Genomic DNA, 143975 nt, shown 5'->3' with positions numbered 1-143975 from the left:
GGTGGTAGATGCCTTTCTGCTTTATCCTCCATCGATGCTTTGAGGCACGATGCCTTCTTCTTGACACTTTCTTGGCTAAGACGGGGCACGCTGTTTTGCTCGAACCGGAGTGCCTAACGAACATGCATAAATCGTATTCTGGATGCAGCCTCAATCTTCTGGTCAGCGGTCCCTTTTCCCTTTTCTGTTCGCTTTCGATGTTCCTTTTGCGCACTGTCTGAGTATTTCCCACTTTCGTCTGCGTCATTGCCATTAACCTGTTTTCCTTTCTTCTAGTGGTAGAACGGAGGCTTCAATTTCACGTGCTTGAATTCGCTTGTTCCGGGGTCTGCTAGTAAGCCACTCGTTCCGTGACGGCAGTGCACGAGTGAATCTCTTCTGTCGTGACACGAAGAACCACTTCCATCCGTTGACTTAATCTTCCTGTTGTCTATGTGCGATGGCTTCCTGTGCTTGGCCACGGGCGCATCCGAGTCCGAGATGGTATTTTCATCGCTTCGGTGGAATGTCACGGCGCCAGCTGCTTCTTCTGCGTCCCGCGGCCTGGTTCACCGACGACGTTGCAAATGTAGGGGCGCTGTGCTGCTCCGTCCTCTCTTCCACTAAAAACGACGAACTCGCGGTTTCGAAAGCAGCCCTTGTTGCGAAGGGGAGGGCTGCGCTGGCCGCGTCCTTTTTCTGGGAGGTGCCACCTCTGAGAGGCCCCTGCTTCTTTTGAGGTGGCGACAAAGTCTTCGTCACGGTTCCCGCCTTCCTCAAAGTTTCCTCAGAGATTCGCTCCTTTAGCGAAACCTTAGCGCGACTGACCGTGTATGAAAACTCTTCGCCTTCTTCTAAGTCTGCCACAAAACTGTCAAAGTCGAGAAGGCTCTGGATATGACCGTCCAGCTTTCGAAGTTCGTCTTGTTTTTGTTCTGCCATACGGTGCAAATCGTTGAGCATACTTATATTCAATGGTGACGATTCCAAGACCCGAATACTGGTGTTGGCTAGTTCCGTTATGTCCGCCCGGAGGATGACCCGCGAACTGATAAGTTGGTCCACGACCTGCCTGTCATCTAAACCAGAGAGCGCAGCGAAGCAAGGGTCGGGACTGTCCGATGGGTGGGGTTCATCTCCGGGTTCTAGGTGGGGGGTCTGTGTCCAGCACGCAGCCATGGCAGGCATCGTTCAAGGGTGAGGCCTCCGAAATGAGACGATCTGACGTACCTGAGGCCACGCACTACCTTGAAGGCGCTGCGCCGTGAAGTCCGCTGGTCCGTCGTTCCCGGGTTTCACGGCACCAGAAATGTTATGGAACGGGACGCAGACGCGAGGCCATGGCTGAGCCGGACCGAGTTTATTAGCTTCTTTCTCTTCCAGCCCCTGATCCCGATGATAGTACGCGGTCGTCTTCCTCTTCTTCCATAATTCCGTAACAGCGTCCACGGAAGTACGGCATAGGTGCAAACAGGACACTACAACTGATGCAGCCATATACGAGGGCTCGCCGGAATTGGGAGTACAGAGCAGCGGCTATTCGAAGGTGGAAAGGAGGACAATAATACTAAGGTGGAAACCACAAAAAAAAAATTCCCGCGCCTTCCCGCGAGGGGAACACGAGTAAATGCAGAGCATTGGGGGTCGTTAACGCCGCGTAAAGTCGCGTTAGGGTGGGTAGTTGGGTCGTAGTTGCGTTGGTGTTGGTTTGGGGTAGAGAGAGGAGAGTAAAGTCGCGTTAGGGTGGAGCGAGCGTCAACCAAGGAAGGAAGGAGCAACGCAGTGACTGAAGCACGAGCGACCGCTAGCCGCTTTATATTTGCAGCGCGCGCAGTAGAGGGAGAGCAGTACGGGCGGGAGAGCGCGTATGCGCAAGCCGCGCGCGCCCTTCCACGCCCCACCGCGCTGCTATCACGCACCTGTTACGCCGAGACCGCGACGGAGCGAACGGGCTGACTACGACGCATGCGCGCGCCAGCTGCTGTTGAGAGAGAGGAGGGAAGGAAGAGAGGCGCACCTGCTGCGGACGCGGAGCTGTGGACGCCGTCCGACGCAGGAAGAAGCGAGACTAAGAAATGCTCTGCATTTAAAACATACGCGATTTGAGCTGGCACCGCGCTTGCGCAGTGACGTTCGTTCTACGTCCCTGAATAGTCGCATGCTGGGCAGACAAGGTCCCCAGCCGTGCCGCAACTTACGCTCCCCTCTTCCGAAGCGCCTCCCCGACGACCAAAAAGGATACCGGCACCAACACTGGATCATCTCGTGGAAAACGGGCAAAAGATTAACGCCAAGCTCTGAAAAAACACGGAAAGCCTAGGTAATAACCAGAAATAAACTAAAATGCGTCCCAATAAGAAATAAAAAGAGTGTATGACGTCTCATTCCACAAATTTTAAAATGACTTTTCGAATTTCTCGCGGCTCTGTCACCGCTGCAAGCTCGGTTCGGCAAACGATGAATGGCGCCACGCGGTCAATTAAACAAAGCGCCTAAAAATAGGTCAGCATGCATGTCATCCCGGAGAACAGTCATGTAAGAATCCTTGGCATGGCCCTACGAGAACAGGCAAAGTCAATCTCACTATCGCGACAATACAGAAAATCTTTGACCATTTGGCCCCCATTGTAATACTTCTTTACAGGGAAGAGCGGAAATGGAAGGAATGATAAAACCTACAAATGCACTGTTCATGAGCCCGATATCGTATAGCCTGCCGTACAAGAAACCTTCTCGCACTTAAGAAGCCCCCCCCCCCCCCAAAAAAAAACACAATCATCAGGGCAGTATACAGGTAAAGGCCTCACCCTCTCAACATTTCCGATCACTGCAAGGGTCTTTAAATTGTGTGTTACAATACCTTAGAAGAAACCAGAGAGACCACTCCCCTAGCGCAAAACGAGCATCTGGAAAAAGCGAAACTGGGACAGGTCACCCCATCAAATATAAGCACACCTTGGATGCCATGACGCATATGTTCCAATCCGGCGACTTTACATAAAAGCAACCCCTACTGAAACACATACATCCAAATCTAACCAAGCAGAAGTTGACGTCCAGGGATCACATTCGTCCAAGGAAAGTTCAAAAATCATAAAAACACAGTATACGCGGATGCCGGGACGTGCGAAAGTACGAAAGCAACAACTGTCGCAGTGGACTACCGTTGCAATCGCTGTGACTTCATTACCCTCCCACACACAAGAACGGAAATAGCGGAAATCGGAGCCACCCTCCTGGCGATCCACCTAGCGGAACTACCGAATGGATGCTTAAGCATCGTTGTTGAATAAAGAGAAAGAAGCGCTCAGAAGTCCATTGGTCTCTTCGCTGCAGGCACTGTACTTATAAGCACTTCAGAAAGATTCTCCAATGCACAATGACGAAAGTTTACGTCGCATTAACACCCCGACACAAGGGTCTGGAAGGAGAGAAAGCAGCCGACCAAGATCCATGCGAACTCACATAGCATGCTTCTTGTTGACCACGACTACCACGCTCCCTTCCCGAAGAAATATGGAGAACGCCTCCTCATCCTACACCTAGGAACGCCATCCCTCCCCGTGCCACACGGTGATTGTTAACACCGAGAAATCGCAAATTCTGCGCTGGATACGCTTCTTGGGGAGAAAATAATTTTGGTAGAAAACGTTCGACATTAACTTAAAGCTGTGCTAAATACTGGGAAACACCCACTCTCTTCTGCGAGATCTTGTCATATCTAAGGATATGCTCGGGGATGAACGACTCAAACATTCGATACTCCTCTTATATCGACACATTGCAGGATGCCCCGCTCAGCTTGTAACCTCAATATTAGCGTGAACTTACTCTGGGGCCGTGGACTTCGGCCTCAACCCTTGGGGTCTACCATCTCTTTACCCCATTTTCCCAAACTTCAACTAATTCTTACTCAACATAGGTCTATCTCTCTCTCTCTCTCTCTCTCTCTTGCTCTTTGTGTGTGTTGTGTGCGTGTGCGTGTGTGCGTGCGTGTGTGTGTGTGTGTGTGTGCGGGTGTGGGTGTGTGTGTGTGTGTGTGTGTGTGTGTGTGTGTGTGTGTGTGTGTGTGTGTGTGTGTGTGTGTGTGTGTGTGTGTGTGCGTGTGTGTGTAAAAAACGAAACGTTCAGTCAGGCGATGACGCTAGAGCGCAAATATTTTGAAACACTGACAGTAAAGTTTGGTTCGTTGGTGAAGGTGGTTGGTGTCGTCGTGGAGGGTGGTGAAGGATCCGATGACGAGACGAGGCCAGTAGGTGATGAAGAAGAAGAAGTCTATTTACACTTATTTACAGAGCAGACGATGAAGCATAACACAAGACAAGGAAAACTGGATTAAAATTAAAAGGCGCCGCAGCGCGCAAGGGGGTATCGCGGCACGATCCCTCGTGGGGGCCCGGAGGCCAAAAAGGTGCCAAACCGCCGCGCGGTTGGCTGGAAAGATGCGTGGGGTTCTGACGCCCAGAAACCGCCACGGGAGCGAGTCTTCGTGCGACCGCTTGCAGTCGCAGCTCTCGACAAACTCGTCGAAGCGTGTGCGCGCAGGGCGCGAGCAATGCCGCCTCCCCCACAGCAGCGCACATGCCCAAAAGGGTTTTGACCTCCGCTCCCCCCCCGGCCGTCCCCGAAGGTCAAGATGAAAGGAAAGCCTCCCCCGACGCCGCACAAAAGCCGCCGGCGAGGCCCAACAAAGGGTGCGACTCGCTGGCGTCGGCGGAGGCCGCCCAACATTCCGACACCGGATGGGGAGACCCAGCAAGGCCACGAGAAGGGAGGGGGGTCATCGTCAAGACGGGGGTCCATCGGCGCTGCAATCATTACACTGACACTGTCGTCTTCTGCTTAAACTGCCCAACACCCGCAAACGCAACTTTTCTCGCCCACATGCTACTGAGTTTCTCGTGGCCGCGCTGATTAAAAACCTTTGCGGTTAGTCTAGTTCTCGTCACTGAAATTCAGTGCCTGGAACGCATTAATGGTAAATGTTCCAATTCGGTTCCAAAACAGTCCCTAGATGCCGAAGTAAGGCTATCACGTCATACTGAATCATAAGACCTAAACGTAGATGTCACCTGCAACTTTTTATATATATTTAAGTTCATGTGGTTGGCACAACGATTTAAAAGAATTTCTTGCCGGGTGTGCTTTTGCAAGGGCGGATTATAGATTGGCAATTGGTGAACTCGCTGAGCGGTCGACCGGGATTCTTTCTGCAGGCTTTGATTGAGTCTATACGCCAAAGAAATGATATTTCCAAAATTAAAAAAATAATTAGTTTCACGATGGCAGGATAGGATTCAAGAAGTCAATTTTCGAGAAAATGATACCCATGGGTGCTTTAGAAGCTTTCAGGAAATCTTAAGAACCCATTGAAAACCCTTGCAGTCTGGTTCAAACGAATGCTAAGCGCAAGGCGGTGTGCCTCCAAATGTTTTCTATACAGTCTAATTTTCTTAGGTTCCTGCTCACCGCTCTTGCTGCGCGCAGCAGTTCTCGGACGCACGGCAGTCATTTAAAAAAAAACAACGAAAGCGCTCAACAAAACAACGCCGACCAGCAGTTCAGAACGGGCGAAAGTGGATAACCTCCGAAATCCCATCCAGTGGCCATCATGCTGGTCAGAGGCACCATTAAAGTTTGTTCAGTGCACTCAAATAACTATGGATTGCAAGAATGTCCCATATATTTACTTCTCCGCAAGCCAGAACCATAGTGTACAAACAAGTAATGGATTAACCAGCCTCTCGTTCAATAATTAAGGGCAAAAATTGTCGTCTTTTTTTATTTTTCCGTTTTTAAAAGTCAAGATAATAATTTTGCCAAACGCCTTCATGAAAAGTGATCAATTTAGTGACCTTCGTGATGCCTAAATCTCCGCAAAAGAATGCATTTTGAATCGAAGTTACCACATAAAGATACACGTAATAACGCACCCTGTACCACAGATATTTAGCACTGCTTCACAAAGAATATACTGCCTGATACCGTTGCGACCACCTACTGAAGTGCGTACATTCCACAAACTTCTGTGCTGAGAGTTATCAGTACACCTTACACAGTATCCTTCCTCCATTCTCTATACTGTTTATATTACGTCGTCTCAGTAAGACCTTTCATCACCTGCTGCTTTTTATTTGGGGTTATAGCTGGTGTAGAGGCCAATAAAGTTTTTGCTAGCCTAATTTACTCAAGACCAAGAACCAATAACCTTTTCTTGCCTTGAGCCTGAGTGCGTGCACCCGTGTTTGCCGGAATTCTATTCGAATGAGTTCGGCTGAACAGTTTTGTGTCCCTGTTTATAACATCAATTTAGGTTGTGACCAAGACCCACAACACGGACATCCGAGTCGGAATAAGAACAAAAAAAAAACTGTGGTTGATTCCTCTGTCATAGGAATCAGTAAGACACGAAAGTGAAATGTGCAACGAAATCAGCAGCTGAGCATGATTTGCGGGTCGGCGGCTGCCCTGTGGGTGTGCTTGGCGAGCGACGTCCTGCTGGCGGGTCGCATCGGCAAAGGTGTACTGGCGCCCTTTCCGTGACGGATATGACGTCAGTGAAATCTTGGTGTATCGCGGCATAAAACACTTTCGTGTTAAAATATAAAACCCGAAAACGAACAACCCAAAGTATAACGTACTCTTTAGTACTAAAGGTTGCTTCCCCGCAAGAAGGCCCTGAGTGAAGGGGTGCACCCTTTACAGGCCGCTTGCTTCGTTGTACTGGCGTCACTTCCCTGACGGATATGACGTACGTGAAATCTTCGTGTATCCGGGAATAAAACACTTTCGTGTTAAAAAGCTCACATCATCTTAGGCCTGGCCCGTGGCGGGCAAATAAAGTTTTCTCCTTCTCCCCTCCGGCCCCTGTATGTACCTATCTCTGAGGCTTGTCCTGAAACTTCCCTAAATTGCTACCGCGCAAAAGTGAACATCGATTGGGTGTTTTCTATTTATGTTTCTGTGAAACCCCCATAGCGATTGCGCTGCACTACTGGGCACAATATCACGGGTAGGAGTGCCTGCCGCCGTAGTTTCTGCAACGGTACCAGCACCCGAAGAACCTCAGGTGGTTTGTATACACACGTTTCTCTTCGCTACAGGAAACGGCTCGCCTCGTAGCGCCGCTATTGCTTCGGCTGACAAGACCTTAAAATGACCTTCAGTTGCATTTCCGCTATCTCTATCTAGCTCGATCGCATAGCAGTCGTGCAAAGAGATTAAGAAAAATCCAGCGGCTTACGTGGAACGCTACTTAACCTTTCTGCATGAAACTTACTTGCATAAAAGCGACGAGTGCAGTTTTCCCGTCTGTTTTCGTTTTTGACGAGATACAGCGCAAGAAATACAACTACATTCAGATTAGCGGTGGATGTTGAATTGCAGTTTTTTTTTATTATTTTAACTGCTGATACTTCATCACAGGGAGCGTAGTCAGCAGCAAAAAAAAGTAAGAAATGACACCGCGCGGGCGCAGAGTCGGGCTGAATGCAGTGGCCCCTCCATACCACGGACAGCCTATTACAGAGCGGCACGCTCCACGGCCTTTGATCGACGCGCAAGCAGCACGAACAAATCGCGAGACAAGAATGTCGACTCATTTGCGGCCTATCTGATAAAAGCATGGACGAGCGATAGCAGAATTCGATTTAAATATCGAATAGACTAGCTGCAGCAAGTGTAAGCTGCAGACTGGAGGGATATTAGAAGGAAAAAGAGTAAGGGTGGACGGAGTCGTTGCTTTGATCAATGTCCCATTAACATCCGAATGTGCACCAGCCACAAGAAAGGAGAAAGTCGAATAAAGGAAACAATTAGTAAAGGCAGCGAAACAAGGAAGAGAGTTGCAGGCGAGCAGGGAGATTTACCCTTGCAATGCAAGCCAGTAATGGCTGCACCCCAGCGACACCTCTTGTAAACTATACCGCGACACATCTACATGGTCACGAACATAGATGCCAAAATTACTTCTAAAAAGTAATTAAACTACATTACTCATTACTTGCCTAGAATTTTCCAAGATGTAATTAAATTACATTAGAAATTGCAGGTGGCTGGAAGTAATGACATTACAGTACTATTACTTTTCAAAAGTAGTGAACGAAATTACAATAATAAAGTTACTTTGACAAAAATTCATCACTCTATTTACACTCATGTGCATACACACTGCAATCTAAAAAATATTTGCTTATACACCAACTGATGTACAGCTTATTTACAGTGCTATACATTGGTATGTAAGATATCTTTATTAGCCTCAGAAGGAGCTGCGATTCAAAGTGGGCATCGCAAAGGCGTCCCCATTTGTACGGCAGAGTGTCTTTTAGCATAGCAAAAGACTCTGTCGTACAAACGGGGACACCTTTCCGATGCCCACTTTGAATCGCAGCTCCTTCTGAGGCTAATAAAGATATCTTACATACCAATATATAGAGCTGTAAATAAACAGTGCATAAGTACGCTACGCTGGTGCGGATAAGGGCAGGGTTGTGTTGATAAAGAACTTTTTCATCCAATGGCGAGAGGCACTCTGGGCATTGGAACTTTGCTTGGTCAACTTTTTATGCCGTAAGACAAGCGGTCAGGCTAGATCGTAGCCGAAAGTAATTGGGGAAGTAATGAGTAATTCTCGTGAACTTACTGGCCTGAAGTAAATTATTACATTACTAAATTACCAATACGTAAAAGTAATTCATTACATTACTCATTACAACAAAAATTAATTAAATTCCTGTATTCTTCAGAATACAGAACTTGTGTTCTTCAGAAAGTGGGGGACTATAGGGCAAGATATCTCGCCCAGCAAACACGGTTCGTTCAGACGTTCCTCACAGAGCTGTGGCTCTCCTTCGCAGGTCTCAACACGAAGCTGACCGCTCCATCGCTTGATTGCAGGCCATTCCGTGATGAAATGTCGGACGTCAGCTGCAATATCACACGGTGAGCACAGCGGCTACCGTAGGCAAGGTTCGTCTTACAAAGCGACGCCCGTGTTCTCGCTCCACTCGTCCGGACGCAGAACCGCAATGAGGACAGCCGCTCTCAATGATTTGGTCACACGTGTTTGACAACTTTGGATGCCCCACGGACCTAAAATGAGCGCTAATGGTCTCCTTTAAAATGTACCATACACTTGGCGTCGCTTTCAACGAGCAACAGTTAAAAAGCAGGTAAAAGCAGCAGAGAAGACGAATTGGGTGCAGATAATGGAAGGGAAAAAAAACCCTGGAGACTTATAGAACAGAGAAACTGGAAATCAGGAAGGAAGGTTCCTATGGTAATACGCGAGTCAGTGCATTGCTATTTGAAGCCCGCGCGGGGTGTCTGAGAACACGGGCATTCACGGCTAACTACAGGCAACAGGACGAAACTTGTGCATGCTGCTAGAGGGACCGGGAAACCGTGGGGCATATTGTCGTAGACTGCACATAGATACGACCGCGACGGGGCGATGGGGAAGCGACGTTGACGTAGGCTTTGGTATTTGGTGTGAGAGGCAGCCTGAACTTCAGGGCCATATAGGTGACGAAGAGGCGGCTGGAGTGGTGGTGGAAAAAAAGTAGGGAAGGGAGTGTGACGTAGAAAGAGTAATTAATCGAAGTAGAATTTAGAACAGAAAAGGGGTGGGGGGGGGGAGGTAAACAAGTGTGCAAGGGCAGGAAGGGAGGGGAAGCGATGGGAGTGTAAAACCGAAAGAGGGGGGCAACCCTTTAGGTTAGTTAAGGGTAGGGCAAATAAGTAGAATGACACAGGCAGGTCGGTTGGTGACAACTGACGTCCCGATACAAATGGAGGGACTCTAATCACCATCATCATCATGGATGAAAGTGCTTCTTAAAAGAAAAAAAATTTCCCCGCATTTCCCCGAGGGGAAGAATGTGAAAGTGCGAATGCAGGAGTTGAATTTGCGTGGTTCGGTAATGTGTCAGTACTCCTTTAAGCGGGTGCATTAGCCCTTCTCACGCCCGATTCCTGGCCAATCCCCCACGTGGGTATGTGCCATGCACAGATACCTATTTGTGTTGTCGTTGTACTTGATTGCTAGAGCGGATCTCAGCTTTGAAATTTCGTGTCAGTACTCCTTTAAGCGGGTGCATTAGCCAATCCTGGCCAATCCCCCACGTGGGTATGTGCCAAGTCAGCGGCCAGGCAGCGCGCGCCCATCTCCCCCCGTTGCTAAGGAAGACGAGGAGATTCCTGGCCAATCCCCCACGTCAGTATGTGCCATGTCAGCGGCCAGACAGCGCGCGCCCATCTCCCCCCGTTGCCAAGGAAGACGAGGAGCGCGCGCACCCGCAGCTGTTGCTGTGTGGACGGACGGCGGTCAACGGAATTCAGGGTCGCTTATAAAGTGAAAAAACTTGTCAGCCGCTTTGTTTCTTCACACTTGTGTGTGGGAAGGGAGCCACTGGAAGCGACTGCCTTCTTTGTGCTGCTGGACGAGACGTAAAAAGCGTTGACGTTCCCATGAACACAACACTGAGAAAGTTGTATATAGGGCTAGCTTAGAGTTTGTGAAAATGACAGTTCGTATAGCGCTCGCAGGAATTTAGAATTCTTTAAAGCCGCCCCTGTGGCAACACACTCCGCCGTTGAGGTTGACGTGATGTGGTCGAGACGAGCAGTCCAGGAAACGTTCATGGCGTGGATCACAAAGTCCGCTGCACTAGTACTCAGTCTGCAGAGCCGCCCGTGAATACGGGAATGAGGTCTAAACACGGCCCGGGAGTCCAACCGTTTAGAGCGAATCAGAGGAGCGCACTCCAAACTCTCGAAGGACCAAGGCTGTTCCGAATGCTGGCACGTCTTCCGCTGAGTGTTGAGTAGCACGTGTATGCGCCGCTCACCCGAATTAGAATCTACGTACCATACCGACGAGTTACAAGAGCAGTCTCTGTGACGCCATCAAGCGATAAGTGAATGCTGAGGCTTCCAACAGACCACGTTTTTAACAGCGAAGCTGTCGTTGATGGCCGTAATGTGTGGCGTCATCAAAAAACGTGGACATGGTTACTCTCGTCGTTTACCGCGCACGTGAGCGTGCGTTTTACGAAGAGCGCCCGGCGTCATCCAGGTGTCACGTGAACTGATGGTGGGGTGGTCTTTACCAGCTCGGAGCAATGGACACAGGGAAGCCGTTGACGGGTTTAACAACATACATTTAATGCACACACAAAAAAAACCCTCGGGCAAAGCACCCAATATTTAAACTACACACAAACGATAAACGCTCACACCTCTAACAATCCCAACCAACAATTCACCTCTCAAACCAAAAGGCTCTACAATAAAATTCTACCCTCTGGGTGATCTCACTAAACGACAACGTCCTAGTTGTGTCCTATGCTTGCGTCCCTATTGGACTGGCCTACCCCGGTCGTCGGCGCTGACCTGTCGCACCCTTGCGTGGCCGCGACTCGGTGGTAGCCATCGTCGTCTCGCTTCGGTGCCGGCGTTCGATGCGCGCGGTCACTCGTTGGACGGCGTGGGCTCCGCGCGTCCTGACTTCTTTCCTCTGCGGCTACCCCCTGGTGACCGCCCTCGCTGGAGGTCCTTGATGCCGGCGTTCGACGCGCGCGGTCATCCCTTCGGCGGCGTGCTTCCTCGGTGGCTATACCCCCTGGTAGCCGCTGCCGCTGGACGTTCCAGGTAGGCTCGGCCCGAACGTAGCCTTTCAGGGCCGTCGAGACGAACGTCGACGGAGCGTGGACGCTGGCCGCCGATGCCGCTGGGGCCACGAAGACACAGGTTCGTGGTGCACCTAGGATGACGGTGCCGATGCGAAGTCGGCCCGCTCCCGCCCAGGCTCGGATGGCGTGGTCGATGGCTTGGCCGCGTCCCCCTGGCTCGTTCGTTGAAGCGCACGTGCTCCGGCCGCCTCCTGGTTTCTTCGGTTTCTTGCCTCCCCGTGTCTTGCCTCCCCCTTTTCTTTGTGCGCCCCGCTTTTATACCCTCTGGGCTCTCCCGTGGCGCACTCCCATTGGCTTCTTGCTTCCTCCCTGTCCTTATATGGTAATCTCGCCACTTGTCCCATGCGTGGCCTTCCCTGATTGGCCGACCAGTGTGCTGCCACCTTCGCCCATGATTCCTCGGTGCGTCGGCGCGCTCTTGGCGCCCACTTCAAATGGCCGTTCTTTTGTTCTTTTTCCTCGTTTTTTCGGGGGTTTTGATGCGTCCCCCTCTCAGGGGGTGCCCTGACACATGACACCAGGCTTGCGCGTGGCGGTCGCAAAAAAAAAAAAGGACAGCAATCAAACAGTCCACGTGCGTCCGCGCCTCAAGGGGGAAGCACAAGGCAGCTGGCGCTACAGACTCCCAGTTCGAGAAGCCGGCTGCTGCCGGTTCTAGCGCGGGCTGACGAGTTCCACTTCAGGAGAATTGTGAAAGGCCGCGAACAAAACGATCTGGCCCCGCCAGTCATGCATGAGGAAGACGACGATATAGATGGGTATGACGATGACTGCTGCTACCTCGGTAAAAAGCGACGACCGAACATATAAATAAACAATTTCATACCTAATGTGTGTGTGTCCTTCAGCACTTACATAGAAGGATATCCTCCAGCTCCGCCATGGTTCAAGTATTGCGAAACTTAGTGCAAGCTTCGCCAATTTTGTTTTTCTTGCTTACGAACTCCGATGGGTACATTAAGCCTGCAGTGCTTCCAGACGATTGTACTGAGGCTCTGAAGGAGAAAGTAATACCCCTGTCACACGGCAGATCTAATGACATTTACAGCAAATGTCATTCGCTGTTAATGGCATTCGGTTCGGCGGCGCCGGTCTACACGGCGAAACAAATGTCATTCGGTAGTGATAGCGGTGACGATTACAGAGTTCGCAAAAGCACAAAATTATATTTCAGATGCATCTAGAATGTTTGTATACGTAATATTTTTTTTTCAAACATAACAAAAGACTATTATTCTATTTAAAAAGAAGAAAATATATGACATTGGTAGACATCACAAGCCGAGACAAGTCCACAAGAAATCCGTATGAGGGTAGCAGGGAAAATGGCGGAGCTTCACTGCGGCCCCGTTGTTCAGGTGCGCAATGAAGAAGAATTTAATCGTGATTTAGCAGCGCTGATGTGCTTGCGAGCAAAGCGACAAATCAGTCACGGCGATTTAAAGCTTTAATCCGAGAAAGAGTAAGACAGGCGAGGGGCGTCGAACTGCGCCTCCAAACAAACGCGGTTGCAGTGTCAGCTGTTTTGGTGGGGCTCTCGGCAATTCAGCGAGAGCGATGGGCTTACGAGCGCAACGAGCGCTGGTTTGAAGATACCCTGCCTCACCTCGGGGAAGCGCACTTCAAGCAAGCCTTTCGAGTGTGTCCGGCGACGTTTCGGTACCTCGTGGAGTCGTGTCGGTCCGAACTCCAGCGGCAGGACACGAACATGAGGAATGCAATCACAGTGGAGAAGCGAGTCGCTGTTGGCTTGTATCGCCTGTGTTCTAGCGCCGAAGACCGCACCATCGCGCATCTCTTCGGAATCGGGCGGTCCACTGTCAACGTCGCCTTCAGGGACTTTTGCAAGGCCGTACTCGCGCAGCTGGAAGGCGAGTGGCTGCGCATGATAAGTCCGGACGACATGGCCGCACATATGCGGGAATTTTATGCCATGACCGGCTTTCCTCAAGGTGTACGTCAGTGCGCTGGACGGCTGCCACTTTGCCATCTCACCCCCGAAGGAAAACGCAGTGGACTACTACAACTACAAAGGGTGGTAAGTTTTTTCGAGTGTTCTCCAAGTGGTGTGGCTATGACCGATGTCAATGCTGAAAACGCCTATCTGCCACCTAATATTAACAAAAAGTCAGCATAGTTCATTTCACGAACTGCGAGCAAAATAGTATTTCAGAAGGTGTGTGCCCTGCTGCACTTAGATTGTTAAATGAACTGCAGTTGGTAACGCGTGAAGACTGCAGGAGCTGACAAAAAGGTTTTGCGTGAGCCTTTCTCACGTATATTGGGGCAGTTTTTTATCATATGACCAATCAGTTGATACCGCTCCTCCTGTTGCCCGCCTTGTACGCTTGTACTTGTCAAAGACAATATACAGTGGCAACATGACACCGCAAGGTCTGTGCACTCATGGGCATTTATTACCTTTTCTTTTCTTTTTCTATACAGGTATAGTATGATACTGCTTGCTCTCGTCGACCACCGGTACCGGTTCCTCTACATAAACATTGGCAGCCCTGGGAGGTGCCACGACGCCCATGTCTACGGACGTTCCAAGCTTTGCAAAGTGGTGCAAAGTGCACACTTCAAGTCGCCCACAGCTACTATTGAGGGTGCAGTTGTGGGCCCACTGATTCTGTGTGACCAGGCGTTCCCGCTGACCGAAAACCTGGTGAAGCCTTATCCAAATGCACGAAGCGGAACAAGTGAGGCAGCGTTCAACTCCAACCTGTCCAAGACACGGCGGGTAGTAGAGAATGCTTTTGGCCGATTGAAAGCCCGCTTCCGATACGTAATGAAGCGGATGGAGTGTAAGCTGCCCAACGCGAGACGTGCCATCAGGGCATCATGTACACTTCACAACATCTGTGAAACTTTAAGGGACACTGTGGACACCCAGTGGGAGCAAGACCGCAGGGCATTCGACGCTCTGTATGAGCAGCCGGTGCGTACAACCCGTGCGTCTACTGCAGGAGGCCAAGAAGTCAGAGCGGCACTGGGACAGTACTTTCTTAAGCTGGCAGCGTAAACATGACCGTAGCTCCCTCAAGTGTGTGCCTGACGAACATAAAGATGGGTGCACACTCGTGCCGTGGAACACTTGTCTGTAAGGATGTGCTTCTCCGTCACAGGCAGTGTGCTTGCACTGATGTAGAATTTCTGCACTGCTGAACTTCTTTTGCATCTAGTTTCCTCTAATGACAGAATAAAAATGTGAAAAAGCACGTGTTGTGACTGTAGTGTAAAATATGCACACTGTTCACTTTATGCAAGAAAAGTTTTGCTGCATATGTGCGGGGGGTGTTAGTGGAAGAATGTGACAAGATGATCTTTTGATAAGTGCCACCGGGCATGTTTGGCAAGCTTTGCATTCTTTATTTGTTCAGATATTGCACAAGTGCGGCTGTCGATGCCTTTTCCGACTCTATGGATTTATTGAGCATTTGATGTTCAGCCTTTCGGAAGTCAATCTTCTGCCGTCTGTGATCACGGAGTTCAAAGCGCAGTTGTCGCTGCTCATCTACGAGCTGGGACAGCAGCGTCCGCTGAGTCGCTTCCTTTCTTCTTGGCGGCTGCCTTGCTTCACTGGCATCTGGTACAGTCTGGAGAAGCTGTGGGGCTGCAGGTGCTGAGCCTTCTGGGCAGGCAGCTGGAGAACCATGAGCTGGCAACAGGACATGTGGTCCGTCATCTACTGCACCGGCATCCTCGGCAAGATCCTCGTCCTCATCTGCCGATGCATAGCTGCACTGCATTCTGTCTATGATCAGAAGAAGCAAATCCGACAGGGAAAAAAAACACATGAAACTTCAGTTTGTAAACACAAAGTGAAGTATTTTGTGCATCTAAATGTTCAGGCAGGTCAGTAATGTGTGACATTTGAAATTGCTGCCCAGAAATGTAAAAACTTATATATATTTTAATTAAGCTACTGCTAAATTTTTAGTTGTGCATTGAACTGCGTTGTTGCTAGGTTGTGTTTCTAGCAATAAATAGGAACAAATTTCGTGACCCATTCTGGTGACTGGAACAATTTTCTCCTTGTCGCAGCCGTTATGTAAATTTTGCATGGAAATAAACTGCCACGTTGCACACAGAAATACAGGGACGATATATGAAAGCAAAATTGGAAGCTCGAAACGTACTCACCTCCTCTACGGTCTCGTTGCCGCACTCGCTTTCTGCTGTGAGGCTTGTGTCGTTCGTCGCTTGCGGATGCAGGAACTTGTGAATGGGCTTGTAGAATATCCATTTTATCTGGGGAGAGCCGGCGCCTAATGTGCGGTTAAGGCGCCTGAAAAAAAAAAAAAAAAAGAAAACGCGGAGATAAAAACCTTTGTTTTAGGGAAAAATGGTGTCACGCTGGTAATCAGTAAAATTTTGCTTCGACGTATTTGGGGAAAACTGCAATTACTATCAGCATGCATAAGCGCGTTCACATAAAATTTCACAGAGGGTGCCACACTTTCAAGCAAAAATCACCGCCACCCTTAGCTATCTGCATTTTGAAATATTGTATTCTTAGTCACAACGCATGGCATGCGTCTGAAACGACTATTTGAGTGCTAATAGTTCGGTATTAAGACCACGCGGTTGCACATGTTTAGATTCCTGCTGATGATACGTGGCACAAAAGGGAAAGCTGCAAAACAGCTATTACTGGCACCGGCGTGCACAACGGCAAAAGAATAGAAACATCACTCTTGTTTACCAAATAAAAACAGCCCTAAAGAGGAAAAATTCTGCTTACCTGTAAGTGTTTCCAAGATTTTTCCTTTTACAGCTTTCACTGGCTTTGTGATGCCGTAGAATTCCAACTTTGCGGTTATGGCAATATACACTTTGCGATTATGTGTCGTACGCCGCAAATCACCCAGGTGGTCTTCCCACACACGAATGAGAGTGTGGACCTCGTCCTCGGTCCACGAAGTCCGCTGGCTTCCGCCCGTAGCCGAACCGCAGGACGAACTCGCCGCCACGGTCGCAGCAATAACACAAACGCGTGTTGGCGACCACGCTTTGAAAAGCGCGCCCTTTGGGAAGGAGATTTTCTTTTTATGTAAATATTTGAGTGTATTTATTTATTTTAAAAACAATATAAGCAAGAAATAATAAGAAAACTGAGTTTTTACAAAGACTACTCCTTGATTTATTACTGAATTCTCTTGTCTAGCGACGCGCCACTGCTGTCGAGGCTACTCATTCGGTCGCCAACTGAGATGTAACTGAGGTCCGGGACCTCAGTTAGCCGGTAAATGTCATTCGCCTTGAATGTCATTCGGTATTCTCGTGTAGCGCCGAATTAATGACATTTAGAGCGAATGACATTTGCTGTAAATGTCATTAGGTCTGCCGTGTGACAGGGGTAGAGTGGCTGACAGTACGCGATTGAGAATGAGCGTCAAGTGGTGGCGAAGCGTATGCGGATGGCGGGTGGCTCGCACGTTGCATTCCAGCAAAGATTGGCAGTAAAAGTTGGTGTTCGAACATCTTCAAATGTAGAAGTACGCTGTGTTAGACGAAGACGTACGACGCACGGGAACTTAGGAGAACAGACGAGGTAAAACGCAAACTAACAACTGCTTGCTATTATGGAATGGGGGAGGGGTTACAGATGACGTGAAAGTAAAACACAAAATAAAGACTCAACGATAACCACTAGACGTGACATTTGGCGTCCTATAACAATACCAAGCGAATGTAACAATACCGATCAAATGATCATGATTCTTTGTCGAAGAATTTTCATAGTGCAAAAGAGATGTGACACAAAGCAGTGAACGCTGTCCACGTCTCAGCAGCGAAGTTCTGTGAGGAGGTGGGACTGGGGCATTGGCCAACTAAATTAATGCCGCTAAGAAACTGCGCCCGCGTCCTCCGCAAGGGTCATCACCGAAGACCAGAGAGCGTGGCAGCAGGCCACAGTTCGCTACCTGCAGTTCCACCTGAACAAGTGAACGACTCATTCCTCATCCGCGGCTCTGATGACAACTAAAGTTTTATGGACTATCCTTCCCGATTTTCTTTACCCCAGTGTGTTGCTTTTCTGTACACAGGCAAGACCTGTTTTTCACTGTGCTGCAAAAATTTGTTTATTTATTCGATTTCCTACAGGCCCATGGTGGCGAACAGAGTAAATGGCGGCACATAATAGAAACAAAGGCAACACAAAATATAAACACCACAAGGCAAAAACTAACAACAGATCATCAACAGATGATTAGCGAAACCAGCGGCAACCGGCTTCATGAACTCGGCGTCTGCAGCGCGGACTCGGTGTCTGTGCTCCGCACGAACGCACGTGAACTGGCGAGTAGTTCCCGCCATGAACGCTGGTCAGAGTATTCTCGACGGTCTAGCTGGCCAACGCCGGGCGCTCCTCACGAGGCACGCGCTCACGTGTGCTCGGTATTTTAACACGAAAGGGTTTTATTCCCGGATACACAAACATTTGAGTGACATCATATCCGTCATGAAAGTGACGCCATGACAACTAAGCAAGCAGCCTGTAAAGGGTGCACCCCTGAAAACACGCGCTTCTTGCGGGGAAGCAACCTTTAGTACTAAAGAGTACGTTATACTTAGGGATGATCGTTTTCTGGTTTTATATTTTAACGCGAAAGTGTTTTATGCCGCGATGCACCCAGATTTCACTGACGTCATATCCGTCACGGAAATGACGCCTGTACACCTTTGCCGAAACGACCCGCCAGCAGGACGTCGCTCGCCAAGCACACCCACAAGACATCCGCCGACTCGCAAATCATGCTCAGCTGCAGATTTCGCTGCACATTTCACTTTCGTATTTTACCGATTCCTATGACAGAGGAATCAACCACAATTTTTCTTTGTATTTTCTGCGACCTCCTCACGTGGCGCGAGCCCACGCGCAAGCCTGGCCGACGCCAGGCGCTCCTCACGGGGCGCACGCTCACGTGCGCTCGGCATGATCTGAGATTTCTGGTAACGCTCCACGGCGGAACTAAAGGCTTACACAGCTCTGCTGTTAAAATGTTTTCTTTGTTAGCAATCAAACGAGGTTTCTTTGCGCAGCGTTCTTGGCCTGCAAAAAAGCCAACAAAAAGGCAGATGTCGGGCGGTGAAGCAAACGAGACGTGCATGTATAGCAGCAAGCTTGTTAGTTCGAATTTCTCACAATCGTTCATATCAGAACACTTTAAAAAGTTAAACACATAGAACACTAAATGCTTGCGGCAAATTGAATCGAATAGAGCAGCAAACGCTCAGTTGCGAAGTATCTTCAAATTCTGCGTTTCGCACACGCAGTAATTGTCCACTGTATAACTGTCCGTTTTTTTCTCTACGCTTTCGCTCTGCTAATATTTGCCTTTTATCCAGATTGCTAATTTTCCCGCACCAACGCGTAGCGACTTGTGTGCCGCCTTTTCTTCGAGTACTGTTATGATGTACATTCTTTGTCAAAATTTTGTGGGCCACGGCAACCGTGGCTGGAGCAGGCGCGCGGCCGAGCAGGGGCGCTGCTCTTGCCGCTGTCGGCTGGTTACGCGGCTAAAGAGAGGGAGGGGAAATTTCGCGCTTCCTTTCGTAGTATGGCTGGCGCGATAAGTGCAGCGGGGCCGCTTTCTCAGAGAAGGCGCACTTCGCTTCAGCGCAGGCACTTTGCGCAGCACTTGTGGCGCCGGACACACTACAAAAGCAAGAACCAAAGTTCCCCTCGCTCTCTTTAGCCGCGCAACCAGCCGACAGCGGCAAGCGCAGCGCCCCTGTCTGGCCGCGCGCCTGCTCCGGCCACGGTCGCCGTGGCCCACAAAATTTTGACAAAGACTGTACATACACCAATATGACGTAACACGCGCCCAGCCACTCGAGTGCAGAATTATCCTGCTCCTGTACGCGACGTATATTTCGTGTTTTATTGGACCACTTTTTTCCCTGCCGTTTCGTCTTCGTCATGTAGGCCATGCGAGCTGGAAAAGACATCCCCAAAGTCAGAAGCTTGAGTGGGAGCGCACGTAGCCCCACCAACTACGTTCGCTGTCGTCATTCAGTTGGTGCAGGTATTTGAACTGCATTTGCTCCACATTACGATCACGCAGGCCCAACTTGGCGCCTCCAAGTGGCGTCCCCAGGAGCTGACATGTGGCATTATGACGTCAGACCTCCAATAGGTACCGAAAATGCTATCCCGTATATTTTTATTTATTTATTTATTTATTTATTTATTTATTTATTTATTTATTTATTTATTTATTTATTTATTTATTTATACTGCAATCCCTACTAGGGATTTTCGCAGAGGGATTGCCGATCAATGTATTCGAAGGGACAGTCTGTTCCCAACAAGACGGTATCACGATTGTTTCCTGTTAGTGTAAATGTTAGCTGATGGAGCGAGTATTGTGAGCATTTATGGGGTTCATGTAATACCCCTGTCACACGGGCACTTTCAATCGCGATTGAGTCGATCCGGATCGAGCTCAATCCGGATCGGGCACCTGCTACACGGCAGTTTCAATCGCGATCGAGCTCGATCCCGCTCGAACTCAATCCTGGTTTCTCAAGCGCGATCGAGGCTTCCAAGCGCGATCGAACGAAAGCGGCGATACTCTCGTCCCCGCTCAGTAATGGCACAGAATGTGACAACTTCAACTAACGCCACGAATTGTGTCAAATAACTTGACCCAAATAAGCGTGAGGTAATATACCGCGCGAAGTTACCAGACGCCGGCCGCAAGTACATGGTTAGCGCCATCTGGCGAACACGAGCGCAACCCGTGCAACTTCTCAATCGCGATTGAAACGTGCCGTGTAGCAGCGGCAGTACGTCGAGCGCGCTCTAAAACTCGATCGCGATTCACTTCAATCGCGATTGAAAGTGCCCGTGTGACAGGGGTATAACAGTGGTTCCTTCTTCACAAAAGTCCATGAGCCAGCATCGACCGCTCCGCGGTGAGCAGGAGCTGGTCCGAAAAGCAGCTGACATTTACATAGCAAAAGGGGACGGTCATAAGGTCCACGTGGACCCGGCACCGCTTGGCGTAATAAGTGGTCTCTTTTTTTTGCCTGCTCAAAGCAGCTTTGAGCAGCTCCAAGCAGCTCCGTATTTTATTTGCCCATAGAACATCTATGGCGGGAGCAGCTTTGGGCTGCTTGGAACTGCTCAGAGCTGCTCGGAGCAGGCAAAAAAAAGAGACCTAAGATGTTTCCGCCATGTAGACGGCATCTCAGTCTTCGTGCCTTCGCTAAATAGCTTTGACAGTGCTATCCCTGGAATTTTAGCACCGTTCAGCTGGGCACAAGTGGAGCTATAGATTTCGCACACGAAAAGCCTGTGAACAAACGCCTGCAGTTTCTAGACTTGTCTTTCCAAGATGAAACAATCCTCACATGTAGGGCTTATCGCACGAGACGGCAGAAGAGGCTGCAGCTTCCCTGCGACTCTTCGCACTCCACACTGATAAAGCGCGGTATCGGCCCTTCTTGCACTACGCAGCCAGCCAACAAGAAGTCTCGTTCGCGCACAATGAGAGACAAACTCGATTGTCAGTGTGGCAGGCTCAAGAAGGGTGGTTGCCCGACATATCCGCTGCCCTCGGTGGCAGACAAGGTGCTACAAAAAGTTACAGCGACGAAAAGCCCTGAGAAGACACCCGAACTGGCCAGTTGCAAGGGATTAATTATCTTCACAGGGTTTCGCAACGACTAAAAAAAAGTGGATACGAAGCACAATATCCCGGCGGTCTTTTCAGCTCCGCTGAAACTGAAGGGATTCTGCACAATTAACTGCGAACCCGAAGAACAAGAAAGATCTCCCGCGTGGCAAACGCTCCAGTTTGTCAACTGCACAGAAAACATAACGTAAAGAATTCCTCTCTCGTGTGGTATGGCTTATACGTGGGCCAGCTTCCGCTCTCTCAATGACAGGTTACGAGAGCACCACAACGCTTGTGAGAGGCTCGTAGTAAATAATTAATCGGCAACGCATGTCAAGAGTTCGGGTTTCTCGCCAGAACCTGAGGGCACAGTGGCCTTGGTCCGCTTCGAGACAAGATAACCCGCGAAGTGTTTCAAGCATTCGCAATGGTGTCAGAAGTAGGTGGAGATTGCGTTGGCGCCCCTCCAATCAGCGTGAGTTAAGCCTAGTGCAGCGGGAATAGATGCCCTGTCAAGGCTTGCGTTAGGCGTTAGGCTTGATTTTGTTTTTTATGTGTTTTCCATCATATAACACCCCCTCCCCCGACCAATTTCAAAATAATAAATAGTCGTTTGTGCTTCGACTCGTTTCTTCTCGTTCCTCTATACTTTGTACGTCTTTGCGTCACACAGCACACTTGTACGTTTCAACATTTCAACACATTCACTTCACTCGAGTTGCCTGACCGACTGACATGTCCCCTAAGGTTCAAGTGCGTAGCTTTCAGGTAAGTGTAGCGCCCGGAATTTCCGCATATGCCGTGTTACCGGCGCGCAAATGATGAGCGCTAAATGGCCCCGAGAAAAAATTAAACCGTGTGCAACGACAAAAGCCGAAGCATGTGATTTGGCCCGTGGAAAGGTGGTATGCGTGGTTAAGGGCCTTCTTTTAAACATCAGTGCAGCCCAATTTTCAAAGACAGTTTGGTTAAGTCGTGGCTCATGCTGACTTATGTTCGACTTCGGTTTAAGCACGCAAAGGCGTGCTTTAGTGAAGAAAACGCAAGCATGTCCGGTTTTTAGTAATATGTTGGCAGTGCCTCTTTTTTTAGGGGGCCTTATTTTGGCGCAACATAGAAAATACATTGTGATGCAATAGCTGGAAAAACATTGGCGCAACATAGAAAATACATTGTGATGCAATAGCTGGAAAAACATTGGCTCCAATTTACGCTGTGAAGGTGGTTGGAAAGCAAAGCTTTAAACGACACCCACAACAAATGTCCATGTGACGTCACTTGAATTCCCACAAGTGACTCTACAAAAAGTGAAACCAGACATTCTGCCAGCCGTTACCTGGAACCCGCGGGGGCGGCGTCCCGAACGCAGCAGCAGCGTCGGCCATGGCCGGGCTACAGCGGCAGACGCCGCCGCTGTAGCCCGGCCGTGAGTCGGGATAAAGAAAACGGAGAGGGGCGTCTTTCTAAGGGTAAGACAGCGGAACCTAGCCATCCTGATGTGCTAGCTTGGGGCTACACCACCGCGCGACACAAGCGCAGACACCGAAACAATTCCGCATGTGAGCTTAGTGCTTCCCCTTAATACCGATTTAAACTAGTTAGACTAGTAAGTTTGAGTATTGCGAGAAAGCTGACGGAATTTTCATTTCATTTCATTTCACTTTATTTTCAATTCCAACATGATAGTTAAAAAAACTGCTTGGACCCATAGCCAAAGGCTAGTATAGGGCTAGTTATAATCGCTATTTATCAGAATCAGTTGCTAGTTTCGCCTTTTCTAATACATCTTACAACACAACCGAATCGGTAATCACCAATTTAGAAAGCCGAGTCCCATTCGTGGCAAGCAGTGCGCAAAAGGTAGCGTTTCTCTAGCGGTCAGATGTCGTTATATGTGGTCTGTACATTTTGTTTTCCCGCCCTGAAGACCAATACTTAACCTATGTTTGCCGTACGACTACTTAATTCCGTCGGGTGCGGGTTACTCTGGAGGTGCTGTCGAACAAGTTAATCAAGCCGTGCGAAGGCACCGCGCAATGGACGCGAAGCTGCACCAAAACATGCCCAAAACAACCGTCGCTAAAGCAGACGGCAAAGCCGTACCGCCGACGCCGCCGCCGGCGAGTAGGCACACTGTCATGGGGAACCCTACGAAAGGGGCATAGACCAAACCGCAACGGAATACTGCAGTTCTGCTGCTTTTCGTTAGAGTTTGTTGAAAGGGAAGTCCGGCCGACAACAACACCACCATGGAGGACTATTGCGACAAGACGAGCCGTACAGTAGGGACCACCAAAAGCGTTGCGCTTCTCTCCAGCACCGAATCAACTCCCCTTGCCGACGGTCTCTTCCCTGTGGGACTTCGGTCATTTTTTTCCTTCTTAGGGCGCGCTCTTCCCTCCTCCGGAAAACAATCTGTTCGCTTCGTCTCGACCCCCACACTCTCGCCTCAGACGTCGGAGCACGAGAAACCTTCACAGGAATGTCTTTCATGCGGGTTCTTGGTCCATTACCTTCTACCCCCATCATCGTCCCATACGCAGAATACTGCTGCTGTGGGAGCAGGGCTGAAAATAGACGGAAACGCGGAAAACTGAGCGCCGGTCGACAAAGCGAAGGAAATTATTCTGCATTTTCATTCCCTGCCATCCTGGCTACTTCCGCCATGTCCTCCAAAGTCGTTTTTTTTTTTCTGAATAAATATCTTTGTAAGAAAAACGACTAACTTGCCCCCCTCTTTGTCGCCTACTAATATCATGATTCCTATCAAAATTCGTCCTTTTCGGTTTGATTTCTAAGTAAACACCGATTTCGCTCAATGGGCTAGCCGGATTTATTTTGGGGAGTCCGTATTCGCGGCAGGAAAGCCCACGGCTTAACGCATCTCTCGCCTCCTTTGCTTTCTTTTAGGTGTGTAGTACCTAGGACCACACAATGTCCGTCCGCGTCCGTGCGCATAGCATTTACAATCGCAAAAAATCACACAGGCACCCGCAGGATTTGAGCCTGTGCTTGGTAGACCACACAGAGTTAGTGTCAGTCGTCTTACCCATTGGGCTACGACCGTGAGTTAGTACCCGAGAGTCAAACGGCTTACTCCCTCGCCTGTAACGGTGCGGAGTACCTTAACCGCGTCCATCCGTGCGCACACCACCATCAAGCGAAAATCAAGCGAAATTCGATTTGAGCCGTGAGTTGCAGTTTCATTTAGGGAATAATCAAGGTGCAACTCACGGCTCAAATCGAATGACGGTAGGGGCGCAAATCGGCTGTCACTCGGGGCGCAACTTAGATGTCATTTCGGGTCCCCGTACTCCGCACCCTCGCCATCATCCACGGAGTCGAGATGCTGCCATTTTTTATTGATTTTTGGGGCTCTGTATTTTGAAGTACCCAATATATAAGTTTTGTGCTGCGTCTTCTTTTGCTGATTTCGAACGAAAGCGCGGTTACATAAGCTGCAGTATTTTTCGTCGGCAAACTTTCCCCAGCGTCTGTAGTCGTGATGCATTTCGTTTGTTTGTGTTTTACAGCCCACTGCCAGGTCTCTCTTCTGCGGGATGCGAAAGTCTTTCTTCCCTCCACTCCCCTTTTTTCACGAGTATTGGCGGGAACACAAAACAGAAACTAGGTGTAAATGGAGAAAAGGGCCCGTGCAGAACGACAGCTACTTGGAGGCAAGCAAAACAGAGCTCTAATATTTGCACGTTGCATTTCACCGCACTTCGTTGGCGTAGGTACGTTAGCAAACGAGCATAAAGCGAGCGTCCGTTGTGTTGACGTCACCCTTTCTTCCTTCCGCCTTTATTATTAAAAGTGGAGCTGTTGCACAAGCCATAAGTTCGCCGTTGCAGAAAAAAATACCAAGAAAATGGCGAGCGCTCGTGATCGCGTGCCTCGCGGCGACCGCCGAGTCCCCGGCTCGCTCAGTGGCTTTAGCAAAAGCAATTCCAGCGCTGTCGTCAAGCGCTACCGCGCATGTAAAAAAATCCAGCGCTAATGCTAAAGATGAAAAGACAGCCTACTTGGGAGAAATCACCGCGGTCGCCGCATTCTCTAGAAGCCATTACGGATAATTGGAGACATGGCTACGAGTGTGCCAATTCTTCCCGAGATGACTTGCAGGTCCCGCCACTCCTGCCTCGAGTCGATGACGAAGAGCTGGTGGAAGTCTACAATGCTGAGGATGACTTGGCATCCACCACCAACCGCGAAGAAGACGACGACCTCTGCGATGCTTATGACGACGTTAGTAGCACCGCAACGATGCAAATAAACAGTGATACTGAAACCAGTATTGAATGACTCTGCTGAAACAACTATGTGTGTCCGGCAATGCTCGCCTACAGCAGCTCCGCCGTTCAAGCCTTTCCCTGTATTCTTCTCCGCTTCTTTTTTTCTTTCTGTGGGAAAGCACGACACCCCCGAGAGCAAGTGAAACCATTAAGGTGGCCAATGCTGGCGACGATGTCAGTGTGGCCCCTTCGGGTGCACTGACGCGGGCGCGAAGGGGAATACGGCACGCGCGGAGCATTCCAGCCAACGTGCTTTTCGCCTGAAATATGCGCTGCGTGTGCCCGCAAGCATGACGCGGTTGCGGAGGGCGTGATGCCAATTGCGCGCACCTCGGGTGAGGAATATTTCGGGGAAAACGCACGACGCACCCGTTTATGACTTGCAGCGATGGCCTGTCAGTGGGAGACGGGGAATGGAAGATAGGGACGGCCTCGATATGTGTTGCCGCGGCTAACTGTCCCGAAGTAAACGCACACTCGCTTTGTGGCGGCAGTGGGGCAATTCCTGGAGCTATAAAGTAACGCGGGTACAACGGCTTCAGTTAGGACGGTGATTCGGGCTAGTTGGTACACATTATCTGAATTCAAAACAACGCTAATAGACGGGACGAGGAACGACAACACACGGCGCTGCGTTGTCGTTCTTCGTTCCGTCTATTAGCGCTGTTTTGAACTCAGATGCGACTTAATGCCAGGGTTTGCCCTTGATAAATATCCCTCGCATTATTAATTTACTGTACTTCATAAAAAAAGTCTACAAAAGCCCCAGAAAAAAATATAGAAGGAGAGAAAAAATGACGAAGGAGACAAGATGCACTGTTCGATGACTAATTAGACGTCGCTTTCATTTTTATATACATGAGGGCGTACAAAGTGCTGAAATGCACAGAGCTATGTTGGCGCCTTTCGTTTCCCTCCATGTTTCATGCTTCGCATTACAAGCGCGGGTAAAATATGGTTGACGTTGGCGGCGGGAGGGGGGGGGGGGCGAAGTGGTTTTGCTTGAAGCGAAACTATATATACGCCCGCCATGCTTACTGACGCCTGTTACGCTGGATATGCTCACATTGTGCTTTTTATTTGGATATGTGGTACGAAAAGCTAGGTACTATTTCGTGTTTCTGTGGCATCTTTGAATTGTCTCTTGTTACTTAGCTAGTAGCCTATAGGCTCCGTGCGCTGGTGTTTCGAGCGCGACTGCAGCGCCGCCGAGCAGCGGCGCCGTCAGAAATCGGATGTTGGTCAGCCCGAAGGAGCGGCTGTACCGAACGGAGATTCCGCAGTCATTGTGAAAAAGTCGAGCTAGTAGTGCGTATTTCTGTATGTATTGCTGGTTCAACGGCTCCCGCAACATATTAAAAGGGTTGCGAGGAGGCTGACAAAAAAATAGTTTATCTCGGTTCCCTTGAAATGAAGCGGAAAGGCGATAGCGATGAACCCGCGCAGTGCGACGAGCAATGTAAACAACGCCGATCGACTTCTTGCCATAAGCGTTCGTTTTGCTGTTTTGTGTGAATGTGCTTTATACTCTAGCATCTTGTTTGTGTGCACGCCTGCTATCAACTCCGGAGGGGACCTGTGACAGCTGGTGCCCGGCGGAACTTGCACAGGCAACGCGAACTTCGTCGGGAACGTACAATTCAGCGCGCCAGCATACACCCCAGCAATCTTACCTGAGTGCTACGGAATATGACGCAGCGTAACGGTCGACACAAAAACTGCATGCAGTGATCCCAAAGGCAACAACCGCGGCTAAACGAATGGGCCATTAATATTCGCGTCAATCATCTTGAAGCAGTGACGGTGTCGGTCGTTTTTTTTTTTGTTTTTTTTTGTCAGTGAGCTTATGCCTTCGTGGCATTTTAGCATTACATGTTGCTTATGCTTTAGCAATCTGTATAGTTTATTCCTCTTTTGTATTATGGTGCTCATCTCTGCTTACCCTTTCCTAGGTGTACGCGCGGAGCTTCTGCCCGTGCGGCCTCGGCCGCTGCTTTGACGCAGATATCGCGGCCAACTCCATACGACTAACATTTCGCTGATTCGGACAGAGCTGGAACACCGGTGTTGATACCGGCGCTAAATTTGGCAATAGCTGCCTGGTGCTCACCGTTATGAGTTGACGAACATAGCAACTGCATCAGCATGTTTACGCGAGCCGTGGCACCCGGCCTTGCGCGTGCAGCTTCTCCCGCCTACCACGCTTAGACTCACTGAACTCATAATAAAGTGCAGAGATGCGTAAGCCGCGTGTTTACAACAGAACTCATAACCATTCACTGTACCCGCCTTTAAAGGAGCCATGAAGACAAAATACAAGTTAGGTTTGTTAGAAAGACTGGTCCCGATAACAATGATACCAATATCATCGCAATCTTCGAACAAATAACGGAGATATTAAAGAAAACGTGTGAAGCAGTCGCGACCCCCTAGCCAATTTCCCGCAACTTTTCTATGACGTCACGGAACCTTGTTTGTGTGATTGGCTGCCGCCTAACTCACCTGTCGCGACGACACATCACTGGACGTCTGTAATGGGACCTGTAGTTCCATTTGACCGCATCACTTGAATGCTAACGTGCAGTTAAGGCACTGAAAATTATGTTTTATTGTTGGCCCGTATGACGTCATTCTTGCTCATAACACGTCACTGTGGCGCAAAATTTGAAAGTTTTTAAATAATTCTTGCTTTTTTTCGTTCAAAAACATCTTTTGTGGCTGTAATGGAGCTGAGTGAGATACTGAATCCTAGTTCTTTCAAATTAAACGAAGTTGTATTTTCTCTTCATGGCTCCTTTAAATAAAAGTCGCAGCCCAGGGTCACGCCTGTTTTGTGCCCAACGCCACTGCGGGAAACATCAGACGGGTCCGTTGCGTTCGCTAGCTCCTCCCGGACGCAGTAAACATCGTTTGCGGCGTGTAGCTGGCGACCGCGTTTTGAGGTTTTCTTAGACAAAAAAGAAAACGAGCCAATATCTCCCACCTCTCTAAAACCGTTAAAACGAGCGCGCTGGTTTGAGCAATCTGTCATCGGAGCGTAGCACGGGCGTACGGGGAAGGGCGCAAGCGACGACCACAACATCCGATAAATGCCTCCAGTGGCCGTAGATGGCGCTAGTTGTTCGGGCGCTTGTGTCGCCACCATACCAGCGCACGGAGCCTATTGCGTTCTTTGGAGCATTTTATTTATTTATTTATTTATTTATTTATTTATTTATTTAAAATACTTCAGTGGCCAAGAGGCACTACAGAAATGAGCGCGTCTACAGTAATTCGAAATTCATCAGTGGGAGTACATATACGTATTATTGAACACGTTAACAAATGAAGTCTTGCACAAAAGAATTGTACTGTAAATGTTCTGACATGGCAGCAATCGATGCGGGGAGGTGGTTGCAGTCAACCCTTCGATAATATAAAATTGCAACACTTTACCGACAAAGGTAAAGGGCTATAGAATAAAATAAAAGCCCAACCCGCACCACATACCTATCGCGGGGGCACTTTACCGACAGACGATAACGGACAAAGAGAAAATCGCCAACATTGAGCAGACTCTCAGAAGTTTTCACTCTTGAAAAATGAAACGGTTCGTGATAGCCACCGCGCTCAAATAACTTGTGATCTCGGGCCAAGCGGGCCAATGGAATCCCAAAATGTCATTCCAAAAACATGATGCCTGTCAGTCGAGAACCGTTTTTGGAATCCGGCTCTGTGATCTTGTGCATAGCCTCGAGATTGCGCCTCTAAATGTGCTGTGCGTTTTTAAGTGGAACTTAAGTGGAACCAGTTATCTATAAGTCAATTACAATCAACAAGAATAAAGCTCTTGCCACACCTATTTTCGACCATCGAAGCCTTCGATGGTCGAAACTGTTTAACTGTTTAGTAAACAGTTAAAGTCGGGCTTCCGCAGAACATGAAAAGCTCCCCCCATTTTTTATAATTTTTTGTCTTCCAATTCTGGCCCTGCAACAGCTCGCTTTGACGTACATGCACGAGACATACATTGACCGAACCCATGTATACACTGATGGCTCGGCAACATCGTCGGGTTCTACCGGAGCTGTTGTTATACCACGACTGTCACTGTGCAGCAAATTCAAGATAGCCAATCTGACGACATCCACGGCTACAGAACTTGCGGCCATCCGTAGCGCTCTTCACACCATCGAGCAAAGTTCGTGCCGCAGATGGGCTATCTTCTGTGATTCGAAGCCTGCACTTCAGTCACTCCAGTCAGCGCTCTGCCGGGGACCTCACGAACAGCTCCTGACAGAAATAAGAATGGTATACGACCGTGCTGCCCAGGCGGGTCATGATGTCACCCTACAGTGGCTTCCTAGCCACTGCGGCATTGTCGGCAACGAAAGTGCGGACGCTGCCGCCCGGCTGGCGCATCAAACAGCGACAACTGTACTCATCCCATTGTCTAGGACGGACGCAGCTAGGGTCCTCCGCATTCTTGCCCGGGAAACATCTATCTCCCAATGGTCTCCAGAAGATTTCACATGCGCACGCATTGGTGCCCTTGACCCGCACCTGCAACGTCCCCTTCCACTAGGCCTCCCACGGTCTGACGCAACTCTTCTTTGCCGTCTCTGGCTGGGGGTGGCATTCACAAATGCTTACTCGTACTTAATAGGAATGGCAGCAAGGGCGGAGTGCGAAACGTGCGGCACATCGGGGACGATACACCACGTTTTATGCGAGTGCCCACGCTACTCGGCCGAAAGAAAAAAGCTGTCGTCAGCGCTGAGGAACCTGGACTCTCGGCGGCCATTTTCGGAGGGGAAGATTCTGTGCCACTGGCCTTCTCAGTCCTCCGCTCAGAAGGCGACTAAGTAACTATTACGTTTTCTACGGGCGACGAACTTGAACACTAGGCTATAGACTCAGAGCCTCCAGTGTCAATCACTGTCAGTGCCTCAGTGCTGGGCATACGTGTCTGGTCCAACTTTTCCTCTTTTTTTCCTCTCTCTTTTTTGCCCATTTCCCCTTTCCCACGTGCAGGATAGCAAACTAGGCTCTAGCCAGGTTAACTTTCCTGCCTTTCTTCTACATTCTTCCTTCCTTCCTTGTCTCGGCCGCACAGCGTTTATATTAAAAATAAGTAGTACAGTTAAAAATCCCGCTCAGTCAAGACTTCCTACCGCACGCTATCGTGAGATGCGCACCGACCCACCGGCCAGCGCTAGGAGGCCGCTTCCGCCTCGTGAACGTCGGTTGAGCCTGCACTAAACCCGACACTGACTTCATCAAATTTTCCGCGAGCCCCAGCTCCCCGCCCCCTCCTCGGGCTGGCCCCGCTCTTTCCGAACTAACTTGCGAACATTTCTCTCTTCCCACGTACGCTTTCCGCTCGTACTCAAGCTCTCTTCACGCTACTCCTGGCATTGTTTTCCGCATAGCTGGCTTAAACAGATTACACATCGTGTACACACACGCACGCACGCACGCACACACACAGACTGCACGCCTTCGCTCCGCGCCGCCACTGACAGCAGGGTTAAAGAGGGCACAAAAGCAAAGTCAAACGCGCGGCTTTAGTCGCTGGCAGCTAGCGCAGCTTCAATACATCGGCCCCTCTGCGTGCCTTCCCAACGTGCTTTCTGGTGCTGACATTGATGCAGCTCTCAGCAGTCTCCGCTCGTAAATTAGACGCGCCCTACAGCCTCGATATATAAACTGATTGGCTAAAGTTTACATAAAGCGGGGAAGTTATAGTGAACGCTATGGAGAAAAAACTATAGTGATTACTGTTTCCTGGCTCTTGTCACATGTCATATTACCCTGCCAAATGGCATCCGGAAACTAAATAACGCGCCGGTGTTTCATGGCGAGCCCGTATACGAGCGCTATGCGGCGCGCTATAAATGCCGGAGTTTGGAAGGGGCATGGGCCGAGAAATAAATCGAGGCCGCAGATTAAAACCGTGCACCTGCGCGCGCACGACGCGCGCACGCACGCACGCACACATGTGTGTGTGTGTGTGTGCGTGGCATTTCGAAGAGCGAGTTCATTTCCTATTCTGATTTGATATATATATATATATATATATATATATATATATATATATATATATATATATATATATATATATATAAAAATTTAGAGAAAGATAAACTCACAAAGCGCGCAGAAATAGTATAAGTAAAGAGTCGGATACACAGCAAGAACAATAACAAACAATGTTTACTTACGTAGCGGCTTACTTTACTTACTTTACTCTGATGAAGGCAAGTCCCGTTGCCGCTACGTAAGTAAACATTGTTTGTTATTGTTCTTGCTGTGTATCCGACTCTTTACTTATACTATATATATATATATATATATATATATATATATATATATATATATATATATATATATATATATATATATATATATATATATATATATATATATATATATATGTGAGAATCAATCTGTCCGTTGCGCTATTGCCCACTTCAAGGAGACATGGATAAGGGCCCTTGTACTCGTGGCCAATTCATCGTATACTTCGTCTGCTTCCCAGGACAATTATCATCATCATGCCGTACCTCATCTATTCTTCATACCCATCCTCATCATCATTCCTGGGGCTGGAGTTCTGGGTTGCCGCTCAGAATAAACGCGCTGTTCCACTGCCTCTGCGACGTGTCTTCTGGGTGACGGCTGCCCTTGACGTTTCCCTCAATATATATATATATATATATATATATATATATATATATATATATATATATATATATATATATATATATATAAATATATATATATATATATATATATATATATATATATATATATATATATATATATATATATATATATATATATATATATATATATATTATATTAACCTAAAAAGTAAATAACAGTTACCGGCTCACGAAGAAACAGTTCGACCATGCGTGTTGATACTGTGTTGTCAATGCCATTCTGGGCTTTTTTTTTTCTTTCACGCACATGGACTTCGTAACTTCTCACACACTTTCCCCTTCAGATCAGTCACAACACTATCATCGCTCTCTTCGTCACAACAAAACGATGAGGAAAGTTATGTGCACCAATGTTGCAATGGTGTGCTACTGCTGGTAGAGCGAGCAGCTGCGCAAGTCTCACACTCGGCAGCCGGCAGGCGATATAAAACATCGACTTTGCCTTCCCCTCGCTGCGACTTTTTAGGCACAATAAGGCCCTAGGATTGCTGCACCTCACAACAGCGAAGGCCAACACCCGAAATGTGCATGCTTGTTGCATTTCTGAATTGGCCTTAAAAATGGCAGCATCTCTACACCGCGGATGATGGCGAGGGTGCGGAGTACGGGGACTCGAAATTACATCTAAGTTGCGCCCCGAGTGACATCCGATTTTCGCCCCTACCGTCATTCGATTTGAGCCGTGAGTTGCACCTTGATTATTCCCTAAATGAAACTGTAACTCGCGGCTCAAATCGAATTTCGCTTGATTTTCGCTTGATGGTGGTGTGCGCACGGATGGACGCGGACGGACGTTGGAAGTCCTTAGGTACTCCGCACCATTACAGGCGAGGGAGTGAGCCGTTTGACTCTCGGGTACAAACTCACGGTCGTAACCCAATGGGTAAGACGCCTGACACTAACTCTGTGTGGTCTACCAAGCACAGGCTCAAATCCTGCGGGTTTTGCGATTTTAAATGCTACTAGGACGGACATTGTGCGGTCCTGAGGTACTCCGCACCGAAAAGGTCGCAGACCTCGAAAGTGTAAATACATGACGAGAACGACCCTAAGCAGCTGCGACGGTATAGCTGAGCCTTTGGCTGCTAATTACAAGGTGGTGGGTTCGCTCACCCCACCCGGCTGCCTTCTAGGGGCAAAGCCCCTTAAAGGCTCGGGCTGTCGGCGTCTCATATCGTCGTCGTAACCGTCGTCTCATGTAGCCACGCTACAAAGCACCGGGACACTCGTTTACGCCTCGCGCTATGGAACGCTTCGTAACGCGTACTAAAAAACACCGCGACACTCGCTTACGCCTCGCGCTAGAACACTTCGTGCTTCAAAGACGCGAGACTTTCACAGCAAAGCTGTATACCTCTACCCCCCAACGGTGTCATCTCCGTGGGCAAAAACGCCAAGGCGCCAGGAATACACTTATACACTGCATGCTTCGCCCCTCCCCATGTTTCACGTTAGTGGAGATGGCCCGGGATTTTTTTGGCAAATGTACCCAACCAGAGTTGCCGAATCCTTGTCTGCTGAGGAAATGCTGTTTTTCTGACATAGACAAGAAAACGAAGACTTCCATGTGTAGGGATTTCGACGCACGTTGAAGATACCCAGTTGGTATAAATTGCTCTGCCGGCCTGCAATATATGGTGTGCCTTTTAGCACAGGAGAAGCCCGTGGGCATCAAACGCGCCAGTGTATTTTGAGAAGTGTGTTCCCACGGGAAAACAAAACAGAAAAGGCCCACCACGTGGTTTTAAATGATTCCGGGGAGAGCTCCCACATGAACAAGTCCTCCTCTTTTTTAACTTCGTTCAGCCGTCAGATGAGCAAAACATTAAAAGGTAGATTTGTCTCGACACCCCTCCATTTGTCCAACCTTCATCAGCATATTCTAACGTGTCATCACAGCGAAGGCGGCGAACGTCGTAGTGCCTGGTATAAGTCACTTATAAAGACGATAGTCTTTCTTGGGCTACTTAAACGCGAAAATTTTGGCCTGTACGTCTGCCTGTGCGCTCCTTGATTCAGCCGTCCGGCTAAAAGTTGGGAAAACTCTTGAACGAAACGAGTATATAGCAAAGCAATTTTCAAACTATTAAAGCTGGAGCAATGCTTCATACGTGTCAACATTATTCAGTAAAAAGAAAACATCACGAATATTTGAGGCAAAATAATAATACATAACTGATACTTGCACTGTTCTTTTTTTTTTTTAATGATGTGGGTGGAATATTTGCGAAATCAAGCATAAAACAATGTGTTAAAACACTAATTTAACTACAAAATACAACAAGGGCTCGAGCTAGAGGTTTGGGCTTGTCGCTCGCGACAGTAACAAACGGTTCGAACAGATGGCCCGGCAACAGTGCGAACGCTGTAAATTTGAATTGAATTCGTCAAATGTTCGTTGTGTTTATTACAGGAGGACCGAGACTGGAAGGGAATAGCGTGAAAAGTAGGTGAGAGAGAGGGCCCCCAATACCTTGCAGGTGCAACGTATTTCGTCTTGGATAAAAAATACAGCACTTGAGAAGAAGGTGACACAGGCATAAACGCAGGCCGGTCTCGCCCTATTATATTTTCCCAACGTTCATATTTTGCGCTTTTTTTTGTTCTGCTGTTTTGTCTCTTTCAGGGCTGCTTTGTTTTCGGAGAGTCACATCACTGACTAGTCTCTCTGCTCACCCTGCTTCTGGTTCCGCTGGGGGTGTGGTGCTGTCGACTAATTGAAGAGCGCCTTCTTTAAAGAGTTCCATCTTGCGCATAACGCGTCCAATCACCCTTTCAGCGTGTAATGGCATAATATGTTACAAGATTCCGCAACAAAGCCGATGGAGCGGAGGTGGTGGTCAGCCGTCGGCGATGGTCAGCCGTCGCCTCCGTCATGCGTGTGCACGCGTTGGTAGCGTGGTGAAGCGAGCGGCCAGCAAATGTTGCTGACTTGAAGATGACGACAAGAAGCCGCAGGAAAACTTCTTGCTTACTGCATGGCGCGAGATGAGCCGAAGCAAGACAAGAACAATGCCCCGATGGGCGAGGTGACAGTACAGGACTCGAGCAGAGTGACAGCATTAATTCACTGCTCCAACAGGAATGAGCTTTGGCGCGTTGGGCTCATATTTATACCAAAATCGCTAACGGTCAAACAAGCTTTCCCTGTGCTTTTTGCACACGACGCGACATGATACAGACACATACAACGCTCTTTCCAGAGTTCATGAGGGGTCGGTAGTATCGGCGCACGCCGAGTCCGAGAGAGGGGGCGAAAGGGTTTTTTCGTTGCAGCTTCCGCGTCTTTCGGACGTGTATCTACACGTCGCGTTCGCCGCCGACGAAGTTTGAATCACGCCGACAGCGAGGCGCCTTTTTTGGCTGTCGCTGCAAGCCTGAGTCACCGACACAGAGGCTCGCCTCCCACTTGAAAGGCGCACGTAGTTGAGACTCTGTCACAAGGCACAAAAGCGCTACACGAAGCTTGCAGCACAGTGCCGCGCTGATTCGTAACAAGTTCTACATTAAATTTGGACGCTGTACGCGGGACTTTGTGACAAGAAGCCAGCATTTGTATGCAAGCCGAATGACTTGGGCAGCAGGTTTTCCTACAGCTGACATCGATAGTTTTTCGAACGCCTTATCTCTGAACTGAAACGTAAGACGAAGATAAAATTACCCACAAGAAAAAAAGAAAAAAAAACTCGCTGTTATACTGTACTTACACCACGTCTCGTATCGCGCGCATGGTTTTTTTAACCCTTGACAAACTTGCTACTTTCCGGTCTCTGCAAACGGGTTAACGAAGATGGCGAGAAGTATCCGAGTGCCAATTAAGAAACAGGCTCGCAAATTTGTTGACTGTTGCAAGAACGGTGTCTATGAAATTCATCTATCACATATCAGCCCATTGTAAGAAATGTGCAACCACGCCTTTATTAGAGCAGTACAAGAATAAAAAAGCTCGCGAAATCTGTGAAGCGCACAAAATTCATAAACGCAAAAACACGTGCGTTAGCTAGATAGCTAGCTAACGCACGTGTTCCCGCGTTTATATAAGTGAAAATATAGGTGAAAATATTTTTCTATGTTTCTAGCTGGATTACTGAACCAGAAATTTTGTCTAGTTAAAAAAAATTCTATTTAGAAAATCATCTTAGAAATGTTCTAGCCAGAGAAGCAGCTGCTTTTCCAACGGGAGAACTTCCCCTATTCAAGCTGGAATGCTGAAATTTCCAGCTGCCTTTCTAGCTAGAAATAGTCATTTTCTTAATAAAATAAGCATGCACCATTCCAGCTGTAAATCTTCCATTTCGAGCTTCATTCAGAAATCATTTTTCTAACTTTTTTTTCTAGATTTCTCTAGCTTTCCCCACTTTCTTTAGCTAAAATCTTGCCATTTCTAGCTAGAATCACCACGATTTCCAGCTAGAGTTCTGTCATTTCTAGGATGCAGGCGGTAGGCCTACTGCTAGGCTGCAGTAGGCCTAGCAACATTCCAAACCGTGTGAACGTTCAAAATTGATTGTTTTTATTGCACACCAAGACGTCCCGTGAGGCTGTCGAGCTTTCGTCGTATTTTTTTTTAGTTGAGAGGTGTGAGCCCTGCAATAGTATTATACATTTTACACAAAGGCATTAAATAGAAATGTAACAAAGAACCCAAAAACCAAGGCGCATCAACATGAACCAATTGTATACCTACGTTTACACATAGCGTGCAGTGATGAAGGCACAGGTCACTGAGCTTGTTCTTTTTAAATCTCACATGTTAAAAAAGCGCCAGGGACAATGATACGTCTTCACAGCTCCATGTGAAAAGAAAGGTACCCGCGTCCTTGGTTGGCCACTTCGCCTTGCATGAATCCCTTGAAGATACATGTCACCAAAAACGGATCCCTATGTTCTCACTAGTAATCAACACAATGCGCTGTATTACAAAACAAAAGGAAACACGATATCTGCCCCATATCAAAGCAGCGATCGGAAGAATTAACGCGCACGTCCTTCTCGCCGCCATTTTGCTTGCGATGTCATATGCACGAAAAGACGCGCAGAATGCCCAGAATCGATCACCTTGCCAGAACTAGCTGTAACCGAAGTTCTAATTAACTTACTATGTACTTATATGCACGCACTTTAGAGAAGGGGTAATTTAATGTTCTCAATTTCTATTTGACTCTTGACAGCTTGAGTTGCAAATAATTCAAATACGACACTAACCATGACAATCATCAGAAAGAAAAAAAAACATCGTTATGGACGCCTGTGCTCATGGTGTGTGCTCAGGGGAAGTAGCGCGGAGGCAACAAATATACGCGGGATAGCACTTTTATTAACCTGTACATTGAGAACGTCTGCAACGAAATACTAGTCCTCAACCAACGAGCGCCAGGTCAGGTGCGCGACATTGTTTTTGAACCATGCGCCGGCGGTTGCAACTCAACGCAGCCGACGAATTTTCGATAAAGTTATTACATCAGGGAACAGCAACATTACTTCCGAGATTTTTGTAGCATACGTACGCTAGATGCGAATAACTGGACACGAATCTCACCATTGTTTCAGACATGCCGTTATGCGATGCACTTTGGGAAGAAACCACACTGATGAGAGTATAGCCTTTATCACCTCATTTCCAGATGCGAGTAGTAAATGTTGCAAAGCTCGAAAATAAACCATCCTAGCTGAAAACGATGCATTCCAACTAGAGTCATTCGTCTCTAGAGCCATCATTTCTAGCTAGAAACACCGTTTCCATTTTAATCTATTATTTCTAGTTAGATCGAGACATTGTTCCAGCTAGCTTGGCGTTCTCATTTCTGACTAGAATTTGCCAATCCAGCCAGAAAAACATAGATGTTTCTAGCTGGGAATTAACCTTACCAGCTGGATTTAGACTTCTAGGCAGAAATTGTCATTTTTCTATCTGGCGCACTTAGCTGCAGTCCAGCTAGAAATCGAGATGTAAATCTATAGAATTTCATCTCCCATTTTCACGATCACTGGCGCTATTTTCAAAAGAAATATATTTATTTATTCATTTGTACGTCCTGCAATTTCGATACAAGATCTTAGCAGGGTGGCTGCGTATATTTGTCACGAGTAAATAAAATATGACACACAATTATACCGAAACAGTCCACGGCAGGTAAAAAAGCAATAAACATGTAATGCGACTTGAATAAGCAGGACTCGAATGTCCGTCGGCTCCTTAGCCTTAGAATGTTCGCATTTGTTTGTTTGTGTTCCCGCCTTCCTTCATGTCTTTAAAGCCAGTCACGAAAATAAAGCATGGCTGTTAGTCACCGCATCGTCCTGCGGTTCTACCTAGTCCCGTCCATTGCGCTGTTAGCGCAAATTTTCGAGAACGGTGTCTTCCTGGTTTTCTGTCGCGTTCCTAGCCGGCAGAGCTTGTGTATACACACGCGCGCACGCACACGTACGCTTATACGCGCTCACACACGCACGCGGGCGCACGCACGTACGCTCACACACACGAGCGCGCGCTCTGGAACGCCTCGCGCTTCAGAGACACGTGAGACGATTTTTTTGCACAGTTTTGGATTGTGCTATGGGCATTATGCTCTGAAGACCCCTTTCCCTTGATCCCCTCAGAAGAGCTCTGGGAGAAGGCGCTGGGCAGCTCGGACTTGCAGACCCGGAAGAGTCTCGCGGAAAGAGCTGCCGTGGTCACCGGCAGGCTGCGGCTGTCGGTCACCGAACGCACTTAACCGGGCTTTTGAATAAAGTGTTTTCTCTCTCTCTCTCAGAGACACGTGTCTAGTAACGCTGGCTTTGTGCGAAGGCGGTTCTTGAGTACGCACAACAAAAATGCACGGAAGCTCTCTTGCAGCTTGCTCCGACCCGAACACCTCCTACAACCTGGTCTGGGAATGCCCCTACGCGCCAAACCCCATCCCTTCCCAATCCCCGGAGCAGTCGGAGTGCGACCTGGCCAGTCACGGTGCGAGGACCATTGCCTCATCGCTCGCGCTTCTACTCGCGCTCAAGCAGCTGCGCCGTATCGCGGCTATTTGGACCAAAGAAATCCACCCACTTTTATGCTCAATAAACGTTTTCCAATCCAAAAAGCCTTGCCATATACGCCTTTGCTGCAGAACTATAGGTGCACAACGGCATACGGTAGCTCAACCGTAATAATGTAATGATACACGCGAAATTGGGACAAATTTGGGAGGATGGACGAAGCGCGAGGCGCTTCGTCCATCCTCCACCCTGGATACATAGAGTCCCATTAATATGAAACTCCATGCCCGGATAACGGTCCGACCACAGTGGGTCCGACCGGTGCCAGCTCTGTGGTGCCACCTACATTGTCAGCCGAGCACTGACAAGGACACCTGACGCACCTGTGCCCAGGTGGGGCTATCGGGCGCAGCGCCAAGCTCCGATTTCTAGTGGGGTGTTGCAGAGCACGGAGCTGCAGAAAATCCTCCCTGTTCTGTGCTGCAGAGGCCGGTAGCGGGGTAGCGGTCTGTGGCGGTCATTGCGCTGCGCGTGCCGTTACCTGCCGTTGCGAGTCGTTCACTCTTCGTTTGATGGCTGCATGCTCGCGTGTTGTGCAACCAACGGCGTGGCCTTGAGGTGCGCTCGCCCCGCGACAAAAGTGCTCTCGTTATACGACTTTTTGGCTTTGACTCATCCGGAAGAGAGATAGTGCACCAGCAGTTCTCCATAGCAAACATCCTGCCTGTCCGCAGGTGACAATCGGCGAGTTGAGAAAGTGCATAGTTTGTTTGGTCGCGTGGTTTAGAAGCTTCAAGAATGTCGCAATTTTCTGGGAAAAAGTACGGCACCGCTGGCGGGTCGCCGGAAGACGTCGTGATAGAGCTGCAGCAGGTAAGTGTCAATCGCTTTGTTGGGCAATCGTTTTGAACCTGTTCGCGGGAAAAGCGCCGCGTTTGATTTCTGGACGTCCCAGGCTGATGAGATCGCCCTTTTTTAGAGTTCACCTGTTTTCACCGTTTCGATCGCACGCTTATTATTACGTTTTCTTTTTTCAGCTCTGGAAGCCGATCTTTGATAAGGTGAGTAGCGTACGTACTGCCTGCAGTGTCAGCTGCAACAGTTGTTTGCAGTTTTGTAATTTAAATTGTTTCGCTCGTTGCTTCCTTTTGTTTGGGCAGTATGACCTAGACCACGACGGCGAGATTCCACTGGACGATATCCTGCAGTTTTTGCACGACAAGAACGAGGAACTGGAGCACGACATTCCTGCCAGTGTCCTCGAGGAAATCGTGGAGAGAGCTGACTGGGATTCCAACAGAAAGCTTTCTTACGAAGAGTTCAAGAGAATGGTACGCCTTTCCCGTGGAACTAGCTGTAATGCGCGCACCTTCGAGCATCGTATTTAGAACTGTCACGCACTTTTTTCTTTTAGATTCATGAGGTGACGAGCGTAATTATCTATTACTTTTGATAAGACAGCAAAAGAGCATTACAGTTCTTTCGGATATGGCTTCAATCCACTGGGGACTTCTAATTAATCATTTAAAATTATTCATGAGCAAAGAAAAAGCTAAGGCGGTCACTAAGGCGGTAAGTTGGGCAAGTTGGTTACTAAGGAAATCATCATACTAGCGAACATTAAACAGAGACAAAGATAAAAGAGGCGACGAAACACAGGCTAGAACTTCAACTCAGGTTATGAAAAATCATCAGAAGAAAACGGAATAGCTTTTAAATTCTCCGGAAGATATGTGGGAGGTAGCAAATTGGAAAATTGTACATAAAATCGCACTCTACCTTGATGCTTCACCAAAAGAAGTGCCAGCTGAATTTCGACACACAGCAATGGGCTGTCATTGATTTTTTCGGGTTTCCAGCCAATGTAATTCACGTAAAATTCATCATTTCAACTGAAATCAATTCAACAATTGCGTAAAATTATTAACTTAACTGGTCCACTAGCCATGAAACTTTTTTTTTCTTGTGTGAAGTGAAACACTTAAATTTCGTAAGCATTTAAATTGTTCGGAATTTCCACTTGTAACGGCAAAGCTTTGAGAAAGCACAGCTAAAAAAAATAATGCATTTTCTTAACTGTGTTCTTATTTGAAGTAAAGTTAACAGGAAACAGCTGTGTTGGCAGATTATACTTTCCAGCCTCATGTCAATAGATGGGTATCATTCGACATTGTAATTGTAAGTACATTATTGTAACTCTCACATACAGTACATTATTGTAACTCTCAAGTAAAGTTAACAGGAAACAGCTGTGTTGGCAGATTATACTTTCCAGCCTCATGTCAATAGATGGGTATCATTCGACGTTGTAATTGTAAGTACATTATTGTAACTCTCGCGCACCTTGTAATGCTTGCTTGTGGCAGTTGGCCTGGCTTGTTGAAATGACCAAGCATTTCTTAGTTAATCTTTCCTTTCATTATAGCACGAGCTCTGATAAAACATTTCATTTAAAGGTATACTAAGCTCTTATTAAGCCACACATGAAGGAGCTGTGGGAAATGTGGTTTATTTGAAGTTCTGTTTAAAACAGACGTAGCAAAATACATTGTTTAGCTTCTCTGTGTCAGAATAAACACAATTTCAAGTGCATTAGCTAAATCGTGGGCATGGTACACGTAGTGAGTGCTGTGTGCCGTGAGTGTGGCTGTTGAATTGTCCTCCTTCCATTGTTTCGGGAGTGTTCATTGCAGAAGTAATGCCCAGTTTCCTCCCACAGATCCATGCGTATGACTTGGGTGAACACAGACCCCGGTTCCTAAGGCTCGTTCGCTATGCGGCCATGGCAGTGGTGCCAAAGAAACAGCGAGCCACGGTGGTGCGCCGGTACATTGACGAGTACAGCTGCATGCCGCCGCCACTCTTTGTCATTGTCGTAAGCCTCATTGAGGTATGTCAGCTCAGTCAATCAATCAATCAATCAATCAATCAGTGCATTTTGTTTTTCGCCATGTGTGCAGCAAAAAAGAATGGTCAAAGAAAAAGCTGCACATTCGCTGCTTGATAGAGCTACAGCCACCCGTACACAGCGTAATATCATGCGAGAAGAAAAAAAAAAGGGCAAAAATTATTCAGCCTATAAAAGTTTCTGTAACGTACACAGTAGAATTTTACCAAATTTGGAACATGGTAAAACCGCAATAATGCACTGTAAGTATGAATAAGTAAAGCTTTTTCCTTTTGCTTGCAGTGAACCTTGGTCATGCATGGTACTTTACCTTAATGAGGAGGGTCAAGCTTTGCAGGCATAAAGACTAGTTAGTTATAGTACTTCACCTTAATGAGGAGGATCAAGCCTTGCAGGCATAAAGACTAGTTAGTTATTTATAAATCACATTAGGCTTGGATGTAAACCCAAGTAAAGGGTTTTTCCATCTGTTTTCTAATACTGAAATGCGGGATGAAGCTGGATATTTATGTGGGTTTTGTATTCAGAGGTGTCAGAGCACGGCACGACATTCAGTGCCTTTTGCTGCTGTTTTGCCCCCTTGTCATGTGTACAGGAAGCATCGGAACTGTCTGAGCTGCTCAAAGCCTCCTCCTTGCAGATGTACCATAAAGAGAGATGATGGGCTCAGCTGCTCAGCGTAATCTTTAATTTCATCGCAGAGAATTAACAACCCCGTTATGAGGGGACTGTGCACTTTCTACCTAAAGCTATTGTTAACAATGCTGCCAGTCGTCTGCTGTTCACTGACAATTTAAAAATTTTATACACTTCCTATTTGACTTGTTGACCTGCTGAAATATATTTTTTTTCATTTAGACTTCACATAGCTATATTGTGCAGTGACATCTGCATTTATTAAGCACTTTGATTGCTGCATTGCTGCCATTACTGTGAATGTTGCGCTTCAAGCTAGCAAAAAATGGGGCACAGCGGAGCGTACTTTGCCATGTGACATTTATAGTAAGCATGCAACTTATCTTAATGGCATTTTTCGAACATTTTACCAGGCTACATGCCTTCTATCCTTGGCTTTAATAAAACTACAGTCATCTATTAATCCGGAAACATGCATTACTTTTTTTCCGATGTCTTTCTGCTTTTTTAAATTCCTAATGCGAGCTCAACCTAGCTGCGTTGCTTTCAACTATGGTTCAGTACCTTTTTTCGTGTTGATCTAAAGGAACCACCACATTTCCAAACATATTTGCCACATCTCAACGCAGTATATTGCATCAAGTATCGCATGTGTGCATTGTACTTAGTTACTGTAAAGGTTTAAGATAAAAAAGGGAAAAAAAAGTGCGTACAAGGCTGGTACTGTGTTTGGCTTAACCAATTGCAAAAATGTATAGAGCTTTAGCTTGTGGAGTTATCAAGGCTACTTAGTCACATAAATACAATCAGCAACAAATAAAACGCAGAGTAGTTTGAGACGACCCGAGCACAGAAATTTCACAGTTGTGCATCTCTGGGCCAAAATAGATGCGTGCTTAGAGCACAGGCCTTGCATTAGTGGCCGTAGTAAGAAAGTTTTCGTGTACTCAGTGCCTCCTGCCCTTCCTCATTTCATTCTTTGCCTGGTCAGCTTGCCGTGTTCATCTACTACTGTGTGACCCTGGACGAGTTCACGGCCACCGGCCCCGTGCCCAAGGACAGCCCGCTCATCTACAACCCTCGCAGGCGCAAGGAGGCCTGGCGCTACGTGTCCTACATGTTCATACATGTCGGGTGGGTCCTTTGCCCCCGACGGGCACCCAGTTATGGCCGGCATGCTGGTAGCACGGGTGGCGAGCTTTTTGTGGGTGAGAGCAGTTGCCTCCATTTGGACAAGGAGTGGAATTGCAGCTCTTCCCCCCTCAGGAGAGACAGTGCCTGGTCACCTGCTTCTTATTTGCACTGGCATGAGGAGAGGACCTTGGAGGAGTGAACTTTTTTGTCAACACCAGAGACAGTCGCAAAGGATTTCTGCTTTGAGAATGGCAATGCCAATTCACCCACATGTCTGTAAAGCAAGGAATGACCCGAGGTGGCGTGACCTGGTGTTCTGTCAACATAAATATAGCTGTCGCCCACGTTCAGCTTTTACTGTGCACATGAATCAGCTGTCATCGCCTTTCCGTGACCAACATTAGGTCCGCTAAAGATCATGGCAAAACGGTCACTGACGGCCTTGCTGGAAAATTGTGGGCCCATCAATGCCTGCCTACTCAGCACCAGGTTTTTCGGGCAGTTAAAGGTTAGCTATACCTCGTTGTGAAATGTTTTGGTGTCGTGGCAGGTAGGTCGTTTTTCTGCACCTTTTGTTCTGGTGTTATGAAACATGAACGCACTCTAGCGCAGGTCATTAAAGTGCATCAATCCTGTGAACATCAGGGAAAATGGGCTTGAAAACTCACAAGTCACGTGACATATCTGGCAAGGCTTGTTTTACAGTTGATGGAATGCAATGCTGTCTATGTTGCAGGTTGAAGTGTCTCGTTGTGTAGGCTAAAAGGAAGTGGTGTGAATAAGAACGGGAGGTTGACAACTTTTATGCAGAGAAAGCACGTTTTATTGTCAAACAAGGCGCTACTAAAATATTAATGATGTTTCGCCTTCATTTAAAATATGTCTAGGTTGTTCCTTTAAAACTCTCCTGTGGCTCTGGTAATCGTGTCATGGATATAGGTCGTCCTCCATGCTGCCAATAGTCACAAAGGTGTCCGACCACTAGATGGCGAGGCTATCAATTCTGGTTTCTAGCTGTTGCTCACATCCTTACAGGGCCACGAAGGCAGGATGCAAGTTTGGTCCATTCAAAAGATTGCCTTGTTAGAATCATGCTGACACCGCTTTAAAGTAAATTTCGCTCGAAAAAGCTGTATAATTAGGAAAAAAGGGAATGGCCATGCGACCCACTAGCTCATTTCCCACAACAGAACCTGTGATGTCATACCGGCCAGCTCTGCTATTGGCGGAGGCCGGCAAAAGCAAATGCGAATTAGGTGAATTAAGCTTGCCAAACGGGCTTTTTGCGGCTAAATTTAGGGCAGAGTCTTTTTATATCAGTATGAATGGTGGGACAACAGTGTAAGTTACAAAAGCACGCGTAAACATAGAAATACCGGTGCATACAGTTGTTGGTACTGCTTTGCTTCGTTTAGATGCACAGCATTGTGGGGCTTTGGGGGGGTCTCAGACGAAACTGGCCGATTGACGCAAGCAACAGTGTCTTACGTGACCATATTTGTCGAGTGAGCACCATGTTTCACGTAGAGATCATTTTCTCCATGAACAAAAACAAGCCAAGTTTAAATACGGTCAGAAACAAACCAAAGGCAGAAAACAGCTTGCCGCGGTGTGGTGGCGCCATCTAGGTTGACTCGCAGTTAGCAAGTCTGCTCCACATCAAGTTTAGCTGAAAGACCCGTTCTTATGATGTCATTGCAAACGTCGTTCAAACACACATTTTGGTGCGAGAATCAGAATTTTAGCTTAAATTGATTAATTTCACAGGGAATAAAGCATTGTTTGCTTCTGGACAAGCGCTGGAGGCACTATAGAACACGAAATATTTCGAATATAACAAACTTGTATTTTGTCTTCACGGCCTCTTTAAACTTCTGAGGCTGGTACTGCATGCTATGCTTTTGCAAGTCCACGCTTACTGGGTCTCAGAAAATAATAAAGTTAAAAACCAGTGGTTCCTGTATGCACACGTTTGGTTAATCGAATGAAAGGTTTGCAATGACTTTAGTATTTTTTTTTTTAATTTTGCTTTTTATTTTTATTTTTTCATTTGCAGCTACTTCCACATTTTCTTCAACCTGCTGGTTCAATTGATCCTGGGAATCCCACTCGAAATGGTCCACAAGTGGTGGAGAGTCCTGCTAATCTACGCTGGTGGAGTGTTAGCTGGTTTGTATTGAACATTTCATCACATTTAAACAAAGGAGTAGTGCAGTGCACGGGCTTGGGCTGGTTAGCACGCATTTTCTCGGGCCTGGGCTGGGCTCGGGCTTGATCCAAAATTTTGTCGGGCCGAGCCGGTCCGATCCGGCCCTAGCAGTTCCTTAGGCCGGGCTATCCTGTGCCGCAAATTAATTATTGGCAAGAGAAAGTTTTCTTTTTGATATTTCAGGTAAAGTGAAAACAAAAAAAGGGAGTGCTAATTCACTACCGCGCCGCTAAAAGATATGATAAAAAGACGATTGCACTTAGAAAGCCTTCACATCAATAAAAGAAACGTCTGGGTCCCATCAGCTTAGTGGGAGAGAGGGGGCCAGAAATTGAGGGCACTCCAGCCACAGGCTACAACATGATTGTATTTCCTCTCTCCTTTTCAAACTAAAACAAACAGAACAAACGTAACCTTATTTCGCAGTGTGTGCAGAGTTTGAAGAACCAATTTTCCAAGCAGAGCCCATGATTTTTTGGTGCAAGAATATTTTTAGAGCCGTGACTAAAGGCAAGAAAGAACAGAAACGCAGATAAAATCATGCTGCCAATGTGACTAGAGGAAAAGACAAAAATCAAATGGTGAAACCGGACGCATCGTCTGATCAAATTTCAGCAAGGAATGGAAGAACGAAAGGTGCAATATTTGTTGAAGAATTGCAATAATAAAAAAATCCACTTACTCGGAATCATTTAAGGTATCCTTGGGTGTGCCTTGATTTTGAAGACTGGCAAATGAAGTGGCAAATGAAGTCACATGACTACCGAAAATACAGCTTCTAAGTGAGGATAAGTTGTACAAAGTTCGGTCGAAGTTCAAAGAAAATTTAAATCTAAAGTAGTCGTATTCGCTTTGTGCTTACGTTTTTTAGGTTAACAGCAAACTTCTTCTAGTTCATGTTAATATCTTGTCGGACTAGGGATGATTATTCAACAACACTCTGGCGGTCTCGGGCCGAGCTAGGGCTCATATTTTAGAAGTTTGTCGGGCTCGGGCTCAGATTTTAAAAATTCGTCGGGCTCGGGCTGGGCTTGGGCTCAATTTTTATAAATTTCTCGGGCCCAGGCCGGGCCTGGGTCGTGTCTCTATCGGCTGCATGGCCTGCATATATAGTGGAAACCTCCTAAAGAGACTATGAAGGTTTGCTTATTTGAACGATTGCCACATCAGAATAATGTTCATGCCTATAGGGACCGGGCAGCTGGACGGGTGGCGCCACCACTCGGCGCTCCCCTCGTCAGTGGAATGAGCCAGTGCATTGGACTACACAGCCTCCCGTTGTTTTTTTCGTGTTTGCTTCGGTGCTTTGAATGTTTTTGTGGCGTTGTGAGCAGACATGTGAGATGAAACGAAGTCTAGACAGATGTGTTGGGTTCTTAGATGCAGAAATGACTACGTAAACTTGTCGGACGCATCTAAAGTTGGATATCGGCTGCAATGGCATGAGCGCTCCTTGCAGCGATCTGCGCTTGGCTCCACCCGTTCTTAGTACGAATAAATTAAACTACTATTATTAGTATTAGTTTCTTCTTAAATGCACTAACGGCTACGCAAACTTATTGGATGCTTGTAAGTTTGGGGAAAGGCTACATTGACATGAGCGCTTTTTGCAGCGCTCTGCGCCTGGCTCCACGCTATCTGAGTAGGAATAAAACTATTAGCAATATTAGAATTCATTTCTACCACTTTAAATTATCTTCACTGGTTTCAATGACTAGAGTTTCCACGCCAGCCTTAGCGCTGGGATACCTCGATACGTGTGCTTTAAATAGAAAGGCACCTGCATACCAGATGGATTACCGTGTAGCCGTAGAAATGTTGCGGTAGTTTACACTTTCTGTAACCGTGAGCTTTGTACCTTCGGTTTTGGTGAGCGACACTGTGACAGCATTGGAGCCTGATATCCGAAGTGGAAATCCCACGTTTGTGGTGGTCATTTTATCAAGACCAAAAGTTATTCACCAACTCAACAGCCCAAGCTACAAACCACCCCTCCTCCCCTTCCCGTTTTACCACCTGCGTAGAATAAAGGCTGGAACCGATAGTTAAAAAAATGTGGCAGTGTTAACATCAGCCGGTGTTTTTTAATGCTTAAGTATTCTTTACACAGTACCTAAAAAATCATGTAATGCCTGGTGAAGACACCAAAAACGCGCGATTAGTTGCCTCAAATATGGGTGCATGAGCCTGAGTCCTCCACCACAGACACATTTCCGACACGCTGGAAAAAGTTTAGATTTGGAGAGGGGGCATTGAAGTTCAAAATCAAACAGCAAAATCATCTAGCCCTCCGTCTAATGATTATGATGGTTGAACACAAAGCTTTCTTCGTGCGAAATCGAATGGGAAATGGTCAAAGTCAAAGACGCTGCGATCAAAAGACCAAACTGCGTGCTGGTCAAATTCGACGCTTAACTAGTCAAAGTTTAAATTCAGGAGGCAACCAAGGAAACCCATACGATAGAGCTTTGCGATAAACCATCATCGTCGTTAGACGGAGGTGTGCATGATTTTCCAAGCGTGCGTGGCAGCTTGTAAACCGACCGCAGCATTCAGCTGTGAAGATGTTTCGGGCACCCTCCTGTCTTGCATCCTTCAGCCACGCAAAAAATTGGTTTTTGAAAAACCATATACCAACTAGCCAGCAACCATTGCAATTCTTGTAAAGCAATGCTTCTCCACGACAAGCAATAACGTTCTACTATCATGCGGTATTTATTCTATCAACGATTCCCGATTACTGTAGTAAGAGCATTTCTGTGAAATTAAACACGTTTCAGCCGTAGGTAATGAAGTTACGGAAGCGTCGTCCGTCACAATTTCTGTTTTGAAGTAAATCTTCGAAGACACCCCCCAACTTTGTCTTTCGTTTGTGCACGACGTCGACGCCGTTTCATCATCAACTGCCAAAGGCCAGCGCCGCAGCATTCCTAGATCGGTTGCACACACCGGCTTTGTGGGAGCATTTAGCGGCAATATACTCCTCGATTCGCGAAACTGCATGCAGGCATGAAAAAATTGCATGAAGCAACGAACTTTCACTTCCAGCTTGACTTCCAGCTTGGCGCATTGAGCGTCGTCTGCTATTTGTAAATACTGAGTATGGGCGTAAATAACACACATGGCATGCCTCGTAAACGTCACATCCACGCTCCAGATTTACCGATCTTAAAAATATACGTGGGGTTGTACGCTTTGCAAGACGCACCACAGAAAAATGACAGAAAACCATGCACAACTACGCTGCGCTGACCGCCACCGGCATTCCACTGACGAGCGGTTCGCCACGGGCGGCGCTGTTCGCTGAAACGACAGTGGTGCCATACAACGGCCGCCCGGTCCCTATATAAGTGTGCGCTTGAAGCAGTTATAAGCTATATATAATTAAACAAGTGAAAGAATGGCACCTCAGCAGCCACTTTCTGGCACTCCCTCTGTGACATCACAGCTGGATATACCTTGAGTGTTGGGCCGCCGTTGACAAAAGTTACTGCCAGTAAACGTGATTGGGCGATTGTGTTGACGCCACCTCGCGTATGATGCCACGTCTAACAATGCATAGTGGGAAATTTTAAAATTTGTCTCAGTTAGTGACTTTTTCTTTCTCTATTTCTGAAAACAACAATCTTTGTGGCAATAAATGCTTAAGGAAGTGCTCTCAGAAAGCTCACCAGTAGGATTGAAGATGAATATGAAGAAATCGAAAGAAATGTTAAAGAGTAAGTTACATACATAACGAAATGCTTGCACGTAATGATGAATATAATTACCTCGGACAAGTTCTTAGTGCTGGTCCTTACTTCAAGAAAGAGATCAGGTGTAAAATTTTCATGGGCAGCAGGGACTCGAACAGTACGATACCTCTCTCACCGAAAATAATGGCATATGTCCAATCAATGTGTACTGCCAGGGTTGACTCTCGGGACGGGATACTTCGTGCCTTACTGAGCGCCTTGAGAAAAAACTTGGGTCAACCCAATGAGCCATGGAGCGAGTAATGATAGGAGTAATGTTAAGGGATAAAAAAAAATCCTGGGCCATCGCCACAAACGTGAAACCTGAGCAGGGACGAAGCATGCAGTGTAAAAGTGTATTCTTGGCGCCTTGGCATTTTTGCCAACGGAGCTGAAACCGTTGGTGGGTAGAGCTACGCAGCTTTGCCGCAAAAGTCTCTTGTCTTTGAAGCACGGAGCGCGCCATGCAGCACGAGGCGTAAACAAGTACCCCGGTGTTTTTTTAGTATGCGTTATGTTCTAGCGCGAGGCCCCGCACGGGGCACCTTGAGCAATCTTGGTGACGGTATTGGCGACACCGCGGACCCGGAGCCCCCATACATAAGTTGCGACCAGCCTTGACGATGTGTTTTAAGGTGAAGTGTAGAAACCTCGAACAATGGCCATCGGAGCCCAGGTCAAGCTCCGGTAATTGGGCTCCCTGTCTGCTTACCAGGCCGAGAGCTCCGGGACCTCTTCAGCTATCAGGGTAAGGCTGACAAAGAAAGTACCCCCGTCCCCGTCTCCCTGCTTTTATACTATGCTGTATGGTATTTTCAAACCCCCCCCCCCAAACGTGATCGGACCCTGAAAAGGGGCCGCACCGAAGTATCTTTTCCCCCATTGCCATCTTTAACATTTCCTGAACCGGGTCATTACTCTCAATTTCTTGTCATGGAGCCCCTCAGTCCATCCCACCCTCTTGCATATAGTCAGTCTTCTTGATCGCAAAATATCTTGAAGCCATAATAGGAAAATCGTATAAGGCCAAAAAACAAAGGTCGGGTGAACTCCTCATCAAGGTAAATGACAAGCAGCAGTCCGCAAAGCTTCTAGCTCAGACTAGACTGGTTGATCTAGACATTAGGGTCACACCCCATCAGAGCCTCAACAGCTCGGAGGGTGTGATATCCGAGACAGATCTTTTGAATGAAACGGATGCAGATCTTCTTACGGGCTTGAGGGATCAGGGCGTCACTGCCGTGAGACGCATCACCATCTGCAGAGACGACAAGGAGATACCCACCAAGCACGTCATCTTGACCTTTGACCGCGCAGTAATTCCACAACATATAAATGCAGGTTTTATCCGGTGCTCAATACGTCCCTACATCCCGAACCCGCGGTGCTGTTTTAAGTGCCAGCGGTTCGGGCACGGTACGAACTCTTGCCGTGGCCGAACGACCTGTGCAAAATGCGCGGCGCATGATCACCTGAGCGACAACTGCCCATCCGACACCCTCACTTGTGTAAACTGCGGGGGGCCGCATGCGGCATACTCCCACAAATGTGAAAAATTTCAACTTGAAAAAAGATCATAAACATCAAGGTCACTGAAAACATCACTTTCCCAGAGGTGAGAAAGAGGTTCACCTCTTTCCCTCTGGGGAGGTACGCCAACGCAGCTCGCCGGGGGTGGGCTGCGTCACCGTACACAGATCTTTTTTATGCTTTTAAATTTCATCCATGCCTCACCATCCTCTTAAATTGGTTTTTTATAATACATCTATGACTGAACTCCTGCTAAATCGACCATCGTTCTCTGCGCTCTTCTCTTACAGAGTTAGAGAGGAAGCGTCAGAGCTTGCTGTCTCCTTTTTAGATACCATCCAAACTTCTGTAACAGATTTTATAGCACCATGGCATCTCCACCCTGTATCATGCGACACATCTTTCACACATGTAGATAAAAACCGAGCTCCCAGATGTGCCATTCTGCAGCACTTCTTGTATTTGCAGCAGAAGTATCAGTGTTCTGAATTTTATATGGACGCCTCTGGAACTGCCACCTCTGTGTCCTGCGCAGTGCATGGACCCGGCCTTAATGTCACTAAAACGCTGAATAGTTATACTAGTATCTTTACGGCAGAGGCGTATGGTGTACTTCTTGTTGTTAATCATATACTTCAAAGCCACATCCCACAATCCATTATCTATACAGATTCCCTCAGTGTTGTGCGGGCATTGTTGTCAACAAAGTCTTCGAAAAAATTGCGCCAATCTTCCCGCGAGGGAACCCTGGTGTGATGCGACGCATCGGGGGGTTCAATTGGCGTTTCCATTGGGTTGATTCTCTAAATCGGGTGAAACGTGTTGTGAACGCGTATGATGCATTCCATCACATGCGGGTGTTCTCATACGCGGGAAGATGGGCGTAATTTTACTTTTCATGAAGGGACCGTACCGTCGCTTCCATCACGATTTCATCGGAAGAATCAAGTCAAGCACACAGTCGTCAAGCAAAGTGACACGAAGTCGAACGAGAGCGAGCGCTGACTGAACCGCCACAGCGCGATACCCGCTTAATATTCACAGCGCCTCAAGGAGAGGAGACAACGGAGAAGAGTCGCGCATGCGCGTGCGAAGCACGCGCACACAACTGTTGTTTATGATAATGAGGTGGAGTGAGAGCGTTGCGCGCACAGCTGTCGGAGAGAAGACGGTAGGAGAGTCGCGCATGCGCAGCTGGCGTGCGGACGCGGACAACGCCGACGCAGGAGGGACATGCCTCAGAGCAAGAGATGCGTCGCATCTAAAACCACCTTGTCAATCTGATCGTTAAGGGTATTATATCTGTGTATGTCTGCAAATTTGAACTGGTCCTTTGCTGGGTCCCTGGCCACTGTGCTATAGCCGGGAATGAAGCCGCGGATCGAATGGCTGCTGCTGCTACACTCTCGAATGCAGTAGACATAACCACATTACCCTACACCGACGTGAAGCTACACATCAGACAACAACTTCGCAAAACATGGCAAACACACTGGAGTGAACAAACAGACAAGTTACACGTAATAAAACCACACTTGGGACCATACACCACCAACACCGACACACGCAATAGATACACAGAAGTCGCCTTGGTTAGATTACGGATAGGGCACACACGCGCAATGTACTCGCACCTGCTCACTGGATCTCCAAGACCTCTGTGCAGCAGGTGCGGAGAGGCCCTATCCGTGATCCACATCCTCATACAATGCAAGGCACTAGAAACAACACGACACAGACACTTCTCACAACTATACAGACAACACATTCCACTACACCCATCGTACTTTTTAGGGGACGACCCCATAATTACTCACAATTGTACTTTTAGGTTTCTCAGTGATGTCCATTTTTTACACCTCATCACTTACCATGCACGTTGACACCCTGGCCTTTTACACCAGTCATCTACATTGTCTTTTATGTCATTTCACATATATTTTAAGTTAAATGTTACGTTTACTATCACTTCGTCCTTATAAAATAACTTTTCATTGACGCTCTTTGCCCTTAGTCGGCCTTGCGCCATAAAAATCCCAACCATCATCATGTTCTAGCGCAAGGCGTAAATGAGTTTCCTGGTGTTTTGGCACCGTGACTACATGAGACGACAATTACGATGATGACAGGAGATGCTGACAGCCCCAGCCCCTAAAAGAAAGCAACTTGGATCAGGGAACAAGCTCGGGTGGAAGGCATTGTGGCTTGAATTGAGAGAAAAAAAAAGGGGACCTGGACTGGGCATGTAATGTGGACAAACAGACCACCCAGGTAATAGAGTGGCTGCTTGGAAATGGGACCAGAAGTAGGGGAAGCCCATTAGCTTGATTGAGAGGTGAAACAATAAAACTTGGAGGCAAGGCATGGACTCGGGCAGCGCAGGACAGGAACGGGTGGCGGTCAGTGGGAGAGGCCTTGGGCCTGCAGTGGACCAAGTGGGCTGCTGAGACTGGCCCGAGTTTGTCTGTGGTAGTGTGAGAAATGGGTGCACTTATTTGTTTGTGTTGTTCTTTCCCTCTTGCAGGTTCACTTGGGTCATCACTTTCAGATCCAAACGTGTTCCTTGCTGGGGCCTCGGGTGGGGTGTACGCTCTCATAGCCGGCCACCTGGCCACGCTCATCTTGGTAAGTGGCAAGTTCTTGTGAGAAAGTTCTTGCGAGAAGGATTTCATTCTAAGAAGTTCATGGACAACTTTACAACATCTCGCGTGTTTGTGTGCACATCTTTAATTGGTCGGACTTCTCTTAAATATTTATTGAGCTATCACATTTTGAAATCCACTGCATGACTGCCCTTGCTCGTAAACTTTTTTCTTTCTTTTTTTTTTTTTCTTTCCTCATTAATATGAACTTTCGGGTGAGTTAATACTCTATGGCGTTAAGTCGAACTTGCAAAAAATTTAGATTAGATGTTGAATAGCAAAAAGGAACTGCACGCACAAGTGCTCGTCTGTACGGTTTGTTTTTGTCCTTTGTTGTCTAATTACTGTCTATTGTGCCCCCCCTTTTTTTTTTCTTCTCAGGACAAAGGTTTTTTTTTACCGCACCGTCAATTATTCCTCATGTTGTCCTAATGATATAGACTTGCCTGGTTTTTGTTGGGCTTTGAGAGGTAACGGCTCTGCTGGCGCAGCAATAAAAGGTAAAAGGGACATTTGCCATTACAAGTAATAATAATTATTTTGCAGCTTACTTCATTTTATTCAATAATTGGCGTCTACTGTTGCATGTAGCTGCTGTTTAACTCTTTCGGGACCGCCGGAAAAAGTGATGAAAAAGGGAGGTCTCGGTATAATTTTTTTTTACATAAAGCAAAGGCACCATCCTGCCTTAGCATATACCAAAATGCAGCTAATTATATGTTCTTTTACATACAATACCAAGTTTTACTTCAACACTGACAATAGAACCATGAAAAAATCTGAAACTAAGAACTTCGTAAAAAAACTACAGAAAAAGATAGAAAAAAGCGTAAATATAAAAATATTAAAAAAGAATAAAATTATTTCAGGATATACAAAATCTAACACAATGCTTTGTTTCTTCATTGAAAAAAGTTTGATGCGGCTAGGTGTAACTGAATTTTTGTTTTGTGTGTGATCTCTTTGGCACTAGGGCCATGGCTACGTTGTCGCCCAGGTACACGCCGGGCTCTTGTCTCGGCGAAAACTTGATCCGTTTCTGCACTGGTGGCAGGAGATCATCACCATAGGTAGTTAACACCCTAGCGAATAAATATAAACCAGCCAGAACATAGTTCGAGCGCACATACCTACTCCAGAGCCAATTGAAACCGAAACCAACACCCACCTTTGAGCGCGATTTGATGTTCCAGGCTGATCGACACCCGAATCCTCACTCGAGCTGAAATCCGATCTCTAAAGCCGCATTTCGACTCTTCACTGTCACTCTCATCGTTAAAATCCACAGTAGAAGGCGAAGATATGCGAGCCGAGACGAGGCGGATTTCTTATCGCGCTCGCACAAGTATGACGCCATGTTTGTTTACATTCGAAACCACTGCCCGTCAGAATAAAATATCTGACGCGTTGCCGCCTGGTGATAAAAAAAGAAACTTCACAAAAGAGAAAACTTCAGTTTTCAAACTATCTTCTAGATGTCGCTAGGTGTTCCATCGAGCGAAAATTTGTATTCTGCAGGCTCGCGAAACCATCGATCATATGTGATCGATGGCCTATGGAGCGGTCCCGAAAGAGTTGAAGGGGCCCTAAATAGGCTTCTGAAGGTCGCCATTTCAATCGCGCAATCGCTAGAGTACCCCTTCACAACAATGTATGCCAAATATTACACCTCTGCGTAAAGCAGGGGCTACACAAACATGCAACAAATATCCATCCTTTCTTTCTTTGCTCACCTACCGCTCCCTTGCCGCCACACTGCCGCGCTCTTACGTGCAACAGACTGCTTGTGATGCACCCTGTGACGCACGAAGCTCTGAACAGTACGGCTGCGCTATTGGTGGGCCCCGTTAAGTGCTGTAGCCAATCAGCATTCCTGGCTCTGGGGGAAACGCGGTTGCGCGCGGCGCTCCTGCACCGGCGGCACGGCGTATTCGTCCTGCACCGGTGGCATGGACGAATGTAGATTGTCGCCATCCATTACGCGAGCTTAGCTGAGTTTGTAGATATAGCGCATCGTTTACAAGGTATGAATAATGATGAAAAACACAGAGCGTCTCTGCGGGCACAAACACCCGCTACACGCGCTACCGTGGCAAGCATCTGCCTGCACGGTAAACAAGCAGCCCACTGTGCGGTGTACGCACGATACGGCATACACTGCAGCAGCTAAAACTTGTCACCGCCCGCCAGAGCGGGACTATTGCAGAAAATCAGTTCGCAAATACGTGAAAGGGGGTGATAGTGCAGTGAAAGATTGCGCGGGAGATAGTCGTCGTCGCAGCCTCGCAAAGCAGTGTCCGGATAACTGCGGCGATAGTAAGCCTTTTCCCAGACCTAGGTGGGACCAGTTCACTGCGACAGCGCCACATGCCAAAACGCTAGCAAGCCACTATAGTCGTCAGTGGCAATCTTCAGTTATTGTCGTTAGCGAGCATGTTGTGTTTGGAAGCCCCCTATCTGGCCTTCAAACGCTCGTTTGCGCTATTATAAAACTGACGTGCCGACGCGGGCACGGCCGGCGCGAGGAGCCAGGAGCCGTTCAATGCGGGCCGGCCACCGACCGACCCCGCTGAGCGGTAGCAGATGTAGTAAGCGGAGCTTGGCTGCCGTCTGCTAAAAAAAAAAAAAAAAAAAAAGAAGTGTGACGTACCGCCGAGCGGAGCCAATGGCTGCGCGCATCTCGAACCAACCCTGTTTCTCTAGGTGGTTTTGCGCCTGGTCGGTGACGTCACCGCTTCCACAGTGCTTTGGAGGCGCGGTGAAAGAGGAAATGCGCCAGGCCTTGTTGCGGGCCCTTTTTAATGAATGATAACTCGGCTAATACTGCACGCTTTAAAACCATTTTTGCGGCAGGACGTTCTTTGAATAGTCCTCCAACGATCGCGCACATAAATTCGCAACCTTTGGAACCTTGTTTAGGGCCCCTTTGACACTGCATGTGGAACAGATGCGATTTCATTTTGGGGGTTGTCTTCAAGACTGTAAGGAGAAAAATTAAATGGTCAAAATATTGGGGGTGTTTTTAGGCCTGAGCACCCTCAGCTCCCTAGCTTGCGTTTGCTGTAGCATAATTATGGTTGTTTTATTTTTCTCAAACATATGTGCAATCTGGGCACTGAGCAAGAATATATATAGGAAGCAAAATGGCCCATTGCTTCCAAATTTATGGCTTATTGACAAAAACTGACTGTTTAGGTGTCGTCACCCTGCCAACATATTTCAAGTGCAAGAACCTCTAGGTAAGCTTGTGAGGAAACGGGAAAAACAACTCGATGCCCACTCACTCTATGTAGCTAGAAACAATTCACCGGTGTTATCTGCACTGCAGGCATGTTGTTGGCCTTCCAGAATTGCTTCATTTCAATCAGTTATCTATAAAAAGTGAAGCACACTGGTGAAACACGTGATAAAAAGTGAAGCACACTGGTTAAGGGCACCTGCCCGATTACTGTGCGCTTCTGGTGTGCGTGTCTCTGTTGTTCTCAGGTAAAATTTGTGCATAAATAATGCAACTGCAGTCTTTGGCCTATCAATGTCTAACACAAGGTCCCTCCCTCCCGTGTTGGAAGAGTTGGGTGCACAATAGGACAGGAACTACACGTAGAAACATGCGACAGCGGTAAGTGAAACTGATGTCAGCAATCGGAACTTATGTATTAGGCCAATAGAATGCTTGCTAAAACGGAAGATTTGGCGAGTTGGTACATTATTAAAAGGATAACCAGCGCAAGATGAAGAAACACGAGAAGAAGGGTCTTCTTTCGCTTTCTTTCCACTAGATGCGTGCCACAAAAAGGCACTGCGTTCAGTTGAAAAATTAGGTTGGGAGTCAGTGCTGCGTCTGTTTGTACCCTTCTTTTTGCGGTTTGTCGTTTTGCGCTGGTTATAAACTTTAAAGAGAATATGTACAGCCTCATTTGCATTCAAGCCCACTTTCATTCCTTTTTTCTTTTCCCGCTTCAGAACTTCAAGGAGATGGACTTTGCGTGGATCCGCGTCTTCTGCCTGGCGGTTTTTGGCAGCACAGACGTGGGCGTGGCCATCTACATGCGGTACAAGGAGGAAGAGGACGACAACCGCGTGAGCTATGCCGCCCACCTGGCAGGTGCTGCTGCGGGCCTGCTGGTCGGGGTGCCGCTGATGCGCAACCTGGTCGTGCATCGCTGGGAGGTCGTCACGGGGCGCGTCTTCTTGGTCACCTTTGCACTCTTGGTTCTGGTGGCCGTGCTCGTGAATGCCTTGTACGGGCAGTACTTCCCGAAGTCGGAGATGTGAAGCAGCTTGGCAGCACCCGGTCTTGCGAGGCAGACTGTGGGAATTCATTTCCCAGAGCAAAAGTGGCATGGCCGATGAAACAGACCAAACGATGGGCAACACCAGGCTCAAGTTCTCTTTCTTTTCTTTTTTTTCCCCTCTTTTTCATCCTGCCTTTCGCTCTGTTTTTGCTAAGGTAAGTATCCAACTCCTGCTTTGGGGATACCGTTTGCTCTCAGTACGGTAGCTTTGTTAGGAGCTCCAGTGCAAAGGTTGAAGCTCTGTTTTGCATAAGCCCAACAAGAGCTTTGTATACTGGGTTATTGAAATGCATGGTCCTTTTAAAGGAATGCGAAACGCAAGGAACAGGCTACTTGCCATTGATAGACAGCAGACATAAATGGGTGCTCATATGCTGTCCTCTGTGGCCACTGTGCCCTCAACTTGGAGGTGGATGGAGGCTGACCTGTTGTTGGTGCACGAGAACTGCTTAGGGCGTGACCAGGACGGAAGCCATGCAGGGAATGGTGCTGTATTGTAAGCTCAGCATTGCTAGTTTGAATGGAGCTTTGTAGCAGGGCCGTAGCCAGAAAATTTTTTTTTTTGGGGGGGGGGGGGGTATGGATTTTGGGAAGGGGGTAGTTTTGCTGAAAGCAACAGTAAGTATTGCTTACGTGCTGCCTGGAAAAGATTTCAGGAGGGGTTCGAACCCCCAAACCTCCCCTCTAGGTACGGCCCTGCTTTGTAGCGATCATTGGGATCCACTGCAGGTTGAACCAATCCCGTCACTACGTTCGAATTAGTGGCTACTGAGAGCATCGCTTTCAAATCATTGTTAGTTTTGCATAAATTGTCGTGCCTTAGCATTCCTCATTCATGTTATCTCTAATGAAAAAAAAGTGCTGCTCTGAATTTGAATGACGTTGAGTATGCTCTCCATGAATGTAGTCCTCTTTCTTTCGAGGTTGCTTATAACTGAGCGAATCGGGATGGTAGTGCAGTTCAGCAGATGATAGATGACAGATTGGCTTCATCGTTCTTTGTACTTGGAGTCCATCTTGTTTTAAGCCTTGACATCAGTGTGACTGCCGTACGAGAAGTGAACAAAAATCTAAGGCCAATGTGCTTTCCCCAGCAATACGCTTGGACTCTTTGTTTAGGCAACATAGCATGCACAAGTGGGAGGGGGGGGGCACTTGGAACCAAACAACAAGCTGCACGGTACGAATTGAAACTAAGGCAACATTATGGTGGGTGATATTGGTGTATCTACTTACTGTGAATTTGCATTTTTCTTGGGTTTTATGCTGATGCCTAAAGCATAGGTCTACCCAAAGTCTCCCATTTGTTGAACATAAATTTCAAAGCTCGTATATTTTCCTCGTTCTTCTTTTGTGATCAAAGGGATCAACTTTTGCTCAATCAGTTATCTTGCACCACTGATGTGAATGTAAAAGATCGTTTGAGGCACTCAGGTATACTGCCCAGGTCTTTTCCAAATTCCTATCCAGTGAACTGTCTTTGCTGAAAGTGGTATATAATATGTACTGTACTTGACATGTCACTACAGTGAGCTGCTTATAAAAGGCCAGCTAACTTAGTGTTCAGAATTTTTGAAGGTTTACAAATATGGAATGTGTAAGGATTCCATTAACAGGCAACAAAAATATTATATTTACGTCTTGGACCTCCTTGCAATTTGTGCCATTGGATCTTTTTGTGGAAATGCATTGGAAACTTGACCACTAAAACATTTTGTGTTCTGGCTGAAATAGACCCCTGTTATGCAGTAAAACACAGCAAAGAGCAAATGTTACACCTGTTAGCTGATTTGCTAAATATAATTAAAACCAGCAGTGCTGTGATGGAGACAGTGGAGCAAGTGGTTGGTGTGTCTTGGCAGTGTTAATGGCCTTCTGTCAAAGCATGTGGGCTAGAACAAAGGACTCAAAAGGATGCTTACTTTGCTCTTTTCATGTTCTCCTTTTGTCACTAAAGAAGGTTCCTCTTTATGCATCGACATTTAAAACAACCTGCAGTAGCCTATCGATTTTTTGGAGTTGGAGGGGAATAGAAATTATACCGAATAAAACAGCAGTCCGAAATATCCGTGAGTGATTACTCCTATGGGACAACTGGTGGTTTCTCGGGAAAGTCCGAAATATTCAGCAAGTCCGAATTTCCGGAGTCCGAAAAAATGGTCGGCTACTGTATTTGTGTTTTAAAAATTTTTGCTCAGTTTTTTTTATTATTTTTTTTTATGTTTGTAAACCTAGTCCTGGAAGACGAATTTTTTTGGCTGCGGAACACATAGGAGTCTTCATGTGAACACAATACTGTGAGGCATCCAAACTGCTGTTTTTGCAGCACTGGTTGTGTTGTTTTGGCCTCAAACACCGAGAAAAAGGTCAAGCTATCGAGACTAATCTCCAAGAATCTGTCTGCATGCATTTTGCTCCACATGTTATCATGTGAGCTGTGTTTCCTTCATGATTGCCACCTTTGGTGCAATTTTTGTTTTGTTTCTGTTTTCTGTAATGTATCGAGGAATTCAGCCTATGTTAAAACAATTAGTTGGTTGGGATAAACATCTTTGTTACCGTTGCCGTGCATTTCAGGGACGCTGAAGTGAATTGTAAACATTGTACAATCACGGTATGCAGTGCATAGCCCCCCCCCCCCCTCCCCCTTTTTTTTAGCTTTTCCAACCAATTTGCGCACATTCAATCAAACTGGAAAAGCGGATTCCGAGTGTCGTTTCTCTCAAACGATCCCCCTTGCTGATGTGGCATTGAGGTGAAACACTTGCACGCCCGTGGGGTGGCATTTAGTAGATTATAGGCATGCTAATCAGGTGTAAACTGTGCCTGATGATATACACAGTTGGAATAACAATAACAGAAGCAAGCTTCAACCAGTGTGAAGTTCCTGAGGTACTTCATGAAGTTGCCTTCTAAGAATGCCTGGTGCTTCTTTAAAGCTTTAAACTCCCCCTAAATGATGAAATGATGCATTACCCCAGTGGGATAGTGAAAGGCAGCCACAAATAAAAATTAGACAAGTTCATTTTGGTGTCCCTTTGATGGCCCAAAAATTTTGGGCTTTGAATGAGCCCCAGTGCTTTCAAATAGCTCATCTTTTATGGCTGTGTATCTGTTGTGGTGTTCATGCTGCTGTGTCCGTGCCCGCTGTCATGCAACGTCATGCAATGCAGTGCGCTGTATGTATGTGCCTTTCTACTTGGAAAGTTGCCTTACTGTCACAACAAGCTTCTTATATACTAATGCCTTAGCTGATTGTCGCATATGTTTGTACCTGCTGAACTGCAAAAATATATTTGAATGAGTGGGTTTTTGAGTTATCCAATATGGAATAACATGCGTTCTGCATTCAGGGATAAGGAATATCTCTGAATTGTTGGGGTAAGGAATATCTCTGAACAAGGAACTACAGTAGAATCGCAATAATTTAAATTCAGAGACTCGAAGATTTTGTTTGAATTATCAGAAGTTCTCATAAATATGACTCGGAGCAACATACCAACTTGTGCTGTAATGAAACGTTTACGCTTATTTAAGAATACGACACGCACACACAATACTGAAGTGCTACTCACACTTTGGAGAGAAAAAAAAAACGAATGGACGACTGCTTCGTCCTTGCATGAGGAGTTCAAAACAAAGTTTTAGGTGCCAACAAGGGCATCCAAGTTTATTGCTTTGGCACGTGCATGCAGGTAATCGGCTTTATGTATTTGTGACTGCTAGTGATATAGGGATGCAAATGAGCAGCTAGAAGTGGCAAATGCAGCAGGTATTTTCCAGCAAGGACAAGCAAAACGTATGAATTAACTGAATTTACGTAAGAAAGCAGTTTGAATTAAATAAGCTGCTCTAAAATACATTGAAAACATATAGGGCCAACCAAAATTTTGAAATGTGTTTTAAATGACCAAAAGTTTGAATTATCTGAGTTTTAATTATTGCAAGTCTGCTGTATATGTACAATGTGTGAATGTTTATTCACGTTTTTGCCTACAGAATGCGTGGACGTTGTCACAAAGATGCCCAAATATTTTTATTATAATTTTTGGTAATGTGTGTGAAATGACTTTGTTCTTGTATGCAATAGATCAGGTTGTATGGTGCTGTGCAAAGAAGTTGCCTTTTCTGCCATTTTTTGGCAAGTGACGACAATATCCAGTTTCTTTTATTGGAATCCAAGTTCTGCAAATAGCCGAAAATGCCTTCACCCTCACTCTGGCACGTTTTTTCCATTTGAAATTGTGATAACTGAGTGGACATTTTTGCCCGCTTCCTAAATCTCTGCTTGTATACTCAACCTCTGCATGCTTGAATATCCCTTGCCAGCTTGTGAGTACACATTGGCGGTATACTCGCGAGGTGTTTCATTGGCTTATCAAGCATGGAGTCAGCAACATCCTTGTCCTTGTGATACTGCATGTTTTTTGATATTCTTACGCCACTATTTTTGTACAAGTGTAGTGCAGGTAGCTGTCGCACAGCAGGAAGTGCATTTGCTTGAATGACGAGGGAGCATGTCTTTGAGTGTACTATGCACTAGATGTATTTTCGATCTAAGAAATTTTTATTAAAAAAGGAAGGGGCCGCTACATTGATACCTTTCTTGTGTGCATCTCAGAGTACGGGGGAATTTGAAAGAAGTGTCCGTTTTAGAAGATTGACTTAGATTTAATATATTGAGGCAGAAATAGAAAATGTTTGCACCTTCACTGCAGACACTTTGTGTTGGCTGTATGTGTGCTGCACCCACATTCAATTCCAAACTTCCCAGATGTTGAAGGACATAAAAGGGAACATAAATCACAGCAAAACGCTACAAAATCACGCCGTAATTATTGTCATTGGTCTATATTTAGAAGCACTACCTATTGTGCAGCTGATGTCTCAGGATTGCAAGCGTCGCATTTTAATGCTTGCGTTTTATGTTCAGATGAATGGCATGCCAGTAAAGCACCTGAATCCAGGTGACAATCTTCAGGTGGCATGTGATTTACCTTTATGTCCACAGCACCTGTGGATGGTCCAGCTTGGGAAATACAAAAAGTTTAAATTGCAGTGTTACATGTCAAAGCTTTGCCTGGACCCCCCGTGGTGGCTCAGTGGCTGAGGCGTTGCGCCGCTGAGCCCAAGGACGCTGATTTGATTCTCGGCCGCTGTGGCCGCTTTTCTGATGGAGGCAAAAAGTGAAAATGCCCACGTGTTCGAGATTTGATCCCCACGTGGTCAAAATTAATCCGGAGCTCTCTCAGGGTTCGCACAGGTCCTTGAAAACCTTGAAAACCCTTGAATTTAGAAGTGTCAATTTCAAGGCCTGGAAAGTCCTGGAATTTTTAAAGGGTCCTTGAAAACCCTTGATTTTTCCGGAGAGAATCAATGGCCCTGTCTTTCCACAAGAATTTAAAGTGTTTGTCGTGGATTTTAGGCGCTAACAAATGTAAAGAAATATTTTAACAATTAAGTTTCAGTGTATTGCGTGAAATTACAAGTTTGGTGGATTTTTATTATTACACGGCAACATTGGGAGCAGGCACTTGTCAATCCAATCCATGTCGTGATACAATCCAGTGAAAGCCAGCTTCTGTTCTCTATCTTGCATCTTCCATCTAGGCTGTGAACGCTCGCTCCTTGCATGTTTGCTGTGCCTCATACGCTCCATCGGCGCTTGCTTTTACGTGCAAATGGTGGACGTGTGCATTGTTCATCCTGCCTTGCAGCAACACTTATGGATTTAATTTCAGCTGATACTCTTGCTTAAAAAGCAGGAGATGCAGGCAACATTAACCAAGATTTGAAATCGAACAGTGTCACCAAACACAAAGGAAAAAGAAAAACCTCTAAATACCAGCCATGAAATAAAAAATAAATCTGGGGGAGCATTTATGAACCCGTTAGTACCTATCTAAATGTGCACTAATGTGCTTAGGTATTGTGCAATAAAAAACTTTTGCATTGTGTTGGAAAAGTTATAAATAATCCCAGACAAAACATTAGATGGGGACCTTGAAAATGTGTTTTGTGGTCCTTGAAAGTCCTTGAAAACCCTTGAATTTTTGCTTTTCAATCCTGTACGAACCCTGTCTCTGCTATGACACGCCTCATCACCTGGGTAGCGTCGGCGCGTTAAACCTCATAATCTATCAAAGTTTCGCCTGGGCTAATGGGGCATGGTGGAAGGCTGTGGAAGAAGCTTACATCCAATCATACCTGGGGAAGCCTTAGCATGTGCCCTAAACTAGAGAGGGCGGCTTTTTCAATTTTAGCTTCCCTCAGGCAAACAGCTGGTGCGGCCAGGTTTGAACTTGCGTCCTCATGTCCTGTAGCACAATGCTTTAACCACTGAGCCACCACAGTAACCTAGGTTACCTTGAAGAGTTTCAGTGTTGCCCGGTTTAATGACAATCTTTGTTTGCCCCCTTACTTGCAATTCTAAGATAGGTGGTCAGTGCCGTGCCATGGCAACTCGATCAGATTGAGTGGGTGGGGAAATGGCAACGAAGCAAGTCATAAGTGCAGTAGGCTAACATCCAGCTAAACAGCCCAATACGCTGACATCCAATTGGCTGTCCAAAACACCATTGGTCCATTCATTGCAAATTACGACTAAAACCCAGTGAGTCGTTGTTCGGCTGAGTGTGCACTAGCATCACTAAGTAACAAAAGCTTGTTTAGTGACTCTGGTGTGTACCTGCCAAACCGACCATTGTATTAAGTGAGTCGATGATCACTGAACGTGAACTGAAAATTTAAATGAAAATTGTCTCTGTGGTCATTAAAATTATCTGTGTGACCAAGGTATTAAACTAACTTAGCAGAATGCAGCATGAGTTGTTTTTAATTCCAGCAACGTGTGGCTGCATGCTCTAGGTGCATTTTCATATTTATTGCTTGTCTTGCTGCATATTATTATTGTCTGCTTGCTGTTTACAAGATATCCGCTCAATGGTGTATTTTGGTGTGTGTTTTGGTGCATATGGTGTATTTTGCTGGCTTGATAATTCTCCTGTCTTGCGCCCTTAATTTATGGCTACTTCATTTGTTTTTTTGTGGCTGTCAATTCTCGTGTTGGAAGGGACAATGAAGAGAACACACATCCTCGCTTTAATTGAAGGAATCAGCCTTCAATAACTTACTCAATTTCATTTCGGCCTCAAAGAATGTAGTTTTCAACTTTCGTTTTCCTGGAAAACCAGCAGTGGTGTCACAGAAGAAATGCCAAGAACAAAGTACCTAATGAGCTTGTTAGCTACATTTTCTAATTAAAGCAGCATGATGAAATAGATCCAGAGGCACCACTACAGCTTCAAAACCATGTTTATTGGCAGTGGGTTTTGTTGGCAGCTGCCAGTCACAAACTATTCTCTGTGGCATGGCAGGCAGCAACTGAATCACCAGTCTTTCACCTGTTTTCCTCATTAGCTTGCCTAATTGTTTTAAGTCTGCATTAAAATTGGCATAATTGTTATTCTCATGGGGCAGTCTGTTGGATGTACCGAGCGTTTATGTTGTATTTATGGTCCCTTTATTGAGGCAAACTACTGTTGCATAGTTGGATGTGCATTGGTTGTGGTTGTGTTGCCAACTAGTCAGGTTATTTGCTCCATTGTGGTCAATAAAGTATTTTTTTTTTTCCCTTGCTGAAGTTGCCTTGAATTGAGACAAATGGGTGCTATGTGGTCTCCAAGTTCCATCAGTAGCATGGTGACAATGCTTTTATTGTATTTTCACATAACTTTGCAAGCATGCAGTCGCTAAAACAGTGCCATCATAAAAATTGTGGAACAAAAACTTCTTTCATGGACGGGCTGGCACATTGTGCTCTACAAAAAATGTGTCTATGTGCACAGGTTTGAATTGAATAGGTCTGAATAAAAGGCTCCTTTCAGGGGTGAAGCCCCTTAGGGGCTGGGACTGTTGACATCACCTGTTGTCGTCATCATCGTAATCGTCGTTTCATGTAGTCACGGTACTAAAACAGTACTAAAACACTGGGACACTCGTTTACACATCGCGCTAAAGAGCTTCGAAGACCAGAGACTTTTACAGCAAAGCTGTATACCTCTACCCCCAAACGGTTTGAGAGAGAGAGAGAGAGAGAATAACTTTAATGAAAACCAGTGATGTTAGCCGAGCCATCGGACTGGCTTGCTACGCTAGATGAGAGAAGAAAAACAAAACGAAAAAAAAGAGAGAAAAAAAAATGTGAAAACGAAATGATGTCATTTGATGCGGCCAAAATTTTCAATCACAAAACTCTGTCCAGTTCTGGGCTCCGAAGAAACTCCAAAAGAGCTATCCAGCAGGCATCTTCACCTCTTTGCTCCAAATGTGACTCACGAGAAGACATCCATCATGTTATATGCGTGTGTCCAAGGCAGCTTGGTGCGGGACTTGAGCTGAGGGCTGTTTTGGGTCCATGGTCGGGTCCCAGTCAGGCTGCGCGTGCAATCAAAAAACCAAACGGTTTCATCTCCTTTGGCAAAATGCGAACGCACTGCATGCTTTGCCCCTCCTCAGGTTTCACGTTAGTGGAGATTGCCCCGACTTTTTTAAAATTACATGTGCTCTATCTATTGAAAGCCTTTGAAGGTGAATTGGTTTGATTTTTTGTTTGAGAATGCAACCGAGTAGCTCTCCAAGTGTCCGTTTTCTGCCTAACTCGTTAAAATGACCAAACTACTGATATAAATCCTCGTAGCTAAGGTAAGCTAAGGTAAATCCTCGTAGCTAAGGTAAGCCGTTACCATTGTTTTTGCACAATTAGAACAAGTGCGATTTGATTATTTTAGTAAGAATGCAGTTTAGAACATATCATATCCTTAAACGACATTGAAATTGTGCCGAAATATTCAAGCTTGTTGGCCTCCTGGCGTGGATCACGGGTCGGCTAAAAGGTGGTTGGAGGCTTGATAAGTGCAAATTTTTCACCAAGCTCCCCTGACCATGATCTTCCCGATTTCTGACACCTTTAAGGAGAGGTTACAACCCCTAAGCCCCCTCCTCCTATCGATGCAATTAAAAGAAATTGAACCACAGATGTTACATTTTAAAGAGTGACTAGAAGCAAGTAGCCCTCAACGAACCGATCAAATTACAGTAGTGTGAATGCAAATACACCGCTCGTGGCAACAGCAGTTGCTTGAAGTTCAAAAACAGCAGTGGGATGGGACTAAAAAATTTGCTTGTTAAGGCTGTACAAACACAAAATTGAAATTTAAAAAAAAAAATGAAATGGTGCTCATGTCTACATACAGGGCAGATGCGTGAAGATAGCCGCCATTGATCAAGACATTCATGCTCTTTTTTTCTAGCAAGTTTAGAGATGCCATGCTGTTAGACGAGCCATTTCGCTTATATATTCGGTGTACTTTGAAGTTCTCTCTGGTGCGCTGTCCCTTGCACTTTATTAGCACACGTGTCAGCTCAAAGTGTGGTGTGCACCCACACTTCACACAGTGTAGGCAGAGATTACTGCGTGTGCCATTCTTCAGTGTGCATGTGCACTCCCGCAGCTGGTCATTCAAACAGCAGCCTCTTTGGCCCATATATGACATATTGCGAGGCAGCGCAATGTTGTACACTGCACCCATTTAGCATTCAATTGAATCGCTGTGCATGTTTCGTGAAGCAGGATTTTGTGGCAGTTCTTTCCCCATTCATTCTGCCACGCGAACCACTTATTTTGTTGGGTGCGCTAGAAACAGCGGCCACTATGGCTTGAACTGCAACCTTATTCAATAGGAATGCGCAGGATGACTGATAATTTGCAGCTACACAAAACACATACTGAGGAGCATGGGTGCGGGGAATTCTACCATTGTCAGCCCATGAAGCACCTAAAGTTTATTACACAGCGCTGCAACCGCTTGTATGATTTGGTTCAGTTTCAATTTCCATACGATGCTGCAGGCAGTTGTAGGTACATCAGAGTACTTATGCGAGTGTTGCCCCTTTTCATTGTATAGGATGACCAATGGCAAAGCTCTGATTATAATGGCACAAATGGCTAAACAATGCATCTAGCCATCAACCGCTGTGCTGAAAAATTGTGTGTCTAGCCTCATCTGCTTATTGTGTGCTGTAGCACGTATACGTCCCTTGCCGAAAATTCATTGAATGACTTTACAGGAGGTCTTCCTTTGCAACGTTCTTTAAAAGGGAAGGGAAATGAGGGAGAAATTAGCTTTAATTATTTATTTATAAACAGACAGAGCATTGTTTGTGGTTGAACAAAAGCCGGAACAGCCTTGAATAGTGTGCTCTTTCAGTTAGGAGTCATTCAACTTTTAGTATCCCTTTAGTGAGGCTTCAGGACTGTGAATTGGGTGAGTTGGTGAATGTTCATCATTAATGATCAGCGCAAAATAAATGGGGCACAAAAGAGCAACAAATGAACTGGACAGCGATGCATTCATGACCAATTTACGTATTCTAAAAAGTGCTGCATGGCTGAAAATTCTCATATTTATATGACACCCTTGTGTAGTCAGGTTGGAAAATAGATTATGCTTCTGCAACTTGCAAGTGATTGTGTTTCGTTTTGTTTTTTGTTAGGATTTAGCACCACGTGGGTGGCTGATGTATGTCTATAAGCCGTTCCTTTTTTTCCAAAATAAATAAGTAGTTGTGAGTATAGCACTGTCCTGTCTATTTCTCACTTTTTGTGCCCCGTTTTTTTGTATCGATCACGAATGATTGAGTCAATGATAGTTGTTGGTTAAAAGCATTAGTGAAAGTCTAACCAAAGAGTCTTGTTTTCGGCCACTATCTTTAACTGAAAAGCAAAATGGAACCAAAGTAAATGCACAGTCATAACAGGAAATGACCACTTTTGGTTAAGGCAAATTAGGCTGTATATATGTGATGCACTGAACTAGATGCTAACAGGACTAGAAGTTAGATGTGGTGTCGCGTAATCGGATGTGGCCAGTTTAAAATAAATGTTAATATTTGTTGGAAAACATACAAAAGGAAGAGGCTGCCCACATAGAGTTTCGTTGTATGGGACTCTATGGCTGCCCACAAGGACACCCGCTGGGAGACCAAGAGGCTGGTGCCCACGGAGTTCATTCAGGTTTATTCGAGAAATTATTATACTTTTTTATTTAGAAAAGGCGACTCAACATTCATTCAGGGATGGGGAAGGCAGTGAAGGAGGTGAGGGCGTCTACATCCTCTTGTGTCCCCATGGTACTTGCGAAAGTCCACAGGGACATGCATTCTCTTTTGGGAGCAGCCAGCCCAAAGGAGGCGATGCCCACTCCTTGAGTCTTGATCAGTGGCGTACGCAAGGGGGGCCGAAGGACCGCAGCCCACTGCGAACTTCTGGGTTGTGGAGGTGGAGGGAGGGGGGAGCAAGAAAGACGGTAATTTTATTTAAAGCGGCAAATGCCTACTCGGCCTATTATTCAGCAACGACTGGATAATAGGCAGAGTAAGCATTTATCTGCTGACGCACCCATGAAATGTATGTGAATTTGACATCTGCTAACTCTCAACCCACTGATCAGCCATTTTTCAATCCCCCTGGAAAAAATATAAACGGAAGGTTAACCAGGGCCCCAGTTAACCTTCCGTTTATATTCTTCTCCCATTTTTTTTTGATTTGAAATTATTTCTGGTTTGTTTCTGTTTCGTTTTTAGTTTTCCTCACTTTTTTTCCGCCTTCTCATCTTCCCCATTCTCCTCTTTCTTTGAAGAGGAGGGGCAGGGGGTCAGCAGCCTCTAAAACAAGATCCCGCGTACGCGACTGCTCCGGATGTTCGGCGGAAGATGGACTCTTGTGTGCTCTACCACTCTCATATCACGAGTTGTACCTTGGGCCTCGTTGGCGCGTGACATGATAAGTGCTAGGTCACTATGGTGGTTTCCGTGTAGTTCTCGGGGGGTTGTCTGGAGCGGCGGGGAACGTATGCCTGCCACTTGGCGAGCACGTCCTCCGTGAGAGCAGCTCCGGCTTGTACCAGGGCTTGGGTCCCCCTTGGAAGTCCTCCTTCCAGTGGTCTCGAGTCATGGAAGTTGCGGCGCGCCAGAGCCTTCTGCAGCGCGCAGGTTCGCCCTGCTCTCTTGCGTGGCAGCAGTTCTATTGGTTCTATCGTCCGCAGGGTCAGGGTCGTGCTAGAGTGTACTAGCAATCTGGTCGTGCCAGACTGCAAGAACTGTGCCGAGACCGCAGTGCGCCTTTCAGGAATGGGCTGAGATCCAGGACAAATACTCTTGAGAATCCTACTGGAAACTTTATTTATCATAATTGCGGATATTAATCGGAAGCAGCGAGATAAAGAAGTGTTGCACGGCGCTTCACGGCAAGATCGGCGGACGATTGCCACGGAGCGTCTTCCGCCTCGCAACACTGGAGTGATTACGCGGGAAATGGACGCCTTGCGGTAAATAGTAAACACGTGAAGTCGCTGCTTGTGGCGTCCTCGAGCTATGCAGTTTTTACTCGCGTTTGAGTAGAGTAGTGAACGCTCAAGCCTGCATCCGGGGGCCGAACGTGCTCGCAATGGGCACGCCGGATGCGTCCGACGAGAAGACTCCGCTCTTCGAGAACGTCAAGTTCTGTCTTGCCGACGACCTGCAAGACGACGAGGAGGTAGGTGCGGCCGGAGCGGCCGAAACGACCCGGCAGGCATTGCTAGCATTGCCGGTGCTTGGATCGTAAGGGTATGCCGTGTTTAATGTGATTGGAAAAAGCTGTGCGTGTGCTCATTCATACGTGCGATCATTCATAAAAGGCCAGCATAGAGAACACGCCATTACCCGAAGCTGCACTTTTATACGCGTTGCACAGTGACTTGCTTCGTAACTTAGAGTAACTTGCCCGTTGAGAAAAATAATTTTTAGGTGCTTGAAATTGTATTTAAACTTTATTGCACTTACAATAATTTTAAATGGAGTGCTGCTTTCCCGGTCTTGTCAACCACCTTAAACCACCAGACTCGGTTACGTTCTTCACATTTCAATCAAAAAATAGTACAGATTGAGGATAGCTTAACACGTTTATTGTATCTGTTTGAAGCACAGCGAGTTAAAGCATCTTTCGTATTGTGATGTGCATGATCAGTATCGGCAATGCACGCATTGCTAATCTGCCTTTAAATGCTTCAGTTCCAGAGACTCTTGTTCAAGCATGGTGGCACGTTGATTAATTACTTGTCGGATAATGTGACCTACGTGATTGCCGACAACCCCGACAGTTCTACGATCAGCGAAGCCCAGGATCTCTACGAGAAACCTGTTGTGACGGTAAGAAGGCTGCCGTCGGTCAATTTCCACTCGCACTTTGGCAAGTTAGGGGTCTGCAAACAGGAACCGCAGCTTGTTTTTTAATAATTGGCTACCTTTTTTCTTCTTTCAGAGCTCGTGGGTTCGCTTGTCACTGAAGTGTGGAAAGTTGCTCCCGTATCCTTTCGGCCGCTGTTGACTGTTATAGGACAGGTTTGGAGAAAAAGGCTCTGGTGATACATTTCTTATGACACATTTTGTTATACTGCGTTCGGTTTAGTGCGAATGCGAATTTCAGCTGGCAGAAATTTGTTATTCTAGCTCCTCGCCATGGGGGGGTCTCTGAAAAGACACAAATCAATTTGTCGAACTCTCGTTGTATTATGTAGTCTGGAGCCTATAGTCCTTTATTTCAGTGTTTAGTAAAAACAATACATAGTTTTTGCAAAAGGTTGGAGAGAGAAAACACCAGCAGGCGCTCTGTGTTGCGACCTCGTTAACTGCCGCATTGGCGTCACAAAGCTTTGATTAGTCGTTTTACGCCAAATCAGCCTTCAAGGTTTTAATGTTCTCCAGTGTCATGATGAATACCAACTTTGTGTTTCTGCAGGCACGGTATACATAGTCTAAATGCAGCTGTAATCTATTGAAGTTCTTGCTTGGTGCAGCTGAATTGGCGAGGAGGGGAATGTAAGGGAAACAAAAGTTTCAGTGCACTTTCTGTGTGCATAAATTTCGTGGTCGAAACTTGCCGGATAAATTTGTCATTCAGCATTTACAGCTCTCTTCTGTGTCCTGTTTGGAATGCCGCGAGATTTTAAAGGGACACTGAAGTGATTTGTAAACATTGCGGGATTACTAGCGCGAATTTTAGTCTTAAGTCCAAGTCGCGCCACACAAGTGTACATGCGATGCTTCGCTGACTGGTTCACTAATAGAAAAATCTAAGGCCAATTGAAAGCGGTAGAAGAGTCAGCAAAGTTATTATGGGTACTGAGGAATTAAAATCAACTGAAGCTTTACCGTACAGTGTAAAGATGAACTAGCACAGCGGTCAGCAGCCCGACCACACATCTGTGAACGCTTTACCGTCTAAGGAATGCAGTTGCTAGACATGAAATATTGTGGGAATTTGGGGGAGGGTTACTGCATGAGCGCTACACAAGAAATAGTCATCCAAGCTGCCTGAAATGCTAAAGCAAAATAAAAATGTAAACTGGCTATACATTATAGTTCCGCCCCTGGCATTTCTGCATTACGGCCCAGTGGATTGGATCACAAGTGTATTGTTTTGCAAGTTGCAAGTTCGAATCCCCAATAGTGCATGTTTATTTCAAGTTGATTTATTTGTTTTTGGGCAGTGTTTTTTATACTAAGTTTACCATTTTTGCGCTGTAACGCTCATTGATCCACGAGCGAGTTCGTAGAACACATGCAGGCTGACACTGATGCACTCGCGAGTTCTCGTGGTGGTGTTGCCATAAGCTCCGACAGCTTGAGGGCACAGTCCTGAATCAGCCAACCTTTGGCCTAGTGCGAACACACCTCTTGCGATACAGGCACGAGCCAGGCACACTGCAAAGATGGGGGGAAAACACATCGCATTTGAGTGCCTGCGGTGACGCGACGGCGTTCATCCACTGCATACGCCTCGGCTAGTTATTGTTACGATTCCAAGCCATGTTGGTAGGCTTATCTGATGCATTTTACAGCCAACAACATGGCAGAAGCGCAGTATGCCGATTACTGAGGTATCGAGAATGCCCATCCAATGATAATGTCGGATGCCGAGCATCTTGTTTCACAGAATGGAAACCAAAACTGGTTTGCATTGTAACCTTGGACATCGTCCAATCATGTAGCACCTTGTATTGATGTTACTGCTGTTGGTGCAGCCGCTGCAAATCGTGCATGGTGGTTTTTATTCTTTCAGGCTTTATAAAATAAATACCGCCTTATTGCCCAGAGAAACGATGAAAAGTGTGTTTATTTGAGCCAGCCTATGCAGTGCAAGCAAAAACGGGTGCTGGGCGAATTCCCTTCAGTGTCCCTTTGAGATCCATGTCTCCTTCCTTTTGAACGGCTCACTCCAGTGTGGGCACTTATGCAATGCAGTGTCTGGTACTTGGGCCTTAGCGCATAGGCTGACCCATTTTGATCACGAGCAGCTGCGTGTACTCTTGTGCATATGTCGAGGTCATCAGTGGTGTGGCATAGAGACCACTCAGCACCATAACTGTGATGCTGGTGCGACCAATTTGTTAGCTTAGTGTGTGACAGATTGAAGTGAGTGTGGAAACAAGGAGTGCTAAAAAAGAAGCTGCAGCAGATCGTTGGGGACACACTTCCCAGTTTACTTCACTCCGGGAGAGTGAACACATCATTTTTTGCCCCCTGAAGCCAAGCTGCTATGTGCTTGTTGTGCATAATTGTGTCGGAAACAATGAAAAAATGTGGTTGCTATTATGGTTTAAACAAACCGTTTGGCTCACTGCCAGTGCAGCATGGGCGTTTGCCAATTGCATGTGCTATAATGTGCTGCTTGGTTGAAAGCCTTGACTGAGCACTGCAGGCTGGAAGCATTTTCACCACACAGGAACCAGCTGTTTTCAAATACCGTCATCTGCCCGTCTCAGGCAAGCTTTCATGCTCCCTCCCCCTTTTTTTTTAGTACCTTCCATACTCGCACGATCAAAAAGGAACCATAGTGGCTTAGATCACTACTTACCCAACACAGGCTCGCATCAATGTCACAACCGCTGCTATTATTCCCTGGTACAGCACGCATAGCAGCAAAAGGGACAGTGGCTGCCTTAAATACGGCACGGCAGAGGTGGGAACAGAACTGAGACTAGGCACACACTAGTCTTGCTTCTGTTGCTGTCTCTGCTGCTCTGTATTTTTGGTTAATCATGTCAAACCCACACACCCAAATAGCAACTTTACGGCAGCCTTATCTTAACTGGGTCCCCAGAAAGGCCTGCAAGGTAGTACTTGACAGTGGTGCCACATGAAGACTGCCTGTATTGTTTGCCAATTTCCTTTCTGACCTACAGACGCATGTGCATATGCGATTCCATAAAGCAAAGCAACCAACAGGGCCATTTCTTGTCAAACAGGCTATGTAGTTTCCTCTAAGTTATGCTAGGGAAGAATGTCTTCTTTTTTTCTTTACAGCTTTCAAGAGCAGACGCAAAAGCAGTGTGGGCCATAGTGACCTTTCATGGCGGGAAGTTCCGAATGACGCTGGATAAAAGCTGCACCCACCTGGTTGCTGCCAAGGCTGAAGGGGTAAGGGCCTTCTCTGTTCCACTGTTTCTATTCCTGCCTAGGTGTACTGATTAATGTCGCCAGTGCCTACATGTTTTCACCACAGCAGAGTTTTGATTCTCAAATCAGCTTGAATTTTTCGAAAGTAGCTCCGAATTTTTTTACCTTTGCTAATTCTAGTACAGTAAAAGCTCATTAATTCGAAGCCGGTTAGTTTGAACTTGCGGTTAATTCGAACTGATGCCCTGGTCCCGGCACAGCCCTGTATATTTCAATGGGGAAAACTCCCGATAATTCGAATGCGTTGGTAGCCAGAACAGTTAATTTGAACTGGAATCCCCTGGTTTCCATCGCTTCTCACAGAAGAAGTCTGCCCAGAGTGATTACAATGTGTTGCAAATCCGAACCAAATTTACTAGAGATACAAAACAACGAAACAAAAAAAAACAGCGTAGCGTGCGCACTACGCTGCTGCATTTTTTTGTGCCGTGGTCGCTGGTCTGGGCCTGCGACCCCGGGACGTGCGCAACGATCTCAGCTGTAGCTGTGGGCCTGCTGTTGTTTGTGCTGCAACAGGTGGCCAGTTTCTTGTGTCACCTCTTTCGTTGCCTGAGTGCTTTGTCACTGGCGCCTCGACCGTGCCAGTCATGGCGAGTCGGGGAAAATACTTGGAAAGCGAAGGAAAGCGCCTAATTCGCGGTAACGAGTCCAGAGGGGGAGTCTTTGTGCTCTGCCCGCACAATGGGGTGTGAAGTCCATTCATTCTCCCACTTAATTCGAATGATTTCGAACTCCCCGCTTAATTCGAATGATTTTGTTGTCCCCTTTGAGTTCGAATTGATGAGCATTTACTGTAGTGTTATTCCTGCAGAGGACCTGGGTAGACGAATGATGATGATGGGTAGTGTTATTGGGCTTGTTCAAGAAGTTACCGTTTCCCTGTGCATTCTGACTAGTTTGCATCCGTATTTCTCTCCTGCCCTGTCTATGCACAGTTGGTGGTGTGGCCTGACTGTCGCATGCAGCACCTAGCTGAGAGTGAAAAGTAGGGGCAGCCTGCCCATTTTTACTTTACAGAGATTGTGTTAATGAAAAGGAGGGGTAGACTGCCCATTTTTAATTTACAGATTGTGTTAATGCTGAAGTACCTTTGGTGGGCTGAGCCCTTTAAAATTGGTAATGATGCCATCCCTGAGAAATGTGTGGTTAGAAATGGCTAATGTAAGGCAGAGACACACGGAACAAAATTGTATGAGCAGCATTGCTTTTCCGTTTGTATCGTGTCCGTCACAGGTTCAGCTTCTTTAGGGAGCTAGCTGACCAGGCAGAGTAGAGTAGTGAATAAAGGTAGGCACATCCAGTTCCGATTTGCAAGTGAAGAAAATAAGTTTTTTGTTTTCTGTTTCCTTTGCTTCTTATGTTGGTGCAGGCGAAATATCTGAAGGCCATGGCTTCTGCAAGCCCACTGCTGAAAATTGTGACTCCAGACTGGGTGGCAGACTCCTTGAAGAACAAGGCACTCTGCGACGAGATGCGCTACCACCCCCGACTCTTGGTGCTTCCCAAACCACCCACGCCGCCCAAGCCTCCGACACCAAGGCTTGCCCCAACACCTCCAATCACAACCACCACCTCTGCCCAACTGCAGCAGCAGCAGCAGCAGCAAATGTTTATGAGCTTCCGCAGTCAGCAGCAGCAGTTGCAAATGTCCCATGCCACGCAGCAGCAGCAAGGGCAAGTGACGCAGCAACAGCAGCAAGCAATGACACAGCAGCAACAGATTCAGCTCATTCAGCAGCAGCTGATGCAGCCGCACCAACAGCAGCCGCAATCTCAACAGCCTCAGCACATCCTCCAGCAACAGCTGACGCAGCAAGTGTCGCAGCTCCAAGTGTCACAGCACCAGCAGCAAAGTCAGCAGCAGCAGGGGCAGGGGTCACAGCAAGTGTCCCAACAGCAGCTACAGCAGCTGCAGCAGCAGCACTTGCAGCAGCAGCAGCAATTGCAACAACAGCAGCAGCAATTGCAACAGCAGCAGCTGCAGCAGCAACAGCAACAGCAGTTACAGCAGCAGCAGCTGCAACAGCAACAGTTGCAGCAGCAGCAGTTGCAACAGCAGCAGATCCAGCAGCAGCAACAGTTTCAGCAACAACAGCAGCAGCAGCAACAACAACAGCAGCAGCAGCTACAGCAAGTACCACCACCGCAAATGCAGCAGCAAATGCCGCAGCAAGAAATGCAGCAGCTGCAGCAGAGACTCCAGCAACAACAGCTACAGCAGCAGCAGATGGTGCCAACCTCACAGCTAGCGGCACGCATGGTCAACGTGTCTTCGTCCGGCAGCGACATCAAGGTGTCCCTGGCGGGCGGCCAGGGCATCAGCATCATGACCATCAGCAAGCAGCAGCTTTTGCTGCAGCAGCAGCAACAGCAGGCACAGGGCGGCACCCTGGTGCGGCCGGACGGCACAGTGGTTCGCCCTGTCACGCAGATGCAGCTGATGCAGCAGAAGCAACAGCTGCTCCAGCAGATGCAGCAGCAGCAGCAGAGGCAGCAGTTCCCGCCTGGCATGCCTGTGGTCGTCTCTCAGCAGGGGGTCGTCGCGCAACGACAGGTGAGCATCGCTGCCCCGCGTTGCTCACAATGGGGCTCCCTAGCAGGGGACGGAGCACAGCTGGCCTGGAGGGATGTTGCAGTCAATTTCTACTTGTGGCTGGCTTGTCAATGGCATTCTACTCAATTCTACTCAAAAGATTCTACTCAAAAGAGCAGTCCTCCTGCACACCATCTTTGTTGCTTCACCAGTGTTGTGGACCTGATTGATTTTGATTTGATTTGATTGTGGGGGTTTAACGCGCCGACGCAACGCAGGCGATGAGGCGCGCCGTAGTGGAGGGCTCCGGATTAATTTTGACCACCTGGGGATCTTTAACGTGCACCGAAATCTCGTACACACGGGCGTTTTTGCTTTTCGCCTCCATCAGAAAAGCGGCCGCCGCGGCCGGGAATCGAACCCGCGACCTCGTGCTCAGCAGCGCAACGGTGTTGTGGACCTGGTCGTGGCAACAGAGTTTCAAGTCTGAAGGGCAGCATTAACGTGCTTGCAACATCTTAAGAACTACAAACTATGCATGAATGAACTGAAAGTCAATAATAGGGAACGCGGAAAGCACCACTTTAGCGCGCCCAAAGCATTTTCGGGCACGCTAACCATTGCGTAACGAGGCGCCATTCGTTTGCGATTGCGGCACACAAGTGTTAACGCAACAGCTAAAACTCTCTATTAGCCGTGAGACAGGTGAAAAACCGCAGCTCTAAATACTGAAAGATCACAATTGTAGTGACTCGGGTTAAGGATTGGTTTGCATGGCGGGAAAATAAAATGTAGAGACCACATATAGACATATGGCTACTATACAAACACTACCTTTTGCGCAGTGCTTGCCGAAAATGTGACTCCTTGTAAATTTCTGAATACCAATTCGGCTGTGTTTTAACAGGTTTTACAAAAGGCGAAAGGAGCAACTGGTTCTAATCAATAGCGATTATAAAAGTTCCTTCAACTTTCTCGCAGTTCTCCAACTTACATCCAAAACAGAGTGTGCCTAGAACACGGACCGGCACTCACACGCTCATCAGAAAAGAACAGAAATGCGATAACATCACCGGCAGCTGCCCGCGACGTAGCAATCTGCTCAAGATCAAGGCCCTGACAGTGTGGTCTTTTCACAAGCCTTCATTTCGCGATATTTGAATTCGTCCGGACCCTATGGCCGGTATTCAATAGGGAGGCGTGCATGCAGGCAACCACGTGAATGCGCCGTCACTGGTTACATCGGGCTCCGCAAGATGGCGGTACTTGTCCGTGTCCGTGCTAAGCGCATGATATGGGTTGGAGATTCCAACCACTAGCCCGCTGAACGCAAAGTAATGCCTCTACTCCAATGTGAGTGCGATTAATAACAACTCTGTTGACACCACCATTGAGAATCAGGTTAAAATGGAGCAGACGACACACGCCGGTGTTATTTTTGTTCTTAGGCGTGCGGCCGCAGTGGTATAAGCCGCCCCATGTTTGTGGCGCTTCGGCCATGTCAGTGGCCGAACTGGCAACACTGAAATGTGTTGCCAAATGAAGAAATTGACAGCTAAACTTTTCAATGAATACCGGCTATATCTCTGTGGTGATTACTCGCCGAAAGCAAAGGTTTAACGAGCCGGTTGTTTTGCTGGTCAGTCGCTTAAAAAAAAAAATGCCGGGAACCCTGGTAGGCCCAAAATTGCAGCCATACAAATCGCAGCATTTTATTTGGAGTCCACGGCGTTATCAACGAGATAACATGACCTTAGAGCGACAGTGAACATCAGGTGGTAATTTGCGGCATGAGTTACAATGAAGATTCTGTTTGATATTCTTGGGTGCCTTATCAAGCTGACAGTGTTTTTGTATACCTAATACAACAGGGCAGCCGTCCAATTCAGTCATTGGCACAGAAATGTGCATCATTGCCGTTTGCTGATGGAGACTCCGGGCGACCCTTGTAAGCGTTGCTTGTGCGCAGAAGCAGCATAAATAATTAAGCATGCGGACGGAGAACAGGCTAACAACAAAGGGTAATTTTTGCGATTTTTGCGCTGCATCGATTTGTCGCAAGAATCATGCTAGACTGTGTGTTGTGGCGTTCCATATTACTCTTGCTCATTCTTTGGTGCTTGTGAAGTTGTCGTTCAGTTGCGTCTTACACCTGCTAGGTTAGTACAGTATTTTTAGTGGGTCTTCATAATGCTAGAATAAACGTTCCCTGATAGGGAATAAGCGATCGCCATGTATGCGGTGGCGTGCGATTGTCTGCGCCGTCTATTGCGGCCGCGCACGGGTGTTCAAATTCCGCGTGTGCACGCATGCCTCCTGCATAGTAGGACAGGCATAAGACAGCCGTCGCTGCGAAAGAAAAGACGCCTCGGGGGAGAGCGAAGAAGGGAAGAGCCATGTACAGAGGCACAGCCACGAGAAGGCGAACGAAGGACGAAGAGAGCAAAGGGAAAGCTGTGCGGTTGGCGGCGCGGGTACATTATTGGCCCGAGCAAATGATCTTTTCTGGGCCACAGTCGGCGCTCCTCTTTATATCTTGCTCCGTGGGTGCATGGTGTCTCCTTTTTTTTTTTCAGGGCATCATGTGCAAACTAGGGCTTTCATTTCTACCAGATAAAACAGTAATAGATCATAAGCCGATGAAAGTGCAACAAGTTCACTTCAGTAGTGTGCCCCAGACTGCCTAAGGCGAGCTCGATCGGCCGACAGCGGTGATGTGCTGTAGCGAGTGAGCCCTCCCTCCTGTGGTGTTCTCCCCGGTGCAGCCGTGGCCCCAGCAGGGGGGCGTCCCGCTGACCCCGCAGCAGATTATGCAGCTGCGCCACCGGCAGCTGCAGATGCGGCAGCTGACCCCGCAGCAGCAGCAGATCCTCATGCAGAACCTGCACCGTCAGCAGCAGCAGCAGCAGCAGCAGCAGAGGCCGCTCGGTATGGCGCAGCAGTTCCAGCAGCAGGCAGCGGCCATGCACGGACAGCCCCCTCCCCCCACTCAGCAGGGGGGCGCTGTCCGTCAGCAGGCCCCCCCTCCTCCTGGAGCAGGGGCCGGCCAGCCGCCACCGGGTGGTGCACAGCTGCTGAGGCACCCCCAGCAGCAGCAGCAGCAGCAGCAGGTCATCATCCAGCAGATGCAGCAGCAGAGGCAGGCCATGCCCCAGCGCATGGCAGCGCAGCAGTTTCAGCAGCAAGTAGTGCAGGTGATGATTGTCACGTGCAAAGTTGTTGGGGCATAGAAAAACCAGGCGGGCGTCGCAGTTTTCTACTGCAATCTTCCACCATGGCACATCCGGAGCACGCTACAGTGCTAGAGGACATTTTAGTGAAGGGGTGGAAGTGCTGCTCCACCTGCTTCAAAAGGCAGAGTTACGCCGTAACCGCTCCGAAGCGGTGCCACAAGATGTGAGCCAATTGTGGGGTGATGTTCAATGCCAGTCGCATTGAGCATGGAGCAGCAACAGGCACTCATTCGTTCAGCTGTCATTCGCAGCTTGAAGTTGCTCGTCGCAGTTTCCCAGTGTCCAAATGGCGGCACGGTTCCACAGGACTTGGGAGGGACTTCAGGGTGCAGGGGATGTGCAAACTTTGGCCCGAAGTGCAACTTCACCCCACAGCGCACTGCTCTGTGATGCATGTGTCGGCACAGCCCGTCGTTGCAATCTTTTGGCTTAGTGTAGCAATAAAGGTAGTTTTTATTGTTAAGTCAGACCCTCACCATTTTATTTTATCACGGGTGCGCTTGCCATTCCAAAGGTTAGATTCCATCATGCCCTGTCCACCAGGATGAGATACCAGGCAATGCCCTGGCACAAGCGAGAGGGGAGATTCTGTTAAGCTAGCAGCTATCTGCAAGGAATCAGCTCTGTAGGTGTCTTGCCCATCACCGCTTGTTTCTTGCGGTGCTGGGGTGACCGGGGGGAGGTGCATCCTCCCCCTTTTTCTTCCTCTGGGAAGCCTGCCTTTACGGTTAGAAAAACAAGTTGATAAACACTGGTACTTTCTTTATTTGAATAAAGACGACACACTTGCACAGAATTTTTGCTTAGTTAGAAGCTTGGTCAATAATGTGAATAATACGCTAGCATATTTGTTTCCTTTGTTTTGTGAATGTGAACATTTAATTTTCTTTACTTTCTCTGGAATCTAGTCAGGTTTACTCCAGATCATCTCTAGTTTTGTCTTAGTTTCTTCTCCTCTTGATTTTTTCCTTTAAGGTTTTTTTATTTGTCTATAACCTTGTTAGGTGTAGATTGAAGGCGAACTTTCTATCTTATGTGCAAGACAGACCATTTTGCCTAGCTCTGGTCTTCTCTTGTTTGTTTCTCATGGCTGTAATAGTGTTATTTTTCACTTGTCTGAGTTAGGTGCAGCTGTTTAAAGCATGGCTTGCCTCTAGATTTTGCTTGGTGATTGCTCTGTCAGCTGTAATGCTTTAATTCTGGGAACGTATATTTTTCTAACTTGTCGAAAAAGTGTTCTGCTCGGTATTGATCAAATTTTTAATAAATGCCATTTGAAAAAACACTTGTGCCTACCAGAAATTAAGAACTGCAAATAAATGACATTTGCCTCTAGGAATCTCCCAGACAGACATAAACTGCTCCTAAATTGACCTTTTTGTGCTGAAAAGCTGGTCCAAAACTGCCCTTTTAATTAATAAACCGTGCTGTTGGGCTGGTTGGTACATACTGAATGGGGGGGCTTAGCGCAAAAGAAAGACGAGGACAGTGGCAGACGAAACAAAACTGCCCTTTTAATTAATAAACCGTGCTGTTGGGCTGGTTGGTACATACTGAATGGGGGGGCTTAGCGCAAAAAAAAGACGAGGACAGTGGCAGACGAAACAAACCCTTTTACTTCTCCCCGAGCTGCTCCAAAAGGGTCAAGCCGGCTTCCACCCCTGTTTTAGTGAAGGGAGTTCAGTGGAGTGTCGTGACGGGGTGAAGTTTGCAACTCATGGCAAAGGGGAGCTGCTGAGCAGTGTCTAGATGGTACAGTTAAACCTGCTGTCATTTTTGTGTGAGCAAGCTTATTTATTTCAGGGATGAGCTTTCAAGAGACTGCTCACTTGGCCGTGTAGCTGAGAGGAGCATGCAAGAGAGGCTCGTTTAACCCTGTGACACTGTCTCGTGAGGAACTTAAAGGGACACTGAAGTGAATTTGTCAAACTCCCGTTTTTGCTTGCACTGCTTAGACTGGCTCAAATTAGCATACTTTTCATTGTTTATCCGGTTGAAAAATCCGTAATTATTGTACAAAGCGCGAAAGAAGAAAAACTACCATGCGCGGTTTGCGGCGGCCGCACCAACGAAGGCTGTGACGTTGGGAGGAGGGGCGCCGTGATTGGACGATGCCCAAGGTTAGCAATCAAACAAGTTTCGGTTTCGGTTTCGGTTCTGTAAAACATAACCAATGGCGTTGCTGGATGGGCATTCTCAATATCTCAGTAATCATCGTACCGCGCTTCTGTCATGTTGTCGGCTGTAAAATGCACAAGTTAAGCCTCCCAGGATGGCTTGTAGTCGTAGCATTCACTAGCCGAGACCTACGCAGTGCATGAACGCCCTCCGCGTACCCGCAGACGCCCAAATGTCATGCGCTTTTCCCCCATATTTGGAGCTTTCCTCCCTCATGCCTGTATCGTAAAAAGCGTGTTCGTACCAGGCCAAGGGTCTGTTCATTCTGGCCTATGCCCACTGCCTGCAAGCAGTCGGTGCTTATGGCAACAGCACACCAACGATAACTCGCTAGCGCGCCAGTGCCAGCCTGCGCGCGTTTTGTGAACTAGTTCGTGGAGCCATGAACGTTGCGGCCCAAAAAAGGTGAACTCAATATAGAAAACATCGGCGGAAAACGAAAAAGTTAACTTACCGAAAAAAAAAAGCACGTACCCGCGGGGATTCGAACTCCTGACTTGCAAAACACTTGCGGTGGCATATCTAGCGCCCCAAACAACTCGGCCACGGAGCTGGCTCCGCTGGCCATGGTAATATAGGGTATATATTGTACAACCGGATTACACTTTTATTTAGTTCTGGCATTTCAAGCAGCGTAGGTGACTATTTGTTGTACTACGCTCGTGCAGTAAGCGTCGCCCGAGTTTCCACAGTAGCTCAGTCTAGCAATTGCATTTCGTAGACGTAAAAGCGTTCGCAGATGCGTAGTCGTGCTGCTGACCGCTGTGCACTCTTGCTCCGTGCCGCTGTGCTTGTTCGCCCAGCGCAAAAAAGTGCTCTCCGCGCCCTAGTTTTACGCTGTACGGTAAAAATATCAGTTGATTTTATTTCCTTAGTACCTATATTGACTTCGCTGACTCTTCTCCCGCCTTCAAGAGGCCTTATATTTTCCTACTGGCGTACCAGTCAGTGAAGCGTCGCATGTGGGCTTGTGCAGCGCCTGTGTGAAGCGACCTTGACTTGGAGCTAGATACAGTGTACAAACAAACCAAGTAAAGAAAGGCACATTCTTCCATTCACAAACGTGTCCTGGCTTCGTTTCAACTAAGCGAACGAATTGCGACGACCCGTCGGCGGCCGGCAGACGAAACGCTGGGCCGACTGACTCTGTCTGAAGGCCGGGGAGCCGTGCAGTAGCGCAGCCAGCCAATTGCCAGCTCATCCCCTCCTGACGTCACACGAAAACGCCACAGAAAATGGGCGAGCGTAAAGAGAGGAGGACAGCATTTTCGAATTAGTTTTTCTACTAAATAAAATCGCGTAAACGCGCCTAGAGTGGTCGAAACATGGCCTGGGGACTCCGGACTACAATTTGCGCTAGTAATCCCGCAATGTTTACATATCACTTCAGTGTCCCTTTAATTATTTGAGCAAGCTAATCAGCGCTATGAAGCAGAAGTATTGCAAGTAGGAGTTCTTTTTGATTGGTCCATTGATTAACTGATTAGGCTGAGGCTGTTATGGGATATTAAATGAGCAAAAGGAGTACTATACTGGACTGCTACCACAGCTGCAAAGAGCTGTGTGGGATGAAGATTGAACAGCTTGAGAAGGGTGCCAACACGCTGCTGCTATCTGCAAAATGCTCCTTTGGTTACTGTACGCCTTTGTAGATGGCACAGTGATGCCGCCCGAGGACCTTTATTCACACTCAATTTGCTTCTGACAAGAGACTTTTGCAGCAAGGCTGTATACCTCTACCCCCCAACGACTTCATCTCTGTTGGCAAAAACACCAAGGCGGCAAGAGTACACTTCGCCCCTCCTCAGGTTTCACGTTAGTGGAGTTGGCCTGGCATTTTTTATTGAAAAAGGAAGCGTGCGAGTGAGATACGCAATTGTGTACAGAGTGTGATATAACCTCACTCTTGTTCTTGTCGATATCTTTCAGGGCCAGTTAGCAGGAGCTCAGCAGCAGCAGCAGCAGCAGCAGCAGCAGCAGCAGCAGCAGCCAGCGCCTCAGGCATCTCCGAGCGCCGGTCAGCCGCAGCCGCCCCAGCAGCAGATGCTGAGTGGAGCAGCCCCCGGGGGACTAGGCCAGCCGTCGCCTCAGGCCCTCATGAAGCCTCCGCCGCAGTATCCGTACGCGGCTGAGCGACCGGGGCTTCGGCCGCCTTACCCAGCTCCACAGCAGCAGCCTGGCTCGGGGCAGCAAGCCACTGGGCAGCAGCAGGTCAGTCAGGGAAACAGAATCCAAGGTTTGGCGAAATCTCATCTGGTCGGGTAGAGGACTCATGGCTAAAAATGAGGGATGGGCGACCAAAAGTTTCTGGAAAAAGATTGAAGAAATGGGTGCTGAAACGCCTTCTTTTGACATAAGCCTTTGGTCGGCGATCTCGCGTTTTTAACCATGAGGTTAGTCAGTGCCCTGGAAAAAAGTGACATGGTGCCGACCATTGCAGTTTAAAGGGGGAGAACACAACTGAGGGGTCCTAATGGGACGCTTGCTGGTCGGATAGATAAAGAAGACAGCTGGCGAAAGAAATGATCCATGTAGAATGAGCATTTGCGAGCTTACAGCAATAGAGTCGAATCCTGCTAGAAGGCACGCCACTACAATGAAGGAACAGCTTTTGCAGAGTGACTACTCAAAAGTAAACCTTCTGCAGTTTCTTCCAAGTTTAGCGTGTTTTCCAAGCTCACAGCAACAGAGGTTCCGTGGCAAATTTTTCTGTGTGCCGCACAGCTGCACACAGAAATTTTATTGCATCGGAGGTTCTGTACCCTAGGCATGTGGTAACAGCAGCATGGTGCACTGTGAAAAAGGCAATTCAAATTGCACGGAATTGATGGTGCTAGTTTGAGGGATGCCAACGGGAGTCGGCAGTGGACGGAAGCAAACGTTGATGAAGTCAGACAACCACTCCTTCCTCCCTCCTTCCCTTTTTCTTCCTGAAATTGCTTGGGCCAGCTTTGTAGCTCACTCGTTGGCCTCAGGTCGAAGGAGGTTTTATGGGCAAGAGTGGGAGGGAGTCTGTATCGCAAGGGGTACCGGTAGAGGAATCTGTTTTGGGCCTCTTCCTCCCCTTTCTCAGCAGATGCCGTGGGTCAACTTCCAGCAGCAGCAGCAGAGGAAGACACCGGAAGGGGGCTTGCCCACGCCGTTGCCTCAGCAGCAGCCGCCGCAGCAGGCTGTGCAGTGGCGGGCGCCGGTGCCTGGAGGGGCTGACGAGCTCAAGGCCAAGGCACCGCCGCAGGGGCTACCCGGCCAGCCACCCGGGGTCCGGGCTGACGGCCTTCCCCCTCAGCAGCAGGCGGCACTCTGGCAGCAGCAGCAGCTGCAGCTGCACAAGGTGCCCCCTCCTCCCTTTGTGATTCGCCACGCAAAACAGTGTGTGTCTTGATTACACTCTCCACGAGATAGAGATGCATCCTTATGTGTAAGGGAAGGACCCACCTCGGTGGCCAAGAGCAGGCAGCTGGAAATGAGCTCTCGTGTTCGATTTGCTGATTGAAATGGTTGTTTGTTTTCAGTAAGGCTCGTCCAGAATCTTTGAGCTACAGCTCCATTGGCGGGGGGGGGGGGGGGGGTGATTCGCAGCTGGGTTTGATGAGGTGTGGAATGTTGTTCGTACTTTTAAATGAGCAGAAAAGGCTAACAAATGCGGCGCCATAGAATTGCATCACTGAACAGTCACATCTTACTCTGTGAAAGGGCCTCGTTATTTTTACTGGTTGACGCAAAAGACAAAGGAAGACCGATTTCACTTGGCACAGCACGTATATGCGTAGTTCTTGCCAGGGCTGTAACCCAGTGCCAGTATTTTATGTTGTTTTGCCTCTATAGTGTAGGTCGGTAACGGCCTTGTGCCATCTGCTGTGGGAGCCAGCTGGGTGTGCAGCAGGGATCCTTGAATTTGCAGCTGTCTTTGGCATCTGCCAATAACTGCAGCTCCCGACAGGCTTTGCAGCAGTGGTGGCATAGCGGAAACACTGGGGCAGAACCAGCCAAGTGCATTCTCCCAAGATTCCTCTAGGGTGAATTTGGCTGGGCTCGCCGAGGTTTTAAGGGTAAAAATTGAGATGCCTCATCAGTACCAAAATGTCCGCCATTCTAGAGCGAAGATAAATGCATAAAAACACATTTTGGTTCACGTGGGACGTGAACACAGGTTGCCAGAGCAGCAGCCAGTTGCGCTTTGTACAGTGCTGCACCAGCACCCTGCCAGAGTGGAACGAGAATTATTACCCAGGGGCATGTGATGGCGCACGGGTAGAACAGGTGCACGTGGAGGAGAGCTCGCACTATGGGGAAGCTGCGTGCAGAATGCGGCCAGCCTGCCTATTGGGGTTATGTGAGAAGATGAAGAAACGAAAGGCGAGAAGGAGACGCAAACACGGTGTAGCAGTGGAGGAGCTTTTGATGATCGCTGGCTTTCACCTTCAAATCACATAAGCAGACTTCAGTGCCCAAGGAATTTTTTTTCGACGCCAGCAGGAGTGATTCCGGAGGGGCTGGTCGTGTGAAAGGCCTCTAAAATCTGTCTTCATGGGGTTCATTCCTCCTGCAGGCACAGCTCCAGCAGCAGCAGCAGCAGCAGGCTGCTGCAGGAGGGGAGCTGGTCTCTCCCTCCGCGAGTGGTGGGGGTGGCCAGCAGCCGCAGCAGCCCCAGCAGCAGCAGCAGCAGGCCCCCACCCCTCAGCAGCTGCAGTGGCAGCAGATGCGCCAGGCCGAGCTTCAGCGCAGGCAGCTGCTGGAGCAGCAGCACATGCTGCAGCGACAGCAGCAGCAGCAGCAGCAGGGCACGCCCCAGCCACAGCTGCCTCAGCAGCAGCAGCAGCCCTACGTGGTTCAGCGGCCACCACCGCCCCAGTACCCAGGTAAGGAGCGCTGCTGGGCAGGCATGAGCGGGGGCACTCGTGTGCGTGCACCTCCTGCAACGTTTCTCACCTTGCAGTGTATGAGGCGTTTCTTTACTGCGTGTAACATCCTCGAACTGGTGTTCAGGAACAGGGATGGGTGCTCTCAAGACAAACAGCCTGCTTGCTTGTTCCTCCAGTACGCATGCTTTGCCAGCCTGCTTTCTAATGGGCACTGCACTAGCCAAGTAGCTAGCTCCTAATAACGGCCAGCTTATGGGAGTTGGCGTCGGCAGTTGCAGCCTGGGCAGGAGATCATTCGAGGCTGGCAGCAGTTGGTGCCACTGGCTGTCTGCTTGATGTGCATCACTTCTTTTCATGCTGCTGGAACTGCGGGGCATCAGATGCGGGGCACGTCAAACTGCATATCGTGCGCCAGTGTGGCCATCAACGTGCATGCTCCACTTGTTAATTGTGCTGTAACCGGTCCACAATGTGCGGTGTAGTAACGCTATGCCAAAGCAGTCTTAAAAGTGCTATACTGCCTCATTAAGCTTAAGGGGAGACGTGGGTCTTGAAATGAACTTTTTTATTAATTGGTCTGTGATAATGAAAATCACTGTGCATATGTGTTTTGTCTTCCTCATTTCAAATATGTAATTAGTTTTCAAGTGGTAGAATTATTTTTTGAGTTATAGAGAAAACACTGGAGCCTAATTAAGTAATTTCTTACGGGCCTTTAAGGAACTTTTTATTCAATTTTTTTTAAAATAAATGGTATGGATGTGTAGCTTAAGACCTGCCATGCATGCTGAAGCTATTTATATTCCTGTAAAGATAGTTAATTGGATAGAATTAATCTAATTATGTCAAATACAGTTTTCTGAAAACTTAATGACCTCTAATTATTACTCATAACATTTATTTGACGCAAAATGAGCCAATTAAAATAGCTTCAGCATGCAGTTCATTTTATCCCGAATTCAACGGTATAACACTGGTAGAAATCCTTTGAAAAAAACTACCTCAAAACCCCTGTAAGGCTAGGCACATATGCAAAAAAAGGGAAGCTGAGAAAATCGCAGTTGAAGTTTTACTACAAGTGACAGTTTTATCTATTGAGCATATGAAAAAAAGAAAGGTTCTAGAATGTAGCTCGCGTTTCGCTCAACACGAGCATACCAAGTTTGCTGAAATCAGTTGGTGGGAAAATTATGAAATCCTTCTGTCTACAGATGGCACCTGGCAGAAAAACTGAACAAAAGCAAAGCCAGAACGTTGCTTCAATTTTTATGCTGTTGGCATCGCGCCGTCTCTCTTTGGCGACTAGGGCTGAGGTGCCGAGCGTGCACCACAGTTGTAAACGCTATTTTGTTATGTTACTGCTTCATTTGTAGCAATCAAATCGGATTTGCATCGCGTGAAGTGAGTTGCAGCGAAGGGGCTGGTAACGGAATGCCCGCCACTGTTCTGTAACGTGCATGCGCTTGGCTAGGTGGGATAACCACGTTTTCAGTTTAATCTACTCGTATATCTCGTCACCAACGCACATTGTGCACAGTGCGAACATTTATAATTCTCAAATCGCTCATCTATATGGTAACCTGCCGACGAGTAAGCGCGCGGCGGGGTGCGGGCCGAACCGCCGCAGCATCGTTGATAACAGAATGAACACACTTCCCTTGCGACGTCGGCATGCGGCATCCTCCGCTTTATCATTTCTTTCTTTCTATTTGCTGCTGATCGAAAGATAGACGCACCTTGGTGCCCCCGCAGGCGTAATCATATCGCTACGCTATCGTCTCGGCAGCCCGCGCGGGCGCTAAGCCTACCTCCGTCTCGGCGCCGTTCTCGCGATAAGTCGTCGTCACAGGAGTAGAAAATCGTATTTCAGGCGCTTTTAATAATGCCTGTTCTTCCTTTCGGTTATCGATAGACATCTTTACTTTATTTTTACGCCATGCGGGGATTTTGCCGGTCCTCGCATAGACGAATACATGAGCCGTTGCCCTGTGATGAGAGTGCCGAGCAGACGACCCACGGCGCCCAGCCAATGAGGTTGCGCCCTGCGGTCACGTGCAGTCAGTAACCAATTAGGCGGCGCGATCCGTCTCTTTTCTACCCCGGTTTTACTCCCAACCAACGGACGAAACGGAGTGGTTCTGGCGGGGAATTGAAAACGAAAAGACACGCTTTCGAATGAGACCAAGATGGACGCCGTGGCGCATGTAGAACCCGAGGGGCGAGTCGTCGAAAAAATGCTATTTTCGCGTCGAATCTTGGCAGATTTTAGCGGGCGTCGGTGCTATAAATTGATATTATGGCTCAAATACGTACTCCTGGGTCTGGATATTTTGCTAACCGGTAGAAAAATAGCTCTACTTTCCGAAAATGGCGATTTCTAAAAATCGATTTTTTGGCCAAATTTCGGGATTCCAAGACCCGCGTCTCCCCTTAAGTTGTTATGAACTGGCAGACACCTGCTACAGACACCTGCTACAGTGTGTGAAGTTGCGCCAGTTGTAATTGGTCACTGTATTGTAGGGAAGGAAGCCTGCACATGTGGGGTGCTCCCGTGGTGCTGACTCCCACGCCGCACAGCCTTGCTGTTCCCTCAGCATGGCTTACCATTGTGGATTGCTGTGGTGGTGTGAAACGCAACCGGGTGCCATTGCCCGCGGGCTGCCCCTTTACAAACGCAGGCGTTGCCATGCCGGGACCCCGAGAGCAGTCTCCGGCAGCGCCTGTGGCGAGGCCGCCCCAAGTGCAGTTCCAGCAGCAGCAGCAGCCAGGAGCTGTGCAACAGGTCAGCACTCGTTTGGTACGGCACCGTTCGGGGGGCTAGAATTTGGGAGGCCTCATTGTTAGGCTTGTGCTGATGGGTATTCTTTTGCCTGTGGAGCGAATACGAAGCAGGTAATAATTTTCTGCGGATAATTTCCAAGCAAGTACAGTCGAACCCCGCTACAACGAACGCCGCTTCAACGAAATTTCCACTTCAACGAAATATTTCCAATTCCCCGTCAGCTAGCCATAGAAGTCAATGCAACAAAGTCCTCGCCACAACGAACCATTTGTCAGGCTTGCTTTCGCTTCAACGAAATTTTCGATGATTTGGGCTGGGTTTGAACAATTATTTTACAATAAAATAAGCATAGCGCCAGCTATCTGTAACTTTTTATACATTCAGGACGCTTAGTTTCACCGAAAACATGCGCGTTGCGACCACACCGCCACCCAAAACAAAACAAAAAATAACTCAGGCGCACGCCATTGCTTGATGGTGATAACGATGTGGCTGGCCGTATTTACACGAGGCGCAGGCCCGCTTCGCCAAGAGCGAAGCCCCAGAGCTACAGCCAATCCGTATCCAGTTGAAATTGCATAAATGTGCTCCGCTGCTGGCGCGGTGCCGTCATGTATGCGTTGTGAGCAGCTGTCCTTGCCATTTTCCTTCAACCATTCTTCATAGCCAAGAGCAAAAGTCATGTTTGCGTGTTTGGTCTTGAAGCCTAGTCATCCTATCTTAGTCGCGAGCGCGCGGTCATGTTAAATGCAAGCGCGCGCGTCTTGCCTGCCAAGGTCAGTAGCTGCTGTGCCCTGTCGGAGGATAAGATAACGGCACTGCTCCTGCCACAAGCGAGAGGGGGGCTTCCCACGGCCTAGCAGCTATCTGCAAGTAATCAGCTCGGTGGACACGCCTTGTTGTACAGCGATATGTTTTGCGCCTGCATATCTTCACCCCCCTCCGTAACGCATTCTTTGGGTGCAGTGAAAAAACAGATAACCATTGGTATGTTTGTTATCCGAATAAACATGAGTTATGGCGCGTCACTCCTTTTTCTAAACATTGTATTATGCTGCCAATGTTGCGGAAACGTACGGGGCTATTTTTCTGGCCTTTTCGTGGGGTGTTGGGGCAGATTTCGCCTCAACGAATTTTCGCTTCAACGAAATTTTTCGCACGTCCCGTCAATTTTGTTGTAGCGGGATTAGACTGTAATTCAAATCATGACAAAAAGTTAGCAGTAGCCGCTTCCGACACAGGAATGAGAATACAATCACATGTATTTTTATGCAGCAGTGGATGAACTTTGGTGAATGGAAAGAAATGCTCAAGATGCCAGGTGGGCACCTTTACTGCAACACTTTGGTTGTCATCAAAAGGTGCTGCCACTGAATGAGGGGATTACGAGCAAGCGTTTTGCAATACCTTCAGTTTTTCAGTGTCGTAATCACCCTAATGTGGTTTATTTTCGTTCAGCTCATGTGGGTGTCTTATCAGTTTTATTATATACTTTGTATATGACTTTTTGCAACCCTTCTTTATGTGATGTTTGCTTGCATTCCTTATTTGTTTTATCTTACTTCATTTATGTGTAATTTCTTTACGGTATATACAAATACATGAGTATAAGAAGTGTCCCAAGGATGGAGATGACATGTTTCATAGCTGTGTTTGCTAGAAAATTGTTTATTTTGTGATGCATAGAAATTTTACATGCATTAAACCAAAAACATCTTGTCGGAAATTCTGCATAAAGAGTTTACCGCTGGGCACCTGCAAAGAAAAGACGCTAGCTGATATAATCTCACCTGTTCCTTGCCTCAAATGCTCCTCTGGTCTTTTTCCGAGGCAGGTTCCTCCATCATTTTTCCTCTCTGCACGAAAGGCGTACAGAGGGGATGGCGCATCTAAAGCCTCCAGTCATAGCGCAGTCCTGAAAAAGGCAGGTGATATTCACACAGGACGTATTGAAGGGGGGTGTATAGTGAACAGTGTTGTTAGTCAAGCTTCCCTGCAGCTCAAGGCTTTGTCTGGGCACATGTGCTATCCAGCAATGGTCGTGTTTCTTCTTCACATTTAAACTTGTCCTCATTACAGTGCCTCACTAGGCAAGCATTACCCCCAGGGTGGAACAGCTGTGCCATTTGCGCCATTGAGCGCCAAACTTGTTTACCTGCGCCGAACTGCCCCTAAACTTGTCCTCGTTACAGTGCCTCATTAGGCAAGCAGTACCCCCAGGGTGGAACAGCTGTGCCATTTGCGCCATTGAGTGCCAAACTTGTTTACCTGCGCCGAACTGCCCCTAAACTTGTCCTCGTTACAGTGCCTCATTAGGCAAGCAGTACCCCCAGGGTGGAACAGCTGTGCCATTTGCGCCATTGAGTGCCAAACTTGTTTACCTGCGCCGAACTGCCCCTAAACTTGTCCTCGTTACAGTGCCTCATTAGGCAAGCAGTACCCCCAGGGTGGAACAGCTGTGCCATTTGCGCCATTGAGTGCCAAACTTGTTTACCTGCGCCGAACTGCCCCTAAACTTGTCCTCGTTACAGTGCCTCATTAGGCAAGCAGTACCCCCAGGGTGGAACAGCTGTGCCATTTGCGCCATTGAGCGCCAAACTTGTTTACCTGCGCCGAACTGCCCCTAAACTTGTCCTCGTTACAGTGCCTCATTAGGCAAGCAGTACCCCCAGGGTGGAACAGCTGTGCCATTTGCGCCATTGAGTGCCAAACTTGTTTACCTGCGCCGAACTGCCCCTAAACTTGTCCTCGTTACAGTGCCTCATTAGGCAAGCAGTACCCCCAGGGTGGAACAGCTGTGCCATTTGCGCCATTGAGCGCCAAACTTGTTTACCTGCGCCGAACTGCCCCTAAACTTGTCCTCATTACAGTGCCTCATTAGGCAAGCATTACCCCCAGGGTGGAACAGCTGTGCCATTTGCGCCATTGAGCGCCAAACTTGTTTACCTGCGCCGAACTGCCCCTAAACTTGTCCTCATTACAGTGCCTCATTAGGCAAGCATTACCCCCAGGGTGGAACAGCTGTGCCATTTGCGCCATTGAGCGCCAAACTTGTTTACCTGCGCCGAACTGCCCCTAAACTTGTCCTCATTACAGTGCCTCATTAGGCAAGCATTACCCCCAGGGTGGAACAGCTGTGCCATTTGCGCCATTGAGCGCCAAACTTGTTTACCTGCGCCGAACTGCCCCTAAACTTGTCCTCATTACAGTGCCTCATTAGGCAAGCATTACCCCCAGGGTGGAACAGCTGTGCCATTTGCGCCATTGAGCGCCAAACTTGTTTACCTGCGCCGAACTGCCCCTAAACTTGTCCTCATTACAGTGCCTCATTAGGCAAGCATTACCCCCAGGGTGGAACAGCTGTGCCATTTGCGCCATTGAGCGCCAAACTTGTTTACCTGCGCCGAACTGCCCCTAAACTTGTCCTCATTACAGTGCCTCATTAGGCAAGCATTACCCCCAGGGTGGAACAGCTGTGCCATTTGCGCCATTGAGCGCCAAACTTGTTTACCTGCGCCGAACTGCCCCTAAACTTGTCCTCATTACAGTGCCTCATTAGGCAAGCAGTACCCTCAGGGTGGAACAGCTGTGCCATTTGTGCCATTGAGCGCCAAACTTGTTTACCTGCGCCGAACTGCCCCTAAACTTGTCCTCATTACAGTGCCTCATTAGGCAAGCATTACCCCCACGGTGGAACAGCTGTGCCATTTGCGCCATTAAGCGCCAAACTTGTTTACCTGCGCCGAACTGCCCCTAAACTTGTCCTCGTTACAGTGCCTCATTAGGCAAGCATTACCCCCAGGGATTTCTGCATATTAATTTTCAAGCCCACGGTTCTACTCTGTTTGTCTAGTGCGGAAAGCATGCTTTGCGATTCGTCCCCCGAGTTACTTAGCAAGACAACGTCATCAGCAAATCTGAGGTTACTGAGGTATTCTCCTTCACCCTTATTCCCACCTGTTCCCAATCCAACGTTCTGAATACTTCTTGTAAACATGCTGTGAATAACATTGGAGAGATTGTGTCTCCTTGCAGAAAACTAAAGTAATGATCAATAACTTCGGAACAGCACAGCAGTTTGGGATAGGGGGCGAGGTAGTGGAAGTGGTAAAAGAATATATCTACTTAGGCCAAGTTGTGACCCCGGATCCCAACCATGAGGCAGAGATAATTAGAAGGATCACAATGGGGTGTAGTGCATACGGCAGACATTCACAGATAATGAGTAGCAGCCTACCATTGTCCCTGAAGAAGAAAGTGTATGACAGCTGCATCTTACCGGTACTCACCTACGGGGCAGAAACTTGGAGGCTCACTAAGAGGGTTCAACTTAAATTGAGAACGACTGAGAGGGCAATGGAGCGGAAAATGATAAGTGTAACATTAAGGGACAAGAAGAGAGCGGAGTGGGTCAGGGAACAAACGCGTGTTAAGGACATACTAGTAGAAATTAAGAAGAAATGGACGTGGTCAGGGCATGTAATGCGAAGGCAAGATAACCGTTGGTCATGCCAGGAACGTTTCCACCACCAAGAAAGAGGCTTGCTCGCCAGTGGCAGAGCTAGTGCTCGTGTGCTGAAACACTCTCAACAAGCAAGACAATACAGTGAAAGACACATGTAAGACAGTGGGGAAGTTTATCTAAAGCAACAGCATGGTGTAATATAAGCTTCACTCACCGTATTTACTCGAATCTAACGCACACCTTTTTTCTGGAAAAATAGGTCCCAAAATCGCATGCACGTTAGAATCAAGTATGACTCAAAACTGCGGTGCCGTATTCCCATCAGCATTTCAAAATGACCGCTTGAATACCGAACGTGTAGCCAGCTCTTCATAGTCGGCACACGTTTGCTTTTGTTGTTTGAGTAGTCTTCTTTTGCGTTCCTCTGTTCTTTCCGCCATGAAATTTCCCATTGCAAAGACACGGCGGGTTCACCACGATGCTGCGTTCAAGAAGAAAATAATCTTGTGCGCGGAAAGCGATGGAAATCGGGCCATGCCACGTACGTTCAGTGTTCCGGAGACTTGTGAGTGGAACTGGCAGAAGCAGAAAGAGAAAATTTTCGCAAGCAAGGCAACATGGAAAGGGTTCAGCGGACTAAAGAGTGGATGATCTCCATAAATAGAGGACCCACTGGCAGAGTACATGCAGCAGCAGTGAGCGGCTCAGCGATCCATAACGACGGAGCTGCTGCAGATTTGAGCGATGCCGTTGGCGTTGCAGCGAGGACTAACGCGGAGGGAGTTCGAGGCCAGCAGGTGCTGGATAACAAATTTCATGAAGAGAAAAGGCTTCTCATTTCGCCGGCGGAAAACCGGACACGTTTCAGTGGTATGTTTTGAAATTGCACCGCAAGAGCAACTGCGTGCTCGGGCAAATCGGCAACGCGGATCAAACGCCAGTATACTTCGACATGCCCTCCACCACAATGATGGAGAAGAAGGACGCCAAGCAAGTTCGTCTGCTGTCTTCTGGCCATGAAAAAATGAGAGTGATGGCAATGCTTTGCTGCACTGCGGACGGGCACAAACTTCCCCCCTACCTCATACTTAAAAAGATGCTCCCAAAAGGAATCGTGTTCCCCAGTGGCATGATTGTGTGCGCAAACGAAAAGGGGTGGATGATGACGGACTTGGTGGCTGATTGGATCGACCACGTGTGGCAGAGGGGACCCGGTGCTAGCTTGGGCCTGCGTGCAATGATTGTTCTGGAAGCGTTCAGGTGTCACCTTGACGAGCGCATCAAAGACAAGCTCGCCGCTTGCAACACTGACCTTGTGATTCCCGGAAGCGTGACCTCACAACTGCAGCCACTGGATGTTTCGCTAAATAAGCCAGTCAAAGACCGGATGCGGGCACTCTACACCGAGTGGCTTGTTGGTGACGGCCACGAACTGACGCCAAACTATGGAATCAAGCGCGCATCTCTGCAAGACTTCGCCAGATGGGCGAGGATGCAGGGTGCACGGTTCCTGCCTACCATGGGGAGCAAGGCGTTTAAAAAGTGTGGCATTTCGAATGCTATGGATGGCACCGAAGATGACATGCATTTCGTGCCACCTTTGCAATAAACCTTGCTTGTTCCAAGTGAGAGAAAGTTGGATTTTTGTATTAGATATAAATAATCAAAATTTAGTGCACGTTACAATTGAAGCCATAGCCCCCCCCCCCCCCCCCCCCCCCTTCCCTTCGGACTGCAAAAAATAGGTGCGCGTTACAATCGAGGGCACATTAGATTCGAGTAAATACGTTACACTAAATTGCTAAGGGCTTCGTATCAAGTTTTATTGAAAGTTTTTGTTGTTTGTTTCCTCCATCCCATTTGCAAGTTGTTCCCTGAGGGCACTTCCTCCCATCCCTTTTTACCGCCACCGCCAAACTGCCATTTTTTTTTTAATTTTTTTTTTTGTGGCAGACATTAGTGCGCTGTATTGTTGCAGACACACATGTGACTAAAATCCTACATTGCAAATCGTGTGCCTTGACGTGAAACCATGTTTCGTCCAGTTTAGCTGCATTTGCTCTCAAGGTGGGACCCATGTCTCGTGTTTCCACACCAAGGCACTTGCGAGCACTTTATTCATCTAAGGATGACATCTCAGCTTTGCCCCCCCAAGTAGGGTGGCGGACTGACTTCATGCTTAGGTGAAAGTTCAAAGCAAGAAAAAGAAAAATTGCGGGACACCGTAGCCTTCCTTCTGATATGGGGAATGCGAAAGCATTAGCAATTTTTGAACCGTGGAACGGATGTGCCAGCGCTGTGTGTGCCACCGTGTTCTGTGGCTGCTGTTCATGCAGACAGTTCAGACTCCATCGCCATATGCATCGCACCAACGAAATTTTCGAAAGCAGTGTAGCGTGGAAGGCTGCGCATTCATTCTATGCCCTGTAGTGACAATGTGCCCATGGTGGCTTGTGTCTGGTGGTTCACCTGTGTCCTCTGATTATCATCGTCATTCTTTTGCCTTTGAAACATTTTTTTTCTTTCCTCCTTCGGTTGGCCAATTGCTCTTGTTGTTCCTGCATGTACGTTGTGTTAGGGGGGGACCGTGCTTTGCTACTCACCTAATTGCTACTTGCAGAAGTGCCATGCCGAAGTTTCTTCCACAGTACTGAGTACTAGGTGTGTGCAAATGCCGAATAGTAACTTTTGAATTGAATATCTAATCAAATTTGGAAAAAAGGCCAGATATCAAATCAAATATCAAATATCAAGTTTTTTTTTTTTTTTTTACTGGCTTCGATTTTTTATAGGTTTTTGTGCAAAAGAAGAAGCTACTCCACATATTCTGGAGACGTAACATTCTTTTTCAACCTGGAGAACGCACTTTTCACATCTTATTGGCGGTACTCCAGGAATCCAGAGCAAACATGATATGCATTTGAAAAAAAAAAAAAAGACGACTTGCACTGGAGTTGCTGTACTGCAATCATAGGCAACGCTATACAGCGCCTCGTAATTCAGAAGCGAGCTCTTTGCAGGCATGAACAGTAGGACGTGAAAACATGGTAGAGCCACAACCATGGACCATGATGAGGACCATGATGAAGAAATATGTGAATTTTTTTTCTTGCACCGATGGCTCTTGTTTTCTTTTTTTTATGCTTTACTACAGCGGTGCGCCCGCCATCGCTTGCACATCGGGTCACGTGCGGGCGTGCGGTGGCTAGTATGGGTTTCGTTCTCTGGGCACTTCCCGCTTCTTGCATCCGCGAAACTGATGCGCCTCTTGCGCTCTCCCGCTTCTAACGCCCACGAAACTTTCTCAGAATTTTTAGTATGTTACTCATGAATAAACCACGCATATGCAACAACACAAACAATTTTTTTTGTCACTTTATGATCACTTTAAAAAAATTACGATAATTTTTTCTCAAAATAGATTCATCCGAAGAATTTATATCAGCAATAAAAAAATCGACCCTGCAGGGTTGCATTTGGCGAAAAAATTTGTCCCTCAAAGGGTTAAGAAGTAAAATAGTATGTTGACTAAGGCTGCCACCAGTGGCAAAAACATTTTTTTTATTAGCGTGGTTGCAGTCTGCCTCCATAGATGGCATAACGATACCACTAAAGGAGTGCTCTTCACACACTGTTGTTGTCTGGAGTGACTTGTACCTGTTTTATTGTTGCAGTTGATTGCAACTATGTCATGAAATATTGGGTATCACTCGACAAACAGGGTCACTTAAGGGCAGTGCCACTTACGCCAGCTGGCCAATGTCATTCCAGACAGGCCCAACGTGCCCAACAGCTGTGCATCGTTGGTCGGCATAGTGCGTGCCATACACACTAGTTATTCTATGTTTATGTGTTCATCCGTAGATTCCATTGTTTACCCCACCATTCTCGCTGCAATAAAAAAATGAGCACTAAATTCAAGCGCAAATACCGTATTTACTCGCATAATCCTCGCACTTTTTTTTTTTCGGAAAAGTCAATGCTAAGTTAGGGGTGCGAGAATTATGCGGGGGAAAAAAAAATCCGGTGCACAGTGTTGCCAATCTGCCTCCTGCCAATCCCGCCAAATGTAGCAGTCGTTTTTTGTAACAGTAAGGTCAGTGTTGCCAACAGCAGCTATTTCTTTTTATTTTATTTGCAACGTAAACAGTCTCCCGTCGATCAGCGATCATGAAATTGCCGCCTTTGCTTTCTGGCGCGCGCCCTATCTCGTCGTCATGTGCGTGCCCTACCCCAGTAACGCACGTTGAAGTCGGTGACGCCGAAGTGCCTGCCTGCGGTGCAGTTGCCATGTTCGATCGCGTACTCATCGCTTTCAATTTGAAAGCGGCACCAAGCACGAAACAAAAAGATCAAAAAGTTCTCAAAATGGCAGTGAGCTATCCACCGTTGACGCGAGACGAGTAACTGACTGACTGCTGCTGCTCAACGACGGGACCATGACGACGACACGACAGCGGGCTGCGCGAACGCCGTCTAGTTGCGCGCTCGCGAAACCGGCTCAAGAACAGTGTGAGCAGCGTGTTAGGGCGCCTGTTAGGGAGTAGCCATGCAGGTTATTAGGGTGTCTGGATGGCCTTGGATACACAGCGCTCTCCGCCGAACGGAGAGGCGGCGGGGGAGGGCGCGCGTTGGAGAGCGCGTGCACCATGCGGGTTTCGCGAGCAGGCAACTTTCGCCGCTGCAAAGTTGGGGGTGCGAGGATTATGCGAGGAACCAAAAAATCCAAGTTTTGGTGGCTCACATTAGGGGTGCAAGGATTACGCGAGTGCGAGGATTACGCGAGTAAATACGGTAGTTCTTTCTGCAGGCTTATCGTCCCTGTTTAATTCGCATTGGTCTTTGTTTGCCTCAGCCAATCGCAACCAACTGTCTGTAATACATCATAAGGTCAGTGTGGAAATGTAGCTAGGTTGTTGTGTGCCCACTCTCTGTTTTACTAATTATGTAGGTTATTTGAGCGAAGTCTTCATTAAAAGTGGTGTCAGTATGATTCTAATGAGGCAATCTTTCAAATGAACCAAACTTGCGTTTTGTCTTCACGGCCCCCTTGAATACAGGCCGGCTGAAGCTCCCCTCCTTCAATAGTCAGGGCAGGCATCAAGAATTTAGCAACTTAAGTTCACCCTCTGGAACCACACCCGGAGCGTGCTGCTTGCAGTGGACTTTGACCATGTTGTGGAGGTGACAGGTAATTTGCTACGTTTGGTTTGCCAGAAGCGCGCCAGAGTGGTTACCTTTGGGGCGGCAAGATGTCTTTTGCTTGGAGTAAGTTGTTGTTCATGGACAGTGTGCGTGTAGCGTTCGTAACACCCAAACTATCGCGTGATATCTGGTCAGCCATAGGATGGTTGAGACCACGCTACAGAGCGTCTGCAAGTTCACTTGCAAGACACGGCACTGAGCCTCGGAATTCTCTTGCACACATCTGGGAACATCTCCACAAGTTCAGCCATGTCTGACCTGCGATCTGATCTGCGGACTCTTACACCAAGCTTCCCCCCTATCCTCACGGTGCGTTCCTTCCCGTTCGCACGTTTCCCTCACTAGGTGCCCTTTGTGGGCGGTCCCCAGCCCTCAATGGGGGCACCCGCTGCTGCTGTGGCTGCGGCTGCGGCTGCGGCTGCAGCCGGCCTGCAGCAGCAGCAGCAACAGCAGCAACAGCAGCAACAGGCTGCGGCCGCCGCGGCTGGCGCCAATCCGGCTCAGGTGACGCCCAAGACCAAGACGGCACTGGCCAACCTGCTCAACACGCGGCTGCAAGGCGTAGCTCGGGGACCCGGGGACTTGGCCACTGAGGCCCTGGGTCCCAGCGTCGTTCGCCTGCCCGCGCCCAGCAGTGAGGAACCGCCGCAGCAAGGCCCACATCACGCCCGGGTCGGTCCGCATGCGCAGCAAGCACCCAGTAGTGCTCGTTCGTGCCTGCGGCTCCACGCACTCTTGCTCTCTCGTGGAGAAGCCACCGTTGCGTGCATTGTGAACAGTGCATGTAACTGACAGTTGTGTGCATGCCTGTGTGCATCTTGGGGAATTCTCCGGAGTTTCTCGTCCTCTCTTCATAGGTCCCAGCCTTTCCAACTTACCCTTTGTTGGTCGCTGTCTCCTGCCAACTGGACAGCAGCAGCTTACACTTGTAGGACGTTTCCTGGGTTCGGTTTCATTCTTCGTTCTACAAAAGAAATCGTGCTGTCTCGCATTAAGTACTGTAGCCGTAGTGCAAGGCCACCTGCACTCATGATTCGTTATTAGGCTCCTAGTTATTTGCAAAGCATCGTGTGGACAGCGTTTTCTCTTCGAGCTCTGACTCAAAATGCTTCAGAATATTTTTTCCTTTTTTTCTGTTTGCTTTTACGTTGTGAAACATTACTGCTGCAAATATGCAAAGCCTGGCGGGCATGTAGAAGGCCAGTTGTACCCTTCGTGTGGGCCTTTGTGGGACCCTCAACATCTGCAAGTGCTGGCCGAATCCGCTGAACTCACAGATACCGTGCAACCTTTCGTTCCCTACCTCAGCCGAAGGAATTGGAGGCCTTGGGCCACCCAGCATGCTGTGGCATGCCATTAACAACACAAGTGGAGCTGAGCATGGTCATTGTAACACTGCTTGTTGTCCTAACACCACACACGTAATTAGAAACTTGGCCATGTGCAACTTCGCGATCGTGAGTGCCTACTCACTCTCCCTGTGCATCCGGAAAAACTCGAAACTTGGAAAGCACGTACTTTTCTTGTTTTGAGAGTTTGGGCTATGTCAAGGGTGCTCCCGAGTACGCGCATTCCTGTACCGCTAGTTTTGCACGACCCATCTCCCAGAATAACCACCTGCTTAGTGCCCCCGTGGCTCTGATGGGGCAAAGTGCGTAATAGCACAGCTGCCTCGGTGAGTGCCCGCAAAAGGCAGCAGCAGCATGCCGTGAATGCCTGGTAGTTGCCCACGTCTGAGCAGGGATCAGCAAGGAAGGCCAGGGGTAGTGTGTACGACATCGCGTTCTTGCTTGTGCCCACCAGGAGGCCATGATTGGCCCAGCCTACCGGCCAGTCCGGGGCCACACACCATCGGCCCCGCATTTACCGAACGACGGAAGGAGCTTCCCACCAGAAGTGCCCCTGAACGCCAGTGCACCAGTCGAAGTGCACTTTTATGGACACGATCCAAGAACCCAAGGCAAGTTTCGCACCGGACTGTATGTGTGTTGGTTTGTTCTTCTCTGCCCTGTGCTCCACCTCCCTTTAGAGTGTATGGCTCATCTTAAGTGAACCCCCCCCCCCTCCTTTTTTAATGCGTAGCGTTCTTTGCTGAGTCACCCCATAGCCAGGGCCGTGGAACGCCCTGCATTTCCACAAAAATGCATATTTCACGGGAGTTCCACCTGTAATCGTTATAATAGCGTAAATAGAGATAACTGGTCAAACAAAATTTTGAAAACCAAAAAAATAAGTAAAATAGAAAAAATGGCAAACTGTGTAACACCCTGTATTTCCACAAAAAAGTGCAGATTTGGCGTGGCGGATGTTCTACCTTTAATTGCTGTACGGCATAACTTCATTACAACAGACCATGATAGCGATCAAGATTTCAGTCAGCTGTAAAAAAAGTATGATCAATCCAAATTCTGTTACTACCATATAAATCGAAACATAGGTGGAGATTTTTTACAAAAAAGTTTGTCAAAAAAATCATCCCTCGATTTATATACTGGTCATTGGCATAATAGTAGTTGTCATCTTGCAACCAGGGAGCCCATCAAAGCCATCCAAACCGCAAAGGCGCCATCACCACCAACATCAATCGGACGCAAACATCTTCTAAGGACAGCTTACTGTGTGAGAGACAGCCAGGCAGAGGCCAGGTGGAGTCGTCTGACGAGCTTTCAGGCAGCTCTGATGAGTGACTTTGGACAAAACAAGTGCTCATAACCTCAGCAGAATGATAATGGGCATCTGATTTTTTTTTTTAATTTCCCGCCCACAAGGTTGACCTATATTCTGACGTATATGCTACCGTATCTTCGCGCGTATAACCCGCCTTTGCATATAACCCGCACCCCACTTTTCGTCGACAGATAAAAAATATATATCCACGCGTATTGCCCTCATATTTTATACATAGAAAGATGGACCAAAGCTACTAACACAAGCAACATTTGTTTATGCAAAAGAACTTACCAAGCTGGCTATGTAACTAGATGACTTGCCCGGTACATTTTTTCAGGTTGGTATATTGTTGAGCTGTGTGTGCAAAATCAGCGCTGTCAATGGGATAACAGTGGCTTAGTCGCTATTACTGCTGTAGGGGCATCACGGCCCAACGCGCATTGCGGTCAAGCTGCGCCAAATGAAATTCCTCGCATATAATTCGCACCTCTACTTCACCCCTGACATTTTCGCATTTTTGTTGCGGGTTATACGAGCGAAAATACGGTACATGCTTTTTTGACGTAATCATGAATGAAGTGTGTTAAGAGTTTCGACTTTTTAACTGTTAAAGAAAAAAAAAAGATGAAAGTATCCCTGTCATTTCTCAGGATTCAGTCACAACTAAAACACGTTGGTATTTAATGCCAACAAACCTTCAAAATGGTTTTTGTTTTTCAGCGATTTCTTCCTTCTGCAACACTATGAGGCACATCACAAAATCACACGCATGAATCGTCCTGTTGTAAGGCACCCTCTCCCCCTTTTTGTTAATTCCTAGTATTTTTACTAGTCTTTCACTTCTTCAACCTACCCATATAAGCAAAGTGCAAGTAAAGGTTTTCTTACTAAGCTTGGAGATTTTACCACCATCTATATTGTATGGAGGCTAACATTTGTGCTTCAACTGTGGCATTTGGAGTCGATATATTGGTTGTCGCTGGTAATTTTGTTTGGTATAAGCGTATTCCCATTATAAATGTATGGTTTCCAGAAATAGTTTGATATCAAGGATAATACGATGTAAATGGGTTCGCTATAGCCTGGTTCGACTGTATCTGTTTTTAGCAGATCTGTTGTAATGAGGTAACTCTGTAATAGCGCGAATGGAGATATGCACACTCTGGACAAGCGGCGTAAGAATGCTACGCATTGGCAGACAATTCTCTGAATTTCTGTGGATTTTTTTTTCATCCGCTGATGTTGCTTTAAGTGGGACTTGCTGCATTACTCTGAAAAAGGTTTCACTTTTTAATTTGTGGTCGGTTGAGGGGTCTGCGTATAAATTTGTCCTTCTGCACGTGGTTTAGTTTTTGTCTTCTTTTCATCTTGGTAGCAGCGTGTGTGCACTCTGAAAACTTTTGCCTACTGAGACTGCTTATTGCACCCACAAGTGTGGCATCAGAGATGTTCTGCAGGAATGAAGGAAGAAAAAAAAGGTGTGGTATGCATTCGTGCCAGGTAAAGGTAGAGGCATACTTAAAGTGACTATTCTCCTGGAGGTAGAAAATGGGACACATCAGAGAGGGGGGGGGGGGGGGGGAGTGTGTACAAAAGACGAGATTGATCGATTGTAATGCGCCGACGCATTGCAGGCAATGAGGCACACTGTAGTGGAGGGCTCCGGATTAATTTTGACCACCTGAGGATCTTTTAACGTGCACCGAAATCTCATACACACGGGCATTTTTGCTTTTCGCCTCTATCTGTACAGAAGGCATAAGGTCGAGATCGAGAGAAAACATTTTAATGCGTGAACTGCTCGTACTTAAAGGTACCCTGCAACACTCTTCGTGCAGTGCAAGTAAACCTGCGCGACGTTTAGACTTCCAGGAACACCCGAGCCAAATATTACACGTGCACGTGAAGCGGTAAGCGCGCAAATCGCTGTGAAAGATGCGGAAAAACCAACCGCGCTCTCTTCATTTCTCCTCATTATGCACCTCTGGCATGGCCTCTGCGACGTCAATCGGGCCATGGCTGTCCTGGCTGTCCTATTGGCTGTCGCTGGTCAACCTCGCGGCTAAATTCTGGCATTTCCTGTGACGATCAGCCATCGTCGGCGCTGTGTATGAACCTCTTCTATGTCTGAACCTGTCCGCATGCTTTTGGTGTTTCTTTTGTTTTGAGTGCGCGTGGAGTTTGAGTGACGAACTAAATATTCTACTTTCAACGAGCCCACTCGACAACAAATGTTTATTGCTCCAAAAACGCCCAACAAGCCTGACCGCTTGCTTGCGAGCAGGCCACCGTACCTGCTTTTTTGTGGCACCAGACCGGAAATAGACCCGTCCACGCTGCGGGGAAAAGGACGAAACTCCCCGGCCTGTGACATATCGAAGGCCCCCGAACAGAATGCCGCGCGCTGCCCCCCTCTCCGGGAGAGAGCGCGCAGCTTTCGTCGCGTTGTCCGCGGTTGAGTTGAGAGGGAACATTTATGTGCGATTTTTCATCGTGCGTAGTTTCGGTGATAATGAACGGGTTTTCATATATCTTGCGGGAGGAGATTGCTGGGACAATAGACTTTACCGCAGAATACATTCCGAGTAGTCGATGGTAAGTGTTGCAGGGTCCCTTTAAAACGTTACATTTGGCACTAAGCCCTCACTCAGGCCAAGGGAACAATCCCACTCACAGTTCAGTCACGTGCATTCGTCTTGGAGGTCCCACTTCGGGTCCTACGTGGTGCGTTCTGCCGATTGAATTTTTTTGAGGAGGGCTTTGTTGCGCAAGACTCTGTTGTAAAATTCTTCGCACTTGTATGGGAAGTTGAGCCGCACAAGCAACATTGCACGCAATGTTGCCAGCAGGTTGATGTTCTTCTCGAGTTCACAGTGGAAAAAAACGGACTTCATAGAGCCTTGTTTTAAGGAAAACACAGGGCCAGCAATGTTTTGCTTGAAAGTGGTCCAGTAGTGAAATAATGCCCCTTCAAAGTCGTCTTAGGCAAAAAACTGCAAAGCGTTCTTCAGTTAGAGTAGAACTAAATTTACTTTTTGGGGAAATATTTTAAAGTACCTAACATCACATTTGTACAATATACTTGTAGCGAGTCGGCACACTTTTGGTTTGATCAGCTTACTTGGCACCAATTTTAAAACTATGCACTCCTGCGAAAACAGGACATTATTGTTTATTTGGGCAAAAAGATGGGACGGCAGAAGCAAACCTCAAAAATGGGGCTGTCCCAACCAAAACAGGTTTGGTCACCCTAAGCATACTGTTACATTTGTTACTTCGTGGGCATTGGCAGCATAATTGGCCAGGGTATTTAAACTTGTCTGCTTTTTTTCTGTCTTTTTTTTAAGGCTTGAAACCCTTCAATATGATTGATTGATGATTTAACAAATGCAAAACACTCTCATCTTTTCAGTGCCTGTAGAAATGTGCCTGGTTGGCTGCGTGTTCTTCATTTTGGACCTTGAGCGGCTTTACGGCTCCTCTGTCATAGCAGGATGGAAGAAAGTAAGTCGGTCAACCTCAGAGGCCTCGCACTGGTTACGTAGGAGGGCGGCTTCAAACAATGTTCTCCTGCAGTACGCAGCTAACCCCACTTTTCTTTTTCACGTCTATGACAATACGTAATGACTGCCTGCACAGCAACATCTGGCATGCGAGGGCTGACCACTGCCATGAAGGGAGGGATGTTTCGTGCGCTTCTAAAACCGGCTCATTTTTCATTAGAGGCTACCTTGGTCTGTGCCTGAGCCAGTGACTATGTTTACATTTTCTGCGCTAATTTTGCGCAGGATGTCGTAATTTTTGGCCCCATTAGGTGAAAAGCATGTGCTTGATGTAAGGAAGAAACAAGTGAGCACTTTTTACTCAATTGTTGGATTCAGGGTAGGGGAGGTAGGTTCTGGTCCAAAGGGTTTTTGTATCTTTCCCGCACTTCATCCCTTCTAGACTGTGGAGTTTTGTGTGAGTTCAAGCTTGAGACTGCCCTGTTTTTGCTATTATGCCCTTCATTAAGAGAGAGTTAAGAAGAGATGGGGGCAGATTTGGGGTACATTTGGTTTAAGTAAAAACCCTTCAGTATAGGGTGAAGTAAAACAAGCTACCCCCTTGGTGATGTGAAATGACTATGAGTGCACCGACATCCTTAGAAGATGAAAAAAGATTTTAATGAATGCATAATTGTGATGATGAACCACTGCCATAAAGCCTGCCTCAACAGCTGCTTTTCTCCTGCAAAAAACAGTCTTGGACTGGATGCCTAGAGTGGGAGCTCTGTTTAATGTGAGAGGTAGTACTTATTGGTATTTGCACTCCTCTAGTAATGACCTCTGTTGTGGGAGCAGTGATGCACACCAGTGGGCCACACATTCCGCACCGCACACTACCCAGCACATGAGTGGGCACTCCTTGGGACTGTGATTCCCCTGGGAGGTGGATTACAGTCCTGGTCCTCATTTAGGACAAAGGTGCAAGTGCACGCGTCAGACATCTCCTGATGTGTCCAGTTATAAAAGCGCATTCATGGTGCGAGTCAAAGTGAAACTGTTCCACTGCTTGCTTCTCCCCCGCCCCCTTTGGCTATCGCAGGTCATAATGCACCGTGGTGGAGAAGTGGAGGAGAACTACAGCCCCCGTTGCACACATGTCATTTGTGATACACAGCGCAACATCCTTGTCCAGCAGGTCAGTGGTTTTTTTTTTTTTGTGCCTCTTGGGGCATTAAGACTATATACTATATATGCATATGTATGATGTTTCTTTGACATGTTCAAGCATCCCACTGTTTGTTGTGTGGTAGTTCAGTTTGTTGACGCAGCAAGGGAAAGCCAGGCTAGTCACTGCACCACACTAATTTATCTGCAGACTTCCGAAGCTGTATCTGTGATGGAGACAAAATGAGGAGGGGAGGGGGGTTCAATGTACTCAAGTGCTGGCACATCAACCAGAAATGTTTTGCTGCGCAATTACCTAACCAGTTGGTGAAGACTGGTGAAACAATACCTTATTTTTATATTTTCCTATGCACTGTGGTGTTTGCCACACTTGAACAACACTGCATGTGGCTGCCATGGTGGGTGGCAGACAAGAGGCGAATAACCAACCGATGAAAATCCTTCAAGGGTGTTAATTACCCAAAACCTTTCTACCACTTCCATCATTTGGGGTTCTGTGTTGCTGGGGCAGCTGAAGCTGTTTGGCCCTGTCGCTGGCGGTGCACATTGTTTGGTCCAGGCTTGATTGGAGGAGCTGGTTCGCTCCACTGCGGCACGTGCTGCCATCCAGATCCGGTTTCCCGGCCGCCCACACAGCTGCCGTGCCTCGCTGCCTTCCTTTCTCACTTGTTCTCCAGAAGCTCTCCCCGGGCCAGTGCCCCGCGCCTTGTGCCCGCTCTTCGGCCTCTTACTGCAGGCACCCGTGTGCGAGATAATCTGAAGCACCCCTGCTTGTTTGGGTTGCTGCATTAGATGCAAACTTGATTGAAGGGTAAACCTTTTCTATTGTCCTGGCCCCTGGCACTCAAAAACGAAAACACCACCCAAGTAGATCAGAGTTGCGATACTGATTGAAATAGCTGCTGTGTGTAGGCAGTGAGGGAGTACTATTTTACGGCAGTTGCAATACAGGAAGTGGCCAAATGCTGTTTCCTTGGAAGGGGAGGTTGCATGTTGTGTGCTCTGTGTTTGGTTGCACATTTTTGCCTTGTTTCGTGGAGGGGCAAAGCTGTTGTTGGAAGTGTGCAGCTTTTGTCCTGCCATGGCCTGGACACTGAGTCTCCCTTCCTCTCCTCAGGCACTGCGTGAGGGCAAGCGGTGCGTCACCATCTTCTGGCTGAATGACGTGCTGCTGCGGAAGAAGCTGCAGGCCCCCTGGCATGCCCTGCATTTTCCCTCTCCTTACACGGATGACAAGCCCTGCAAGAACCAGGTCGGTTTTTCCACACTCTTGCCAGTGTCTTCTGTTTCTCTAACTACTATCTGATGCCTTGAGTTTGGGTTCTTTAGTATTGCCAAAATGGGCACTTTACACATCGATTGCTAAAACGCACTACAAGGATTTGGGGGGGGGGGGGTTATGGTTGTTAATGTTCAGAGCTGGTTTCTTTCTTCCTTCTCTTGCTGTTGCTAAAATGAAATAACAGAAAACAGCTCACCCAAATTTATTGGAGCAGCAATTTTGGTGGTCTGCATCAGTCCGTAAACTAACATGGCGAGTTGCGTAAGCACGCATAGTGCATCAACCATGCATTTATTGCACTGTCTCAAGGTTCTTGCAAAGCATTCAAACCATATTTTCGTAAAGTGTTGTCGCAGTCCTGGGAGCAGACGAAGACGTGGCAAGGGTGGCAGAGGCAGCCTTGTGCGGCAAGAAATGGGGGGCGGGGAGGAAAAAAAAGCACATGGGCGTGGTAGGAAGAGGCCAAGGATTGTTGGCGCACCCATGACCTTGCCGAGGCAAGGTTCGCACAGGTCCTTGAAAACCCTTGAATTTAGAAGTGTAAATTTCAAGGCCTGGAAAGTCCTGGAATTTTTAAAGGGTCCTTGAAAACCCTTGATTTTTCTTGAGATAACCAAGGGCCCTATCTTTTCGCAAGAATTTAAAGTGTTCGTCGTGAATTTTAGGTGTTACAAGTCTAAAGAAACATTGTAACAATCAAGTTTCAGTGTATTGCGTGAAATTACGAGTTGTGGATTCTCATTATTACGAGGCAACATTGGGAGCAGCACTCCGCCGCACCTAGCGGATGCGGTGGCAAGCAAGGACTATGACGTGCAATGCAGGGCCGTCCAGCAAGTGTTGGAGGCTCTCGAGCGTCAGCGGCCGAAAGCACTGTCCCCTCGGGGGCTGGGTGCGTGTAGGTAGCTAATGCCGAGGGGCCGACTGACACGACGTTAGGCAGCGTCAATTTTGCCAGACAATAAAGATGTTTTATCTCTCTCTCTCTCTCTCTCTCTCTCAATAGATTTCATGTCACGATACAATCTCGTGAAAACCGGCTTCTGTTCTCTATCTTGCATGTTCCATCTAGTCTGTGGACAGCCTTTCATTGCATGTTTGCTGTGCCTCATACACTCCATCTGCGTTTGCTTTTACGTGCAAATGGTGGACGTGTACATAGTTCATCCTGCCTTGCAGCAACACTTGCTGAGTTAATTTCAGCTGATACTCTTGCTGACAAAGCAGGAGATGCAGGCAACATTAACGAAGTTTTGAAATCAAACAGCCTCAGCAAAACACCAAGAAAAGAGAAAAACCTCTAAATATTAACTATGAAATAAAAATAAAGCTGGGGGAGCATTCATGAACCCATAGCGCCTATCTAAATGTGCATTAATATTTTTAGGTATTAGGCAATACAGTAGAATCTCGATTATACGATTCTGGGTGATACGAATTTCGGGATGATACGAATTTCTGAAAAGTCCCGGCAAAATTGCATTGTTTGCAATGGGAAAAATTTCGGCTGTTACGAACGGACCTGGGCGGCCCGGCGGATGATACGAAGGAGCCGGCGAGGCGCCCGACTGCCGAACAAGCAAGTGACGGCTCTCTCTCCCCATTTGTCACTCTTCTTTCTCCAGAAACGGCCGGGCTGTTGTTTTCTGCTCGCGAAAACGCGCCCCGCACGCCCCATGCGCGCCGCGAAACCTCTCGCACGCTGCGCGTGCCGCGGCCGGCGGCGGCAACATGGCGGCGGCTTCGGCCGTAAAGTGGCACGGCCGCTTGAGCGACTGCTTCTAGCCGCTCTTTAAAATGCCGCTCAAGGCAGACACGAAGTTTCTTGTGCAGTAAAGGAGCTCATAACGTTGGCGAAAACGGTACTATAACACACCATTCCGCGCCGCTAGTGAAAGCGCCCATAAAATATCTGCCCGAGTGCTAAGCCTAAACATCTCGGGCGGAGCCAGCGGGCTGTCTCGAGAGTTTCGCAAGTCGTCAGCGTCTTTTTCTGACCGAGGTAGGAGATACCGCGGTCGCTAAATCGTCAATGCGGCCGTGAAAATACAGCGCGCGCAAAGACGAGGCGTGCGAATCGCGTGCAAAAACGCACCATGCGGTTCACGCTTGACTGTTGCGGCGTGTAGCGAGCTTGGACACCGGCAGTGAGGAGGCAAGCGCGAAGCTAGGCGAAGCGTTACGCGCTCCAGAAAAGACTGCTTTGCGACGTGGGGGTTTAAAAAAAAGCAGAAAAAATCGCGGATTTGCTCACGCGAAAGTAAGAAAAGAAATAAACGAAAACTCTTTTCAGCGCTCAATTTTTTGGTCTGTATTGGTTCATACGAATTTCGGATGATACGAATATTTTTCGCGGTCCCGCGAGATTCGTATCATCGAGATTCTACTGTATCAAAATTTTGCATTTTGTTGAAAAAGTTATAAATAATCCCAGATAAAACATAAGATGGGGACCTTGAAAATGTGTTTTCTGGTCCTTGAAAGTCCTTGAAAACCCGTGAATTTTTGCTTTTGAAGCCCGTGTGAACCCTGTGAGGGCAACTTTGGATGGCGTGGATCTTGGCTTGTTCGCAGATCATCTGCACCAGTGGCTTTGACTCGGAAGAGCGGCAGCAGGTCAAGCAGATGGTCCTGTCGATTGGCGCCAAGTACACCACTTACCTGACACGCCTCAACTCATTGCTGGTCACCAAAAAGTAAGCACGGCTTCATTGGCCAGGGGCAAAGCAGCACTTCTGGGGAATCTGGGAACGGGAAAGGAAAAATGCTCACATTCTGCCATTCTGGTCTGGTTGCTTTTCATTTTTGCACTTTCTACTCGGGTTCCTATAGTAGTAGCTATTAGTCATGCAATAGATATATTTACCATGTATCAGTTATAAATGTTGCATTTTGTAACGTTATGATGTTATAAAAATGTTGCATGTTGTGATATTGCAATGTTTATGTTGTAGCAGTCATGCAGCAGAAATATTAATGCGGACTAAAATAAAATCGAACTTTCGTCACCAGATAGCTTGCCTGGAAGTTTCCTTACTTTCGAACTGCAGGTGTTGCAAAAAAGAAATGTTGCTTTTTCTTTTTCCGAACCTCCTAATGGTGGGATTGTAGTATTTCTATTGTGTAGTGGTTAAATACCCTGCCGTAGCCTACCCTTAATTTCTTAGCTTGTGAGAATAGTGATTTCTGCTTTTGAAGTGAATAAGGATTTTCTTGGTGATGTAACTGGTACAAAAAAAACTTCAGGTTGAGAGCTTTGTAATAACTTTTCTATGGCCTATGATGACCACAAACACTGCGACAGGCATAAATATCTAAGAAGTCTTTTATTTTAGCTGATGGTTTGTAGGCAGCATTCATCTCTGAACTACTGAGATTGAATATAAGTCAAGGTCTATTGCTGCTGCTATTATTTGAAGAACCATTTTATTTTACTACTGTTTTTATTGCTCTTCTGTTTGTACACTTTTCTGACAGACTATAATTATTCACATTTTTCCTGGGCAGTAAGAAGAGTAAATTTGAGAGAGCCTTATCGTGCGTTGAAGTTTAAATTATGGGAGGAAAACTGGGCAAATGGGAAGTGCATGATGGCATTGAAAATTTGGCCAAGCTTTCAAAACCTCATAGAGCTGTCTCGAATCATACCTGCTCGTATGGGGATAAAACTGCATTCAGAACCCTTGCACTTGGGCTCCAGTCTTAGTATGAGTAATGCATCAGTTCTATAATTTTGACACCTTCATTCCTAATGTTTCACATCTAACATTTGAGGTCTAGAGATTTCAGAATGGGTACTGTCAAGGGATTGTGTTGCCTAGATATAAATGCGGGTTCCAGTGAGGCAAAGCGTTCAGACCACTGCTGATTAAATGTCTGAAATCTCACCGCGGTGTAAGCATGTTCGTACCAAGAAGAAAAATTTCTCTGGCGGGACAGAAGTTCATTGTTTCCTGAAATGTCTTAATACAAAAAAAGTCGGATTGTTGCCAAAGCATAACAAGTTTGATCAGAAAGGTGGTCCTGGGATGCAGTCCACAGGCTCTCTTATTGAGAGGGGTTAAGACACCTTCCCGTTATCCTTCAGCTTGGCTCCTTTATCGGAAGCACGGTGCCACTGCTGCAGGCAGCTGGCACGTTTGGCCAGGGGTTGTGAGACCTGAAAGTGTGACATAGCTGGCACCTAGTTTGTTCATCATAAAAATGCATTCTGTGTTTTTAGAGGAGCATGTCTTGCAGGCAGTGTTTGGGCAATTCATGGCGTAGGAATTCGTTGAAATGTTTTTGTGAGTGTCGTCGAGTGTCTGTCTGTATTTTCAAGCTTTTTAAGTTTTTAATGCTGCTGTTGGACTTAATCCCGAATCGAATACCTTATCTTTGCTTGGCTATTTGAAAGGTTCGCTCATAACTATTAATTTCAAGCAGTTGCTAGAGCAGCTGCAGTCATTGCCGGTCTCGTTCCTGTCATTTGAAAGCAAATCCAGAGAAACGTTTCGGGGGGGCACCCGCCACCAGAAGCACACTGGTGCTGAAGGGGTCGGTGGGAGCGGGCCACAGTCAGGTTCGCTGAGCCCAAGCATGCGCGCTTGATCCTGGCTGCGGTGGCTGCTTTTCTGATGGAGGCAGATTGCGAAAACGCCCGTGTGTCAATATTTTGGTGCACGACCACCACCAGGGGGTGGAAATTAGTGGGGAGCCCTCCACTAGAGTGCGCCTCGTAGCCCAGGTGTAGCTTTGGTGCATTAAACCACGTGATCAGTCAATAAACGATCAGGTGCACATTCATTGCGTTCCAAGTGGTAGATCCTCAGGTTCGGATAAAAGAACCGGTGTTGCCTCTTCCCATCCATGCCTTGAGATCAGTGGTTCTACTTCGCGTATAACCCGCACGGGCTGGATTGCTTTGGAGGAGTACACTGGTGTGCCTGCTGTGAAGAAGGGAAAGCAGCCGGTCCTACTCGTTGCGCGTGCGGTGGTTGATGTGCAGGAAGGAGGGCCTGAAGTACCAGAAGGCCCAGGAGTGGGGCATTGGCACGGTGAACGTGCAGTGGCTGCAGGACGTCGTGCTGGGCCACTACGAGGCGCTGCGCCTGCCCATGGCCCCCAAGTACCAGCAGTACGAGGAGACACGCCTCGACTATGGCCTCGTGCCGCACCTCATGGGTGAGGGGAGGGAGGGGGCAAGGGGCCCGTGTGTTCTGCAAAGCATGCGGTCGACTTTTTCTGCGCCCTTGCACGCTGCTGTTAGTCTGTGCCAAATACAAAAATTGCTTAAGGGGGGACACTGGTCTTAAAACAATTTCTTTTAATTTTCAAGCAACCTTTGTGAAACTTGTCAGTCTTGCTGCTTTTCTCCCACTGATTTCAGATGTGCCATTATTTTCTCAGTAGGTCAATTAGTTCCCAAGATAATTAGCACTAATTAGCCATTTTTAGTCGAGCAATAGACAAAACAGTGTTGGTCATAAAACTGTAATCTTTATATTTTCCAATACTATGAACCCTGGTGAGTGCAATAATCGAAACAGTTTTTTGATGCATCGCTTGGAACTAATTTTACAGCTCGTTAAACTTTGGTGTTTGAAATGGGCACTCAAAATGGCTCCTTGCCACTGGTGCTATGAAAGTTTAATGAGCTTTAAAATTAGTTCCAAGCGATGCATCAAAAAACTGTTTCGATTATTGCACTCACCAGGGTTCATAGTATTGGAAAATATAAAGATTACAGTTTTATGACCAACACTGTTTTGTCTATTGCTCGACTAAAAATGGCTAATTAGTGCTAATTATTTTGGGAACTAATTGACCTACTGAGAAAATAATGGCATATCTGAAATCAGTGGGAGAAAAGCAGCAAGACTGACAAGTTTTACAAAGTTCACTAGAAAATTAAAAGAGGCTGTTTTAAGACCAGTGTCCTCCCTTAAAAACCTTGAGTACTCTGTTGTACATCAAGCATGTTTGATGTTTCTTGTATGTAGCTGCAAAAATTTGAAATAATGGCCACAGTGTCGTAATATGCTGCAGAGAACTAGGGGATGCATACGGACTAGCTTCCTGACCTTCGTAACCCCTGAGCGCCTCGACTACTGGGTCATTTGTTGTGGCTTTCCGCAGCGTATATGGGGGCATCAATGGGTAGTTGACGGCAGAGTTCTTCAGTGTGTGGAGCTGCGAAGCTCTCCTATGGGGCTTATGTATCAAGAAGCGTCTCCTGATTTTTTGCTGACGTTTGTGCTGACAGAAATTTGAAGTGGTGTAAAGCATTGCAGTGTTTGGCGCATTATTAAAATTGCATGAAGTTTTTCAGTCATCAAAATGGATCCTGAATTGAAATGGAGGATTACGGGGCTGTGGACCCCGTCAAGCCCGTTTTGGTGACTTTTTGTGCATGGTCTCCAACACTGATCTTGTTAACATAACAATATATATTTTTTTATTTGTTTACTTGTTTAATTAACAGTGTTTGGAAGTTCTGCAGGAATTTTGTTCAGCTGCTCCAGATAAATTTTTGCACGGGCTGATCTCGCACATGCTAGTTCAGATTTCTGCTGACACATGTCAGCACATTTGCGACAAATGCATATATCACAATGCGGCTCCTGTTGCACGTTGCGGGCAAAATTGCACACGCATGCCAACTCTTTGGGGTGTGAAGAAATGGCCTGCACGCCAGCCCTTCCCAGCACCTCCTCAACCGAGGCGCAATGGCCCGCGTAGGGAAGCCAGCACTCGGCGGCCCCTCCTTGCCCATGGTCAGGTGGGGCTGTCGTGGGCCTCAAATATTGCCGCTCGCTTGGGCAGCGGCATGCTCACCGCATCGTGCAAGGGAGTTGCTGTCTTTCCACCTGCCTGCCAGACTGCTCACTGTGAACATTTACGAGTGGCTTTGTCTGCATTGCAGCGGCCTGGAGGATACCCATCAAGCTCACCGAGGAAATCTGGAAGGTGTGTGAGACGGCAGGTTCATAGTTTCGCTTGCACTGCGCATTGCTGTCCCTTGGCAGAGCCGTAGCAATGCGGTGGGCGTTTGGGAGGTCTACATCAGTAGATGGTATTGCATCACTAACTTTCACTATATAGAAAGCCTCCAAAATTTCCCTTTCAGTTTTTGTGCTTCCGCAGCCTAACATGCTAGCTTTGCCAAAGGCAGGAGTGCACCCGCACTGCCTACAATGTCTTGGGAGATGAGCACCGTCACTCATGGAAAGGGAAGCCTTGTGCTCTCTGAGGCGACTATTAATACAGCAGCGTGTTTGACCTATGTAAGCTTTGCCACACGGGGATAATGGCATGTGAAAAATCATACGTGTACCGCAAGGCACAAATCTCAAAACAAGATTAGTACCGCCTGTAGCCCTTTTTTGTGTAAGCCGGTTGATGTGACTGCACAGGCCTCCAAACTTTCACAGGGCCAAGAACTTTGAGCTTATTCCGTGTTTATTCGCCACCCTCTTGGCATTGTGCAAAGTTTATGCACATGAGGCATGACAACAAGCTAGCCCTGTCCCCCCGATGAGGCAAAGGCAGTAGCTGCTTCTGCCCTGTACGCTTTCTTTTTTTTTTTTTTTTTTTTTAACACGAAAGTGTTTTATGCCCGGTTACACAAAGCTTTTGGTGACGTGATATCCGTCATGGAAGTGACATTGCCAGAAAAAGTGCCATTGACGCGGCGGCGCCCGGTTTCGATCCCACGACTCTCTGGCCGCAACGGGAGGTACGCGGCGCTCTTCCGACTGCGCTACAAGCCGACGCGTAAGCGGGACGACAAACGCACCTTACAGCCTTCCTTTCAGTCGGTGCTGTGTGGCCTCCGCAATCTGCTGCCGGCAGCGCGCCAGCAGCAGCAGATGCCATTCTGACGAAATACGGTGCCATTCTGACGAAATACAAATAGCGACGTGCAAGTTCATGTCGATGCACAATAACCATTCAGCTGGTCCTGTGAATGCACATTTCACTTTCGTGTTTTACCGGTTCCTATGAAAGAGGAAACAATCACTTTTTTTTTTTTTTTTAGCAACTTCTTGGCTACTGCTCGTGTCACATGGTCTGGAAACTCTGCCGATTTCAGTCTACTTGTTTGTAGCTCTACACTTGCCTGAATCATGTGAAAGTAGCTTTTGCGCAACGCGTTCTTAAAGGGACCCTGCAACACTTGCCATCGACTACTAGTAATGTATTTTGGGATAAAGTATATTGTCCCAAAAATCTCCTCCCGCAAGAATTATGAAAATCCGTTCACAATTAACGAAACTACGCGCGATGAGAAATCGCGCATAATCGTTCCCTCTCAACTCGACCGCGGGCAACGCGACGAAAGCTGCGCGCTCTCTCCCGGAGAGGGGGGCGGCTCGCGGCGTTCTCTTCGGCGGCCTTCGATATATCACATACCGGGTAGTTTTCTCCTTTTCTCCGCAACACGGAGGGGCCTATTTCCGGTCTGGTGCCACAAAAAAGCAGGCATGAGTGCCTGCTCGCAAGTGCGCGCTCGGGCTGGTAGGGCGTTTTTGAAGCAATAAACGTTTGTAGTCGAGTGATCCCGTTGAAATGGAAGTATTGAGCTATCTCTCAAACTCCGCGTGCACTCAAAACACAAAAGAAACGGCAAAACTGTGCCTACAGGTTCAGGCATAGAAGAGGTTCGTACACAGCGATGACGACGACGGAAATGGGAGAATCTACCCGCGAAGTTGACCAGTGACAGCCGATCGGGCAGCCATGGCCTATGTGACGTCCCTCAGGCCATGCATAATGAGGACAACTGAAGAGAGAGCGGTTTGTTTTTCCGCGTCTTTCACATCGATTTGCGCGCTCACCGCTTCACGTGCACGTGTAATATTTGGCTCAGGTATTCCTGGCAGTGTAATCTAAACGTTGCGCAGGTTTACTTGCACTGTTCAAAGAGTGTTGCAGGGTCCCTTTAAAACAAAGCATTGCTGTGCCCCGTTTTCTTAGCTTCGAATGGCATGAGCTGTACGGAAGGGCTTCCTTCTTAGAGCGCGGTGCGTACGTCCAGCACATGCATGTCGACACAGGACGACAATTCCAAGTCTAAAAACCTAATGACCATTTAATGGGTTATTTAATAGTAACACGTTTAATAGGTTGTAATAACATGAATGGAGATACAGTAAAACCTCATTATAACGAAGTTGAAAGGGGAGTCGTAATTATGTACTTTGTTATGGCCAGTGTCCATTTTTACTGGCAATTTACATTCAAGAGAGGATGTAGTCAGCACCGAAACTCGCAGAAGAAAAATAAGCGAAGAAAACAGCAAAGAATCATTACTTCATTCATGCCAAACGGCTCCTTCGTGATCATTCGACAGCACATGAGCTGGCGGCTCACTTTGCAGAGAGAAAGCCCTCGATAGATTTGTGCTGCGTCTTCTTCAGGCAAATGATAGCTTTTTCAGCTTGAGCCACAATTTCGAGTCTGTCCTCGCCATCGTCGTGAGCGCCAAAGCGGTGGCGAGCAGGTCTGCCACGTCCCGGTAGAGTGGCTGGAGGAACATCCAGGCACCCTACCGGGGGCGCTGAGGAGGTGCACCCTTGCGCGTGTTGTTGGGCGCCTGCAACCATTTTAGTGCGCTCGAGTTGGCGGCCCTTAGCTAGCACGAGTTTCGAATTGCCGCATCCGTGATACGACGCAAACCGTCACGCGCTATAAAAAATTGACCTGACGGGTACCAGAATCGTCCGTAAATGCTCGTTGTGGGAGAAAAAAAAAAGGTTAGCTATAGTTGTTGCAAAGAAATTTTAGCTGCTTTTAAACGAGGCCTTAATATGGGCGTTTATGGGAATTTCAGGGGGAATTACGATTGCTTCGTTATATCCACTTGTTTTTTATAACCCACTTCGTTATAGTGACGTTTTACTGTAATTGGTAGCACAGAATTTTCAAAGACAAAAATAAAGAAAAATAGAATAAATTTATATTTCTCAAATGACTCAACAAAATTAAAAATATGCACCTTTTACACCTCTAAAAACTGAAGACTAAATGAAAAAAGCCCGCAAAAGAACTTTTAATATACAAATAAAAAATAGTGAAAATGAGCAAACTGCACAATGCCCTGAATTTCCACCAAAACGCATAACTGGCAGAGGTAAATTTACAGTAGTGTAAATGGAGATAATTTGTTGAACAGAATTCCGAGAAACGAGAAAATAAGAAAAATTGAAAAGTAAAAATACAAAAATGATTTGTTGAAATCAATAATATGTAACTTATACACCTCCAAAAACAAAAAAATAAATGAAAAAAAGCCCACAAAAAATATTCGAAGTACAAAAAAAAAAACGGCAAAAGCGGATCAATTCTGCTCTATGCCTTGCATCTGCGGAAAAACATAATTGGCAAAATAAAGGCACTTAATTGCTATAATAATATATATTTGCATCAAATGAAAACCTAAAAACAATAATGACCTAAAGTCTTTGGCTAACCATAGCCAAGTCTAGATGTAAAGAACTCACACTCAAAACAAGCAGCATAAGAATGCTACGCATGATTAACAATTCTCTGAATTTCTTCAGATTTCTAAATTTGGTATTTTACTAAGAAACTTTTTTGCATTCGTGAATAGGTGAATAAAAAGGCTTGTAAGTTATTGCTTTTACTTCTTCAACTACTACATGCTTCAAAATTGCAGCTTTAGACTAATGTGCTAAAACTTTGCTTGAAATTAATCCCTGCCTACAAGTTTTAAATGTAACGTAACTAATCTGTTATGCCACAGTATTACACCTTTTTTGCCCTTCTTCTAAAAGCAGGTCTAAAATATAACCAGAAATTGGGGTTACGTGCTAGTGTCAGGTTCAGATTTGTTGCACTAAGGGTGGTAACCTAAGTTCATATGTAAATGAAGTGTCTAGAGTGTGGTCCCACGGGACGGCGCTGCAAGCGACGCTCTGATGCTGTCCGACGGCACTTTAACTTTGGAGTAGCAGTGCCGCCTGATGGCGACAGGAGGGAAGGGCTTTAGCTTGGTGAACTGCATATGATGGAGAGGCATTAGCGAAAATACGCTGTAGGTTACCGAACACGGGTGGCTTGCAGGACCTGGTGACATAGCCTTTGTTAGAGTTCCTCTATAGAGGAACTCTCACCTTTGTAAGCATTGATCGTCACCTGCTGACGGGCAATTGTAACCCATCACCACATTTATATGCAGAGATGGGCAGTAGACCCATGCATGCGCATCCTTCACTACGGGCCGTGAATTTCCCGCGACGTTAACGCGCAAGTTTTCTAGCTGGGTTACGGGACCCTACTGACCAATCTCCTATTCACATTCGTGCTTAAGTGCTGTAGGAGTAGAAAAGTTTCTTTTTCCTCAAACCCTACGTGATGGCAGCAGCGATGTGAGGAGCTCATTTTATACCTCAGAAAGTTGGCGCAAGTTACATTCCTGCCGCGAATTAAGCAAATGGTACAGGAGTATACATTCATAAATGCAAGTGGATGGGACCACGCACTCAGCTTCCTAGACTACTGGGGTCAAACGACCCGGTGTAAAACTTGGTGTTTTCTTTTACAGATGTAAAGGTAGTTTTAGTTAGGTCACTTATAGCCCCTGACTTCCGGTTTTTTGCTAACAAGACCCCAGCAGAATATTCTTGCTTTGTTTTATATCAAGAGTACACAAGGCTGTTTTGGAAGGACCGCATTGGGAGGAGGGGTGGGCTCTGATGAGAATTTCCCCCACTCGTACTGTGCACGCTTATGGGTACATTGTGTGGGCTAACGTACGAGATAGCAGAGGACCCCGGCTAGCTCCGCTAGAGAAAGTGCTACGCACCGTACACTAGCCCCTGCGGAATCTGAAGACTCACGCATGGGTTCGGGTACTCACATGCAGTAGACAGGCTCCGGCAATCCAAATTAAGGCCTGGCAGATACAGGGCATATACCAGACAACACGACTATCGTTTGCGGGGAGACAGTGGCTCCATTTGCTCGCTCAAGCCCGTGGGACTCGGACCTCGATATCCGTCGTCATCACGGCTGCGGGAGCAGGGGAGGCATCTCGTGCGACCGATCAGGGCAGAATCTCTCAGCAGAGTCCGTGGAGCCAACTGGGTTCACCGTCATCGGGGCATTCGGAGTAGGCACTGCCGAGCCAACCGATTCCGACCAAACCGCCCAGTCGACTCCCGGCAGAACGCTTGTTTGTCCCACAGGTCAGCTCCGGGAGGAGAGGAGGTCTTCCCCTGGTCGGGGAGAGGGTGGTGGGAAGGAAGGCGACGAACTGGTCCTCCTTCCCCCGCACCCTCGCGCACACATTCGCTACGAGCCGGTTCGGCGTGTCGCATGGGGTCACAAAGAGGTCAGGACTCGCGTGACGCGCCGGCTACCCAAAATGGCGGCTCTGAGCTCGCGAAAACATGTGCGGGCGAGGCGTAGGGAAACACGGGTCCCCACAATCGTGGCCCTGCTTCTCTCGTTCAGCAGCTCTAACATGACCCCACCAAAAAGGCAGGAAATTATCATGGCCATTCTCTTGAACTTTGGCCTGTCTGGTCTGCGTTCAGTTCTTGAGCTTCCGTGAGCTTGCGTCGGACAACGCTTGAACAAAACTTACTGCAACGTTGTTGGACGGCACTCTAGACACTGCAACAGTAAGATGCCGATATTTCGGCGTGTGAATAGAAAAGTAACCCTTTGTGATGCTATTCCACAAGCCAGTGCATTGCATTTATAATGCAGATAAAACTTGGCAAACTGCGAACCTAATCACAACCTTTTACGATATTGGGAGGAGAACAACTGATTTATGATGATGCAAAAAAAAAAATAAGTTTGTGGTACATGAACGAAAGCAGACATATACAGAGACAGTTCTACAGTGTACAACTGGAGAACACTTAAAAAAATGTATTGATGCTTGTTTGAATGCAGGGGGGGTATTACCTTCTCAGTGTAACCTCTTGCCACAAAAAACGCTGGGCAAGTTGGTCACGGTGCATGATGAAAAAAGTGCAAAAGAGACTACGACAACTGAAAGGAGCAAAACTACAGGACGGCATCCTGTTGTATTTGTTCCTTTCAGTTGTCGTCGCTTCTTTCGCGCTCTTTTTTTTTTTTTTTCATCATGCGCTATTGAGCACCACTTGTAGGATATTCAGCTGTACCAGCAGTTCTGGAACCTAAAGCTTCACTTTGTTTGCTTGTTGTTTTCAGCGGTTCACTGCCTCTGAAGCCTTCAAAGAGGTGCAGAAAAGAAAACAAAACAACTCCTCAAAGTCTGAGGAAGCCTCTCCCAAGAAGCAAAGGTCTGATCCTGTTGCCGGCAACATCATCTTCCCTTTCTCTTTGTGTATTACTTATGGTGTGTGACTACAGCTAGGGCCACTAAGCCTTTATTTAGTGACACTAGTTACCGCTGGCTTCATAGCATGGGGGTGAAAATTACTAACTATGCAGTTTGAGGAAGAGTGCAATTTTTTCAAGTTTATAAGCTGTGCTGCTTGTTCAGGCATTGTTTTGTTTTCCAAAAGCTGCGTTGCTGCAAAGACTGTGATGTCCAAAATTCAGCAGCAAAAGGAGGAGAGGGAAATGCAGTAGTGCTGCTTACAGATTTCAGTTGTGTCGAAAGAAGTGTCACAACATATTGGATCCGTGTTTTTTAAAGGCTTCTAGGGGCTTGAAAGGCAAGGTATAAATTGGGGGAGGTTTAAATAATAGGCAACAAAGGTGGTCAAGCTTGCTGGCATAAAAGAGCCGATCAGCAGTCTGTTTGAATTGTAAGGCTAACTTTTGCTTGCATCTGTAGGCACCCTCGAGCCTGTGGTTATGGTTAACATGGAAGACAGCTACTAAAATTGCTGTAATGTGCATTGCGCTGTTTTTGCAGGTCATCGCCTGAACAGGAGGAGGAGAACGTTCCACTGACGACCACCGCGCTTCCCGAGGAAAAAGTTCCCCAGGTTCTGCTGACGGGCCTCAAAGGCGTGAAGGAGCTGAAGAGGGTGAGCCTGAATTGAAAGTTTCCTGGGTTCGTTGCAGAATCGAACAGGGTCCATCCATTATCATGAAGTTCCCAAGTGCAGAATCCAGTAGTGGGCCAAATGTCGTGCTGAAGCTCTGTGGTGGATGCCTGCCACAGGGCGTGCTCCAGCTGGGCGGTGCGCTGGCCAAGTCGCCGAAGGAGTGCACTCACCTGGTGACCAACAAGATCCTGAGGACGGTGAAGCTGCTGTCCGCCTTCGGGTCCGCCAAGTTTGTCGTCACACCCCGTTGGATCGAGGATAGCATTGCCAACAATGCGTTTGTGGGTGAGGACGGCATGCTGGTGCTCAGGTGGAAGGGTTAATCTGACGGTCAGGCTTCCCCACGAAACATCGATACTTAGCCGTTGTCCTTGCTGATGAGCTCTTCTTGTCTGGTATTGTTCTCTGCGAGTAGAGTGGTCGTCTGCCGTCTGAACCTATTTATTACAGCTGTGGCATAGGTCGAATACTAGTGCGCCATGTCTAGAGCCCCTAGCTTTCCGCGATTCCGCAATTCCGCGAAAAATCGCGCAATTAAAGTGTTTTCGCGGAATTCCAAAAAAAACGTCAAAAGTGTGGTGCTACGTCCCCAAAACGATATATTCGGTGAAATGTGGCGGAAAAGTGGTATTTTCTATTAGTAATAGCAAAATGGTTTCTATTAATTGTCTGCAATGTTTTTACTCTTGAAAATTTAAATTTGCATCTGCGTATTCCTACCTTATCAAATAATAAAAGTGTCTAGTTGGCGCAGCCTGCACCCGAATCAAGGGGCTTAGCCATAGCCACAGAAAGAGAACATTGCACACGACAAGGCCCGTCAGAATATAAAAACAAATGAAGGGTGCAATGAGAAAAGCTGCTAGCAAGGCGCTAGTATACTTGGAGAACTCTTACACTTGGAAGTTCAAGAGTGTGAGGTGCTTGGATCCCCAGCAAGTTGGGTGTCTCTCAGAGTAGAGATCAAATTTTGGGACCGTTCCTGGATTTATAGCCCTAGCTTCTAAATGGCAAGTGTACCTGAAGTCTGCCCGAGACCTCAAGTCTAGTGACAGGGACTTAGCACCATTTCTTTCTAAACAAGAAAAGCCAGGTGGAGATTTTGATGGCCTGGCTTTCTGGGCTAGGATGGAACACCTGAGTCCAACACTTTCTTCCATTGCCCTTAAATACCTGTCGGTGCCAATCAACTCTCTTGACGGAGAAAAGTCGTTCAGTCACTATGGTGACATCGTGCTATTCTCTTGGTGAAGAAAGCACAAAGCATCACCAGATGCTCAGCCACAACAGCTTTCTTGAGTTGTAAATAAAATCTAGCATGTTAGGAATCTTATGTGTCTACGTAATAAATGAACTGTACCTTATGCCGTTTCAATGTTGTCGCAGAATTTTGCAGATTCCCCTATCTAGAATCGCAGAATTTGAAATGTTCCACCGCAAAAAGTAAGGGGCTCTAGGCATGTCAGATGTCCATAGGCAGAGGTAACGCATGATGGGTTGTCACTTTCTCTCTCCTTACGAGCTCTTTTTTTCATCTTGGAATCTCCAAGTGAGCTCTGCTTTCCTCTGGGGAACAATTCTAAGCCATAAGATCGCTAGGGAGTCTTGTTTTTTCGGACATTTCAGGCAGGCAAAGGGGACGAGTTGCTTAAATATAAGAAAGTCGCAGCTTGAATGTTTAGGTATTTCAGATACAAATGCAGTTTGAATTTTTAAAAGGCCAATTAGTTGCTACCTTGAACCCGATTTTATTGCTACATAGCAGCAGGCTTCCTTGCAAGCTGCTTTGGGTATTGGGGCTAAATTGTAAGCCACGCTTGTTACCTGTTATTGAACCTACCTGTCAAAACCAACCTGTAACATTTTCCGCCCAGTTTCAAACATGTGGTTGCAAATGTACATGAATACGTTGCTTCTGCCCTTTCTCTTTTTCTTGTCTGCGTTTTATGTAGGACTGCTATAAATGGGGCTTCCGTGCATATGTAGTTCTCGTTCAAGCACTTATGATTTTTTTGTGTAAGTTGGAGCTCAACTCATCCTTACCGGAGAAACGTCCTTTCTTTGGTGCGCGCGTGCGTGCGTGCGTGTGTGCGTGTGTGTGTGTGGCGCGCGCGCGAGTCAGGTTGTGTTTCCATGGTTTGAAATGCAACAAGAAACACAGAGGGCGAACAGAAAGTAGACTGGACAGGTACTATACAGGACAGGGCCGAAAGTGCCTGTCCTTTTGTGTCCACATTCTGTGTTTTCCGTTGTGCTTCAAACCATGAGAACTACTCGCCAACTAACCCAGCAGGAAGCTCTGTCTGCTGGAGATTGGGTGCCAGCCAGGTATACTATCACTGTGCCCCTACATTGCCCCGTGTGAGAAGCTAATAATTCGCATGCTTCTGGCTTTGGCCTCTTTGTCACCTGCAGATGAAGGTCCGTACCAAGTCGAGGACCCCGATGCTGAGAAGACGTTTGGCTTCAGCCTTGACCAAGTCCTCCACAGAAGCGATCGGACACCCTTGTTCAAAGTGAGCGGACAAGCCGGAGGTGACCAGCTTGGGCACCCGAACACTGTGTTAACTGCTTGTTATCAAACCCTAAATGCACCTAGGAGGGTGCTGCTGTGCTTTCCCTTATCTCCTTCAGTACTCGGTAATTTAGTGGAGCAACTGCCGTGTGGTATCGGCTTGGCTGCCGCTTACGTGGTCTCCACAAGGCGTGGCCCCTCATTGCAGGGCATGATCTTCTTCATCACCCCGGGTGTCCATCCAGCGCCCCCAATCCTGCAGGAGGTGATCGAGTCCTCCGGCGGCATGGTCTACTTCAAGAAGAGGCCCTCTCTCAAGCAGGTCACATCGGTCACACAGGTGGGGCCCCTTGGTTCCTCAGACGCTGTGGACAACATTTTTGCAAAGTTTGACAAAATGATGGCAATCGGTTGCTCATAGGGGTGTGGGAATACTGGAAACTTTTGGATATTGAAATGAGCAACACAATATTCGATTTCACCTCAAATCGAATGGCACTATTTGGAAACGTTAATGTTTTTAAAGCATTTCAGAGCTAAAAAATGCAAGTGGACAGTTGTTTCAGTGAACTTGGTTTCATAAAATGATGCCTTGTTGAAAATATGAAATGCCCTGCTAAAAACAGGTGCATAATGTTTTCTTTGCAATGATTAGAAGTAATTGGGCACGGGATGCATCACACTTTACGTGCATGTGATGGAACTTCCTCTGCTGGTGGCGGAGGGTGTACTTTGGATGCACTGGTGGCGTGCAGCTAAAAGGCAAGAAGGTGTTTGTAGAGCACTTCTTATCGACTTTGCATTGAGCCAACTCCATCCTTAAAGGAGCACTGACACGAAAATTTTATGTTACGCTTTTATTGCTTTTATTGATGCTTAATGGTCTGGCCATCCTGAAACAGCACTTCAAATACTTCAGCGTGCGATAGTTAATTACATTGAACGGCCTGAAAATCGTTTGCTTCGAATTCCCGCGCTTTCATCCCGAACGGCGCGTATGACAGAGTCCCGGTTTGACCTCACCGCTTTGTGCGGATGTCACCGGCGGACGTCACAGGGTGTTGCGCCCGCTCGCCGCTCGTGGGGCCGCGCGCGTGAAATGACGTCACGAGTTTTTGACGAGCGCTGTCGCATCACTTCTTTTTCCTCTCCTGGAGTGATGTCACGCTGATGTCCATTTGCTGAGTGCCGCTCCGCGCGCTGCTCCGCCGGCGCGATAAATGCGATCCAATTGAACTGTGTTCTTTGCGTCACAGGCCACTCATATTTCAGCCAGGGTATTCTGTTGAGTGAAGGAAGCGAACTGTGCAATATTAACGCCGAAAATTGGTGTCAGTGCTCCTTTAAGCGTGTGCTTCTCTTTATCCTATGAACGTGATGGGGCTCAAGCCGCGCCTGTCAATGCTATCTAGATTAGCCTAGCTGCATACTCTCATCAGTTCCCGGTTTCCTAATCCAGAGGTATGCAGCGATGTGTGTGTGTGTGTGTGTGTGTGTGTGTTTTTTTGTTTTTTTTTTTTCCCTCCCTTACTCACTGGTGTCCCTACAGGAAAAACAGTAGGCTTGTCTAGCTTTGGCTTACTATTAGACACTGAGGTAAAACGTTTGGACAAAAAGGTGTTGGCGATACTGCAGTGGTGAAGCTGATTTCCAGGCCATGAGGCATGCCTGTGAGGATTTATAAATTAGTGGGATTTTTCATTCCTTGCGTGGCCTGTATGCCGAGGCACCTTCCTAGAGCTGACATGAAAGTTCATAGAACTACCATTTACAGTTTCTTTTATAAAGGAATCGTAAAGCGGCCATGAAGACAAAATACAAGTTTGGTTGATTCGAAAGATTGCCTCGTTAGAATAACACTGACACCACTTTTAACGCAAATTTCACTAAAATAAGCTATATATTTAGGAAAAAAGAGAATATCCACGCGACCCACTAGCTCATTTTCTGCACCAGGACCTATGACGTATTATGGACAGCTGTGTGATTGGCTGAGGCCAGCAAATATTGAACAAGGATACATAAGCTTGCAGAATGAGCTGTCTGTGCTTAAATTTAATGCATATTATTTTATAGAAGTAAGAATGGTTGGGTAAACAATGGAAGTTACCGGCACACACGTAAACATAGAAGCACCAGTGCGGGCTGTGTGCCCTATGCTTGCTATAGCTGCACAGCAGTCCGCCACTTACACACAACTGGCCAACTGGCATAAGCGACACTGTCTTACGTGACCCTGTTTGTCGAGCATACCCAATATTTTACGAAACGACTGCTGTCAACTGTAACAAAATTAAGCCAGGTGCAAATCTGGTCAAGAACAAAGCAAGTGCGGACATCGGGCCAGAACGGTATTGTGGTGCCGTCTAGAAACAAAGCAATGAAACATGTTTCATCGTCCGCTGCAGCCCTAGTCGACATGTGTAACATTCATCTCAAATACCTGCCCTGGATCACTGGCGTCACGAAACACATGATTTAGTAGAACTGAAATTTTGACTTAAATTTTGCAATTTCTCAGTGAATCGTTTGCTGTCAGACCAGCGGGGGGGGGGGGCACTATGAAACACCCAATATTTCGAATAAAACAAACTTGTATTTTGTCTTCATGGCCCCTTTAATCTTGTAGCTTGTCAGAAACCGCAGTAGGTGAAAGCTACCCCCATATAAAATATTTTTCTATGCCATTAGGCACGTGAAAGGTGTCCTGCTGATTTTAGCTTTATTGATGATATTATGATATATTCTATACGATGATATATATATATATATTATATAGGCAACCCCTTTTACATGGGCCTTCTATTCTGCTATGGGCTAGTTACTGGAAATGTTTCGGTAATTATAAATTCCACTTGCGTAATTGTAAATTGCTTACTATTCACTGTGATCCGAAGCTGTTCAAATGAAAGTATTATTTGATCCATATTCAGTTAGAAATCAGAAATCATTATTTGCACGCCACTAGCGGCTTATGTCTTGAGGAGAAAGCAGCATTGGCCTGCAAAGGATGGGCACTGTTTATTGAAGTCATTCAAGTGCACACGAGTGAAAGAAGAGTTCATGCGTACACGGCCACGCCGTAGCTTGTGGAGGGAACGTGCACAGAAGCGGCCGTGGTGCCCGTTCAAACTGTAGCTAGCAAAGAGAGAAAGAATAGCCTCATTTTCTGAAGGGGGCATGAATGCCTTGATGGGGAACAAGGAAGACAAACAGGGTGGAAGGGAGGGGAGAAAGAGTCGTCGCAGCCCTGTCTTTCTTTCTTTTGTTCAAGACAATAGGTAAGCGGTAGAAGCGCAAAAGCTCACGGGTATGCTGTCTGCTCCCACACTTCGTATTTGAGAGCTCTTCCGGCCTCCTGCCCGCTAGCTGCTTTCACAGGCGATTGTGCATGTTGTTTGTCTATTTTCACTGAGAAAAAGAAAAAAGAAGCTCACGCATTGTGCTTTCAATGAATAGCGATGATGAATTCTATTAGGGGCTTCTCTGAAAGATAAGCGCTTTGTGACAGACAGACGACTCGCACACATGTGTGAAAGCCGCCGGCATATGGGAGGCCAGGAGAGCTCTCGAATCAGAAGTGGTAGCAAGAGCAGATGATGTACACGTGAGCTTTTGCGCTTCTACCACTTACCCGTTACAGAATGGCCTCGGGTAACGTGGCAAAACGTCCCTCCAAGGCTCGTGAGATCGCAAGTTACTTTCAGTGGTTGTGGTCACTTTTTATTGTTTAGGAGCCCTGTAGGGAAACCGGATGTAAACTTTTTATTAAGTTGGTCCTGGTGTCACACTGGAGGGAAAAATAAGCTGCACGAAAAGTTGGTAGGTTCAGTTGACGGCAGCAGAGTTAAACTAGCTGAATTGGAAAGTAAGTCATCATGGTTAACTTTAAAATGTGCAGCTACATGCAGGTGCAGTATAACCCCGTTACAACAGACCACGATAGTGGCCATGGTTTTTGTCTGCTATAGACCGTTCCATCAGGAGAGGGGGAAACGTACTCTGGAGTGCGAGCCACCTTTCCCCCTCTCTGGAGTGTGCGTGTCGATCACGGCGGGCATGGCGCGGCTGCTTTTTTGCCTTGACTACGCTCTGTAGGCATCGCACGTGCGGGTTTACCACTAATTTACGCTATATTTTAATGAAATGTTAATAAATGAGCCAGACTAGGCTTTTGAGCTGCTTGTGTGCTTTAACACGCAAGATTTTAGGCAATTTTGTTCTGCTTAGCTGTTTCTGTACACCTACTTTGGAGTAGCTGCAGAAAATTCTTCTACCTTTTTCCAAACTAAACTAGGTCACTGAATCTTTCCTCTGCCGCAGATGGTATTAGTTCCATCTCCACCGTTGCTGCGTTCACATTGCGGCAAACCCAGCTCCAAGTATTATTTTCACAGTGACTACCACCTCCCTAGGTTGTTCCTTTCCCCAGCAAATCTGAGCGGAAGGGGGGCTACTGAAGGGGATTCTACCTCCCTTCTTTCCCTATTCCCGATTCGGGCAAAATAAAGTTCACTCACTCACTCCAGCCAACAGTTCAGTCTTTTACCCAAATGTGATGTCTCTTTGTCGGCAACATCAAACTAAGCAACGCAAAAGATAACGCTTCACTGGTTGCCCAATGGCGGACGCTTAATAAATCCTTATATGACGCTCTCGAGGAGCTGTGTAGTTTATTCTATTTATGTTGGATATTAGTGGCACTGCTAAATTGTGCTGTAGAGCAGCTCGAAATTCTAGAGGAGGAAGTTTTGTTTATAGTTGGCGGCCGTGGTGGCTGAGGGTGAGGTGTTTATATATCGATAAGATTTAATACAAACTATGTAATGTGCCAAATACTTACGAAGTTCACCCAAAACTACATGTATTAACCCCTGCAGGGATATGAAGCTAGAAGTTTGTTACATTGACACGCGCTTCTGCTTGTTGCCCATGGGCGCCGAGCGTATCACGGTTAGATCGTTTTAACAAACATAATTTTTTGCAGTAAAGAGATCAGAATACCCGCTATACGCGATCCCGGACACACACACGCAAACAAAAAATAGTTGTGACGAAGTGTTGCAAACATATGTTTGACACGCCATCATTTACCCACCGTGGATCACGCTACCTCGAGGCAAATTTCAGCTCCACCGAGGCGCGAAAATCCGCCAGTTTAAGCCAGATCGTTTAAACTGGTCCTATGCAACAACCTTCCCATTAAAGGGACACTGAAGTGATATGTAAACATTGCGGGATTACTAGCGCAAATTGTAGTCCGGAGTCCCCAGGCCATGTTTCGACCACTCTAGGCGCGTTTACGCGATTTTATTTAGTAGAAAAACTAATTCGAAAACGCTGTCCTCCTCTCTTTACGCTCGCCCATTTTCTGTGGCGTTTTCGTGTGACGTCAGGAGGGGATGAGCTGGCAATTGGCTGCGCCACGGCTGCGCTACTGCACCAGAGTTACTGGATATAGACAGTTGCGAAACTCCCCATAGGCCCCATGTATCGAAAGCCGGTCTTCGGTTGCCCCCCTGCGCCGGGGCAAGCACGGGGCAAGTTGACTAGCCTGTCGTCTGTCGGCAGGACGTTGAAGCAGTACTCAAGTGCTTGCGGCTGCTGCCGTAAGTCATAAAAATAAAAGCCGCAAAAACGCAAGTAAATTTTACGTAATTATTGTGTTTTAATTTAAAAAGCAATCTTTATTTTACAGAAGAATTTTGAATAATAATAGTTTAGCGAAGTTCCGTTTTTATCTCCTAGGTGCCGCGCGCGTTGACTTGCCCCTCAGCTTCCACGGAATGGGGGGGCTAGCGCCGCCCGGATTCTGAAGCGGAGTTTCGCAACTGTCTATATTGAGTAACTCTGCTACTGCACGGCTCCCCGGCCGACAGAGTGAGTCGGCCCAGCGTTTCGTCGGCCGGCCGCCGGCGGCTCGTCGCAATCAAGGAGGTTAAAAAAAAATTGCTTGGTCGCAATTCGTTCGCTTAGTTGAAACGAAGCCAGGACACGTTTATGAATGGAAGAATGTGCCTTTCTTTACTTGGTTTGTTTGTACACTGTATCTAGCTCCACAGCGCTTCACACAAGCGCTGCACATGCGACGCTTCGCTGACTGGTACGCCAGTAGGAAAATATAAGGCATCTTGAAGGAAGGAGAAGAGTCAGCGAAGTCAATATAGGTACTAAGCAAATAAAATCAACTGATATTTTTACCGTACAGCGTAAAACTAGGGCGCGGGAAGCACTTTTTTGCGCTGGGCGAACAAGCACAGCGGTCAGCAGCACGACTACGCATCTGCGAACGCTTTTCCGTCTACGAAATGCAATTGCTAGACGTGAGCTACTGTGGAAAATCGGGCGACGCTTACTGCACGATCGCAGTACAACAAATAGTCACCTAAGCGGCTTGAAATGCCAAAACTAAATAAAAGTGTAAACCGTTTGTACAATATATACCCTATATTAGCAAGACGTTCGCGCCGCGCTCCGTGGCCTAGCAGTCTGGGGCGCTAGGAATTCACCGCAAATTTTTGCGAGTCACGAGTTCGAATCCCCGCGGGTACGTGCTTTTTTTTTTTTTTGTAAGTTAACTTTTTTGTTTTCCGCCGATGTTTTCTATATTGAGTTCACCTTTTTTGGGGCCGCAACGTTCATGGCTACACGAACTAGTTCACAAAACGCGCGCAGGCTGGCACTGGCGCGCTAGCGAGTTCTCGTTGGCGTGCTGTTGCCATAAGCACCGACTGCTTGCAGGCAGTGGGCACAGGCCAGAATGAACAGACCCTTGGCCTGGTGCGAACATGCTTTTTACGATACAGGCATGAGGGAGGCAAGCTCCAAATATGGGGGAAAAGCGCATGACATTTGGGCGTCTGCGGGTACGTGGAGGGCGTTCATGCACTGCGTAGGTCTCGGCTAGTGAATGCTACGACTACAAGCCGTCCTGGGAGGCTTATCTTGTGCATTTTACAGCCGACAACATGGCAGAAGCGCGGTACGATGATTACTGAGATATTGAGAATGCCCATCCAACAAAGCCATTGGTTATGTTTTACAGAACCGAAACCGAAACCGAAACTTGTGTGATTGCTAACCTTGGGCATCGTCCAATCACGGCGCTCCTCCTCTCAACGTCACAGCCTTAGTTGGTGCGGCCGCCGCAAACCGCGCATGGTAGTTTTTCTTCTTTCGCGCTTTGTAAAATAATTACCGACTTGTCAACCGGATAAACGATGAAAAGTGTGCTAATTTGAGCCAGTCTGCGCAGTGCAAGCAAAAACGGGAGCTTGACAAATTCACTTCAGTGTCCCTTTAAAGTATATTATGGAAATGAACGTACAACACGCTACAACGCAAAATTTACCGAGCCGCTGCTGGCGCCCATGCTGCACGGGGCAAACGCCCAAGCTAATAAATCTGCCAGCTACCAGACGGCGCTGCGCACGCAAGATGGCGGTGCCCTCGTTGGAACGGTCTATAAAAGAAGTGTGAACATTCCAAATACTGTTACTACATACTTTGATAGAATCATGGATGAAGTCTCTTAAAACAAGAGTCCAGACTTTTCAACTGATAAAAAATAATGTAAAAATACAGTATGCTGGTCATTTCTCAAGATTCAGTTACAAGTGAAACAGGTTGGTATTTAAGGCCAAGAAACCTTCAGGATGACTAGTGCTTTTCAGCGGTTTCATCCTCTTGCGACACCATGAAGCACGTCACAGTCACGTGCATGGCTGTTCTTGCATTTTCTGGCCTCCTGTTGTGTGGCACCCCTCAAACTTTTCATTCGCTCATATGGTTGTTACTCTGTTTCACTTCTGCAACCTACGCTTGCATTTCCCTTGTCTTTACATGAATAGAAGCAAAGTGCAAGTAAAGGTGTGTTCTTCAGCCTATACTTGCGTTTCCATTGTCTCCACATCAATACTATAAGCGAAATGCAAGGAAAGGTCTTATTGCTGAACTTCGAGATTTAGCCATCTATTGTGCGGGAGCGTACATTTTCTTATTTCAGTGATGGAAGCTTTCATATATGTATGAGCATCTGCTCTGGTGCACTATAACATCATTAAAATTTTAAATCCTATCACTTGACTGCCAGGACATCAAACTTGTGCATACTGCAAGTGGATGCAAAAAGTTTCACTTCAACTAATTCACGATTATTTTTAGTTGTTTCAGATTGTTTTCATTTGATCGCTACTGTAAAGTAGGAACACAAACACTGCAAACATATGAAATGAAAGGTTGCCTGCACTTGAAAAGTCCACTGTAGAGGTGCAAAGGTGGACTTGCTAACCCTTCAAACTGGTCTGTTTAATCGAAATGTATGTTGTAACAGAATGGCCAGTAAAGGAAGCTTAAAGGGGCACTGACCCAAAAATTTTGCATCTTGTTTTTTTATTATTATTATTATTATTATTAGTTGGTAGTGACCTATTTATGATCTGTAGAAACCTCATTTGCTTCAGCATGCGACGGTTGTTTAATTAGAGGCATTTTCAATGTGGCCAGTCGCAGTTTCGGTTTAAGCGGGTGCCGCGAAACGATGGATTTTGTGTGAACAAAGCTGACCACGTGACCGTCGGACAGATATCACAGAGCAGAGCTGCCGTAGCAGTGTCAAATCTGCATCGCCGGCAGTTTCTACGAATGGCCCCACGTACTGATCTCGTAAGCCGCTTAATTAAAAAGCGACCGGGGACGTGATGCAGGCGTAGCGAGTGCTAATGGTGCCACGGCTAGAGAACGACGCGCGACGCTCGAGACAGTGGGTGGCAAGACGCTTGCTGGGAGCAGCCGGCCGGTCTGCCTACAGGTCCGCCTACAGATGTGTTCGGCTTAGCACTGCAGTGGATATTTGATTGCCGCTCTCGTAAGCGGTACAGATGACAATTTTTAATGCAACCCGCCATTGCATCATTAACTCCTTTCTCATATAGCTGCCATGGTCGGGACTTGGGTACAATTTTGTGCAGTGGTAACAAGCTACCACTCGCCTCGAGCTGCCTGCGCCGGCCTGCGCCACTTCGCGGCCGTGGCCGCCGCCCACACTGTGACCGTGCGGCTCGCTCAGTGGGCTTTTCGTGCCTCCGGCGCGTTTTCGCGTCCAATGTAAATAAAAAGTAATAAAAATAGAGTGCCTGGAATCGCTGTAGAACTTTGGTCACGGCCAGCTGCCCAATGAGCTGACGAAATCACGGCGCCTCCGCCGCCTAAGAATCGGGTCGTTCGTTCTCGAGAGCAGAAGCTCCGCCCTCCGATTGGAGTGGTGAGCCGGCGAAAAATGACGGCAGTGCAGAAGCGGCAAAACAAACTCGTGATGTGTTTGGATGTTGTTTATTTACAAAATATCCAGGGGATGTCGATTGCGCGAGGCCCTCCGCTGGCTGCTCAGTTGCGTTTAGCTCACTTTAAAATTGATTTTAAATATCTTCTAGGCTGTATTCGCCGCTGATGTTTTGCAGATGATGTATGTGTGTTCACACCAATCTGTCTCCGAAGTTATCTCTCCTTTAAATTTTTGTGTCAGTACCCCTTTAATCAATGGCACAGGTAGAAAGACCAACCGAGCGTCGCAAATCAGTATGTTGCATCCAAATATCTGTTGTAAGCAGATCTGTTGTAACAAGGTTACGCTGTACCATCGCCTCCTTTTTTTGGCTGTACATATCAGGAGTGTTCATTGCCTTGGTGCGTGCATAACCTGAGATGACTGCAAGCCAAAAGCCAGCCTGGATGTGGCTCTTCTTTTTGGAATGTTCTAGTTGTGTCTTGTGAAGGCTCATGCTTCTTTCTGAATTGGGCAGAAGTTTGCCCATTTTCAAAGAGGGGAGACAGTGTCACCCACCGTTTCCATGGCAGAGTCTGAATCTTTTATCCTTGACAAGCTTTTATGTGGGCTGTTGACGTTAGCACCAGCAGTGCATTTCTGCACCCTCTGGGCCTGATTAAAGGGGACATTTTAAACCTGTGCATGATTTCTTAAAACTTGATCGCCTCATTTTCTGCAGGGAGGAACGAAGTTCGTGGTCATCTCTTGCGACAACGATCTACACCTCTGTAGGGACTACATGGGGAAAAATATCAGTGAGTAGCGTTGGCCCTCTTTGAATGTCGCAGCCCCTGTGGGCCGCCGTGACATTGGATGTTTTGTAGTGCCTATGTCTATTCATTGCGCCTTTGTGGAGTGAGTTACTCTGTCGGTAGCCTCTTAGTGCTGCTACAGTAGAATCTCGATGATACGATTCTGGGTGATACGAATTTCGGGATGATACGAATTTCTGAAAAGTCCCGGCAAAATTGCATTTTTTGCAATGGGAAAAATTTCGGCTGTTACGAATGGACCTGCGCGGCCCGGCGGATGATACGAACGAGCCGGCGAGGCGCCCGACTGCCGAACAAGCAAGTGATGGCTCTCTCTCCCCATTTGTCACTCTTCTTTCTCCAGAAACGGCCGGGCTGTTGTTTTCTGCTCGCGAAAATGCGCCCCGCACGCCCCACACGCGCCGCGGCCGGCGGCGGCAACATGGCGGCGGCTTCGGCCGCGAAGTGGCACGGCCGCTTGAGCGACTGCTTCTAGCCGCTCTTTAAAATGCCGCTCAAGGCAGACACGAAGTTTCTTGTGCAGTAAAGGAGCTGATAACGTTGGCGAAAACGGTACTATAAAACATCATCCGCGCCGCTAGTGAAAGCGCCCATAAAATATCTGCCGGAGTGCTAAGCCTAAACATTTCGGGCGGAGCCAGCGGGCTGTCTCGAGCGTTTCGCAAGTCGTCAGCGTCTTTTTCTGACCGAGGTAGGAGATACCGCAAACGCGAAATCGTCAATGCGGCCGTGAAAATACAGCGCGCGCAAAGCCGAGGCGTGCGAATCGCGTGCAAAAACGCACCATGCGGTTCACGCTTGACTGTTGCTGCGTGTAGCGAGCTTGGACACCGGGAGTGAGGAGACAAGCGCGAATCTAGGCGAAGCGTTATGCGCTCCAGAAAGGACTGCTTTGTGTCGTGGGGGTTTAAAAAAAGCAGAAAAAATCATGGATTTGTTCACGCGAAAGTAAGAAAAGAAATGAACGAAAACTTTTTTCATCGCTCAATTTTTTGGTCTGTGTTGGTTCATACAAATTTTGGATGATACGAATATTTTTCGCGGTCCCGCGAGATTCGTATCATCGAGATTCTACTGTACTTTGTACACCTTGTGAGAAAGGGGCCGCATTCCTTGTTCCGTATTTGAATTTCCTTCCCGTGGTTTGTCTCGCTGCCCAACTCGCGTTTAACCATCAGCAGTGATCAGATTAGGGAAAGAAGAGGACTGGAGGGGGCAGCAGTGCCTTCCATAGTTTCTGAAAAAACTTGCTGCAAGGAAAATTATCGGGGGGGTGATTACTTTTCTTCTTGTTGTACTTTCTGCTCAGTGATGCGGGTTATGCATGACATAACCCGCAGACTTCATTGTTCCGTGCTCGCACGCAGCAGTGAAATGCGGGAACTCTGTTGCTCAGCAGCCCTTCACTGTGGAAGTGAGCTGCTTGCTTTTTGTTGCAGGCATTTACTCGCCCGAGTTCATCCTGACCGGAGTGCTCCGTCAGTGCATCGAATTTGACTCGTTCCTCCTCTCGTGACATTCGGAGGACGTGTGAGTTGCTTTGCTGCATTTTCGGAAGGCTTTGCCGCACCCTTGAGGCTCAGTGCATGCATAGTTCACTGCAGGTCCATGGTTCCTGTCCCTTTTCTTTAGTATGTGTGTAATGCAGCTTTGCTGATGCATCATATTCCTTTGGTTTCCACTTACCGTTGCATGTTATATGCATTATTTGTGAATGTTGCTTTTTCTTGCAACATTTTAAGCTTTTTGTCAATGTTGCTTGTCTATGGTTTTTTTTTTTTTTTTAGTATTTCTGCATGTGTGTGTGTGTGTGTGTGCGCGCATGCATGCATTGGGGGTGGGTGGGGTGCGAGAGAGAGAGAGAGAAGGGGGTTTCAAGATACTTGCTTTGATTCAGAACTATTCAAATAAAATTATTTACTTTGTATTCACTTTGCAAGCAAAAACCAGTTAGCATGTGCCTGATCATTAGTGTGTGTAGTGAACAAAACAAATAATTCGCATTGCAAAGAGACCCCGCAGCACTTAGCGTCAGCTACTCGGAATGTATTTTGGGGTAAAGCCTATTGTCCCAGTAATCTCCTCCCGCAAGAATTATGAATATCTCTTCACTGTCACAGAAACTACGGGCGATGAGAAATTGCGCATAATTGTTCCCTCTCGACTCGACCACGGACAACGCGACAAAAGCTGTGCGCTCTCTCCCAGAGAGGGGGTGGCTCGTGGCGTTCTCTTTGACGGCCTTCGATGTATCACAGGCCGGAGAGTTTTTTTTCTTTTCTCCGCAATGTGTAGGGGTCTGTTTCCGGTCTGGTGGAACAAAAAAAAGCAGGCATGGCTGCCTGCTCGCAAGCATGTGTTCAGGCTGGCAGGGCGTTTTTGAAGCATTAAACGTTTGTTGTTGAGTGGTCCGGTTGAAAGGGAAGTGTTGAGTTCATCACAAACTCTGTGTGCACTCAAAACACAAAAGAAATGCCAAAACTGTTCCTACAGGTTCAGGCATAGAAGAGTGGTACACAGTGCCGACAACGGCAGATGGCCACAGGAAATGCGAGAAATAAGCTTGAGCAGTGACAGCCAATAGGACATCCACCGCACAAATGACATCATTTCGTCAGTGGTGCATAATGAGGGAGATAGAAGAGAGCACGGTTGGTTTTTCCGCGTATTTCACAGCGATTTGTGTGCTCAACGCTTCACGTGAACATGTAATTTTTGGCTCAGGTATTCCTGGCAGTGTAATCTAAACGTCCCACATTTGTACTGCTCAAAGAGTGTTGCAGGGTCCCTTTAAGTGTACGGTTTTGTGCTTTCCTTTTCTCCTCTAAGTTGCAGTGGTACCAAAGAGTGGTGCCTTTTCTAGTAGAATTGTTTTTCAGATGCTATTTGTACTTTTTTTATGCTTTGACCGTTGCTGAGTGTTGCTTGTTCTCTTGCAGATCTGTCACTAGTTCGCTGGATGAGTCTTCTCAAACATAGAGCTGCTCACAATGTGACTTCCAAGCCAGAGACCAAACTTTTACAAGTACTTGACTCATGCAATGTTCAAATCTAGTGTGTGTGTGTGTGTTAAATGTACCATTCTATGCAATGTTTTTTGAGAGCCCTGTGTTGGCACTGTTGCAGCACATACGTGGACGTATGCGTATGCAGAACTTGTTTTTGTACATATTCTCCTCAGAACAGGCAGAATGCAGTTAGAGCATTGCAGTTGTTTTTGTTAAACTTGTTTTTTTGTGTGTGTATTTTGCTTTGGTTCATTTGAAACGAATTGTCTAGTCAGTGGCACAAGTTTGTGTTGTTTGTACAACGTGATTTTTTTTTAACAGTTCATCTGCTGTTTTTGCTTTGAGACTTCGAGTGACTGTGCTGTGGTTTGGTGTCAATGTTCTACGCATTAAACATAGAGTTTTGTTTTCCAACAAAATTTATGCTTGCTGGCATTTTCTTTTTGTTGTTATTTTTATTTTTCAGTGTTCAGATTCAGACGAGAAGTATATATTTGCTACATTTATATCGTGCTTCCAAGCGCAGAGCACAATAAAGGCACTTGCATAATCATGTGTATAAAATATTTAGCATACGCAGTGCATGTTTTGTTATAATGGTTTACATCTTGAAGCACAACTTTTTGTGTGTGGGTTGGCTCTTCGTACAAGGTAACGTGTGCCCCCATTTCATTCTTGGTAACATCTTTGATTCTCTTATGTGGGTTATCACTACCAGCGCCTCCTTGTAGCCGTTAATGTGGGCAATACGTAATTTACTGCTTTTATAATCATTTTTTTACCATGGGCCAGAGGCTGTAAAGCGCTAACCACAAAGAGCGATTTTGCAAGCGACTTGGGTAGCGATGCGACTAGCGACGAACTACTTTTTGCCGCTGACCAAGTCGCTCATCGAATCGCTCGGTTCTGGGTCGCCAGAAACAGTCGCTCGCCTCCCAGAAGTGGCCTCAGCGACTAGCCAATAGGAGAGCCCCTACGTAAGCACGCAACCTCCGGTTTTAGAAGAGAACGGGGGGGGGAGCTTTGGTGCGTGCGCAAAATCCGCGCAGACGGCATTTGCGATGCAGCGGCGAAGAAAGCTTTGCATGTCAAAGCTTGTGTACATGCTGAAGCAGAAGCAAGAAGGCTCCTGCACACACTGGGTGAGACCTGTGTGGCAAAAACGACGTCAAGAAAGCGAATTCTTCATGGCATCCATGTTGGAGCCGAGAGACGAGGCGCAGAAGGAAAAGCGCGCACTATCGCTGACCCAAACCAGTTTTAGAGATGCAATGAAGTGCAAAAAGCAAGGTAGAAGGGTGTAATACTTTTTAGTCATGCTTTTTATGACAAATGAACAAAAAAAAATTTTGTAAACAACCAGCGTACCAAGCGCGTTACTATGCGCAGTGCGGCAATGTTGAAATTGCCGTCATCAGTCGCTCGAGCCGTCGCTGTCATGTGGTTGCCTCGGCGAGCGACTTTGGATCAGCGACTGCAGATCCTAGTCGCGTCGCTTGAAAAATCGCTCCACGTGGTTAGCGCTTAAGTGTAACTCCAAAAATTAAAGATAAAGGGCAAATTAAATGTTATGTAGTGACACTGCTACATGACAGATGTCATGTAGCAACTTTTAACTATTGGAAAGTCACGAGGCATCCAAAAAACTCACTTGTATAACCAGTAGGCCCATATTTTGAAAAAATGTAATTTTTTTTTTTTTCGACTGCTTGGAATCTTCTGAGCTGTGAAAATGTACCGAGCGCAAAATTAGGTCCAGAAGTAAAGCTTTCATCGGTCGCGTGATGTTTCATCAACTTCTCTCAGCTGCAAAAACACCTGGAATTTGAACAACCATGGCACTAGTGCAAGGTGAGTACCTGCATCAGAAAGTGTGAACTACAGTCGTTCTTGAGTGCTATCAAACATTTCGTGCTAGTGTAAAAAAAAAATGCATTCAGGCTTGCTTGCTTTGTTGACCTTAAAGCCGCCTGAACAAACTGCTTGACTAATATGGGGCACGAAGCAGGTCACTTGTGCATCCCGTGCACCCATTATGGTTATTTGCAACTTTTTCCACCTGTGTTTTATTTATGAAATGATTTCTATTGGCACAGCAGTTGGCTAAAACAAGTTTTTAGAACTCAGAATGCATGGACAGAAAATATCAGTAGTCCATTTACTTGGAGTTCAGACTGGAAGTTAGTGAGGTTCTGCCATGTACTTCATTTGCAGAAAACTCTTGCCATATAGGTAACGATCGAAACCTTTCCTCATAGCTTGATTCTCTGACTACACTGGGTGACCTGGGCTGCTAAGGTTGTGGCTTTAGCTGATGGCAAGTAAATTTTCCAATGACCCTATTGTCCACCAATTTCAGACTGACTTGTGTGCTCTCCCAGAATGGCACTCTAACCCGCCTGCTGTGGGCCCTGGGAGATTTGGCACATGGCCATGACAACCAGAGCGCACAGCTCGCAGTCAGGGGGTGCCATCTCGCTGCTCCTCTGCTGGCCCCTCGCTTCTGCCGCCCCCATCCCTTCTCTCCTCTAACTTGGATCATGGCTGCCACGTGCTTTGGTGCGGCCCTGCATCTTGCACCTCACTTGGCTGTCATTTCAGAGTGGCCTGCTGAGATTTACATCAGCAAGACCATTGCCAAAAGTTGCGCTTGCCTACAATACCGTATCTAAGTGGCTATAACAGGTACCACTGCCTACACTGCCCATGTTAGTTTGACATATACCTGACTTAGCTGTTAAGTTTAACGCAGCACTGCAGTCCATCAATTCATTATCACAAAAACACTCCACCCGACTTTTCCCTGACAGTTCCCCACACAGCGACTCGATTATCTCTGCACTGCGCATATTTTCCCTTGAAGAATGGTTCAGCAAGAACGCTGTAGGCTGGTTTCTATTTTGGCATGATTGCTCCAGTTGAACTTCAGCCCCTCCAGACCTCAAGGAATAGAACCTGCTTTGACAGCTGTTGGCGTGCGGTTATGCAATTATGGTAGTCGCCCCACTATAACTGTTTGTACTAAAGTTGTCACTTTAACAGCTTTGACATTGTGCGGGTGTGGAAACTGGCCTGGGCTGGGGAAGATGACCGTTCATCCCCCTTCCCCCTTTTTGGCCTTCTGGCCTCACCTAAAAAAGAAAGGACTTATTATTCGTGCTAGAGCAGCTTTAAAAAATGCAGAAGTAAAGGCAACATTGGGCTAAAAATTTCTCGTTTGGTGAGGTGCCAATAATGAATAGTACTTCATGCTGTTATGGCTGAAAATTGTAACCTAGAAGCCACGTGTGACAACGACAAAAAAAAAAAAAAAAAAGCCCCACATCCACGCCATAAACCTCGTACAGTGAAGGTGACCAGAGTTCAGTAGGAAAAGCATGGGAATGGGCCTAACGAAGTCAGCACCATTGATAAAGATGCAATTGAAATGAGAGCAATAAACAAAACATGGTTGTTTGCAAACTGAGATTTAGCATATTACTGAGTCCGTTGGCCTAATGAAACTTAAGACTTCGGTGTTTGTCCCAGCAGACAAACATGCGGCTGTTTCACAGTGGCTTTGTGATGCTGCTGCAAAGGGCTTGGAGCAGCGGCTTATTGTTTGTATTAAAACTGCAACTGATGGTTATCCATGATACCTGCTGATGCAAAACTGGAGCAGTTCAGGATCGTATAATTTATTTTGACATAGTTCCAATAAAGCGGTTTACCACCGTTTCCAGGAACAATAAGTGTTTGCAACTGCATGGGAATTTGTTATTGTTTACAACTGCATGATGAACGAACTAGTGGTGACAAGTAAATAAAGCTCGGTATAGTGATATCTTAACGGCCAATTGCAGTGTGATTTTTTGTGATATACCTAAGTTAAATTGAGAGCTTCAGAGCATTTGCATAAAAGTTGTGTTTTCCACAAAGTGTATTCTGCCAACAAATGTGAAAAAAATCCCAGGGACTGGGCCGTGTACAGTTGGCCAAATCTTGAACTAGCGTTTGGAAGCGGTGACTTTTTATGCGTCAGCGGCAAATGACGGAAGCCAAGTTTGAGACAGGTCGGAAGCAAAGTTGCGAATAGACCCATTGTCTGCTGGGCTGTTCCTTCCTAAGGGCGTCATAACGCTAAAAATTCGCAGCGCGCGCATGTTAGTTTAAGATTTGGTTGACTGTACCTTTTGCTTCTGTGGATGTGTTGGGCTGACACTGATGTTCTTCTAAATATTGTGAAATTTGCTTTCGTCATTTAAGTGCTTTCTTTTCATTTTATTTTTCACCTAATCCAAGTGAAAAACACGGAGGCGACATGTTTGCATGGCACATCATATGGCATGCATAAACAAACTAATGGAAGAAGGTTTCACAGAGAAGTAAATATATGGTTATATACAATATTTAAAATTGTTCACAGTAGGGAACAAAAATGGATGTGTGGTGTAATACCTAAGATTTTGCTTTCGTTATGTGCAATTATTCTGGGTTTTTGGCCAGTTAATTTATTTTGTGTTAGCATCACATGTGAAAATACGAAAGCAAGCTTTTAAACCAAAAGGAAATTCCGACATCAGTTGGCACTCTGTCCTAGGGTCAGTCTTGGGCAGTAACTATAATTACAGGAAATGTGTTACCGGTAACTAGTTACTTTTTCAGTAACTTGTAACTAGTTGCTTTTAAGTTACAGGAACTTGTAACTAACACTTACTTTACTTACTTTTTACACAGTAGATGTAACAGGGATTGTCATCAGTTTCTTTCTTTCTTTCTTTTACATCTTTCTTTTTCTATCAGACAGCAATACTCGTTAAACCCAAGTACACAATACACTTTCTACTTTTTCATATATACTTTTTTCTTTCTCCACTTTTCACCTTTTCACAACACTGCTCCCCTCGCAATTTAGGAAAGGGGGCCACCAAGAGGATAATTTTTCTTGTAGAAGACAGAGTTTGCAGGTAGGTCTTTAAGGCGTTCTGAGTCAAAACGTCTTGAGTCTAGCACAAACAAGACAAAAAGAAAGTGTGGCAATTAGACCTCTGCCGAGGAGGAAGCTGACCTTCCCTTGTAAAGAGTACCACCGCAAGGCCCACCAAGAACGGGACACTCGTGACACCAAGGGGGCATTAGCAAAAACGTTGGTGCAACGAAATGAAGCATACACAACTATTGTTGCTGTTGGGCTTCAGTGTGCCCCCTTCTAGGTTCCCTTCATCTATGGTTTCACCACGTGCAAGTTTATCCGCGTGCCTGAATTCGTATATTTCTACAAAATAAACTCATTTGTGTTTGTTAAAATGCTGTAAAGAATAAGTTTACAGTAACTAACTGCGCCAAGTTACTTCTGGAAACTAATGTACGTAACTTGTTGGCTTGGGTAACTGTAACACTTAACTTTTTACTGGTAACGTGTACATCACTGCCTATGGCACATGTCCAAGCTAGCGCGTGGCAAAAAGAGAGCTCATGTTTTGTTGTAGTAAAACGGAAAATGTGCGTCCATTTGCGTGCGTGCGCTTGTTTCGCTCTACCATGTAGTTTTGCCTTTCTCTATGGTTTTGCT

General features: G+C 47.1%; 2 protein-coding genes, 1 long non-coding RNA gene and 1 pseudogene across 7 annotated transcripts; 3 read left to right on the top strand and 1 right to left on the bottom strand.

The window, feature by feature from the left end:
* The first annotated feature begins 12997 nt into the window (after positions 1-12997).
* On the top strand, positions 12998-14837 carry LOC144144914 (uncharacterized; annotated as a pseudogene).
* Positions 14838-39763: 24926 nt separating this feature from the next.
* Positions 39764-66004, top strand: LOC144144376 (rhomboid-related protein 2-like). The gene is made up of 8 exons (XM_077675801.1): positions 39764-40151; positions 40316-40339; positions 40439-40609; positions 41998-42168; positions 43814-43956; positions 46013-46125; positions 53954-54054; positions 58035-66004. The coding sequence occupies exons 1-8, from the start codon at positions 40077-40079 to the stop codon at positions 58344-58346; spliced, it is 1110 nt and encodes a 369-aa protein (XP_077531927.1). The 5' UTR covers positions 39764-40076; the 3' UTR covers positions 58347-66004.
* A 4723-nt stretch (positions 66005-70727) lies between these two features.
* Positions 70728-138843, top strand: Ptip (PAX transcription activation domain interacting protein). Of its 5 annotated transcripts, none has more exons than XM_077675797.1 (27): positions 70728-70961; positions 71477-71614; positions 71727-71770; positions 74166-74229; positions 74771-74884; positions 76293-77477; positions 80222-80650; positions 84797-85078; positions 85944-86198; positions 87417-87726; positions 90408-90526; positions 100527-100853; positions 101985-102141; positions 106264-106355; positions 107436-107531; positions 108639-108773; positions 111378-111499; positions 113791-113966; positions 115708-115751; positions 121995-122086; positions 122668-122782; positions 122920-123088; positions 125219-125319; positions 125527-125658; positions 135323-135398; positions 136856-136946; positions 138356-138843. In XM_077675797.1, exons 1-26 carry the CDS (start codon positions 70872-70874, stop codon positions 136930-136932), a joined length of 4941 nt encoding a protein of 1646 aa, XP_077531923.1. In that variant the 5' UTR covers positions 70728-70871; the 3' UTR covers positions 136933-136946; positions 138356-138843. The 5 variants fall into 5 exon arrangements, with proteins under 5 accessions (XP_077531923.1, XP_077531924.1, XP_077531922.1 ...); XM_077675798.1 differs by having other exon boundaries at positions 85941-86198; positions 90408-90511; XM_077675796.1 differs by having other exon boundaries at positions 85941-86198.
* LOC144144375 (uncharacterized) lies at positions 85039-101147 on the bottom strand. The gene is made up of 3 exons (XR_013317232.1): positions 101060-101147; positions 92302-92426; positions 85039-85174 (listed from the first exon to the last, which is right to left on the bottom strand). It is a non-coding gene; the product is annotated as an uncharacterized LOC144144375 (long non-coding RNA).
* Positions 138844-143975: the final 5132 nt, after the last annotated feature.

Source organism: Haemaphysalis longicornis, unplaced genomic scaffold (assembly GCF_048455015.1).
Source record: "Haemaphysalis longicornis isolate Haplotype H1 unplaced genomic scaffold, Haemaphysalis longicornis Haplotype H1 scaffold_7, whole genome shotgun sequence".
Taxonomy (NCBI): Eukaryota; Metazoa; Arthropoda; class Arachnida; order Ixodida; family Ixodidae; genus Haemaphysalis; species Haemaphysalis longicornis.
This window is presented reverse-complemented; position numbering and strand designations above follow the sequence as displayed.

Bases quoted from the DNA above. Each gene is read 5' to 3' on its own strand.
- LOC144144376 (XM_077675801.1), top strand. From the start codon at position 40,077: ATGTCGCAATTTTCTGGGAAAAAGTACGGCACCGCTGGCGGGTCGCCG. The intron at 40,340-40,438 runs GTGAGTAGCGTA...TTGTTTGGGCAG, and splicing joins GGAAGCCGATCTTTGATAAG to TATGACCTAGACCACGACGG. The intron at 43,957-46,012 runs GTGGGTCCTTTG...TTTCATTTGCAG, and splicing joins TACATGTTCATACATGTCGG to CTACTTCCACATTTTCTTCA.
- Ptip (XM_077675796.1), top strand. From the start codon at position 70,872: ATGGGCACGCCGGATGCGTCCGACGAGAAGACTCCGCTCTTCGAGAAC. The intron at 87,727-90,407 runs GTAAGGAGCGCT...TTACAAACGCAG, and splicing joins ACCACCGCCCCAGTACCCAG to GCGTTGCCATGCCGGGACCC. The intron at 113,967-115,707 runs GTGAGGGGAGGG...TCTGCATTGCAG, and splicing joins CCTCGTGCCGCACCTCATGG to CGGCCTGGAGGATACCCATC.